This window comes from Esox lucius, chromosome 6, assembly GCF_011004845.1.
Source record: "Esox lucius isolate fEsoLuc1 chromosome 6, fEsoLuc1.pri, whole genome shotgun sequence".
In the NCBI taxonomy this organism is placed as follows: domain Eukaryota; kingdom Metazoa; phylum Chordata; class Actinopteri; order Esociformes; family Esocidae; genus Esox; species Esox lucius.
The window spans coordinates 19,606,908-19,717,212 of NC_047574.1; the positions used below are offsets into that span (position 1 = coordinate 19,606,908).

The following is a 110,305-nucleotide window of genomic DNA, read 5'->3' on the forward strand; positions in this document are numbered from 1 at the left end:
CAAAACTGGCTAATTTAGACAGTAACTCAAGTCAGTCTTGGATATAGCAAAATATCCAATTGAAGCCATGTTGATGTTTTTGATTGGGGTTGTCAAGGATTGTCTTCAAACTCTGTGAATTTAATGTAGTCTTTAATGTATGTGTTATTCTCCCCCATGAACAGACCAATCTGATCTTGACCAACCAGAGATGCAGTTGACTTCCTCCAGCAGCACCATCAACTCCACCAGAGAGGGTTCCCTGCCAGGACACTGTTTGAACACACCTGCACATCTGCCTGTAAGCCAGCCTATCCCATCATCTCCCTCACCAGTTCCTCCAAACATGGCGAGTGGAGTTTCGACCAAAAAGCTCTATTTTTGTCTCATCCGACTACATGACCTTCTCCCATTCCTCCTCTGGATCATCCAGATGGTCATTGGCAAACTTCAGACAGGCCTGGACATACGCTGGCTTGAGCAGGGGGACTTTGCGTGAGTTGCAGGATTTTAATCCATGACGGCGTAGTGTATTACTAATGGTTTTCTTAGAGACTGTGGTCCAAGCTCTCTTCAGGTCATTGACCAGGTCCTGCCGTGTAGTTCTGGGCTGATCCCTCACCTTCCTCATGATCAGTGATGCCCCACGAGGTGAGATCTTGCATGGAGCTCCAGACCAAAGGAGATTGGTCTTCTATTTTCTAATAATTGCACCAACAGTTGTTGCCTTCTCACCAAGCTGCTTGCCTATTGTCCTGTAGCCCATCCCAGCCTTGTACAGGTCTACAATTTTATCCCTGATGTCCTTACACAGCTCTCTGGTCTTGGCCATTGTGGAGAGGTTGGAGTCTATTTGATTGAGTGTGTGAACAGGTGTCTTCTATACAGGTAACGAGTTCAAACAAGTTTTAGGAAAACCTGCAAAATCGGCAGTGTATCAAATACTTGTTCTCCCTACTGTATGTATATATATATATATATATATATATATATATATATATATATATATATATATATATATTACTATTATTATATATATATATTTTTTTTTTAAGAGAATAATTGTATTACGTGAACCTCTTATACTGTTATTGTTTTCTAAAGAAACAAACCAGCCATGAAGTGATTGGAGTCACTGTTTTCGTTATAGGTAGGCTGTATAGCTATGAGCTAGCCATCTATAGTAATCTTTGTACAGTTCCGTTTATAAACTTTAGACGTTATTTCAGCAACAATGTAATGGCTGAGGTAGAAGTTGCATTTCCACTGTTTAAATAGCATAATGGTTGAAGACACAGTCTGCCACATAGAAAACCGCAGCTCGAAACCAGCCAGGGACAACATTCATCCCTTCTAATTGTGGGCCGGCTGAACTAGGCTGCCTGGTTCCTTTTCTGGTTTTTAAATAAGACTCCTCTGTTTTTCTTCAATCCTCTCTGTTGCAAGTGATATGAGAAAACCTTAACATACGTATGTAGAACCTCAACAGTCATATCACAGCACAACATTACCATGTGCCTAGTTGGTCTGTTCTACTACCACAGCAATGATTTTACTTTACTGGATTTAGATTATTTACGTATTTTTCAGGCGAAAGGAAGCGAGAGGGAGATGATAGAAGCACAATACGACATGCAGACATGTGACCATGATTTATTGGAAAGAAAGGCAGACGCTCAGCACTCACTGGCACAACAGACATTTGAATATGTGAAGGAGAGGGATGCAGATGGAGGCAGCGAGGGAGCAGACTGTGCGTTTCCTCGCCGGGTTCCTCAGTGTTTTCAATGGGCTGGTTGACGTCCTTTCCATGGCTTACATTCCCACTCATTTCCACTGTTACAGCCTTACATGTCCCCTTTCATTAGTGAATAGTTCTTCATTTGCACACTTCGGCACATTGCCTTCTCTTGACCACCATTTCAGCTACTGAGTGAGTGCCTGACTGAAATCAATCTCGATTTACATAGTGTAGTTCACATGGCGTAGTGAAACCAGCCATGGAGTGATTGGAGTCGTTGTTTTCATTACTGTATAGCTAGCCATCTACATTAATCTCTTTGGTAATTTAATGCATTGAATATAGTATAGTGACCCTGTTAAACATGGGTTTGGATGTTAGCTAATGTAGGGAAATAGTTTCAAGATTTTTGGAGTTTTGACTGATTGGTTTAACAGTTGCAGATGTAAACAGACACCACACCTCTACACCCGTATCACAAGCAACAACAGACGCTGTTTAAATAGCATAGTGTTTAAAAAAACACACTACCACATATGAAACCTAGATTGAATCCAGCCAGGTGCAACAACATTTATCCCTTCTAATCGCAGGCCTGCAGAACTACAGTAGGCCTGCCTGGTTCCCTTTCTTGTTTTTAAATACTTAAGGAAGCTATCACCTTATCCCTGGAAGACCAGCCCTGTAATACTAAAGTCAAGAGCAAGTGAGAATATAAGGAGCCATCATTTGCCTCAATAACAGCTTTGTCTTTTGGTATATATATTGTGACAGCAATTTTAATGGTTCACAGGGGGAGGTCAGTGATAAGTAACCATGCATTATGGAAATTTCATCGGTTTGAACTGTCTTAAAACAAATTTCCCAACATAAAACCAACGTTATCTTACAATAATAAATTTTTAGGTGTCAGTGTTTTAAAATAAACAGAACAAAACTGTACCATTGTAATTCTGTAAAATAAGAGGTTTGAATACTTATGCAAGGCACTGTATTTAGAAAAAACTGAAATACACAGGTATGAAGCAGACAGACATTAAGAAAATTAAGTTAACAGTAAAAAAGTAGTTCACAGATCATTTGAACTGCTTTATAGGCAGTAATACTAAAGATGCCGTCCACGTGACTTGATGTAAAATTATCCCTGTTTAGCCATTAAAGGTCCCCAAAATTGATACTATGTTTTGTACGAGGTAATTTATGGACCATGTCATTAAAACCAGTTATTTCATGGACCACTAAGGTATAACAGTGATTGCCCTTACAGATTATGCACATATAAACAACATACTACACATCTACCCAAAAAGAGAACATTTATTACTGTGTAAAATGCAAAGTCCTAAACGGCATTTTTAAGGTACATTCTGACAGGCATTTCATAAGTGTGGGGTGGGTTGGTTGACAGCAGTTTTCCCCTACTCTGAGTAGGTCCACAGTAACTCTAGTACTAGCAAGTACGGTCAGAGTATCTGATAACTGCTTTTTACCCAGTAGTTACGAAGTTTCTGCAGGACAGTCTATGCTGCACAGAGCTCAGACAATTGCTATGCTGAGATTATACATTATTTAATTCTATAAAATAAACACACCTAGAAGCCATTGAAGCATTCAGAGGGCACTGGAGAACCCAGGGCGCTATTTGTTGTTAAGAAAAAAAAAATAATTCCCCATGTATACTGTAAACCAATTGATGTGTGAACATGGCTTTACCCAGGCTTACTGCCTCAGTATATAGGCCACTCATCAGGAAACATGTTTGTTGTTAGTTAAAAGGGAAAATCCCTTGCTCAGTTGTCTGCATGTTTCTACATATGAGAACAACCCTGTGGGATCACGCCACCACATAATGTTTCCTAAATGCAATACTGCATTGTTTCCCCTGCTTAGGAATTGCCTGAAATAAACCAAGTCATATGAGGCATGCACTTCCTGTTTTGACACTCAGTGTGTGCCTGTCAGTGTGTGCCTGTCTGTCTGTCGCCACGGCAGCTTCAAATAATGTCTCTAACACAACACCAAAACATCAAACCTAGTTTATTGTAATTCAATACCATCTATGATATACACAGGTATAAAGAATTAGATAATCATTCATCATCCACAAAAGGAAAATTCAGTAGCATAAAAATACATTCAGAAGTGTGATTGGTAAAGATTTCTGTTTTACTGACACAGATTAATGTTTTACTGACACAGATTAAGCCTAGTGCAGGACTTCATTTTTTTAGTCCAGGGCTAGGCTTAATTAATGTCCATGAAACTGGCACTTCATGTTTCCTGTAACCGTTGAAAACCACATTTTTACATTTTATACCACTGATCAAATTAACAGTGTTCCTTTCAAGTAATGCATTCATCCTGTCAGAAGGTCTCATGTAAACAGTTTGTAAAAACCTGAAGAGACAAATCTTGATCCTCCATTTCTTACTAATTTGTTCCTCTTCCCAGAGGTCCTGAGAAGGGAGAACATCCTTCTTTCTTACTGGACTGTGTAGATGTTGTGGAGGGGAGGAGTGAGGGAGGGGACGAGTGTTGGGTCCTGGAGGGCAGGCAGTGTCACTCACAGGTCCAGGTGAACACTCTACCCCAAGCATCTCCCACAAGCAGAGTAGCATGGGTCCTAAGCACAGACACGCACGCACAGACAAATGTGCTTAGATAACCAGAGATCATTAGCGCATTGTGTATTTGTGTATATACTTGTTTTACCCTACTTGGGAGCAAATGCAAAATCTGCTTGTTTTCACAAACAAAAGGGCCAATTTTAGGTTTAGGGATTAAAGGTAGGATTAACAACAGGTTGAGGCTATTTGGGGATAGAGTGGGCGTTTGTGTTAGAGTTGGTTGGACATCATAGGAAAAGTAATCCTTTGTTGGTACTCACAGGTGTAGTGACCACGACGTGTGTCTGTGTATGTGTATGTTACCTTGACATGGCCAGAGCGGTGACCGCAGGGTTGTTTTTATAGCGTCGCCTGGACACAGATTGGCTCCTGTTCAGCTCGCAGCACAGCACCAGGTGTCTCTCCCAGCTCTGACCCCGACCGGACCCGTCTAAACAAGACGACAGTAGAAAAACAGTTCTGCCTCAAAAGACCTACAATAATGAAAAGCAGATACCCGTTTGTACTGGAAGAAAACACAAACTGTAAGAACAGCTTTCAACGCGCCTGTGATCCTACGTGTCGTGAGCTCTGTCGGGGGGTTGCGACACCGCTCTTCCATAAGCAAGGGTTCGGGTTTCTTTTTATCCTGAACCTAAACAGACCTTGAGAACAGAAACCTCCACTGGGGCATCAGCAGTGGCCGGCTGCCTATCGGAGAGGATTACATGCGCAGAAATAGAAAGGATAGAACAGAGTCCACATTCAAGTAAGCGATTAGTTTGTTCTATTTTTTCCGTTTCTGTGCCTGGAATCCTATCTGATGGGCCAAATCCAGGTAGGTAGGTGACTTTTGAAATAGCGGCCCCATAGCGTGTTTTTACAGTAGCTAATATTACATGGTCAGAATCCCTCTAATATAAACCTCACCGTTGCAGCAGGATGTAATTTACCACAGTAATACTATTATGAGCTGACGGTGTGCTAGCAACGCTAAACAAATTACAGCAGAGTATTATTGCTCTCTAAATTACACAAGCGCACACACACGCGCACACACAAACGTCAGCAGAATTGCTCATCAGTGTTTACCGTCGCTACCTTTAATAACTTTATAACTCGATAATTCCCGGCAGCTAGCCATGATGTCAGCATGGATGGAGCCGAGACTTCTTTTCTCAACTTTATTCTGGAACCTCACGGCAGACTGACTTGGCTCCGAATTTCCAGCTTGCACTTAAAAGCGGATATAAACAGCAGCTTTTGGGAGATTCCAGACTCCCTGATACTTAAGTGAGCTGTTTCACAGCACAGCATGCATATGAAAGTTGTTATTCAATTGCGCCTCTTTCTGTAGAAAGATTCTGTATTTTCTGTATTCAATATTACTGATGTTCCCTGAATGAGGAGGTTTTCTGTTGATTTTAGCCATACCCTCTACGACTGGAGTCTCTGGCAGTCCTGGAGATCGGGGTTCCTGTAGAGGATCAGCTGATGTCCTGTTGTGCTCTGTCCTCCAGATCTGTTCCACACATCATGATAATCAGACAGAACTTAAAGCATTACACAAAAATCTAGCGCACACTAACTTTTTTACCCTGAAGATCGTGTCACACACACACACACACACGCACTCACACACACTGTGGTGGTACAACAACTAGCCACCAGGCACTCACCCTGACGATCCCGTCCGCAGAGCCAGACACCAGAACATTCCGTGAGTCCCACTCGTTTCTCTGGGTGAAGCAGATGGACAGGATGTCTCGCTCCGAGTGGCCAGAGGTGACATCGGCGCCACAGGACGTGTCGAGCCAGGTGAGCAACTGACCCGTCATGGTCCACAGGTACAGCGAGGGCCCGGCGCAAGTTGCTATTTCCCCCTGAGAGAGAGAAGGACGAAAAACACACCAGATGGCAGGGCTCCTCAAAAACTCTGGGAAAAAAAGTCCACTTTCAATGACCACTAACACACATACTGTTGGTAGGCCGTGGAACAGGGCGAGTGTGTGCTGCCAGGAATGGGAATCCTCCCTTCCTTATACTGAGTTCCAGGAATGCTGGTGCCCTAGACATTCCCTGTCTGGCTAAACTATTATCGAGCCCTATGTACTTCTGTAGTACTGTTTATCTGTCAGCAGGGAGGATTCCACAAGATCCCATTAAAGAGGGCGATAAAAAAAATGGAAAGAGGAACAAGAGACGGGAACGAACGGAGAGGTCACCTCACGAAGGCCCTTAAAAGCTTGCTCATCGATTCATTCTGGAGGGAGCGGGAGGGAAAGTGAGAAGAAATGCCGTAAAAGAGGTAAAATGAGGCCCACCGTGAGGTCATTGATAGCCAGCGCTGTGATGCTAGCCCTGTGTCCAGGCAGCTGAGTCACATAGGTGAGGTCTTCCAGGTCCCACAGGATGCAGGTGAGGTCACAAGAACCGCTGACAATCACCCCATGAACCTCGGACACGGCCAGACACGTTACAGCGTCCGTGTGACCATACAACACCTAGGAGACGGACAGGCAAATTGGGTCAAACACGAATGCTCAAACACTCTTTGGTTGGTACAAACTTACGGACATGTCAGCACAAGACACACACACCCACACACCTGTCTGAGTTTCATGTGGTTGAGTTTGTCCTTGCTGATGGAAACATCCCACACACACACCACAGAGCTGGTCCCAGCCGTGACGATGGTGGCTTGGTTGGGACATGCGGCACACAGCATCTGCCCCCAGTCACACACACTCTCGCATACAGCAAAGGTCTAGGAGAAGGAAAACAAGAAGAGACACACCAGTCAGTTACAGCACAGCCCTTACAATGCCAGGGTTGCCGGTTCAATTCCCATGGGGGGGGGGGGGGGGGCAGACCAAAAAAGGTATGAAAAACATATGCCCTCAGTACTGTTAGTTGCTGTAAATGCAAATTGAAGTAATACATACCTTCTCAGTGGTGTAATGTCCGAAGGAGCAGGAGTTATCAGGGAAGCCCCAGGAGAAATATATATTCCACAGGGGAGGGATCAAAAGTCGGTTCTTCTCCACAACCAGAACCTCTTTCTCCGCACAAACCACCTGGCCCACAGAACCGCCAAGGACCTCTGGATGGGGCATGAAGGAGCGTGGGAGAGGAAGAGGAAGCCGTTAAGAGAACAGACGTGGGAGAGGTTTGTTGTTGGTGAAACCCCTGTGCACAAGTCACATCCAGCTCCCCAGCAGAGACTAGTGTTGGATTCCAGTATCCTCTCTTCATATCCACCAGAGACCAGGGTCCAACCCAGAGTCTTCCCTTCCTACCGTTCACTTGCTGCTGTTCAATCATTCTCTACTTAAACATGTTGGGCCTTTTGCATATAGATAATATTTGCCTGTTATGATATGTAGTATTCATCTGTATTCAGATAATGCTATTTTGTCAAGATAACTGAGCTACATGAAAGCGGTTTGTTGTTTGACCAAGAGCCCATATTAATTTAAAATCCATGCTTAATATGATAAAAAAAAAACGTAGTACAATGTTCTTTTTTTCAGTAGACATATATTTTATCCCTGAATGGCCATCTTGTTAAACATTTGGGTTTCTGGAGTGAAGAAAGGCTTTATTAAAAAAAAAAAAAAACAGGCCAGTTAGCAAGGAAATTAAACTAGGGTTCCTTTCTAGAAACAGGTTTCCCACTAAGTAGCAGAAACCAATGAATTCTGTCAACAGTTGTACAGGAGTTAGACTATGGTGATGATATTGCATTTTTGCATGCAGCTGAGTCTGTTCTAAAACCCCTAGATGCAGTCTATCACAATGCAATTACATTTATTACAGGTGATAAGATCACTACGCATGTTTTCTGTGTAAGAATGTAAGCTGGCCTTATTTACGTGTTTGTTGATTGACACGGCGCACAGTTTCTTTGCAAAAGGAACTGCAGTTACAGACGAGGCTGCCCTACGCACTGATGTACCTTACTACCCAACCCCCAGGAAAGAAATACAACATGACAAGCAAATCAACGTGTGTTGGCCAAAAGTATGTGGAAAGTTATTATTGGATTCGGCTGTTTCAGTCCACAGGTGAGTAAAATCAAGCACACAGCCATGTTCTGATATCTGTTGGAAAGTCTTCAGAGAAGAGATTTTTGATAAGCAGTTGTCCACATACTGTCCTTTTCACCTTGTAGTTGTATGTGGGGATAGCCACGACACTCATGTGTCTGCACTAAAAAAGATGATGCTCCATACAGAGGAGAATATGATACTTTCCTCCTTAAGAGGGAATCTTAATGAATCTCTGAATTTAAAGAGCTGTAGCCATATGGCATGAAGTTGGACTTTGCAATAAGACCATTCCTGTGATCAGATCATACTCATTGTAATATATATATAATGTTGTGACACCTGAATCTGTTTTCATATTTTGGCTGTAAGACATTTACTATATGATTTATTGTGTTGACCTACTACAAGTTTGAAGATTTAATAGTTGTTGGAGATAATTGGTTGCAATTATCATGACTGTTATTCTTAATTTCTGAATTAGAAAGTTTCTTAATAGAAACCACTATAATTGTCATGGGGTCCTCAGTGGTCAACATATGTAATTAATTTACCTATGGGTTATGTATTTTATACTAAATACTGATAGTTAATACAGTAATTTGTCTGATTTGAATGTCATAAATTCTTTAATTTGGAAGCACCAATTATTTGTATGAAACGTTTGAGGACACTGATGTTAATTAAGAAAATGATCGATTTCCTATCCTTTTATATTTACTATTTACTAGGAAAGTGGCGTTTACATGGAAACTAATGATGGGTGGATTATAATCTCAGACAGAATCAAGGCTTGTAAACTTTTGACTCTTTGGCAAATGGCAAATTACAAAAGCAGACTCTCAGACTTGGAACTGCCCTTTTTAACACGTTTTCTTCAGGTGCATGATCAGATGGTCAGGAGTCGATCTCCACATCGCTCCAATGTCCCCCTTTCACCTCTCCTGGTTTAGGAGAGAGTGTGGAGAGACTGAGTACATTTTATGAAACTTGATGAAAGGGCCTCTTGGCGCCAGGCTGGTCTGTGTCCGTCCTGAGTTGGAATCGTAAATCCAGTAATGGGTGAAGGTTACATTCTAGTTTATTCATGAACCCAGAGGAGGACGTTCCAACACAGTCAAATGCATAGGCTCCAAAAGACCAAACCACCAATGTCTTCTTAGCAGGTACCTAATCAACAAAGCTACAGGGAAAAAACATCACAGAGCCTCTTAGCAGGAGATCCTATGCTTCGGTACAGAAGGAGCATTGATAACACCAGAGGCTTTCATCAGGCATTGTCTGGGATAGTGCTGGATGGATTGGAGACAGACGGCTCCATTGATGGAGGGCCTTGGGTTGTGTGTTGAACAGTTCCAGTACTGGGCTGTGGTGCAGCCGGTCAGGATGGTCATGATAGTGATGTGGTAGCATATCAAGGGTGGCTCGTCGAATCTCTTTAGTCGCTTTAGAGTCACTGTTGCACCGTCTTGTCAACAATGGCAGCGATGTCCATGACCAGTGGACACAGAGGAATTGAAAACCCGCTGACTTAAAACGGCCAGCTAACGTTTGCCAGGGAAGCCTCATGGGACTGTCACACATTGCCAGGGAAGCCTCATGGGACTGTCACACATTGCCAGGGAAGTCTCATGGGACTGTCACACATTGCCAGGGAAGTCTCATGGGACTGTCACACATTGCCAGGGAAGTCTCATGGGACTGTCACACATTGCCAGGGGGAATGGTTGATCCCATAGAGCTCTGAAAACACCCTCAGTTGGACCGGGCAAAGCTAACTGATGATAATTACGAGAAATTCTCCCCAATCCGTCAGGACTTGACACATGGCCACAGATATAATTGAATATGAAAAAGCATGTTACAGTAAAATAATAATAGTCGTACTTCAAAACAGTCACATTGAAGAGTTTCACAACTTCTAATGAATTTCATTCAATTCGATGTATATCCCATATTGCAGTGCAGACCTGACACTGCTACCCGACCCAAGAGGATGAACAAACACACAAAGGTGAATCTGACTTCCTGTAATTGTCGCTATAATTGACCTGCTCCTACCCAGACAGGAAGTCATCATTATGTTCCTACTAGTCACCTTTACCTTTTAAATCCCCTGGAAGCCCAAAGAGTCTGGAGAATGTTACCCTTAATGATATCATTTAAGATTGCCTTAATAACAGTTTTCCTTTGCCCGGTTCATCTCTACTTGCCTCTTGAACATCCAACACTCAGACTATGTACAGTAATGTGAGACGTAGTATGCAGGAAAAAAATGCCCCTCCTGAACACACATTCAGCTCATCTCCTCTGGAATGGCTCTTCAGGGATATTCAGATTATTAAGCAAAGCTTTACTGGTGGAATCATCTCCCCATTGCAGGTCCATAGTAGCAGTAGCAGACCTGCCTGTGTGGGTTAGTGTGTGTGTGTGTGTGTGCGCATGTGTGTGCATACCCTGCTGTTTCTAAGTCCATCTGGGTAAATTACCCAATGAAGAGTGTCTAGCCAGCCTGCTCCTATTGGTCTCTATGGACCTGGCCCACCTCATATATAAAATTAAGGTATGAAAAGGTTATTTTCAAATAATAAGGTGATTGACAATAATTAAACACAGGAGTCTTTCTCGGGTACAAATACACACGCGCACACACACACACATACACACACACACAATACATACACTTCCCCTTCTGAACACAGGTCTTGTCCTGTTTAATGTTTATGTCCGCACTGTACGAAAAAAAAGAAGAATCCCCACAAGGACAATAAAGTCCTTAAAATGAAGCACAGTACTGAATCTGCCGTTTTGGGTGCACTTTGTATAAAACTCTCCGAAGACTAGGGAAGTGCTTGTCTATGGTTTGTGTTTGACCTTTAATTCCTACTTAAAGACTTCTCCTGCAGTCAGTTCTGCTATATCTTTCACAGGCACCCTGTCACTCCATTCACAACCTAAACACAATCCCAGTGAGCTTATCAATGGTCACTGTTACTGGTACCTTATTGGAGCAACGAAAGGGTGTCAAAAATTGGTTGAGGCAGAATTGTAATAACATTTGTTCCTTAAATTGCTTCATAAATGGTTGAGAAGTTAATCAAAACATTGAAGAAGATCACCAGCTAATAATTGTGTTTAATTGTCTAAGTAGAAACAAACGTCCCCACTGATGTTCTATCCTCCCCAGTCAAATTTCCTGCATGGTCCTTTCAACTGTTCTACGGGGTATTGGGAGACACAGAAGACAAGTATGTATTCCTGACAGTCTAATGTTTCAGGAATGGGGTCGTAATATTTTGTACATTAAATTGTCAGATAAAGAATTAAAAAATAACTGCATTAGATAACAACACTGTTTCAGACAGTGCTTAGTCCTGTTCTGAGGGTCTTAGTGTTACGACAGTGGTGTGGTTGGAACATTACCTTTCAGTGGTTGAACGGAGGGCTTGAGCTTGTCCAGTCTAAAGAAAAAGGGTGTTGGCTGGGCAGGCGCTGACCCCTCCTTTTTGGAGGCAGTCCGAGGTGGGTGGGGCTTGGTGAACAGCTGAGGGTCAGATGGTCAGAGGGCAGAGGTCATACATAGAGAGTATTGTCAAAAATTGTTGACCTTTATAAAAAGATAACATTTTACATTAAAATGCCCAGTATAAAAATGTGGCAGTTTAACATAGAAAGGCTGTCTTAAGTTGCTGTGGATAAGAGGTTCTGCTAAATGGCTAAAATGGTCAAATGTGTAGATTCCCTATTATTCTGTGCTCCCCACCTGTTTGGGCACTTGCCCGAAATTGTTGACATAGCCCTGGATGGTGCTTTTGATAAGGGGGTCGCTGAGGGGGTCCTGCCTGCCTGTTCCTCTCCTCTTTGCATAGAAGTAAGGGTGGAAGGTGTTGAGGGACTCCACAGCGGCCGGTCCCTGCTGGCGGCACCCAAAGATCAGGTCAATCCACAGGTGGAGGTGGGAGCTGACATAGTCACTCTCCAAAGCCTGGAGGACCGGAATAAAGCCAGAGCGTCAGAACACAAGTGCGCGCACACGAAACAAAACAAAATATAGTCAAGAAACAGTGTGCAATGCAGTTAATCCTTCATTGACTGGCAGCCAAGATATAAATGTTTAAGGAGAAACTCCTAGCCACACAAACCGGAAGCCATTCAGTTGGAAGAATAACCCGAAGACCATCTCTCATGTGCTAAAGTACAGAATTACATACAAATCTAAGCTTTTTTCAACTTCCCAAATTTGAAGATATAGAAGGAAATAAACAACAGAAACTCATTACGAAGCCCAGGTACGTATCAAATTATCCAGGTGTGATTCCCTCCATAAGTCCATTAAAAGTGAGGAGCGGAACGATGGAACCACACAAGATAATACTCTCATCACGACAGAATCACGGCACTACGGAATCATTTGGCTCGAATTAGCTTGAATTAGACACATGTTGCGAACAGTAAATGAGAAAACGGTAGGAAACGTGGACGTTATGGCCAGAAGTCCCCTTGAACGAGACCTTAATAACAGCAACACTTCTCAGACTCATAACTGCTCCATATTGTTCCATATGGAGTTCATTTGCATGTGAAGAAAAATAGAAGAAGAAACATCCAGCTAAAACCACAAATTTGGTGTGTATTGGAGGCAATATAAGATTATATGAGATTACAGACTGATAAAGACCGCCCTATGGGGAATGAGGAAATACGGAGAGGGAATGAGAGAGAGACGAAGACAGAGAGAGAATAAGGAATGAAAAAGGAAATAGAGCAGGCATTCATCCTGAAAAGCGTGACTTATGAGACTGAGTGTGCATTCTTAATGGTTCTGAAAAGACTGTTATCCCATAATGACAGTGGGTTTAAACACAGTTTAACACAGTAAAACAAGCCATTAACACAGTTGTAATAGGCTCTCCTTGATAAGAGAACAGCAGCTCATTATGTATGTAAGGCCAGCCCAGCTCAACGGGACATCACAACTGGTTCACCCTTCCTTTCATGCTCCCCATTTTCTAAAGCTGTTAAAAAGACACTGCGTCCTACGAATACGAGATATCTCCACTAGAATGGATCATTACAACCCTAGCACACACCAGAGCAGCCAGTCCTCTGAATATATCAATACCATCACATTCTGTTGAGGTTTTTAGCAAGGCACTTAACCCCTGAAGTGATTCAATTTTTTTAGGTTGTTGTGTAAAAAGGCAAAAACCAAATGACAAGAGGGGCTTAGAAAGACGGTAGATTGGACTAGATGTTTGGTATACAACTGACCTCTCTGTGAACTCTGATGAACTCTTGAGGGTCTTCCTTTGCCCAGGGAGGAAGGACAACATCCCCAAGTGTGGTACCATCCTGCATACAGCCTGGAGACACACATACACACACAGTGAGAATACACACACACACAGTCAGAACACACACAGTCAGAACACACACACACACACAGTCAGAATACACACACATACAGTCAGAATACACACACACACACACAGAGTCAGAATATACACACACACAGTCAGAACACACACACACACAGTCAGAATACACACACACAGTCAGAATACACACACACACACACACAGAGTCAGAATATACACACATACAGTCAGAACACACACACAATCAGAACACACATATACAGTCAGAACACACACACACACACACAGTCAGATCACACACACACAGTCAGAATACACACACGGCCAGAATACACACACGCACACACAGTCAGAACACACACAGTCAGACAGTCAGAACACACACAGTCAGTCAGAACACACACACACAGTCAGAATACACATACACACACAGTCAGAACACACACAGTCAGAATATACACACACAGTCAGAATACACACATACAGTCAGAATACACACACACACAGTCAGAATACACACACACACAGTCAGAATACACACACACACAATCAGAACACTCACACACACAGTCAAAACACACTCACACACACACAGTCAAAACACACTCACACACACAGTCAGAACACACACACACAGTCAGAACACACACACACAGTCAGAACACATACACACAGTCAGAACACATACACACAGATACACAGTCAGAATACACACACACACAGTCAGAATATAAGCACAGAGTCAGAACACACACACACAGTCAGAATACACACACACAGTTAGAACACACACACACAGTCAGAACACACACACACAGTCAGAACACACACACAGTCAGAACACACACACAGTCAGATCACACACACACAGTCAGAATACACAAATACAGACAAACACTAAACACTGCACGCCAGGTCACCCCGCCCCTGTTTTCATTAATTTTAGCGTGTAACACTTTTAATTAAATTTAAAAACCTATGTTCCCGAACCTTCAACCCTAAACCTTTCCTTTAGATTTACCATAACCTGACCTATTGTATATATACAGTATCTCACAAAAGTAAGTACACCCCTCAAATTGTTGTAAATAAATTATCTTTTCATGTGACAACACTGAAGAAATATCACTTTGCTACAATGTAGTGAGTGTACAGCTTGTATAACAGTGTAAATTTGAAATAACACAACCCACAGCCATTAATGTCTAAACTGCTGGCAACAAAAGTGAGTACACCCCTAAGTGAAAATGTCCAAATTGGGCCCAAAGTGTCAATATTTTGTGATGCCAACATAATTTTCCAGCACTGCCTTAACCCTCTTGGGCATGGACTTCACCAGAGCTTCACAGGTTGCCACTGGAGTCCTCTTCCACTCCTCCATGACGACATCACAGAGCTGGTGGATGTTAGAGACCTTGTGCTCCTCCACCTTCCATTTGAGGATGCCCCATAGATGCTCAGTAGGGTTTAGGTCTGGAGACATGCTTAGCCAGTCCATCACCTTTACCCTCAGCTTCTTTAGCAAGGCAGTGTTCGTCTTGGAGGTGTGTTTGGGGTTGTTATCATGTTGGAATACTGCCCTGCGGCCCAGTCTCCGAAGGGAGGGGATCATGCTCTGCTTCAGTATGTCACAGTACATGTTGGCATTCATGGTTCCCTCAATGAACTGTAGCTCCCCAGTGCCGGCAGCACTCATGCAGCCCCAGACCATGACACTCCCACCACCATGTTTGACTGTAGGCAAGACACACTTGTCTTTGTACCCCTCACCTGGTTGCCCCCACACACGCTTGACACCATTGGAACCAAATAAGTTTATATTGGTCTCATCAGACCACAGGACAGGAGATTCAGGGTCTTGGTAATCTTCTTATAGCCTAGGCCATCTTTATGTAGAGCAACAATTCTTTTTTTCAGATCCTTAGAGAGTTCTTTGCCATGAGGTGCCATGTTGAACTTCCAGTGACCAATATGAGGTAGTGTGAGAGCGATAACACCAAATTTAACACACCTGCTCCCCATTCACACCTGAGACCTTGTAACACTAACAAGTCACATGACACCGGGGAGGGAAAATGGCTAGTTTACATTGTAGCAAATTGTCATTTCTTCTGTGTTGTCACATGAAAAAATATAATCAAATATTTACAAAAATGTGAGGGGCGTACTCACTTTTGTGAGATACTGTATCTTACCCTTTAAGGTCTGAATCTTTACCATAACCCTAAACCTAATCCTTAAGCAAAGTATTTTGAATTGTCAGGACTAACACAAAGACCGGCCTTTTCATGTTTCATGTTTTTCTGTAATGCTTAATACATTTTGGTGAATTTTGGTTGGGAAAAGAAAGGTTATTAACAAGTAATAACACACACCTAGTCTGAAGTGGTTGGCATTGACCAGGAAGTCAGGTAGGTAGTAGAACTCTGGGATCAACTCTCTGACATCACCCATGTTGTCTCTGGAGGCAGAGTCCCACTCCTTCTTCACACTGTGAAACATCCTCTCTGCTACATCATACCCTCCCTGAGAGACAAACACAGAGATGGAGAGAAGGAGTGAGAAAGACAGCGAGTGAGACAAAGGGAGAGAGTGAGAGAGAGGGTGAAAAAGAGATGAAAGAGATGCAGGGAGTGAGATGGGGGGGGTCATCAACCCAAACAGACTATCCAGTCACTCAATCACACATGGTCCCATTCTGATCATGTGTAGCTCAAATCAGTTGATAAAGCAACTCCAGGCAGCTGTGGGTTTTATTCACACAGGGGCCCGTTTACAGAACTGTATGCACTCCCTACTGTTGGTCCTTCAGCTGAATGATGTAAATGTAAAACATACACATGCTTTGCACTGTCACTTATCGTACCAGTAACCTTGTGTGGCTAGACTCACAAAAGTGTGTGTGTAGCAACTTAGATACAAAAGTTTGAAATGGAAACATTAATAAAGTCCCCTAAAGCATATTAAACACAGGTTCATTTGATTATGTTGGAGAGAGGAAATATCAGCCAGACATTGACTGAAGCTTTTCATTTTTCCGTAAAATACTCTAACCCCCTGATAGAGATCCCATAAGAGGAATGTAATTTACAGTAAAACAATTACTTTCATTCAATGAGAATAACACCCATACAGGATAAATTCTGTTAGAGGTGTAAATCAAGTTACAGATATTACTGCAGCTGAAGACACTAGTAAGGGTTGGAATGATACAGTGGAGCACTTTGTTTTCAGCAGGCTAATATCTTCATTGTTTTATTGTTTGATGCTGGCTATCAAATATGCAAGCCTTTTCATTAGCATCAATTGGATTCCTAGACTGGAAATCAGAAGCTTTTACAACCAAATGGGATTCTTCTTTTGCATGTTTTTAATGTTGCCACATTTATTTGCATATATATTGAAATCTCAATTTAATTCATTTGTTTCTAAACTAAAAAAAGTTGATAAGGAATCCAGCGGGTCCAAAATAAGCAGGCAGTCACTTCATTAAGAAGGATTATTCATTTTAAATATTACCCATAAAAGAAAGAAAAAGTACTTGAACGCATTTCTGGAAAAATACACTTTATATTGAATGCATTTCATTAAGAAGGATTATTCATTTTAAATATTACCCATAAAACAAAGAAAAGTACTTGAACGCATTTCTGGAAAAATACACTTTATATTGAATGCATTGTTTTACTAGGTAAGGCAGCAGATTGCCAAACCATTACAGCATCTGATCAGTAACCAAAAGGTTGCTAGATCGAATCCCAGATCCGGCAAGGTGAAACATTGGTCATGCCGTTATAATTGCTCACCAGGAGACCAGAGTGGCGGACCCCTGCACCTTTCAAAAGTAAGGTTCCATTAAAAGTGTAGTTTAAATTTTGTTTAGACCTTGTGCAGATGACAAACTTGTGCAGCAGATGATTAAAATAATGTAATCAATATTCCTTTAATATTAAGCTAATTAAACAATAGCATCTGTTCAGGACTCGTACACCTTCAACCAACCAACCGGTAGAATCCAGTGTTATCAAAGGGGAAACATGTCCAGCTGTAGACAGCCAATCAGAGCAGCTGACCCCTGACATCTCACCTGCAGAGTTAGGTAGGTCTGGGAGAAGGGCTCCATCCGAACGAGGAAGGAGGACACGATGATTGCCGAGGAATAGTGAGTGCAATAGTGACACCGCGCAGTCAGCTCGCCTAGAACAACCGTCACAAACAAACAAAGAACAAAGCGCTATATGAATCCTATGAACTCTGCCATCACCACTAACTCAGACCAGATACAAAATCAGAACAGAAAACTGGTTGTACGACAGGAGATGACTGTGGAGAGACACACAGACACTATGTGGTGCTGTGTGTAGTATCTCTATTGTGTGTTTCATTTTGTGGTTTCATTGTGTAGATATGTAAGGTATTACATTGTGTTTGCATTCATTTTCTGGACCCCAGCAAGAGTAGCCATTGCTTCTGCTGCAGCAAACAGGGATTCCAAGTCACAAACATAATGGAAAACCCACAAGTCATGAGACTGTGTGGATTAGATGGCATCAGGTTCCATACACGTGATGCTAATACAGGGGGTTTAGGAATGTGGATTGGGACTGTCGGTGCTGTCTGTACCAGGGTTTGTACAAGGGTTTGTACCAGTACAACATGTAGCTACGGCTCACTACCTTCACTAACGTCCACTTCATTATATCTCTCAATGAACATCTGTCTCCTCTTCTCTGTCTGCGCTCCCATTGGTTTAGACAGGTCACGGAATGTTGCGGGGTTGGTCAGATCCAGGGTCTATCATAAACATGAAATGACACGTCAAAATGTGATCGATAAGCAATTGAAGTGTTGCTAAGTTCGCCCACTCGGTTCCTGTTGTTGTTCTTGCCTGTTACTCCAGGAAGGCCGGTTCCCCCACAAGTTTTTTTTTTTTTTTAAGTGTGTTTATCATACAATATAATGTGTTTATCATACAATATAACATTTAAAATAAATGAGCCCTTGCTAATCAGAAGGCTATCTGATACGCTGCGGTGGACCTGGGTTAGAAAGTGTAGCGTGGCTAGCCACTTGATGGCACTGAATGCAATGTCAGCTGAACATGCAATCAAAGCTAATAGCCACCTTCGGAGCCAAAAAATGCCCTCAAATCACATCCTTATGACGTGGTGAGCAGATGAAACCCTTTGACATCGCGTGTGTGCACATTCAATTAAACAGCTGGTTCACATACACACTGTAAATGAAGTAAATTCTGTTGAAGCGCTCATTTCGAAAATGTACATGACTCAAACCATGGAATGATACAGATACAGGAAGACAAACAGACAGGATACCAGACAGTCAGACAAACAGACAACACACAGGGTTCATCTTCACCTCCGACTCGTAGTCAGCTAGCACCCAGGGGAAGACGGGGTACTGCATGAGGTCACTGTAGGTCCGACCAGACAAGGTGTTGAGATGCATCAGGTACTCAAAGTTACTAATCTCTCCACGCTGTCCAAGGGGAAACACAGAAACACCAATGTACCTTGTTCTACTACACTGTCACTGAGAACGCAGTACTACTAGATGTTACAGGAAGTCAGAACTTTGTTAGTCAGAATGTCCATGAATACAGTATTTGTCATAGAAAACTAAGTCGTTTTCTCAGTGGATCACAGTAGACCTATGATGAATATGGATTCAATGTTACTGTACCTGCCATTTAACAAGAGCGGCCTTCTCCACTGGAGTTCTCCTGAACAATACAATGACAAGAGAACACATCAGATGGTTAACTGTTGTCCAGGTAAGGGTAACATCTACTTGAAAAGTCAACCACCGTCCACTTTCTCATTGAAAAGCATTGGATATATTATGCATTCCTGGGTACTTCCCGAGTTGATAGGAATTGAAATGGAACTGAACCCAACCCTGCTGACAACCATTTGTGATCAGCCAAATGCAATAGACTACCCCAGATACCAAAACAAATGAGTCATAACCTTTTCACTTTTAGCCCGGGAATATTTTTGACTCATGCTTCAATATTCAGACATAAACACCATAAACATAAGGGGGAGAAAATCCAGTATTTTGGGCCATTAATTTGGGAGCGACTGCCCTGGGTGAAGCATTTGCTTACAACTGCAGTTTTTGGGGAATATGTTTTTCTTAGTCATTTAATGTTTATTTAAAAATACAATCTGTTCTGTGATTACAAAAGTACTGAGTTCTGTGATTACAAAAGTACTGAGTTCTGTGATTACAAAATATTTTCTTTTACCTCCCATTTTGGGCAGGATGTTTATCATGTTTGTTTTCTATTTGTGCGTAAGCAATAAGTAGAATCACTATCATAACTCAGTTAGCCATGAAATTACAAGATGAAAGAAAGTGATATTAATGACATCGGGCACAAAGTGGTACACATATGATATAGTACATAATGGTCATGGACCCTTTGAAGATCCACAGCACCACTTACACAATCAGTGGCTAAAAATCGCAGAAGGCAAATTTAAATGGATTACCTCTTAGGAAAATGTATTTTAAGTAATAATGTATGTATTTATTTTAATTCAGTTCTAGTTTTATAAAGGAATACTTGCCCCTAAACTCATTTAGAACTCTTTCAGTCAATGACATCCCAGGAAGCTGTTCTGATTGTGGGTTACCAAGCAACCAGGCAAGGAATGTTATGCTTCTGAGAGTTCTTAAACTCCAGAGCAGAGCAGAGGATCAGTGGAGGGAGGTGAATTGTGAAACAGGCAGTGTAAGTGTGTGTGTATGATTGGTAGAAAACTCTAAGCTATAAGCGTCGTTTAGCATGTGTGAAGTGTGTTCTCATGTTGATTAGTGCTGTATTGGTTTAGCAAATGAGTTTGTCTCCCCTCCAAACAACACAAACGTTACATAGTTTTACCAAAGACTGATGTTTAGGCATATGAACTGGGCTACGTAGTACTACTAAAGACTGACGTTAAAATATAAGAACTAGGCTACAGAAGTAGCCAATCCCCCTCTGAAATACTGCTAAGGATCATCCCCACACATGAAAGACTTGCCTGTGTGTATGTGAGGATGTTTCCAACTTGTCAACACAGAAAGGAACTCTTGCAAAGCCACCCACATAGAAGGTTTCTTGCCTATTGTTTTCATACAGAGCTGTTACGTCTTCATGATCAGGGCCATGGTTTAAAAGAGGATAATCACCATCAACTGAAGGTATGCTGAACTCTGGCATTAGAAGACCTACTAAGTACTACTTCTACTAAATATCCAATTCTAAAAACTGAAGCTACACAGTATTTATGCCAAAAACATAGTTTGTTGGTAGCATTTCTTCAGCCAGAATGCATTTCTATATATATTTTACTTCTGAAAACATTACACGTTAACAGCTGTGGAAATGTCCTTCCCCCTCTCACTGTGGGGCAGTAAGACACACACACACACACTTTCCTCCTCTCTCTGGGACAGTAGCATGGCTATAAAGTCCTGGCGCCACAGACTCCTGTTGCTTAGTAACAATGTTAAACAACAGAAACCTTTTCCTGCCCTCTGTTTAGAGAGCGAGTGAGAGCGTGTGGAGTAGGGAGCGTGAAACTGGGGAGCTGAGAGACAGTTTAGGACTTAACTAATCTCTTAATTGAATTATCAACACTTACAGATTGTACAGGTATGTACAGTCAAATTAATTGCATCTCTTACTGGTGGAGGTCACTAACCAGAACATGAAAAGGCCTACATACTGGGGTTGAGGATACAGTGATTTGTGAAAAATACATTTTCTAGGATTATTAGGGACAAATGTTGAAATGGTGATGATTGTACGAAATGTGTGTTTGGATAGCTCGGTGTGCTTCGGTGAACCAGAGATGGAAGTCCTCCCTAGTGGCATGGACGCGACAGTTAAGCGGAGCTACTGACAAATAAGTGGCTACATTACTCAGGCCACTGCAACCGACTGAACCTTTCAAACTGACTGTATCTACACTAGGGTAAGTACTCACTATGCTTCATACGGATAAGAAATCTTTCACACTTCTGTGACAAATAACCGAAACAAGTATTTAAATGAGTTGATTCAGTAAGGCTTGGTAAGGCTCAGAAGTGGATTTAAGCTTAAATCAGAACATGCATGAATGACTAAACGAAGAAGCAGAATTACCATGATTCTTTCTTCCTCATAAGGCCCAGAAATACAGGCTAAACCACAGACTACTCACAGAGGCCCGTGTCTCATTGCCATTTACAGATTAACAGTATCTCCGGGTCCAAAGTTATTCACCTAATTTCACAAATCAAGAGCCATTTGAGCTATATCCAATTTCTACACACCCAGCAACTGCTTACCACAATATCTTGTAAAAGCAGCCTAAATCAATCATTGCATTTGTCTTGCACTATAATGTAGTATAATCTGCAGGTAGTAATTGCAAGCTATACTTTCCTATCTGAGGTTGTAATGGAAACAAGCAATGGTGAATCACCTCTCCGTTCTCTGTGATCCTCAATATGATTAATGAGGCGATAGAGGGCCTTAGGGTTTAATAGAGACACACAATCGGCTCTATGAGACACACACACACACACACACACACACACTCTGCTCTAACACATACACGCACACATATACTGCTCTAACACACACACACACACGCGCACACGTACTGCTCTAACACACACACACACACACACACACTGCTCTAACACACACTGCCCTAACACACACTGCTTCAACACACAATGCTCCAACACACACTGCTCCAACACACACTGCTCCAACACACACTACTCCAACACACACTGCTCCAACACACACTGCTCCAACACACACTGCTCCAACACACACTGCTCCAACACACACTGCTCCAACACACACTGCTCCAACACACACAGACACACACAGAACAGGGTGAGGAGCGGAACCCTGACCGTAATTTATCAAAGTCCTGATTTGACTCAGTCTCTTTTCACACACTCGCCGCCTGGGAGAGGCTTTGCAGTTCAACCAGCTGAATCGCGAGGAAGCCTCACCACTCATTCGTTGTGCTGGTATTAGCCTGCGTCTGTAAAACACCGTGTCTCTTCCGTCGCCTCTCCACTGTTGTTCCCCTGCATTAGCCTTAATTAGAGAAGCATGCTCTTAAACACCCCCCCGGGCCGCGCTGGGTGAACAGGCAGAAGCACACACACACAAGCACGCACGCACGGGGATTCTTCTCTCCCGCCCCAGGCCAGACATGAGGCCCTGTGTTCTTGGGTATACAACATCAGCTCCCTCAGTTTCCATCCTCAGCGCTTCACGGGGACATCATGCCCATGTACACAGCTCAGTATGGTTAAGATACTCAGTTGGGCGACCTCGCTGGGCACCTTCGGTGATCAATGGAATAATGACTGTTTTAACCACGTCTCCCCGCAGCGCCATGGCTAAAGGAGGGAAGAGAAGAGGTGCAAAGAGGAGGAAGGTGACTCTGAAGATGGCCATGAACGCTGTGCGGGTGACTCCGGACGGCCGCCGCCGCCTGGACCTCAGTAACATGGGCATCGCCACCTTCCCTGAGTGTCTTCTCAAACTACCTGACCTGGAGGAGCTGGACCTCAGCCGTAATCAACTGAAGAAGCTTCCAGGCCTAATCGGTGTTTACAGTGTTAAGCCTTTAGATTGTTTGACAGTTTTAACGGTAGACTCGTGGCCTGACCTCAGTGGATTGGCAGGATCCCTAATCAGCAACCAATTAATGCACACCAGTTATGGTCACACTGGGAACAGCCAATTGTATCATACAACCACGTTTCCAAAAATGTTGGGACGGGGAGTAAAATGGAAATAAAAACAGAATGCAATGATGTGCAAATCATTTAAGCCCTATATTCTATAGACAATAGTACAAAGACAACATATCACATGTTGAAACTGAGAAATCTTATTGTTCCTTGAAAAAGATATGCCCACTTTGAATTTAATACCAGCAACACGTAAATACTGGGACAGGGGCAACAAAAGACTGGTTAAGTCGTGTAATACAAAAAAAGAACCTGTTGGAACTAATTAGGTTAACTGGCAAATGGTCAGTAACTTGATTGGGTATAAAAAGAACATCCCAGAGAGGATAAGTCTTTCAGAAGTAAAGATGAGTGGGTCCACCACTCTGTGAAAGAATATGCTGGAAAACGGTGCAAAAATGGTACACAATATCATTAAAAGATTCAGACTCATGGACTGAGGTGAAGTATAATATTGTCCTGTTGTATGACAAATCAAAATGTTGAATTATTTTTGGGAATCATTGATGCTGCGTCCTCTGGGCTATAAAGGAAAGGGACCATCTGGCTTGTTATCAGTGCAAAGTTCAAAGGCCAACATCCGTGATGGTATGGGGGTGCATTAGTGCACATGGCATGGATGACTTGCACATCTGTGAAGGCACCATTAATGCAGAACAATATGCACAGGTTTTGGAGCAACATAATGTCTTCTTCAGGGAAGGTCTTGCTTATTTCAGTAAGACAATACCAAACCACATTCTGCACGTATTACAACAGCGTGGCTCCAATATTAAAAGAGTGGGTGGTAAACTGGCCTGGCTGCAGTCCAGACATGTCACCCATTGAAAACAACTGGTGCATTATGAAACAAAAAATACAACAAAGGAGACCCTGAACTATTGAGCAGCTGAAATCCCTTACCAAGCAAGAATGGGAATACATTTCACTTTCAAAACTACCGCAATTGGTCTCCTCAGTTCCCAAACGCTTACAGTGTTGTAAAAAGAAGAGGCGATGCAACACAGCAATAAACATGCCCATGTCCCAAATTGTTTGCAACGTGTTGCTGGCATCAAATTCAAAATGGCCATATATTTTCCCATAAACAAAAACATTTCTCTGGTTCAAGATTGGATTTGTTGTCTCTGTAATGTTTCCAATTAAATATAGAGATTGATATATAGATGATTTGGACATTATTGCATTCTGATTTTATTAGCATTTCACGCAGTGTCCCGACCTTTTCGGGAACAGGGACGATTTTGTATAGGTTGTTGAAGTCAGCCGACTGTGTACGATTTTTAAGATTACGTCAACTTGCTGAATCTGCCTTTAAAAATCTAAGCAGATGCACACATTAAACAGCCAAACATTTATTTTCTGTTTGTCCAGGTGACCTGGTCTCGCTCCGCTGGCTGGATCTCCACAGTAACCAGCTGGAGGTCCTACCAGAGACTCTCGGTCAACTGGTGGCACTGTCACACCTCAACCTCTCTAACAACCGCCTGACCTCTGCGGGTCTACCCCACTCGCTGGGCAACCTAACCTGCCTACAAAGCCTCAACCTGGGCATAAACCGCCTGGACACCCTGCCGGCCACTATGGTGGGGCTTTGCAGTCTTCAGGAGCTGGGGCTGTTCGATAACCTGCTAACCACGCTGCCAGAGTGTATCAAGGTGTTACCTAGCATTACCAGACTCAACACCAAGAGGAACCTCTTTTCCCAGGGATACTCTGGGGACAGAGATGGGCCGGAAGAGGCTGTGTACCTAGCTAAGGAGAGAAGTCTGTGTGGTTCCTGTCTAAAGAGATGCAAGGAGGAGAGGAGGTGGATGTTAGGAGGTGGGAAGAGGAGGGGAGGGGAAGGTGACGGAGAGGCAAGGGGTGGGCCTTACTCTGGGCTGATTACACCGAACTCCGTGGCCCAAGCAAATCAGGAACAGTGGAGACTAATAGTGACCAATCAGGGTCCAGGGAAAGGTTTGCCACTAAAGGACAGCCAATAAGCAACAGGGTATGGTTTTGCCTAGCCAATGAGCAAATTTCTTTGATGTGACAATAAGTCTATGTTTAAAGATACAAAACGGAATGCATGTTGTACATTTTTATATTCTTATGATCAGACGTTTATGCAGAAGTTGCAACAAGTTACCTCACCTGTCTCTGTGCCACTGCTTGTCAATATTGCCAGTGAACATCAGATGCGTTTACCAAATGATTTTGTGAAACTTTTTACCCCGGACACAACGGCTATAGAGAAGCATGGCATTTGGGTGTATGTCATAAAACATTGCAATAAAGAATGCATTGGTCATTTCATCTTTCCTTTATGTGTCTACCTGCTGTGTGTACATGACTATGTGCCCTCACTCACCTGACATTAGATATGATCTCCGTAGCCCCTCTGCCTTTAAGGGCTGGTGCCAATGAACACAGCCTGGCATGGGCACCATAGGATAGGACAAAGAAAGACATGAAACAGTTAGGTGGAAAGAAATAAGGAAACAGACAGAAAGAAAAAATCTATCCTGATGTGCCCCATGAAGCCACACTCTTCCTCCCTCCCTCCATTGCCCCTCCCTCACCTCTTGAAAGCAGACACGTGGTCTTTATTGAAGAACACCAAAAAAACGGAGTATCCGTTCTGCATGAAAATCTCCAAAGCATTGTCCTAAGGGATCAGACAACTGAAAACGTTACTAGCATAGAAACAATTTTACACACTGTACCGGACACTGTACTGTGTACTTTGTGGTATATCATTGTTGCGTCAATGAAATAAGTGCCATTTCCTTGGGCAGGGGATCTCTGTGTGAACTCTCACCTCTAAAAGGAAACGCATGAAGTGGACCTCTCTTATGTCCTGGTACGGCCACCGTCTGGATGAGGTTATGTCTGTAGTCAACATACTGGAAATGTACGAGTCACGCACACTGTGGAAAAGAGGAAGGGAGGGAGACACAGTTTCATTTATAATCTCTCTTGTCTGTGTTTGTCCTTCTCTCCCCTATCTCTCTCCCTCTATCTCCCCCTCGTCTCTCTCCCCCGTCCGTCCCCCGTCTCTCCCCCTCCCTCCCCATCTCCGTGTGATGGTACCTGGTGGGATGATGTTTCCTACAGCAGACGTCTCCAGTTGGGGTTAGGGTGAAGCCCTCACACACGTACAGACTCTCGCTCCCAAACAGCAGTACGCCCTCTGTTACTGACAAACCACTGACCACCAACACACAGGCCTTTACTTTGATCTGGAGGAGGGAGAACAGAAGACATCACAACTGGAAATCAAGTCCCTCATTTACGAGAGGGTCGACTCTACATACAAGTATACTCAGCTGTCTCATCACCGGAGGACTGGACACTCTGAGATCAGATATTGCCTATGGCAAAGGGTAAAAGGAAATAGAAAAAATAGAAAGGAGCAGTCATTAATTTGGAGTCCTGTTTTATTCACTCAATTTCTATTCCGGTACACCTATCCAATAACCGGACGGGTGACTTTTCAAAAATGGGGCACGGGATTTGTAAAGAATTGTAGAGTTGCAACAATAGTTGTAAATATTTATAAGAATTTATAACAATCTTAAAGGAGCGGTTTCGTCTTCAGTGAAGACGTATGTAATGCTACATGCGAATATGCAAGCCATTAAACCCAGCCCATGTCTGAGTCTACACCCCCGTGGAACGCCAAGACATCCTCCTCTCCACGGCGTGCACTTGATTGATCATTTTAATCACACGTCTTCATCATGATTAAAATGACACAGTCCCCACTTCATTATTGAGATTATTAACATTGATTGATTGGATAAGGGAGAGAAAGACTGGCTCCCTCTCCACGAAGATGGCGGCGCTCCGGCTGAACCCTGAACCCTGATTTCTATTGTGTTTGACTTGGAATCCAGTCATGGCTACAATTTAGATTATGTGTGACTAATTCTATTTTATTCTATCATTTTCCACTATGGGTGTGAGTGTGTGTGTGCGCACGCATGTGCGCACCTGGCTCCCTCTCAATCTTTTTTCCCTTTCTCAGCCTCGTGGGACCTGACACCCAAAAAAACATATGGGGCCAAAACGCATCCACAGGCTCCTCACAATTAATACTAATCAAATCACAAAGACTGGGAGAAAAGAGGGGCCCGGCTGTTATTAGGGAAATGAATCACTGTCACACACACAATAGGAAACCTGCTAAGTGATAAGAGCCTCTCGTCTGATCAATCTGAACCGCCGTACACACAAACGAAAACACATGCACTGAAAAACATTGACAAAACTAATTCTGTACAGGGAACAGAAAAGGACCTAAACACACATGACTTCAGCTACTGTGACTCAGGTAATGGAGGGTCACAGAAAAGTGGGGGGAGTCAGCTGAACTGAGGAGCAGGTGAGTGGAGAAGAGAAAGGGAGGTGCAGCAGAGGACGAGAAGGAGGTTGATATTGACTGAGAGGCTAATGTCACACCATTGATTTCACCCCCACACAGATTACCATCATAATCACACTATCGGCGGGCCAAGCCTAATCAAGTCCACATTTGTGTGAGTGAATTTATGTGTGTGTGTGGTTGGGAGAGGGGGGGGTGGATTAATAAGGCATGTGTATCTGACAGCAGCTCAGCAGGACACATACACACACACACACACGCCAACTAGCTGGGAGACAGCTGATGCAACCTCCTACTGTTTTTATTAATTCCTCTGTCAGAAACATTATTAAAACACTCTGCTGGTTGTCTTGAGCTTCAGAAAGCCCTGTTAACATGGCAACACACGTCCACATACACACCCCCTTATACACACACATCCCACTCCATGCTAACTATAACAGATGAGAATATGATAAAAGCGGATGATGAAAACTATAGATCTTTCCCAAAGCAGAGGACTCATTTTGTGTAAATGACACATTTTGTGTAAATCGGTTTTAGATGTCATCACACAGGATCAAGCCCCTGGTATGCCAGCTGACACAGTCGCGCGCTCACCTCCTCCGCGGGCTGCAGTTCCTGCAGCAGGGTGTGTATTAGGCTGCAGGTGTGCGTGCGCGAGCAGGAGTCAGGGGTCGTGGGCTCGGCCGGGCAGGGCTTAGTCGGAGCGGTGGTAGTCGTCTCAGTCAGGACTGGAAAAAATGTCAGACGGTCACTGTCCTCACCCTCCTCTTCCTCCACCTCTTCCTCCGTTGCCTCGGTGCCCAGGTCACACAGGATCCTTGGCTCTGGACCACACCAACAGAGGGAGGAACACAGACTGTCGGCAAGGCAATAGCAGAAGTGTGGGTTCCATTTCCGCCGGGCCAACCCAGTAACAAAAACAAATTCTTGCACGGCAGTATGCGGTTTGGATAAAAGGGTCCGCAGAATTTCTCTGTCTCACCTGAGTTGGTGTCTGTTCTTCCTCTGGTGCCCTCAGACAGAGCGTTTCTTAGGCACATATCTGTCAACTGCACAAAAGAAACACAGAGGTCAGACGTTAAACACTTCCGATAAAACAACTGCTTTCTAACTTGGCAATAGTTGACATTTGGGATCTTAAACACACCAAATTTGTAAGATAGATTAAAATTAGGATTTCCAACATACTGTACAATACAAATTAAAAATATATACATGTACTGTACAGTACATCCTGTACATATTTATTAATTAGCACGCCACTGAATGACAGAGCCCTGCTGTTGGCTCAGGAGAACCGCCTTTTATCGCTGAAATAAACTAGAATTTTATGAAAAGACCAAAAAACTCAGTGCTTCTTCACATAAGCAGATATTACTGACAGAGAAAGCGCTGGGAGGGAGACAGTTAAAGGGCCAGTACCCGTTTGGAGCGACGCTGGGCTCTCCGCCGGATGCGGGGCCTGGTGCGGTTGGGACCCTCGGCTGCATCCTGGACCCAGCCCTGTGGCAGAACCACCCCCGGCCCGGGGCCGAACACGCCCCTCTCCCTGAGCAGCTCCTCCTCCACCTGCAGCCACAAAGTCTCCAGACACTCCCATTCACACGCTCGCAGCTACAGGGGCCCGAGGGAAAGGAATGCGAAAAACAACAGCGAGGCCAGATAAGAAGACTCACGGTACACAATGTTGGTGGACCGTGAGATAAATGTAAATGCCCTGGGGACGTCGAAGTGGAAATGCTCTGGAAAAGGCTTTGGAAGTGAATCCAATTCTGTAGAGGACAGAACACTTTGTGTACCTGCGTGTGGTTTTTACCTGTATGTGGTTTTTCATTAGATTCTCAAACATCTCCTGACCTCTCGTCATATGGGTCGCCATACAGGACAGGAACTCCTAAAGGGGGAGAAAGAGAGAGAGGGAAAGATACAGAAAGGACAATAAAAAATAAAATTAACATTTGTTAAAATGACAGCATAGAATGACAACCACTATTACTATCCCTCAAAAAATTAATTACATCTTTAAACAGCCTTCTAACATCACAGAACAGAAAACAATGTCCCGTGATAACAATGTGGACCCCTGCTCTAGTAATGTGTCAAAACAACACCCCTTAATCATTCTGTATGAAAAACAATGGCCCATCGTTTCTTCGTGACCCTTGCCGAGCCTAAAATATCCCCTTCGCATGCGGCGTATTCCTAATAGTGTTGTTTGTTTCATCATGAAATCACCATACATTCACACAATTACAGACAACCTAAATTGCATTCAGGTGGATGAAATAAGCTATTGGCTACGGAGCCTTATAATAACACTGTCTATGGATCCAATTCTTTTGTCTCTGTGAACTAATTCACTTAAACATTAATATCTCTGTTGTACACCACAGCAGTGGGCACGGTGCAGAAGTGTGTGTGTGTGTGTTTAGCGTGTGTGTGTGTGTGTGTGCATTTAGCGTGTGTGTGTGTGTGGGCGTGTGTGTTAGCGGCGTCCTGCTGTTACATTAGCAATGGCTACTGTTAGCCCCATACGGCAGTCTGTGTCCACGGCTCACAGTATCGTTAAGGAAATCATCACCGGCCCTCACTGAGACAGCTAGTGAAGAGACACATGTCTGTCGGTCAAAGATAGAATATTACAGGCGACATGAGCACTGTGGACTAGAGCTTGAATGAGGTCGTCCACCTTATGGTATTGGACATTTTTCTGTGCTCTAGCGCCTCCAACAGGTAAAAAGGAAACACTGTTTAATAAATACTTCTTTTCCCTTTTTCGCCTGGAAATAAAACCCCTTGAATGTAATCATATCCAAATGGTAGTTCAGTCAAGCAGCTCAGATGGATACAGCAAATCTTGTAAAGTCATGTCTCAGAGTATACACTCGGTCGCATATCTGGAAATTGTTAAGATGAGACTCCACTTCAGATAACTAAATTACTATAGCCAAGTTTCAAAAACTGGGTAGGCTCCTCACTTTGTATAAAGAAGAATTTCATAAAAGTTGTGAAAACCGGTTTAGGGGGTTGGTACTGATGGATGAAATTGGTAGGATACCATAGTTTTAAGTCTCAACCCAGATTGGGAAACACATCTGTACCACCCTGAACATGGCTGATCTGATACGCTAGGTACGGGTGGATCAGCTGGTTAGTAAATGGAGGGGACAGTGGTAAATCCCCAGATTACTGTACATAACTGGGGTCAAGTCCACAACTGACCTAATGACAGATGCTCTATCCTTTCAGTTTACGGTAGCGTTACGACCTGGACAGCCATATGAGGGGTGTTCCAGACTATCAATCAACCTTAAATCACCAGTCTAGCTGTTAAATTAGTTTGCAGTACGCCATTCCAAAAGTACCCTTTGAGGATTGTCAGTCACTTCTGACAATGAGCAGTACGACCTCTGTGCTGGAAATTCACAGAGAGAGAACTATTACAGGAGGCAAGACAGAGACCTGGTCTCATTACACAATACAGTTTAATACACTTGCAAGCGGAGGGATGTATTTCCGTTCCAAACTAATACCAACTTTGAGGGGCAGCCCAGCAACTTCGCACTATATGGATAAACATGTTTACCCCCTCCTCCCTCCTGCATACCAGTCACACAGCAGGCCTGTCTCCCCAGCCCATGGACATAAGATGAACAGACAGACAGTTACACTGACATTTGTTAAGTTGATCCTCTACTCCCTCATCTGTTTAGACTTATCTGCAGATTGCACTTAACACCCTCAGTAGTTTTCCACTCTGCCAGGTGTTCATCATTTTCCCAGCAAGCAACCTTGTACATCCCTTTATTCAAGACAATACACAGAGACTTATCAACCTAGTAAATGTCTATAAAACCTCGCAAACTGTTGTTCGACACCAACGTGATGATATAGACAGCGGCAACACACGATGGAAGAACTGGAAAGAAAACCGCAGAAAAAATAAAGAGAGAGAAGGGCCTAACAATTAGTTGATAAATAAAGCCTCGTATTGACTGATAAACAGTGGCACTGCAGTCACCACCATCTATAATTTCATTCCTTCATTTGGACAAACAGAAGTAATATATAGCATTAATTACCCTATTTAGCAGATAGCAACCTCATTGGCTCTTTAAACGCGGCATTAAATAACATAACTCATCTCTTCCCCTCCGCAATTAACATCACAACATCACACGCTCTCATTTCCATTTTAATGACTTCCCAGCAACCTCTGATGGTAGTGTGTGCGTGTGCGTGTGTAAGTGCACGTGTCTAGTGCATGCATTTGTTGATAAGGCAACCTAATGTTAACTTCTCTGTGTGCTGGCGGATACTAGTAATGAACTTAACGTGATCATTAGTCCTGTTAATTATCTTTTTAATATGAACACACAGATAGAATTATAGAATGCTGCTGAAATTAATCCCTGAAAGGTTTTGACTGCTCCCAGTCTGTCCGTCTGTCTGTCCAGCTGCTATCGGCATCCAGTCTCAGGCGAAAGCACAAAGCATCTGTCCTCACCTGTGGTCAGCGGGAGAGAACCCTCCAAAGGTGAGTAGAACAGGGAGGTGCTGTTTTAAGTTGCATTCGTAGACATATGGGAGGAGTGGCTGACAAAAAACAAATGTACAGCATTATGTCTGAAAAGACATTCTTTTAGTTTTATTGATACTGTTTGACTCATTCATTTTACTGCGGTAAAGTTGAAGGTCAACTTATGGGAGAAGTCGGAAGTCAGGGTATGCTGGATGACCTCTCTGCTAACACCATTTGGACAGCTGTGTAGGTGGACATTTCCTAGTTCCAACGAACACAGCTTTAAATAACATAATAAGAAATGCATTTTTGAAAGAAACGCGCTTAAAGAAATGATTTTGCTTGTGTTGAATAAGAAATTATTTTGCTTGTTTTTCCTAATGAACACAAACCAACACACAACTGGACACCCTTAAACAAACAGTGTCTCTGTGTGATTGTGGTCTCTCGAAGTCTCTCAAAACCCTAAAGTAGAAAACTTCCCTCGAAGAAGTACCAGTTGCAGGAGGAATCTGATGAAAACCATATTCTGAGCATTTCCTGACTGCTCTGTCTTTCAGAGAGTGGAGACCATTCATCAGACAGTCGATGGGCTGTCAGCAGATGATATGATAAAGAACAACACACAATGAATCATGTTTTCATCAGATTGGTACCGCTATAATTACCAGCGCCTGTTTCTAGGGTTCGAGGCACGCGGACGCAGACACACCACATTGTGTAGGAGCGAGGCTGACAGACAGCCAGACAGCCAGGCAGACACAGGCAGACAGACAGACGTGGTAATTTCATGCCTGCGCGCCTGGGTAATACGTCCCCACGTCCTGATCCAGATGGCAAGACGTCTTCATCTGTGGGGGGAACTAATGATGTGGCCCGCGTGTTTCAGGGGGAAAAACAACAATAAGCGCGTCTTTAACCTTCAACAGCAGCCTGAGCATGTGCGTGTCTCTCTGTCTGTGTGTGTGTGTGTGTGGGGGGGGGGGGGGGGGGGGTTCTGTGTGTGTATTACTACAGATAAAACTAACAGATATCAATTACTGGGCCCATTGAGGGGCGGTCAGACGGGACAATCCAGACCCATTTAAAGGAATAATCTAACACACCCACAGGGCTTACCCGACCGAGCGACAAACACACCCACAGGGCTTACCCAACCGACCGACACACACACACACCCACACACACACACACACACACACACACACACAAAACTCAGTGACATTGGAAAGTGTTGGGAGTGGGGGGTTAGGTTTGGGTTAAAAAGGGGTTAGGTTTTGTGTTCCTCTTGTCAGTAGAGCTTGGAGTTTACAACGCCGGGGTTGTGGGCTGGATTCTCAGGTGGAGCCATTCCAAAAAAGGGTATGAAAATACATACACTCTACCGTATGTGGTTCTGGAGAAGAGTGTCTGGTTAATGACTTAAATGTACTTAGGTTAAGGTTAGGGACATATAATTTTAATTGGAAAAAAATGTGGGGGTCCCCACAGGGGAAGTAAAACCGTGGTTACATCACTAATGTCTGATATCTGCTGAAGTAAATGCAGTAGTTATGAAATGTGAGTCGGAAGCTTTACGTTACTAAAATATATTAGTATCTTAATTTGAACCAGTTTGCTACTGCAGGACAATAATACCGCAGCAACAGGAAATGGGAATTGTTATGTTATGAACTAATTTGCATTAGTTTATACATTTGAAGATGAGGTAAGTCAAATGTATCCTTGTCGGGAAATTAATGCAACAGTAGAATGATCAAATCAATGAACAGCATCTGTTTGACCCAATTCCTGAAAGATAACTCTCTCACACATACTAATATAATCTAGTTTTACCTCCACAGTGCCCCTCTCCTTCCCCAGTCGTTTGTGGACAGAGCGAAGTGCAGAGCTGATGACACCAGGTTTCCTCTGGGTGTTGCTACTCAGCTTCCTCTTCACATTGTCTGACGAGTGAAAAAATGTCAACCTATTAGACAGTACGTCCAATCAAATCGCACTGTAACCATCACATGAACATTTTGAAGCAGTTATAAAATGTGCATTGAAATGCTTATGAGCTTCCACAATAATGCCCTTCATTAGTTCAAAATGATCCATTTGCACACAATGCATAAGAGATACACACACATATAACTTTGCAGGCGTAAGGGTTGGATATTCTATGCAGACCTGCATGTTTGTATACTTAAGAGTGTTTCTAAAGTTTATGGGAGGCGACGCGTCAACCAAGAGGTCAGGTGTCAGGTTGTGGACAGTGTTTTTGACTGAACTAATTGTTGTACTCAAGCTGATACTTAAAATGCCTTTCCAGGTGTTGAAAGAACCGCCAAGCTCAGGAATGTCTACCTTCTGGAATGAAGGTTCACCCTCAGAGGATGCGGGTGGGGTTAGGTCATATCCTTTACCCTACAACTAAATTAATTCATTGTATTCAGCCGCAAATTGGATCAGAGCAGCCTGGGGTACACGCCTGGATGTCAGACAGGGATGCCTTGTCCTGTTGCTCTCTAAGGACTCCTTGTGGTAGGCCAGGTGTCCGCAAGCTCAATCATAGGTGTTCCCTGGGGAATGACTGACCCTCCCGAGGGCATGTGTACCAGGGAAACCGTCCCGGTTGAGTGGGCAGTTTAATAACACTCAGAACGGCACACGTAGGTGAACCGTGAACCGTAATGTTCCACCGGCCGACAACCGCGATTGAGACTGCGGGCTCGCCGTACCTCCTGTGCGTTTTGATCCGCGCGCGCGTTAGGCCTCACCTGTGTACAACTGCCACACCTTGACTGACGTCTCCTGCCACAGCGGGCTGAGGTCGCTCATGCTGACAGGTCCGGTCCTCTGCGCTTGATTGGCTGAGAGCTCGATCTTATAAGTGTCTTCCAGAAGGGCGCGCCTCTCGGCCAGGGTCCTGCACCACACACTCTCGACCAGGGACATCAGCTCTGCAAACGCACACGCAAACAGACGCTCACTTCCGTCTCACGGGGGGACGGGCGCAGGCCTCCATCACTCACACGGCTCAGCCGCCAGTGCCTTACCCTTGTCCGCATCAGGCACTTGGGTGAGTGTGGCAGTGCGTCTAGTCTTAAAGGGGAAGAGATGAGAGAGGATTTTCCGCTTGTGTTTCTTGTGCGTTTCCCACCCAAAGCCTTCCGGGTAGCTGTAGGACACAAAACAGGCGAGTGTTTCCTAAAACCAGCCACGAACCAATCAGCAATTAGCTATTGAACATATGCTTATGGGTGCGTGCGTGCGTGCGTGCGGGAGGGAGGGCGCGAGCCGGATTGTATCAACACCTGCCGGAACGTATCAACAGCAGGCAGTGCAGGAGGCAGGTGATGAAGTGCACACTGGCGTTGTAGGTCGCCATGACCACGTCCCAGCGCGCGACGACCACCCGCAGCGTGCGAATGACAGCTTCCTGTTCCACCTGGGTGCGCCGCGGGCGGGACATGAAGTAGAGCAGGGCTCGGTTGGTGCTGTTGTAGAGGGAGGAGACCGCGTTCTCCCTCTGTGATTGGCCGTTCTCCAACACCTGATAAGACACAGCAGGTCCAGAGCGTCAGAGCGCAGCCTCCGACACTGGGCACAGGTGCAGGCCTTTTTTGTGTAAACAATTTGTAATGTTAATTAGCATTGCAGCACACAGCGTTCGGGTTGTGTTTCTCACCACTACTATCTGGTCAACCAGGAAGACGAGTAAGACCTCTGGCTCAACCAGAAACAAGCCGCTGTACAGTTTCTCCACAAACTTCTGAATGAAAAACACCATGTTCTCCATCAGAATGGCCGGCTGCCCCTCAGGCCTTTGGGAGTTGGAGTCTTGTGAGAGAGAAGGACAGAGATATTGTACTGTTGAGGGATATGTTTTATTATAAATACCTGCACGGGAAATACGTTAAGGCTGTGTGTGTGTGTGCGTACAGGTTAATGTGCATGTGTGAGCTGTGTGTACGCCTGAAAGAGTTGCGGTTCGTTAGTGCAACCTGGAGATACTGATATTTAGGAGGTTTTGCCGTGTTCCCAGGTTGACAGTGTGTGGGCTTTTGGATTTCAGGCCAACATATGTCAAAGGACAATTGCATGGCAAGGTACTGCTCTGTGTCTTCATTCATGGGGCGGCCTTGCAGTGGGGAGGAGGTGTTATCTGTTATCCTATGTGTCCTTGCATACAGAGACCTAGATTTATTCTATGGTAAATAGCATTTATGGACTAAGAGATGTGTGTCTGTGCATGAGTTGAGGGGTTTCCACATGTTACCATCACGGTTGGACCAAATGCCAATGCAACCACGTTAACACCACAAAGGATAATTGTAGCTTGTGTAGATATTTAGATGAACAGGTATGGTTTCAGGTAATACATAGAGTGTGTGTGTGTGTGTGTGAGTCTGTGTGCGTGTGTAAGCTACCCAGTGTACTGGGGTGTGTGGTGTGTCCATCCTCTTGGCTTGGTAAGCTGATGATCTCCATGAGGAACTCAAGTAGTTCAGTCTGGAAAACCTGCCTCTGCTCCAACAACGCTCCTTCTGGGGAATACTGCAACTCACACACACACACACACACACACACACACACAAGGACAGAGATACACAACAGAGACACAGACACACACGGACAGAAAGAGACATACACAGACACACACAGAGACACAGTGATGAATATGCGTTCAGCTGCAGTGTGTGACAATGACTTTTCTCTGCCTCTCATAACTGGGCCAAGAGCACCACCTTATGGACAAAATGGGTATACAAGTGTTTCTAAAGTGTCTGTCAGTCTACCTCCAGCAGCAGTAGTAAGGGGTGTGTGTGTTCCTTGACGGGGACGTTAAGCAGGCTGTCCATTAACACGACGTGGATCAAGTCACACACCTGCTTCCTGTTAGTCTGACACACCCATGTAAGACCCTCCTCTTCCTGAGGACCACAGAAGGAGCTCTAGAACATCAAATCCTCAAATTTGCATGAGTGGTATTGCATCTCCACATCCAATTTCCAGAGAAAAACAAAGGAGGGCTTATGAAATGCCCTAGGACACACCTCAGTGCAGTGGGGGGGAAATATAATGCTGGCGAGTGCCTGGAGAAACTCAGAAGACATCCACAGTGGGTCCCGGGGGCAGTGACTGTGCAGCAGACACAGGAAGTGCATCACACTGCCGGGAAACTGCAACTCCCAAGAATCCTCAGCGGCAGATGTCTGCTGGACATGTAAAGAGATGAAAGGCAGATGAAAGGGAATGGGGTAGGATTTTTTCACCGAATTCATGCTGATTACTTTTACAATATTCATTCTAAAAGTATGTATCTCATCACAGAATCTGGACATCACAGAAAGTGCTTTTGATAACATAGCAAATGCATACATTAATAAAATAATTCAAACAAAAGGTCATAATGCTTTTTCAACCCAGTTTTCTTACCTGTGTGATGAGGACTTTGACCAGCTCTAAAAGTAAGGCTGCAGACTTTGAACATAGCTGTAGGTGAGCCCAGTCTGAAAGTGTTATGCTGTTAATCACTGCCTGCAGAACCTCATCCAGAACCTTATATGGTGCAGACCACAAGACATGCATATTTAAAGGCCAAGTCCATCACAGGAATCATCTCAAACATATCAAAAAAGATGACTTGCTCACGGACAGACGACAGATCACCCTGTAAGCTTGGGAGTTGGAACCCTTTTGGCTTCCTGTCTAACGCTCTATACCTCCAGCTACAATGTACTTAAACCAGTCCACATCCAAGGGAGTGTAGCATCACCTGTCCGTCAGGCGTGTCCACTGCTCCCTTCCCCAGCAGCAGCGCAGCCAGTGCCCCGTACACCTGAGGCACGTGAGCCTCGCGGACCAGAAGCCTTTGCAGGACGTCGAAGCCAGGGCACGTTACGCTCAGACACTCCCAGGACCACTCATGAGATCTCAGGTTGTCTAAGAAACACACAGGGACGAATGCAATAGAACTCATCACAGGAGAGAATATCAGTGTCAGCTGAGTATTTAGGGTGGTTTGATACGATAGGTTGACTAGTAGATCCTGAGTAGATCAGCCACAAGCCAGAAGACACCCATCTGTCCTTCAACCATCAAATTCTGCATCCTTTTTAATCCCGTTCATTTTTTTCATAAGCGCACACACACACACAAACACCAGGAAAAAGAAAACCAACAACTGTACAATCTAACAACATCTACACAAAAAACACAGTCCATCACACACCCACCATGGATAACACTGAGCTAGAATCAGCCTTAGCATTCTACATTTTAGTCATTTAGCAGACGCGCTTATCCACAAAGCATGCACTTAGTGACTGTACTACATTATTTTACTATAGATGATTATTCATTACAGATGGGAGGAAAATGGATAATTAAACAAACTGGAAGCTGAGGGTGATTGACGGCTATGCTTATCTGAGGGCCAGATACAATATGTCATAGGATCTTTAGTGTCCAAAAACAGTCAGGAAATGAGTTTAACATCCCATCTCCTGAAAGATGGTATAGTGACGTCTACATCTTGACAGAGTGAGGATATCAACTTTTATCTGATTATCGACTCCTCAAAACAAAAATGTATATGAACTTGAAAACAGGTCGAAACCAACGGTTAATTGTACCCATGATCCCAAGGGGTTCATCCAGGCTCTCTAAAAGGATCCCCGGAGACACGCCCTCTATGAAGCTGTCCCGCTCACTCTGATTGGCCAAGACAAACGTGAATAAGCGGAGCCCCAGGCAGAGAGAGGAAGGGTGGAGGTGGGGCTGCAAGAACAGCAGGAACCAATCACTGCCCAGTGTCTGGATCAGCTCTTTCTGCTCACTAGAGGTGGAAACATACACACACACACGATTTGTTTAACTATCCTTGTCAGGGCCACTGTAGACCCATTGAAAGCCATTTTAACCCTGTGATGAGAGGTTTGACACTACAGGCACTCACTCTGCAGGTAGACGGCTGTCTGAGCCCACAAGGTCACAGAGAGAGGACAGCAGCTGATTACGGATCCACACAGGACTGGCTGGACTGCTAATATGGCCTAGAGGAGAGATGTGAGACATTGTTACTCAACACTGGCCAGGACTGAGTTTAAGGATGGGATTAGAGCACGACAGGACACCAGATGTTAGACTGAATGGGAATAGAGCTACTTAAGGGGCCACACCTTGAGTGTCTTCATTAAGACAGTTGTCAGAGAGAGCAGAGGTCTCGTTCACACTTGGAGGAGGCAGGGTATGTACCAGGAAGAGACCAAGTCTGGAGACGTAGAAACACACTTGTTTAAATGCTTGTGTGCTCACAACTTTGTGTATCTGTGTGTGTGTGTGTGTGTGTGTGTGTGTGTGTGTGTGTGTGTGTGTGTGTGTGTGTGTGTACCTGCGTATGTCGGTGGAGGTGAAGTGTCCCATGACCAGACGAGTGATGACAAAGATGATGAGCTTGACCTTCCTGGTGGTCACCGAGGGGTCAGCCAATAGGAAGAGCAGTTTAAGCACCAGACCCAAGTTGTGCATGACCTCCGCGTTACCATGGTCACCACTAGGGAAAGTCGTCAGGGGGCAGACAAGACAAGATTCTGTTTTAATTTACCTGAACTTGTTGTTGAAGAATCCTGTAATTAATGTAATTTAGACAAACGATAGGAAAACATTTTGTTTTCAATAGATTGCTGATGATACTGTACCTTGACGATTTCAGGATATCTGCAAAGTGGTTAAGGACAGACAGGTCCAGATGGTCTGGAGTGTTCTCCCACACCTTCAAGTTAGCAAGCAGATTATAGATGAACTATAAAGGCATCTAGGTATCAACTAGAAGTTTATTTCGGAGTGTAGCGTCGGTACATTTGGACTAGTTAACTAAGTAAGGGTATAGGTTAATGGTGGTTTGGAGATTGGTTGGTTAGAATAGGATATGAATCAGTGGTTGAAATGTTGCCTGGTTGGTCAGTTCAGTACCTCCAGATCACAGAGTAGAGTACTAAAGGCCAGTTTGTTGTGCAGACTAGTAGTTCCAGATCCGAAGTGATCCACTGATCCAGAGAGAGACAGGACCAGCTGGAAGGTTCTATGGGTCACCAAACCATTCTTCGTCTTAAGCAGGAATGCTAGGAGCTAGAAGCAGAGGTGGGGAACAAGTTATCTACCTGTCCTAACATCAGGAGTGCAACAAATCCATCAACTCCATTCATTATAGACTCAAATGGGTACAGTTCATTCCAGCACACAGTGGAAAACATTTAGAAACACCGTACAACAGAATTCCAGCCTGATGGAGGGAACCCACAGGGGTTTGGGTTGTACCTACCTTGTAGCCGTTGATTCGATTCATCTCCCGGAGCATGGCAGGGCTCGTTTCCAACACGGACAGCAGAACTTTCACCGCCGCGTACAGTGCTCCGTCGTCTGCCGCCATGGCAATCAAGCTCAAGATCACCACAGGCCCGCCGAGGTACAGAAAGCCGTCCCCTGCGCTGCTGGGAGCAAAGGTCCGCATGCCTGACGGACCCGGACACGGAATTTCTTAAACTTCATGAATTTCTTAAGCTGCTGGTCTACTAATGCATAAATTGTCATGATTTGAATACTAATTTCCCTTTAACACTCTCAAAATGATAAGGTTCCTGGAGGATCTTTAAGTTATTTTTTTTTTAACTATGCCGTAATCCCAAACACGTTCTTCCACAAATGCTTTTTAAAATTGAGTGTCCCATTCTTAATGGTTCCTCTAAGAACCTTTAGAGCTCCGCCACAGTTTTAATGAAGAACCCATAAAATATATTTCCATTCCAGATTGTACACTAAACCATGCAGGTTTTCCCCAAAAGTTAAGTCCGTATCATTGATTCCAATAGATGCGCTGTTTGGTGAAAAACACAAACCAAAGTGTCCAACCAAGGCAGCTCCAACGGTGCGGGCAGTGCCGGTCAGGTGTTGGCTGATATTCAGAGACAGGAAAACCGGCGTGGAGCTATCCCGGGACGCAATGCCCATCTGACAGAGCGACCAGAGGAAAGTAAAGTGAGTTTGGCTCTCTGTACTGACAAGATAGCCCTGGGCCAAACATATTTCCTACCCCCAAATTGTAACAGGATTATTCACATTTGGTGGTATCCAATTAACCGTGACAATCCAAGCAACCCTGATATGCGCAGAAGAGTCAAAAAGTCGTGACACATGCCCTACCATGTCGTGCTGCTTTTTATCAAGCTGTCCAGACAACCAGGGAGTCAGGTATAAGCCTACTCATATGAAGAAGCCCTTGCCCATCTGTCTACCTCAACCTAACCATTTCCCCAGGAATTCGAAAATGTATACATATACTGTCCTTTACATCCAATCTAGTCTGAGCCAGCCACTGAATAATACAAATGAGAAGCTAGTCATTTACTAGCCTATAAAACTAAAATAAAGGCTTGAATTAGCTACCAAGTTGTAACACCATTTACTGAACATGTTTTAATGAAGTAACCGCCTTGTTATGCCCAGAGTCAAGTATGCGATACACTCTGTTGTCCCACATCAACGTGACAGTATAGCGATTGGTGCTCAGTGGCAAAGTTGGAGATATTGAAGACAGCACCTACCTCCTTGGCGATGAGCCGGCAGTCCACTTCGTTGTAGCTCTCTCGAATCTGTGCTACCGTGGTGAAGGTTGCAACGGCCGTGTTGATCCCGAAAGAGATCCTCTCCTCTGGGACAAGCCTGAGAGGGGTGAGGGTGTCCAGGCCAGAACCTGAAAGAGCACACAGTTGCAGAAAAACATATGAGACACATTCTGGAAACTCTGGTAACACTACAGACTTTGGTAACCCATCTGACTCGAAATGGGTGGCATGAAAATAGTCTTATTAGATAATTGAAAAACAAAATAGAGGGTCATAGAAACTGCCTGTCTCGCCAGACATTAAACAGTCTCTTCCGAAGGTATTAAGACCTCTCCACTATCTCATCAATTTGTTTTGTTACACTTAGTTTATAATTGAGTAAATATATATTTTGGTCTTGGTCAGGGTGGTGACCAAGAACCCAATGGCCACTCTAAAAGAGCTTCAGTTTCTTTGCTGAGAAACCTGTCAGAAGGACAACCATCTCTGCAGTACTCCATCAATCAATCCTTACGGTTGAATGGCTATACCGAAGTCACTCCTGAGTAAAAGGCATATGAAGGACTCCGAGAGCATGAGAAAAAAGATTCTGGTCTGATGGGACTAAAATTGACCAAAATGTCCTTGAGATGCCCAGCCAAAGCCTGGATGTGAACCCGATTGAACATTTGTGTTGAGAACCGTCATCTTCAGATCAACCCACAAATGTTTATTGGGGTTCAAGTTGTTGTCCAATTTGACAGAGCTTGAGAGGATCTTCATGGAAGAATGGGAGGTACTGTCCAAATCCAGGTGAGCAAAGCTGGTAGAGGCAAACCCATGAAGACTCGCTGCTAAAGTAGTGAATAAAAGGTCTGAAAATGTATGTATATGAGATATTTCAGTTTTCTAAAAAAGTTTTGCTTTTTCATTATTGTGTTTAGACTGATGGCAAAATACAATATATATAATCAATCGTAAATGAAGTTTTGCCCGTTTCCTCAGGATAATTCCAGGTGAATACCAGACACACCTGTGTTGTGTACAGCCAGGTAGTTTCCCAGGTAGGTAGTTCCCTGGTTGTAGATGACCCTCACAGCTTCCGGACTCAGCGTTTCCTCAAACAGGTATGTGGGTCCGACGCGCCACACCAATGCAGCGTGCTGTTTCCACAGCGACGGCGTCCCGATGAAGGCACACACATCAATCACTGCAGTGGGCTCCATGGAAACATACTGACCCGGGAACGGTTGGATGTACAACATCTGACAGCCAATCAGAAAACACAAGTGCGATTGGTAGCTGACAGTGAAAAATAAAAACTGTTACTGACCTATTTCCCAACTAAAAACCTCAATGTTTTCAATGGGAATGTGCTTTAATATGACATCACTTTATTCAGCTATTGTTTTATGTAGGATGGATGAATTGACCGTGGCCAACTCAGGTACCTTTGCTACTCCCACAGATTTTCCATTGAGGTAGGCTGAGACATTGCAGGTCTTCTTCATGTCCTTTGCCATAACCACAGTCAGGTGATGCCATTGGCCAGGCGTCAAATAACTGGAGCATTTAAATCTCAGACAGCCTGGAAGTTGGCTTGGGGGCCGCATCTCCGGTTCCATCATATCTGACAACAGAAAGTAGAGTATGGGAGTCTAACAACCAATCTAAGGAGTTGCAGTCTGGATCAACCACTCATCAGCTAAAACGTCATTGCTCTACCTTGCCCTGTCACAATCAATGGAAAAGTTCCATCAGAATTATGAATGAAATTATTTGAAACAACAGAGGTGCATAAAGAACAGGGTCTGCTTTTGAATTGGTGTATTTCTATTTTGAACCAAAGGAAACGTCTCGGCAAACGTTCAGTCTCCACATCGCCAGGTCTTTACCAAGGAAGGTAAAAGGCTCCTCATCGGTGGAGATGACCAAACATCCATCGCCGGCTGAGAAGGATATCGACAGACAAATGTACTGCTGCTCGGCACGGGACATGTGGCGCACCACCGATAGTAGCCGGATAGGATGGGAATCACAGGCCAAACTGAACCTGCTGATGAGGAACCAGCAGGAAAACGACAGGCCTGCCGCCGACGGGAAACCCCGACAATCTGCATGAATAGGAGGAGAGAAGAGCAGGGATGAGCGGACATGACAAATCAATAAAACTTAATTGATCAAGTCATTTGAAACTGCTTTTAAAACAGCGAGACGAATAAACGGTGAGAAAAAATCACAGAAATAACACTGTTGACTAACTTTATACTCAGGTGAGTCTCATACATCCCCAAAAGTGAATCTCAAACAGACCAAAAAATATAAAATGCCAAAGCGTATCATGTATTAGTCCTTGGAATGACAAGCTGGCCAATTAGACAATTACAGGAGGATGATCTGACCAAACAGAGGTCTAATCGCATTAATACTTGTAATGACTAACAAACATCACACCATTATAACCCAGAGAATCAGTTTGCATTTCAACTAAATTTAAATAAAAATACAATCACGAGGGAAACTATTTCACTCATATTGTAAGAAACTCTGTAATAATTGACAGAGTCTTGCTGGAAACACTTGGAAGTGACATTAAAGGAAATAGTAGTTTTAAGCAAACCCAATCCTCACCTCCTCCTATTCCTCCTGTAGGAATGGAGTCAGCATTTACACCTTTCACTGTAGCCAGGGATGGCAGGAACAGACAGCTGAAAACAAACACACACACAACAATCACCAATCGATGGTGTGCAGTGCCACCAAAAATGACTATGGACGTTACCTAACCCCAACCAGTGGCGTATCTAAAACATTTTACATGGGGTGGCAGAAAGATGGTAAGTTGAAATTCCAGTGTGGTGACCACTTTATTGTTGGTTATGTCCATTTTATTTATACACATCTGGCTACTGAAAATGGACCATGTAATGTCTTGCTAATAAATATCATACATGTTCTACACTTGGATGTTCATATGCTGAAAGTTTGGTACGAGTCTTTCAAGTGTGCAAAATCCATCGTGACCCCAACAGAACCCATCCTAACCCACCTAAAACACTGGACTCACCCGTAGCCATTCTCAGTCATATCAAACTCCACAAAGGCTGGAGAGGTGGACACGCTGTGAGGTCGGAAACTCCTTGGAGACGTCATCGAGACCAGACTAATGATTTGGTGCAGGGGGAGCGGCTGGCCGACATCAGAGGCAACAGAAGGCAAGGATCTGAGGACGCTGAACGAGCGTTTTAACGTCTTCACGTTGGGCCTAGCATTGTTCTTTCCCTCTGAAGTCATCTCTGGCTCCTCTGGGCTCTGGCCTGGAAAATTACATGATCATGCCATGAAACAAAAATTACCATTCAATTAAACTGAATGAAACGCTGGAACTGTATAGGTTGACATTAGGCAGGCAGCCCAATTTAGATGTATTGTTTTCTTCAGAACAACGTCACCAAATATTTTGACATGGAAGCAAACACCACAAGGACATACTGGAAACATTCAACTGAAAAGGGCAACAATGAGAGTCAAAATCATATTGTTTGATTAAAAAAAAAGAACAAAAAAGAGCTACTTTGCGCTTGGGATTCAGGAGCCGACATGGAAGACATTTTCCTCGCCTTGCACATTAGGGGATTGCTCAGACACAGGAAAGACCTGGAGACAAACAACATGAACAGTTAGGATAAACATTCTTCAGCTTTGATTTTCAAGGTATTTTAAAAGTGTATCTTCCACATTACATTTTAATAAAATAATCCAAGACAATGTATCGTGACAGTAAGTACCCAGGGATATGTTCTTCTGAAATAAAACGTTTCAGAAACCAAAAATAAGTCTTGTTTCAATTTTCTGCAATTCGTCCGCCTACTGAAGACCCCCCCCACCTTGCTTAACACCACAAAAATCAGCTGACCTGAAGTCTTTGTGGGAGATGGAGTGTGAGGCGAGCTTCTCCAGTATGCGTGTGACGGGCAGGTGTAGCGGGTGGTCTGTTTTGAGCAGGGTGCCTCGAAAGTGGGTTAGTAAAGTGGAAACCAAACCACCCCCACAGATGATCTGACGGTTCCTCTCAGAATTCACCATCACCTGGAGGTGGTGGGCTACAGAGAACTGCACCTCTATTGAAAGCTGGACAGGAAGAAGAGTGAAGATGAATTGAACAGAGTTAAATGTGAATGAACAGATTCCTTCATCTGACAGCAATTCAGCGGAGATTGAATTAAGGTTAAATGAAAGGGAATTGTTACCTGGGGATCCTCTGCCTGAAAGACATGAGGAAGGAGAGTCACAATGACTCGGATCGCTCCAGGATGCAGGATGGTTTGTTCACATGTAACTCTGGACCCATAAATACAAAGACACATATTATTACAATACTATAATGACACAATGTATTCACTAAGAAATTAATGGACCACTCTGAAATATGGTAGTTTTCTGGCATATAAAAAATTCTAAGAAAGATTATTTTGGGTGAAGGTGGAAAGGTCAAAGAGGGGGAAAGGGAGATAGAAAAGCCTGACGGACATTGACACTGGAGTAGACAAAGCTACAGATCCACGTTGAGACTGAGACAGTGTCTCTGACACGAAACAACCGCTCCACCTGTAGTTGCTCTGTGAGCCGACCGTGGAGACGGAGTGGGCAGAAGGTCTGGACCTCCCCTGTAGCTCGTCCTCTGGAGTCAGTGTAGCGGATGACATGGCCTGTGGCCTCTCCCCCTTTCCACGTTTCCCCTGGGCCTCCCGCTCTCCCCCCTGCTCCGCCCCCGTCTTCAGAGAGGCGCAGGTTCCTGTGGAAAACTGGTCCAGGTATGAGAGGAGTCTGATGCATGCCTGTAGGGAGGGGGGCAGCGGCGCCTCGGAAGAGGAAGGGGTGGGGTTCTCGGACAGTTCAACAAACTGGTGGAAGCTCCGTCCGTGGGAGTGAGGATCGTCCGTTAGGCCGCAACCCTCGGCCAGGCCCCAGCCGTCACTCACCAGTCCCCCAGCGGGGCCCTCCGCCACCTCCGACGTCTCCTGGCCCTCAGTCTGGAAACAACCCAGCTGGAGCAAGGCGTCAGCCAGCTTCTCGTAGTAGCCTTCAGCCTGGAATGGATGGATGGATGAAATAAGGTCAAATTGGAGAGGGAGAACGAATGAAGGAATGTGTGAATTAATGAATAAATGAATGTGTGGTCACAATGAACTAACGAACAAGCGGATGAATGGATGTAAAAAAACAAACAAAAGAATGTATGTTTGATTATATGTTCACATTATAATGCAGTTTGGCTGATGGGATAATTGGAGACTCTCATTAGAATGAGGGACATTACAATACTGTAATTTTCTATACCTGGAAGTGGTGGGAGCTCACAGGGTCTACATGGACGGCCAGGGCCAGAGTGTGAAGGATGAGGAGGAGGAGGTCCAGTACCCCCTTTTGTCCCACGGAGCCCCACACACCACCAGGGTCTCCCAGAGCCCCCTCCATGTCCACCACCAGGGACAGCAAGCCGGTGAAGCCCCCTGCTCGCCGGAACGCCCCCCAACTGTTAGGGTTTTCCAGGACCTTAAGTATTGACTGGAGGCCCGACGAGGGAGAGCAGTAAAGAGAAAGAACGAAAGAGTATGACAGATTGAAAGATTGTGAGAGAAAACGAGAGATGTGTGAAAGAAAAACCTAACAAGCTTTCAGCACTCACACCTCTTTAAAATAATGCATATCACATACTTTTAATATCATTACCCATTACTTTATAGTTTCACCACTTATTGTATTTAATTATATTCAGATTTTTATGTAGATTTTGTCTATATTCTATTCCAGTACGCTGCAGCCCTTTAAACCAAGTACAATTCTGGGTGTGATTCCAAACTTTGGAATTCCTGCAACACATGATGATCAAATGAAGATGAAATATCATAGTCATACTTCCAGTTTCTTTCAAGTTGACCAAAACAAGATTAACCCTTTACTCTAAAAATGACATTTGAGGATAGTGAAAACGGGTATATGCAGTCACAGAAAAATCTGTGATCATGGGTTAGATAAACAAAATTCAGTTTGAGCAATAATGTATAATGCATTTAATGGCCCATTAAGAAATTAAACAAAGGAAAATGCCAGTCCAATTTCATTTGTGGTTCTGTTCAGTCAATTAAAACAAGCAAGTCATGAATGGATGAAAAATAGCTGCAACATAAATAATTGAATCATAAATTATTTGAGGCAACCGTTGTTGAGCGCTAAGCTAAATGAGATTAGCTTCATCTAATTTACTGGTCTAATCAATCAGATAGGTAATGTGTGGCAGAACGCAGTGAAAAATGTGATTAAGTAGAACCAGAGTAATCACAATGGCTCTGAACACATGCCAGTCCAGGTCAAAGTGAATTTGATTGCCGCTCAGTTCAACTAAGTTAACACGTATATGCACACTGACCCTCCCACTCCACAAAAACCCACAGACCGTTTGTGAGTATGCAGCCTGACCGTCTCTCTGTTACAATGGACATGGAAAGCATGTGGCTAACTCAGTTAGACCTAATCAGGTTTAGCAGCTATTCTCTGATGTTCTAATCCCCAGAGAGCTACGTACTGTATCATGGCTGGAGGGGTAATCGAATAGTGCCCCGTTCACAGCTAAACCTGTATTAGCGAATCAATCTGCATTTTATCTGAAATGAAATAAGGTTCCCGAAGGATGAGGTAACAAATTCACCGGCTTATTATGTTTTAAACGTGTTACAACTTTGTCAAATTAGATGTGAGAATAAAATCGTTGAGACCCTCGCGCATTCCGCGGGCTTCAGTTTCGCCTCTTGTTTCAGGGGAATGTGTTGGAGAGCAATCCATAACAACTCTGACGGTGTGCGTGTTCGTCTACCTGCAGCAGGTCTTGTTTAAGGCCCAGCTCATGTTGCGTAGAGGAGCAGAGTGCTCCAATAGTTGTTGACATGAACTCATCTGGGTTGACCTCTGACAGCTGCTCCAGGATGCTGAGAGTCAGTCCTCTGTACTGTTCATCATCTAGAAAGATCTTAATGTAGGGAATCATCCCTAGGTCACGAACTGACACTGAAAGAGAAGAAAAAAAACCGAGAGAGATTGAGAGTAAGACAGAGTAGAAAGTGGGGTTGAGTTTAGGGATATGTACACAGACCCTGATAAAGTATAGTATACATTTGGTTGGATGCAGGCATGAACAAGGCCACAGGAAACATCATGTCCCTGAACAATGATGCAGAACTTCCCTTGGGCCAATCAGGGTCACTGTAAACGACAGCTCTTCGCACCGACATGCAAGTTCGTTCAAAACCATGTCAGTGGTGTCTGAGATGTCGCTAACCTACGCGCTAACGTACAGGGACAGAGTGATGGGGAAGTGACCAGTGCCTTCGGGGTTGTGGTCTGGTTGTAGCACTGCAGGACCAGACATTGGAACTCACCCGTATTCCTGATGGAGCGCAGAGTGAGGGCAGCCACCACCCTGAGCATGCTGGTGGTGAGAGACCTCTCAGAGTCATCTTCACTTGACCGGGGACCTGGCAGAGAGACGTCAGAGAGTGAAAAGGCTCGGTAGGCTCCGCGCGAGACTTGTTTTAGACTGTTAATAACAATTATACGGGTGCCGTGTTTTCAATTGGGCAAATCAAGTCTGAAATGTATAAGAGGCAATGACAACATTGTGAAGCCTTTTTGGCCACTGGTACCTGCTCCTCCAGACTTCCTAAGTATCTTGGCCCTCCTGCGTAGTTCTCCAAGCAGAAGTTCCAAAAGGCCGCCATCACTTAGAACTTCTGCTAGCAGGCTGCTACACACTATCAATCTGGTGGGAAACAGAAAAGAGGTCATAGGATTTATTAGGAACCAGCTGAATATTGTATAACGTAAAAGATGCAAAACATCTATATTGTGTGTGTGAGGATGAATAAAGCTAGGTATCAGTGACGTATATTTCGGCTTTCAAACCTGTGGAAGGAGCCAAGGGCAATAACTCCAAACCCTGACCCTCCGGCAACAGCTCCTGCCAAAGCCTGCTTAAGCACAGCCTGCACTGCACGCACAGCCTCGTGGGGAATGTAGTTCAGCTGGAAAACCACCTGGACAGATATAACAGATATAAGACTAACCTATAGTTTCCCAGTCACAAGTTGAGCCCAGACAGTCTAGACTAAGAATCAAGCTCAATGGAAAATCTCCATGGGAATTTATTTTTAGTCCTATACTAGGTTCAATTTGTATCCATGAAATTGGCCCTGTAAGTCTAGGTGTGCTGACAATGTTGCCACAAGTGCAGTGTTTTGTAATGGTATACTTCCTGTCCATGAGCATGGTTGTTTTGTTTTTTTTCTAGTGGTTACAAAGCATCGTTAATCAAACTTCCTCATGAAAGCTCCATAGACTGGATTTTGGTAACACCTTTGGGTACACTTTTACAAGCAACTCTGATCAGAATACAACTTTGAAATATGGAAGTTTCAGCTGCGATATAACTTCAGCATTCCATTTTTCTTTCTGAGGGCACATCAGAGACATTTCCAGGAAAACGTAGCCGGTGACAGGTCACCCAACCCACCATCTCCAGCATGGAGAAGAACAGCCTGTGTACAGCTGGCGGTTTCCTCCAGACACACTGAGCCACCTGGGCCAGCGACTGTACGGTCCACTCCAACAGAAAAAAGTTGGCCCTGTTCCATGACCACACAGACCGAATGGTTCTTAGGATCTGGCTGCAGAGAAGCAGGTCATCTGACCGCTGGAAGGAACGCTGAAGCAGACGGAATGCTGATAGGTTCTTTACTGCTGAGCCTGGGAGGACAAAGGGATCAGCGTTACACTTTACTTCCTTGTTTGAGTGTTTGTGTGAGATAGCGCCAAGTGCATTAACCCTTTTATTATTTTCTTCCTGGGATCTGTTCAGAACTATGTTCCAGGCTATTTTTTAAATAGACCACACTGCATCCTATGACAGAAAACCTGAAACAAGAGGTGAATTGTGCATTAGGAGGTACACAAAAAATATGTCAGAGTAAACCAGAGTTTTGGCTAAAAGCACACCATATTTTCATGCTGATAAAAATACCTTTTACTGTTCTAATTGCTCTGGTAATAGGTTTTAAAACAGCAATAAGGCACTTCACAGGTTTGTGCTATATGGCAAATATGCCACGGCTAATTACTTTATACAGACAACACGCTGTGAACAACCCTTAGCAGTTGTACGTTGGCCATGTACCATACCCACTCATGTCTCATTGTTTGAACTAGAAATAGTATGAGGCAATGAGGCTGGGTTTCCCATTGCTAAATACTGGTAAATTGCAGTGTCTATATTGCTAGCAGATAAAATAGGTTTATTTTATGTGCTTGATACTGACTGAGAAGGGGCTCAAGACCTACATTGTCACTTAGCAGACATGAAGTAATTTAAACAAGAAAGTAGTACTCAGAGGTCAAAGCTGCTTTAGTTCTGTTTATCGTATTTGGAAATAGCAAGGTCACAGAGTCAATTCCACTAAGGAATTCAGACTGAAGCATTTACACACAAATAGCCTAGAACCTAAACAGCACATGAAATCAAGTTACGCTCACCTAGATTGATAGAAAACAAATATTGTACGGTGCATAAAGACATTTGAAAAACATCTTAATATGACCTGATAGTGAGTTTAGAAACCCAGCATTGTCAGTACATTCCGAGAAGATCTAAGATTTAGGCCCATGATGCGGCGATGTTAGTGGTAAATAAATGAAAGTGGTTTGTAATACAATTTATTTTCTCCTGTAATCGAAAATCACATCACGGGCAAATACGATCAACCTCCCCAGAAAAAACACAGTGGTCTCCCTGCTGGCGAGAGGTGCTACCGTTGGTGATGAATGTCCTCTGCGTGCGTGTGCACACACACGTGCATATGTATCTGGGTAAGAGAGCATGAATGTGATAGATGGGTAGCCTCTGTTTGGTGGTGTTTTAGGATGGAGGCATGCGCGTTAACAGAATTAGGGCGTCAGGCTCCACTTCATCATCTTCAACATAATCACCTCATGGCTCCTGTTAACCTGTGGGGGGGGGGCACAAGGTTCCCCTGTGTCTTGTATATTTGCTAAAAAAGTGTGTTAGGGTGTGTAATGGAAGTGTTCTTCTATGTTTCACCTGTGCTGATTGAGGGGTCAAACTTGAACCCGGGTGGCTGAGGGTTGGTGACACAGAGAGCCACTTTGAGCTCCGACCTCCCAAACAGACAGAGAGATGCAATCAGAGACAACAGGTCCTCTACTGGTCTAAACTGCTCCTCTGGAACTCCTTCTTCACACCTGCCATGCGGAAAACAAAGATGTCAATGAGCCAAGTCCATTTGAATTAAGGCAAAGGAAGAAAGTAAAACTAATGTCAAATATTCCTATTTGAAACTAAAATAGGAAACTAGATTTTCTGAACTTTTCTGAATTAGCTATGGCATTTCTAGATAATTTTACATGGGGTGGCAAGCTGAAATTCAAGGATGGGATATCATTCTACTGTTGGTTATGTCCACTTTATTTATACAAATCCAGCTACTGAAAATGGACTGTGTAATGTCTTGATAATAAATGTCATGTTCTACACTTTGATGTCTTTCAAGTGTGCAAAATCTCTATGAGTGTCGGGAGTTTCCTAAGTATTATACTGTATATGCAACTTACAAATTGAGGGAAAATATGCAGTATTTTACTTGGACACATTGTCTATATTATTCTGCCAAGTGCAGAAGCATAAATTAATGTATCTTGACAATGAATGCCTTATATTGCTTGAAATAATACACACACACTAAATATAGGCTACTGAGGATATAGCAATTTAATATACTAACAACATTTAAATTACAACTGTTAATCACGACCTCACACCACATTTTGTTGATGTTATATAGACGTCCAAAGATGTCTAATTTAGAATTATTGTAGATTAATCTTAACTTTCTCCACAGATTAAATTAACCATCCATAGCAAGCTACATCAACATTGTTCAATGCCCCTTTACAAGCTAACAGGACAAGCATTACATGGCAATGATGGCAAGCTACTTCATCTGCATGTTTTCTAGATTTTACCAATAATATTGACGGATGCATTACATTAGCTAGTAGACAATATCAGACATATGTAAACTATAATAAATGGCTGCTGCTAATGCAAGATTATAAAGATGACATTTTGTATTGTATATTTAGTAAACATGTATAGCAGTACCTTCTTTCATTACTGCTAGGCTAGTCTAGTGAAATCCTGACTGCTCAAGAGTATCATGGACCGACGCCCCGTGTTTTTACTAATTTTTTAATGATATTATGTACCGTAGATGATGATATCCTCAAACGCTCTGCAATTTCATGTTGAGAAACCTTATTCTTAAATTGTTACACTATTTGCCTGCACAGTATTTTACTGAGTGGTGAACCCCTCCCCATCCTCACTTCTGACCGGCCCATCCTCTCTGGAATTATGTTTTAACATCCAATAATGTAACAGAACTTTTGCCAATTGACCTAATTAGTTGTGTGATATTCCACCAGGTTTAGATTTGTTTTGCATTACACACCTTTTCCAGTCTTTGGTTGCCTCTGTCTTTTTGGTTGCCTTTGTCCAACTTTTTTGAAACATTTGGGCATATATGTTTTTCATGAAACCATAAAATGTCTCAGTTTCAACATTTGATATGTTGTCTTTGTACTATTTTCTATTGAATATAGGGTCTAACCGATTTGCACGTCATTGCGTCCTGTTTTTATTTCCATTCCACGCAACGTCCCACCATTATTGGAAACAGGGTTGTAGATTGATGCAACTGGTTCACAGCAGTTCGACCTCCCCCTTCTGTACCCTACCTTCATCTTAATACTTCTCTGTCCCTTTCCCTCTGTAGCACTCACCTGGTCATGATGTCCTGTAGGACATTGTATCCATGGTTGGTTTCAAACTCAGTGAACAGAGCGGGGTTGAGCTGGTACGAGTCACTGATGAAGCTGAACACTGTGGCAGTCAATTCAGCTAAGACTGGACCTGGGGCATGGTCACTGATGCGCTGAAGGTTCTGGATACAGATACGCACACAGTTCTTAGCTGAGGAAAAAGAGGGGAAATGGAAGATGTGGAAGAAAAAGCAAAGAGGAATACGCAGGAAGACCGAGATGAAGAGATAAACAGAGAGAGAGAGAGAGAGAGAGAGAGAGCGAGCAAGGGATAAAGGGTCAATGAATAATTTACTAAAGGTTTTAGACATTTTAAACATAATACAAACGTGCACCTTGAATGCCTCCATCATCACTAAATCACTTCTCACCATCAAAATGCTGATATAGTCAACACCAATAAAGTCATGACAAATACCACAGAATTAAAGGCCAATTAAAATAATTAAATCTTTGTTGTAACAGTTTAAAAAACGTTATGCTAACGCTAGTCACTGCTTGTAAAACAACAATGGGGGTGATACATACACATTGAAAAATAGCAGTTTTTGTTAGCCCAGGTAATACTTCCAGGGTTTCTGTAATCATTAAACATAAATTTGTGATCTGTGCTATGGATGGGAGATATCATGTGATAGATATCATGTGAATATTTACTACTAGATTTGCCCTGAAATCATGTCTTCTGGTGGGCATTGTTCCTCCCAAAACATTGCTGACAGGTAAGCTGACTTCTATTGGAATACTGAGATAAAACATTCAAACAATAAATTAAGCAAAACTGATTAAGATGTCTTACAATTGTCGACGGAGGTACTGTGTTGTCATAAAAGACAAGTAAAGCACTGATTAGTCTAAAACAATAAACAAAACATTTGTAATGTTTTATTTACCTACATTCTTTGTAGCTCATCTGTCTGAAAGTGATGCTGTTCAGTGCCTTACCTGAGAAACCTCTCTGTGATGGTTGAAACAATTAACTTGTGGGTTTAATTCCTGTATGGGCCACTAACAGTTCATTTTTAAATGATCAGTTACAACATCCACTCACCCTGTAGGCAGGGGATGGTATTTGTAGTCTTAGCAGCAGAGACCGCTCTGAGGACACGTGACGCCTTATTCCTCCAGGGGGAGCTAGTCAGGTCATGCAACGATGTGAGTGAGATGATAAGACACTGCAATTCTGGAGTCTCCATCATCTCTTTCACACTTGAGGGATAACTGCACAGCTGTACCAAGACCTGAGGAGGAGAGAAGGATAGTTCAGGGGTTAAGTTCCTTGCTCAAGGGCACAGTGACCATAGGGTGTCCTGAGATTGGACTGATTTTAACACATCGGCACTGGAATTCAAATCAGCAATACCAATCTTAACGACCCTGACTCTTTAACTTTGTGTATCCCATGGAAAGAGACAAGAAGATTCACCTGTGTGAGGAGTTCTTCAAATGATTCCTCTCCTCCCGTTTCCTCTTTCCTGGCCGGTAGACAAACTAGCAGGTACAGACACTTCACCAGAGCTGCCGGCAGACCTGGCTTTACAACCAACATCGAGTCCTGAAAACAGAGAAAAAACACAAGAATCTGACTGTACTTCCTAAAGAACAGAATAATAATTTCTTTCCACCATAGCAACAGTAAATCCACTAAGCCAATAGGACGTGCCTTTAAAATGTGTTCTTTAAGCATGAATGTAGAAAATTGAGGAGGCCTGATACTTGAAACATGGTGTATAAACAATATGCCAGCAAGGCATTGTTTGTCTGTGAGGAGATTGCCAAGACTTGATCACTGAATCATCTAAAGTTAATGAACTAGTCAACAATGTACCTATATACTTGGGGTTTCTTACTGATTTCACTTTCAGTTACCTGGATAAACACCAAGGGACTGAATTGTCAGAGTTCACCTAAACTAAATGGAGCAGGGAATACTTTCATGGGGACATTCAAACATATTAAACTTTTCTCACCCTAGTATCTGTCGCAAACAGAAGAGACAGAGTCTTCAACAGAAGCCATCCTTTGTTGCCTGCTTGCGTTGTCCAGTGGTCTGTCTCACTCCTATCTGTCTGTCTGTCATCTGTTTCACTCTTGTCTGTCTGTCTGACACCAGTCTCACTCCTGTCTGCCTCTTTGTGGTCTGCCTGACTTTTGTCTTCTGTGTTGTCCATCCGTCCTCTTTCTTGGAAGTACTGCTGCACATCGTAGCGAGCCTCCTCTAGGTGAGACAGTTGGACAGGCAGAGATACAATAGACTTTAGAATAGCATACACCCATGGCCTTGAAACACATGACTAAACAACCCCTGTACTCTTATAGATTAAGCTTCACAAAAGAAAATGGGGAGCAGCTATAACCATGTTTTTATATAACGTGCACAGAGTCTCTTCATTAAATTGAAATACATACATTTCAGGTATTATTCAAGAGTGTAGACAATAAAGGGATAGGAAGAAAGAAAATATTAATCTTTAAACTGATCGCACACTTGTTAAAATAGTCAGCTGAAGTTGCTTGATCTAATGCAGAGGCCAAAAAATACTAATAGGCTTTTACCCTGAAACTCCTCCCACTTTCTGGTGTCACATACCAAAGTCTGTTGTAGGACTGTGTAAAGTCAAAATTGTCAAACTGTCAGTTGGACTTTGTAAGGTTAAAATTGTAAATTTTTCAGTTGGACTGTGTAAATTCAAAATTGTCAATTCAACAACGTTTGGAAAGACAGACATTCAAGAGAGTAAGAGTCCAGTCATAGTCAAAAACCATCTGTGTGTTTTGGCTATTATAATGTTAAAGACTTAATAATAGGTTAATAATATCAATCAAGTGTGTAAGTGGTAGGGCACATTTTGAATTAGGTGTGCACCCCTCCAGGACCAGAATGGGGACAGCATGGCCTATTTACTGTCTGACTTCCAAGCATTACATCAGTTACAATTAGATCTTAAGATTGATATTTCTTGGTCTCACAACACAAACGTAGGTAATTTTGAGTTATTATTTAAAAAACTAAAAAATGTATTCCTTTACGAAAACAGAATATAAATAAATAATCTAAGTCACTTTTAAGGATGTCTTGGATAAAGCAGTTATAATCTATATGCAAGCTGCAATGTCTACAGTTAAACCATTATGACGCATTTTAATTAATCTGTGACAGATTTAGCATAGATCATTGTATTTGGTATTAAAAGCTGGGATGGGCCTTTCTGTAATTAAGATGAGAGATGCACACTATTCTTTATTTATTATGCACTCATAAACCTTTAGCATACCTCGCATCATTTATGAAAGTTTCAAAAATGAATTATAGCTCGAGAACGCAAGATTGGTTAGTTCTTGAAATGTCAAAGGTAGCCTCTGAACTAGGTAAAACCCTTTCACTTGTTCATGCATTTTACATTTGAATTAATTGAAATCAATGCTGAAGAGTTACCATGAATGAAATCTCTGTTTTGATGGTTGAATGTTTGTTTTAGTTTGTGAAATATTAACTACAACTCAACTGTAATGTTATTTTTAAAGACATCCTGGAGGAACAGAATCACACAAAACAGTCCAAAACATATGCCTTGGTAATGTAGTTCAAAATTAAAAATACGACCCACTTCTCAAAAAAATCCCCCTAATGTTATGCAAACAGGCAAACGTAAAAACAAGCTCACACACGGCCTTCCAACACTGTCCAGCAAAACAACTAAAAGAAACCAATTACAATGGAAAATAACAAGTGGAACACACAGGGAAGTCCATCCATGACTATAATAAGGGCATACCTGCAGGTTTTTTGGCGAGCCTGTCATGGATATTGGATATCACCGTCTCTGCAGACAGAGCAGCTAGACTCTTCAGATCCAGCTCCTCGGTTCCAACAGCACTTTCACATACCTACATTAGAAAGGGAGATGGAAAGCCTATATTTAGAATGCTTTTATCCTTTTAACAACATGTGTGTAATGTCTGCTAAGAATGTTAGATTTTCTCATTTTCTTTTCAAGTTCACTTTTGTTCTTTATTATAGCTTTGTTATTTCCCTTTTTTGACAATGTGAAGGAATGTTTTGCATACCAAAAATCCCATTAAATGGAAACTGAAAAATGAGAGACAGCGATAACATTTCAGGGATTGTTAAGCTAAGTAAAACAACGCTACGCTACATTTGTACTGCAAGAAAAAAAGACCTGGACAAAAGACAGGAGAGTATGTTGCTAATTTTACACCATTGTTGGACAACATCCTGATCAAACACAGACCTTCATCAGGAAAATCAACCAACAAATGCCACAGGCAGAAAATTATTGTTATTTCACTTGTTGTGACTAGGCTAAACTGAAGTAGTTGATGCCCCAAGAGAGTATTTAGCAGAAGCACAGAAGTAGGTTTCGTTTCTCTTTTCTTGAAATGCACACAGACAGTTGTATAAATACCAGCCCATATCGCAGAACAACACAGATATTCAAACCAGATGTATACAGTACATGTAGTTTCTGTATTGTGTATGAAGGTATGGATATTGATGTGTTTAAATTCAATCCTATGGACTGTTGAAATCCCATGGGCTTTGTCTGTTTGTATGATTTGTTTGTTTTAACTAATATGTTTTAGTTACATTTACATCACACTTGAGTCATTTAGCAGAGATGCTTATCCGTAGGGACTTAATGTTAGCGCATACATTCTCAGGAGCTATGTGGAACAACATTACAACTCCGTACTGTATGCTCATTCTACACAATTATTAGACAAAGTCAACGCTAGAAAAAAGACAGCACAGCAAATACATATAATACATGTAGCATGTGTTACTTCATCAAGGCAAATGAGGGGGTAGCCAAAAAGGCATTTTTGGTGGGGGCTGAAAAATCCCCAGAAGGATATTATCTAAAACTGCCTCCTAAATGTCCCTCATTCATTTTTCTGAAATGTCTATATCAAAAATGCCATAAAAGATTCCCTGGCCTCCCAAGAATATATACAGCACCAGAAAAAATTAAGAGACCACTGCACCTTTTTCTTTCCTTTCCAAAAAGGTCAAAAAGGAATGTTTTGAGTGAGGAACAGAAGGGTTGAAATTACGAGACCACTGCAAATTGAACACTTCTGTACCTCACTCAAAACATTCCTTTTCAACTTTTAGGAAAGGAAAGAAAAAGGTGCAGTGGTCTCCTATTTCTTTCCGGAGCTGTATAATGTTTGCTAGATTTACAGTGCCTTGCAAAAGAATTCAAACTCCTGACCAATTCTCTCAGTTCAGTTGACTATTTTATTTTATTACACTGAATCCATTTGTGAGGTTCTGTTTTGATCGGTTTTGGTTTTGTTTGTTCTTGAATGTAACCTGTTCTGTTCGTAAATTTTTTTCCTTTGGTTTTGAATGTAGCCTATCCTTTTGGTTCTGAATAGTTTACCTGTTATCTTACGCAACTGTCGTTGATTACGTTCTCTATTTTTACCTGTGCTGTTCTTTGATTCATTGTGAAGTATTGTTGAAAGTTTGTTTGAGAAGTATTAAGTATTTTGAACAGCTATTTAGACTAACCATGTTTGGATTACCATATTGTCCTTAGACCATTCTTCCTGCCTAGCGATTTTGTACCTTTGCCTGTTGAGGATTTCTGTGTATTGATCGTTTTGCCTGCCCCAGAACTGCGTTTTGCAAAACAGTAAAACAATTGTATTAAAATTTTACTGATACTTAGTAGAGAATCTGGAAAGTATCAATAGATGCACGTTTGGGACTCACAAAATAAAATGTTAACAGATGTTTTTAATATTGTAAACGGGTATAAATATCAAATATAATTTGTATAATTGAATTACCATTGAAGTGGCGGACGTGTGTCTTTGATCTGAATTAAATTGTATCTGGAAGCATCTTTAAAATGTCCAAACCCACAAACTCCCTATTTACATACAGCTGTCAATCCAGGTAAACAAATGGTAAACAAACATATTTGGCAGATTAAATCTGATATAATCACTCATGATGACCTTACCAAATCTCCACCTCTGATTGGTTAGATTTGCTAGAGACAATCCAACCTCTGAATGTGTTCTGTACAATGATGCTCACTTTGAAGTCACAAAAAAAGTTTCCAGGATGATGAATTTAGACAGAATGTATGTAGTGATGGTGCAAAAGGCAAGGATATCCCAGCGCTGTACCTGTATGTAGATTGGCAGTATTCGGAATAAGTGTCCTTCTCTCTGGTCAGGGGGGAGGGGTGCAAGTATTTGGCCCTGGTGCACAGTGTTTTCCTGGGAGTGTGTGTGGTTGGGGGAGAGATGCGTCTGCGTCTGTCTGGAGGTTCCCTCACTTCCATCTTGTGTGTGTATCTCCAGCTGTTGGAGCATCTCTCTGAGGATCCGTAAGGTATGGGCATGGGGTTGTCCCCCTCTCTCCCCCATTTCCACCCCCTCATTCAGATTCAGGTCCGGGGCGACGGCATGTTCCCCCGAAGTGCTCAGCTCCCCTGTCTCCTTGTTGATCCTTTCCACGTCATCCATCTGGTTCTGACAAACAGACCGAAAGACGGTGTGTAAAGATGGATGGAGAGATTCTATTCACACCTCCATCAACAACTTAGAATTCAACAGCTCAGGGCGAGATGCGTGAGCATGACAACACTTGCCTATTTCCTAACTAGAATTGCAAAATGACGTTGGAGGATTCGCCGGAATCAGTAGCAGTAAGAGCACGTCACGTCAAGGATGTCACACGTCTTGTAGGCAGATTTACACTAAAACCAGAAAATGGATGTGATCGGTTGACTTAATGGCAAGGACAAAGCTTGTATTTTAAATGGGCTGAATGCTCTGAGTCTGAGAGTACATTTGACCAGAGTTAATGCTTCTCCCCATCCTAAACCCTGGTCTTAACCTCTGCCTTAACCATGATTTGAACTCTAACACTAAATCTTAACGGTTTAAGTTTTAAACTTCAATAAAGTAAGGTAAGAATTGGGGGCATAAGCCCAGCTATCTCCATTGGGCAAATCATATTCATCCACTCTTTTTTCTAAGGTAAGAATTTACCTCCTCAGTCCTCTTCACTACAAAAGTTGTCTGCTCAATCACTACTTTTTGAGATGATGGTTCCTGCACATCCGCCTCATATTTTTCTCAGAAATAAAAACCTACTGTACACACAATGTTTTGTAAGTTAATGTAAGATGTTGGTTACCTCATGTCGTGTCTGTTTTATCTTAGGATGTAGCCTACAGTATTCAAGTAGAAGCATGCTCAAACAAGTGAGCAACCACAGGAGTTTTATAGTTAGTGCATGACTAAACCATATGGAAAATAAATATATTTTTGCTATGCAAAATGTATGTAGAATATATGATGAATATATGTTGAATACATTTATCTTTATTCAAAATACATTTCAGCTTTTATTCCAAAATGTATTTGAAAATGTATAAATAAATTTCAGTTTGGTCCAAATGTATTTCACCGTCAACAATGCGCTCATTACAATTGTAATGTATTAAAGAAAATACATGACAACATTTATTTTGAAGCCCATATTAAAATGCATTTTTCAGGTCCTGTGAAAGTGAAAAGATTAATATAATTATCGACGTATTGATAATGTCACATTTAGGTGTTGAAACACATTTTATAGACAGTCTAACATAAACCTGGTAATTCCCCTATTTGCCTCCCCAATCAACCTTTTCTCTTTTGAGTAGTGGTTAGTGCGCCTGACTCCAGAACGTAAGTTCGCAGGTTCAAAACACCACCTTGCCGACTGTCTGATATATTTAGACATGCATTAAATACATTATTTACAAATATATTTAAGCAGCCAATTTCAAACATTTTTACATATATTTACCAAATGTATTCAGGGATATATTTTCAAAATGTATTCAAAAATATATTTAAAATACATGTATTTTCCATATGGGTAAAGTTTGCTAAAGTTTCACCACTGACCAGCCGTTCCGTAGCTACTGATAACCAGTTTGACAGTGGGCAAGTTCCTTTCATATGGCCTACTCAGTCTGCCTCCTTAGCCAATGTTTAAATGAGCTATTTAGACAAAGTCTGTGTCTTGAATGTGTTTGGTATGCTACAGTACCAAAATATACTGTCTGTTTGTGTTATGTTTGTTTGTAAAAGCCTATTGTTACAAGTTACAACAGATGTGTTTGTTGTAGTCTAAAACATGTTGAATGTTTGTTGAAAGAGGTGCAGGGTTTTAATTTCTGTGGTCCCAATAACGCTCAGTAGGTAGAGCATGGCGACATGGTTGTGGGTCCAGGAACCAAATGTGGCCAGTACAAAAAACTATGAAAATGTATTCATTCACAAGTCTAAGTCGATCTGGATAACAGTTTGCAAATTAATTTAAATGTTCAGAATGCAATCTGCACATGTGCAGAAGCTTCTGGATCTCTAGTGCCAGAAAGGTCAGGAAAAAACTGAATCCATGGACACTGTATAGAAATACAAAGGGTGAAGGGTTAGAATCAAATGCAACAAAGACTAATTTCTTGGAATCAGCTTCCTGTTTTAATCATTCAGAGTTTGGATTACTGATGCTTTAATTTCAGAAAAATGTAGCGATTTGTGACATCACTGACTAATCTGTTTACAACACATGCTAGTCTCACACAGGCAAGGGCACGTGGAAAACACACATATTTTACTTCATACTTATTCCTTGTGAGGAAGCCAGTAATTACACCCAGTTAAAATCCTATTTTCCCTAACCCCATATCTATATCTTCGCCAAAAACAGCCTGCTGATTTTTTACTTGTTTAATGATCCTTTTGGGTATTTTCATTCCTGAAAATGTTTGTAAAACCTGGATTGACACACAGACTGCCACTTCCTGTCAGCAGTTTACAATCACATAGGAATGTAATTGTTGTCTTGTGATGAAACCCTGGGCTTGGGTTGCTGCAGGGGAAGGAAAATATGACTGCCTTTGTTTGCAATTCACCAGGTTGCAATGTGTCTGTGTGTGTGTGTGTGTGTGTGTGTGAGAGAGAGATAAACCTTGTGAGCAGTGTTTAGGAACTATGTTCTGTCTGTGAACTTAACAGAGTAATAAATAATTACATCCAGTTAACACAGCAGAGCAGAATAACTTGCTGATAAAGTCCTGTTAGACATTCCAACCTCTGAGACCGTCACCAGCAGTTTCACTTATTATAAAGTTAATCTGAAAAACCATGTGAGAGGGACCAAGTGCCATTCATTTTCTCTAGTCCTCTCTTTATGTTTCTATCTCGTTCCTCATAGCATGACATAACTGGTTTGTGTTAACAGTGTAGCTTTATTTAGTTGAGGAGAAACATTTGTTAATGAGAATATTACCCTGTTCATCCAAACACAAATCTCTCTATTATACAACCTCTCCCAAATGGAACATCAGCCCAGGACCCTGACAGCCAGACAAGTGGGGGAAAGCCTGATAAACATACTGTAGCTGCACCTACCTTGGGTTTTGTGAGACTCATCTGTGAGTCCAGTGGCAGTCAGGGAGCTGTGGAATCCAAACAACGGGTCACCCTCTTTCCCTTTCTCTCTTCCCATGTCAGTGTGTGCAGGCTTGGACAAGTCTGGACATACTACACGGCCCTAATCGCACCAGTTAGTGAGTCTGTACCCTCAAACCTCTCTCAAATGTGTGTCCTCCTCCACACTACACTAGCCCCCGGAGTAATCTGCAGAGAGTGAGAGAGACGTGTGATTTGAACTTTGATCAACGAGCAGCTCCCTCTTACAACAGGGCTAGGTCATGTGGCTCACATCCGAGGAGCCGAAAGCAGAAGTGAAGAGCGATGTTATTCTGGTAACTATGGTGGCCCCTCCCACCTCTCTTCTCACTCTGACTGCAATGGCTTTTAATAGACCCATGGTGTTACTCGTGTTGACAATGACATTTTGGAAGCAGGGAAAATGTGTTTCCAAACATCAAATAAAGGTTAAATAAAATTTTACTAATAAAGGCAGTTTAACACACTTCTGTGACCATGGCATTTAAAAAAGGATTTACTGTACCTAACATCAAGGGTAATCAATTTGTATAAACGAGTAGTGATGCACTTCCATCACATATTGGCTATCCTTTAGTATTATTAGCTCTGTATATGAAGAATGCCACTAGTCCTATCAGACAGCACCATCTTGTGGTCGGTAACTGACAAGTGAGAAAGTACCGATTAAAATTAAAACCCAGGACTCTGGTCAGTACAAAACACACTTATATACAATTTTGAATAGAATTTAAAGGAAACTGTATTAGAGTTTAACAAAAGTATACATGTTCTCCCAAATGAATGATACAGGCTCATCACTCTGCTTTTGCCAATACAACTATCATGCTTTACTAATGAATCTCAGTTGATTAACAAAGCCAGTGTAATTAGTCCTATCCAGGTAAAAGTTAGGGGGCCCAGCCAAATGACTTAATTGGAATTGCCCACGCATTTAATGGCAAGATCTAGATTATTTAGTATGATAAACACCTCCAATGTGTTCTTTTATCCAGGCAAGGTCACTCAGGTTAGCATAAGACCCTAGCACAGACCAGAAAAAAAATAAATAGAGATTTAGCTTTAAGGGCAACATCTCAGTGTTTAAAGACAACATGAAATTAAAATTAACAACTGCCTACTGTTATTTTACATTAAAGTTATCTCAGTAACAGCTAACATACTACTGGAGCTATTTCATCTTGTACATGTCACATGTCAAAATACATGCCTATGTTGCGCCTAATGTCAAAATAACGTGGTGTCTTTCACGATTTCACTTCACATATGGAGGAGGCTACATCCTTGCACACTAACTGGTAGGGGCCACCGAAGTGTGTAGCCCCAACACGCTTGATTATTTTCGGTCCATCAGCTTTCAGACACACATTAACACCCAAATGGAGGGCCGAGTGGAATTTATCCGTCGTTCTTGAACCGTCCCATGTCAACTATTAATACACATAGCAAGTGTTTGTATTAAACATTACAAACCTACTGTATTTTCTCTGAGTTTATCCTTTAAATGACAAACTAGTCTGGTCTTCTTTTTCGGGAAGCTCCCATGTCGACAGGTATAGAATGTTGACACGATTCATACACTGATCTGCCCGTGAGGCTTGACAAAGTAACGTGCCTTGAATGGCTACAGTTTCCAACTTGGCTTTTATTCGACAAAATTAGAACCCACAAATTACTACCAAAATGTTTTTCATTTTAAATACCGTTTTTAATTAAATAAAACCACATTGATGTGAATTCAAGAGCGGTCCCAATCATCGGGTTTATTTCTGGGATCACATGTTGTAATGACGGACTCTGATAGCCAGGTCACATGAGTCTCTCTATCCAATCAGATGGCTTAGGCGGGGTTTGTGGGTTTGCCCTGACCACTGCGGCGCATTCATTTTATCACAATAAAAAATACTCTTAAGCCTATGATCTCTTGTAAATCACCTGTGAATGTTGATAAATGTATTTATTCACTGCCTAATTGTCACACGACAGAGGTCATATTTTTTATCTTATCATGCATCCCATGACTAGTGCCGACGGGGACATATTTGACTGTATCCAGCGAGGGAACATAGATCAATGTGCACATATCATTCAACATGATCGATCTGTACTCAAAGAAAAAGGTAAGGCCTGGCTATGCATTTCAGACTATGCATGCATCTATAGTTACGTAACGTAATGTAGACACATTTGGAGAATGTTATGCTTATGGCCTACAATGTACAACGCTATAATGACACTTCCGGTAGTGTGACTTAACCATCCTACCGTTATTCCAGGGAATTTGAAATTCTCTTTTTAAATACATGTTGAATTATAAGCATGTCAGGCTGAGGTGTCGGTCGTCAGAGCATTCCACACAGCTACTGCAATGCTATATCCAATATATTTAAGCAATTATGCACGAGGGGCTGTGGGATTTGGCCAACATACCACGGCCAAGAGCTGTCATTTAACTCGCGTTAAGTAACATAAGACAAACCCCGAGATGCCTTGTGCTCTTATAAACTGCATTATCTAGACAATTAGAGTATATGTGATGTCATACCAGAGGTATACGATCTCATATACCACAGATAATAGCAAATCAGCTTTCAAGATTCGAACCAATCCGTTTATAAATGTCTGTAACCAGCAGCATATTATGATATTGCTTAATAACCAATTTTATTATCGTATCACTGGCCATGTTATTTTAATCATGCAAAATGCCTAGTTGTTTGAGTCATATTCCAGTTCCAGAATGCTTTTGCACCAACTGTCCTTGAAGGTCTGCTGCTGACAGCTGATGCCTGCTATTGTTATTGGTTCACTGATGAAGAGATACAAACTCATTCAGCTTCAGTGATTTGAGGTGGCTGTTTCCTGTGACTACATTACATGAAGTCACAACTTCTAAGGTGAACGTAATTTAAATACAGTTGTGCTCATAAGTTTGCATACCCTGGCCGAAATTGTGACATTTTGGCATTGTTTTTGAAAATATGACTGACAGTGCAAATATTTTTTTAATCATATGAAGCCATTTATTATCATATAATAGTTTGTCTCCTTTTTAAAACATATTACAGAAGTCACCCAAATAGCCCTGAACAAACGTTTACATCCCCTTGAATGTTTGGCCTTGTTACAGACACACCAGGTGACACACACAGGTGAAAATGGCAATTAAAAGTCAAAACTGCCAGAAGAATTGTACGGGATACAAAGAAAAACCCACAGGTATCCTCAGGAGAAAAACAGGCTGCTCTGGAAAAAGACGGTATGGTTGTTTCGAGGAGCACAATACGACGATACTTGAACAAAAATGAGCTGCATGGTCGACATGCCAGAAAGAAGTCTTTACTGCGCCAATGCCACAAAAAAGCCCAGTTACATTATGCCCTACAACACCATGACACGCCTCACAGCTTCTGGCACACTGTCATTTGGTGTGACGTGACCAGAGCATTATGGTCACAACCATAAGCACTATGTTTCGAGAGAGGTCAACAAGGCCTATAGTGAACAGAATACTATCCCCACTGTGAAGCATGGTGGTGGCTCACTGATGTTTTGGGGGTGTGTGAGCTCTAAAGTCATAGGGAATCTTGTAAAAAATCCTGGCAGACAATTTGGCACATGGGCGCTCTTGGACATTCCAGCACGACAATGACCCTAAGCACAAGGCCAAGTTGACCCTCCAGTGGTTACAGCAGAAAAAGGTGCGGTTCATGCAAGACGACCAAAGACTTTGCATGACCTGGAGGCATTTTGCCAAGACGAATGGGCAGCTATACCACCTGCAATAATTACCACCTCATAGACAACTATTACAAAAGACTGCAAGCTGTCGTTGATACGCTGTACTAAGAACTAAGGATATGCAGACTTTTGAACAGGGGTCAGATTATTTTTTACTTTGTTGCCATGTTTTTTTTTATGATTGTGCCATTCTGTTATGAACTACAGTTGAATGTGAATCCCATAAGAAATAAAAGTCGTGTTTTACCTGCTCACTCATGTTTTCTTTACAAATGGTCCATACAGCTCCTGAAATAATTAAGAGACCACTGCACCTTTTTCTTTCCTTTTAAAGGAAAGTTTTGAGTGAGGCACAGAAGTGTTCAATTTGCAGTGGTCTCTTAATATTAACCCTTCTGTTCCTCACTCAAAACCTTCCTTTTCGACTTTTTTGAAAAAGAAAGAAAAAGGTGCAGTGGTCTCTTTTTTCCAGAGCTGTATATTACCAGTTCTCCAAGGGTATGCAAACTTTTGTGCATAATTGTATTTGGCCTACACTCTTAGAAAAAGTTCTTCATCTGTCCCTACAGGAGAATCCCTTTCCAAAAGATATGTTTTTGGTTCCAAAAAGACTATGTAGAATCTTCAGTGGAAAAGGCTGCAACTAAACCAGATGTTTTTTTTCCAAAGGGTTCTGCTATGGAGACAGCTGAAGAGACATTTTAGGTTTTAGATAGAACCTTTTGGTGTATGGTTATCAATGTTTTTAGGTTGGGAGTGACCATGTTAGTATGGTGGTTGACTCTCTAAGTCCTCTTTAAACACATTTATTTCACAGTGAGATTTGGAATTGTCTCCTTTTAACTCAGTCTTGTCATGTTGATAATAACTTTGTATGGGTCTGTTTGTAGGCTGGGGTGGTTTCACCCCTCTCCACTTTGCGGCCCTCCATGGTAATCGTTCCTTGGTTAACCTGATGCTAAGCAATGGAGCTGACCCTAACTTGACCTGTGATGCTGGAATGACGGCCTTCCACTTTGCCTGCAGGTCAGTTACACCGTCTGCCGATTTTGAACGTCAGTGTCTGGAGATTCGAACACGCTGAATGGATTCTACTATCTGTCCATATATGATATAGGTACTGGTAGGTTGGCCCCAGCAGCATTTAGAAAGTCCTGTGTAAAATCTCAGGGATTTTATTGATGGGAAGGTCTGTGTCTCTCCAGAATGGGTAATGAATGTGTAATGAGTGGTCTTCCAACTGAGTGGTACTGGGCAGCATTGTTCTGATAGCTCTACTGTTCATAAAGGAGCCGTTCATAACCATTAGCTAGCTTTGCAAATATCATTTTGTTAAAATATGCTGGGGAGCTTCACAGAGAATTTTTCTGATGTGCTAGAATTACACGCTGAATGTATACATGAAAAAGATCTAATGAAATACAGGTAACAAAAAATATCCTGCCTGGGTTTAAAAAAAATGTTAAACAGTGTTAAAGACAAGTGCACAATGTATTTTGACCCATTGAGAAGTTCCTGAGTGTTAAAGACAATTCTGCCCTCTCTCACTTAGTTACTAAAACATTTAATACAGTATGTACATAATATGCACCAGATTATGGTCAAAGGATAATGTATAGGTAATGCCTGAAGATCATGGCAATGCCTGTGTCTCTCCAGGCACGGTAATGTATACGTGATGCACCAGATGTTGCAACATGGAGCAGACCTACGCATTGTTGACCATCAGGGAAAGACATCCCTACACCACGCAGTTTCTGGAGGAAGCATGTAAGCACACACACATTAATGAACTCAGAGCTTTATAACATTGCAGCACATGCCAGTGACTTAGGAAGCCACTCAAAATTAAGAACGACACACACGTGCATTACTGTGCGTTAATAAAACACTATTACTGTGCGTTTTGTGGCCCAGTTTGGCGATGCAGTATCTGTGGGAGACAGGTATGTTCCGTTGGTGTGACGGAGACATGTACAATGTTACGCCTCTACATCTGGCTGCTGACACTGGCAACACCGAGGTGGTACGCTTCCTGCTCCGCAACAAGGTGAGAAAGACCACACCTACTTGCTAGGAAAGAGTCTGATTTCAACGGCTAGCTTATCATTCCTGTAGGGTGGTATTGACTTGCTCTAACTGTAAGCAGTCTCAATAAGAACTTTGACTCTGAAAAATCTAAATGTTTAATTACAGCAGGGTTTGAAAGAGGTGCAGGCGCTGATTGAGTGCTGGTTCTGTTTATAAATGTTTTTATAGATATATATTCAGACAAATATTCCTACTTCTGGGATTCAGTAGAGGAGCACCTCATGGCTCAGTATTGGCCCCACTTCTGTTCTCTGTTTTCATATATGAATTGTCACTCGTTTGCACAAATCCACGTTTACTAATACGCTGATGACAGTCGTTTATACATCAGATTTAAATATTTTGGCGATGCAATCAAATCTCCAAGTGGATTTAAAAACTTGAAGAAATGGTTTCTTGCTCATAATTTGGTTTTAAATCAAAGTCTTATATCATGCTTTTTGCCAGACCGCGTAATCAAAACCTGCCAAGAAGAGCGAATGGCTCTTCCTGAGTGACTGACTGACTGAATGATTGAGTACCCCTTGTTAAATGGTGTAATGGTTAGAGACGCTGCTTTCCACGCAAGCGGCCAGTGTTTGAGTCACGCTGCAGACATAATCAATGATGCATTAGGATGTGTTCAGGATAGACAAACACTTCGCTGGCTACAGCCTTCGGTAGCTACGTTATAGTCAGCCTAAAATAAAGCTGTTTACCATTATATTGCGACAATTTCTGGGGGATTTTCGAAGTACGCATCTGTGCATGCTTTTTGGGGTAATAAGCCTATAGATTACAACCCGTTGTGCAGTAAAAGAGGACGGTTTTCCACGATTCTCTCGTTTCACTTGACAAAATAGTTATATTCACCTGTATTGATAGTTATTGTATCAATGTCATTCACAAATGAAAAATGAGCGTTGTGCCATTATCCCTGCCCTTCAGTCTTTTGACCCTGGTTCGATTCCCCTCTCAGATCCCCAATTTTTGTCTCTCAGAAATATTTATATACTCTGTTCTTTTCAGCCATTGCACAACAATATATATATATATATCCACTCTGTAATATCATGAATCTCATACATTTAAAATAGTAATTGTATTACGTGACCCTTTTATATTTTTATATTTTTCTAATAAAATGAATGAGCCATGGAGTGATTGGAGTCATTGATTTCATTATAGGTACTTTATAGCTATGAGCTAGCCATATACAGTAATCTTTATACAAGAGTACACGTTAGTTCCGTTAATTAACGTTCTGTTGTCCATGTTATTTCAGCAAAAATGTAATGGCTGATGTAAAAGTTGCATTTATGCTGTTTATATAGCGTAATGTTTAAAGACACAGTCTGCCACATATGAAACCGCGGATAGAAACCAGACAGTGAAAACCACATTCATCCTTTCTAACTGCGGGAAGGCTGAGCTAGGCTTGCTTGGTTCCTTTTCTGGTTGATATATGGCAGAGAATACACTCAATAATAGATCACTTTTAAATGTGTGAAATTTATGGGACAATGCTTGACATTTTTTATTGAAATATCTGAAATATATTTTGGAAAGCATATGGATTATATCAGGAAAGCAAATAACTATAAGCTTGGGTTACTAACAAAGAATTATATAAACAGCAGTAAAGTACAATAAGAATTGTCTTACTCTGTCTATATGAATGACCTTAGGGACACGACTGCTCCTTCCTGTCCTAGACTATGATGACATCACTATCAAAACATAAGCAAGGCCTATGTTTGCATATCAGATGTAATTTATTACAATCTTTACAGATTAATTATTGGATTTGAATATAAGACACATCGTTGTACATTGTATGAATCATTATTGGTTGTCACTCCCTAACAGAAGACAACTGCCTTGATACCAATTTGTTTGTAAATTCATTAGCATAACATTTCCAGTATATGTGAAAGATCACATTCATTTGCAAGACTCACACTACTCCTTCATACAACAGCAGCAATTACCAATTACACATTTGTAAGTTACAACTTGAGGTTGGAGTAAGATCTTTTAAAAATAACAACTGCCCATTTTCGAATATTAAGAACAAACTGTGTTTTAATTCATTTAAATGTTTAGATATTTTTGTAGACAATGCATAAAGTAATTTTTTGGGGCATTTCAAATTGCAAATTACCCGAATTTGAGAACGATTGGTATTCATCGACAGTAATCTTCTACCAGTTGTTTAACAAATCACATTTTTTCTACACGAACAACCATTCTGGATTATGTTCAGTACAAATGTGAGATAGTGTCCACGACACATAAATGAGCCCCTCCAGGGTTCTTCCCTGTTATAGCTCTTGTCTAATTAAGTGTACTAATTTCTTATACCAGTCATATCAAATCACAGAATGGGAATGAAAATCTGCACACCAGAATGCTTAGATATTTGGAACATTCGTGGTGGCTCACTGCAATTGAGATTGCTGTCCACTGACACAGTGCTGAACCCCTTAGTGGACTTCGCTGTCCACTGGAATGGGGCTGAACCCTTTAGTGGACTTCGCTGGCCACTGGAATGGTGCTGAACCCCTTAGTGGACTTCGCTGTCCACTGGAATGGGGCTGAACCCCTTAGTGGACTTCGCTGGCCACTGGAATTGTGCTGAACCCCTTAGTGGACTTCGCTGTCCCCTGGAATGGTGCTGAACCCCTTAATGGACTTCGCTGGCCACTGGAATGGTGCTGAACCCCATAGTGGACTTTGCTGTCCACTGGAATGGGGCTGAACCCCTTAGTGGACTTCGCTGGCCACTGGAATTGTGCTGAACCCCTTAGTGGACTTCGCTGTCCCCTGGAATGGTGCTGAACCCCTTAGTGGACTTCGCTGTCCACTGGAATGGTGCTGAACCCCATAGTGGACTTCGCTGTCCACTGGAATGGGGCTGAACCCCTTAGTGGACTTCGCTGTCCACTGGAATGGGGCGGAATCTCTGAGAAAGACTGTTTGCTGACAATCCTGGAACATGATGTAGCAGTTGGCAGCAGATTCCTTCATCTTTTTAACGATGGATGCCACCCTTTTAAAAATGTTGTGTGTGTGTGTGTGTGTGTGTGTATGTCTTTGTGGGGTCAGAGGTGTATGGTAGAGACTGTGGATGAAGATGGGTTGACAGCAGTTCATGTGGCAGCAGAACGCGGCTGTGTAGAGGTGTGCTGGACGCTGCTCCAGAGATCAGGCTTCAGGATTCTGCATTTGAAGACCTACAGTGGACACACGCCTTTGGACCTTTGCAGACAGGGAAAGACGTTCAGGTGGGTCACATATCCTCTAAACATGAACGGCTTCCTGTTCACCTCTTTTTATTTTTCTGTTGTGTGGCCTGATGAATCCCAGGAATATGTCACACCTCGTCCCCAGACTATTACATGTAATATCCCTTTCATAGTTTTCCAAATCTCTGGTTTCTATTTTCACAGACACCAGCAGCTGAGCAAACTACTAATCCGCTACATGAGGGAGCCTCCCTTTAGCAAACCTGAGGAGTCCCAACGTAAGTGGGCCTAATATCTCTGGTGAGGCCAGGTTACGTTTGACTGTTAGAAATGTCATGTGTCATTGAACCCTGGATTTATAAATGTGTGTGTGTGTTTCCAGTTCTATACTGCTGGACACTGTTCTTCCCGTTACTGATTGGAGGAGCCATACTGATTATTGCTACTCTCCTGGGGGGTTACGGGGGGATTACGTGTGTCGTGCTCTTCCCCTGGCTGGCTAGAAGTATCTTCTCCCAGTTCCACCGCATGACCACTTACCAGAGGTATATCTGTGTGTGTGTGTGTGTGTGTACGACCCCACACAGTATATTATACACCAATCCGTTCAAACACTTATTGCTGATTGTCTGACAGCCAAAGCACGGATATGACAAAAAAATCTGTTATTATTGTTGTAATTGCATTGATAACCAGTTTATAATGATTAGGCCCCTCGAGGGGGTTGTGTAATATAGCTAGTGTACCACAGCTAAGGACTGTATCCAGGCACTCTGTGTTGGTTGTGCATAATGACAGCCCATAGCCATTTTAGCAAACACACTTGTGCCTTCTGGCTTAATGAATGTATTATGTTGTTCTTTGTTCGGTTACCTGTCTGGTTGCAGGTTACCAAACCCTGTTTACCTGGGGACTCTGATAGCTGGGCTGTTCCACTCTCTGGTCTGCTTCTATTGCCGAATACTGCCACCTAATATCCTTTCAGTGTGGTCTCGTACTGTATATTACAGATGGTCTCCTATGTTAAAGGGAATGTGTCCTGCCTGATATTGTGTGTGGCCAAATAAATTACTGTATGTTGTTTTAAAAAGCTTTGAAGGTCCGATGAAGACAAGTGGGTTGAACCTTGCTAGTGAAAATTACTGGATGTTGTAGTTTTGCTAATCTTTAGCTAAGTCAAAACCATCCTGTAACATGTGACTGTTTTTTTGAATCTTCATGATATTTTCAGCAGTTTTTGTTATTTTTCAATGTATTTTTTATTTGTTAAAATCTACATGAATTCAGAATATATTTTCATTTAGAAAGTTATTAAGAGTATTTCCATGATTGTGTTTTAATGTACAGTAATCGCAGTGTTATATTATAATTCTTTTGAAATACAATCTCTTTTTGGGCTAAGTTGTGTTCACTTTGCAGATAGAGTTATGTTCCAACCCCTGACCACCTGCTCCGACCATTCCTCAAGTGGCTGATGTACAGTAGTTCCCTAACCCTTCTCTGTCCATGTCGTATGTGGAATATATGTACTGTATTCTTGGTTATGTCTTAACCAGCTGTGACGCCTGTGGGGGGATGGTGTTCTGGGTCATGTGTCGCTGGTTCAGTTCTCTGTGGTTCTAATCCTGTTCTGGAGGGTTTTAACCCAGGATCCTGGGGAGCTGGGACCAGGAGACGCAGATCCTCGCTACTCTAACATATCCGACCTGCTAGAGAATAACCAAAATCCTCTGAGGTTCTGCATCTACTGTGAGGTGAGGAGAACTACTGTATTCAATCCACAAATCCATCAGTCATCTAATTCATCTTTTTTATTAGTGGATAACAGAAACATCGGGTCCGTATTCTATGTATGAAGAGCACTTTTAAGACAGAACAGTGGTTAGAGCATAACCAGTAAATGAACGTTTGCTAGATTGCATCCCTGATTCAACAGGGTGAGAAATCCGTCATTGTCCCTGAGCAAGGTAGTTAACCTTATTGCTCCCAGTTTATTACTGTGAATGAGATTGTGTTTTACCTGTTAAAATAAGGGTGTAGAGGTGATAGTTTGGACTAGAAATATGTTTATCAGTCCCTTTTGGGGAATAGTCTTGACTATATTGAAGATGCACTCCAAAGTTTCTGTGTAATTTTAGTCAGTATAAATGTGGCTCCAATAGACCAAAAAAGAAAATTTGTTTTATTATTACTCAACTTAGTTGAGTGTGACATCTCAGGAATGTGTATGGAAGAAGAAATGTCCCTCCCCAAAGTTATGTGAACTAGAACCCTATTTATTATTATTATTATTATTATAATATTTACAGAAATGTTTACAGTTTACACACATCAGCGAAGCAGGTCTACTATGCTTGCTGTGCATATGTCAAATTCTATGTTTTTATATGTATTCTCACTGATATTCTCTCACTCTATCTTTCTTCTCTTTTTGGTCTTCCTCTCCAGTTATTTCAGCCAGAACATACAAAACACTGTAAATTGTGTGATGTTTGTGTGAGGGACTACGACCACCACTGCCTGTTCCTGAATCGCTGTGTCGGAAGGGGGAACCACCGCCTTTTCATCATCTTTATCCTCTCCATGGCCGCAGCGCACCTCCTCTTCATCGCTACGGCGTCTTACCATGTGTATGTGGTGGTGATGTCCCTAGATGACCAGTCATTGGTTAGGGCTGTGGCTGCCCAGTTCTGGGTGGTCGCTTTGACTATAATGAACATTCTGACAATTCTCTGGGAGGTGGGGCTGCTGATTGAACAGTTTGATGCCATCGCCCTGGGTACGACGACATACTTCAAACTCTCCTGCGAGACGCGGCAACGTTCGCTAGGACACCGCTGGAAGACATTTCTTACCTTTCTGTTGGAGGGGAGGAGACGGTTGGATAATGGACATGCCGAGGACAAGAGCTCCATAGACATTTAAACGGCATAGACTCTAAAACCTGTGGCCAAATAAAGAACAGTGTGTGAGTTTGATCACTCTACTGTCCTTGAAACCAATGGCAGCATCAGTAAGACAGTTAGGCTGCCAAGCTGAAGCCCAGGCATTTCCTTGGGAAGCTCACACAGGTATTAACAACAAGTAGTTTGAAGGCCAGACTTAATTCTGAAGGATCTTGGCCTTAAAGGTAACCTCCTTTGATTGTCTTTTGGAGTGGGATCATATAGAAACTATATGTTTAATATATTAAATCTGGAAGACTGAATGCGCAAGTCTTGCATAGACTACAACTCAACTTGCCCCACTACTTGCATTGACTTACTGTTAAACACTATTTGTTATAGAAAATATTTCCAACATATGCATGTTGAGCCATAGTTTTTTGGGGTTTTGTGTGACGCTCCAAGCTATTTTAAACTGACAGTACTTCTACAAGGAACTAGTTTATGAATGACTGATGAATTTGCTCTTTCCTGTGAAGAATATTACACAGTATATTCTGTGGTGTCTGCTCCCAGAGGAGTCAGTTCGGTTTTACGTTTTAAATGCACTGAAACTGTGTTTCACTGGAGATAAGTGGTCAATTGAATCATTACCTTATGTATTTTTGAGTACTTTCCACAATACCTTTTTTAACCTTGGTGTCATTTGTTGTTTAAAATAAAGATATAATACGATGAAATGATGATTCCTACTTTCATGCTGATGGTGTTTTCGGTGCTTGTGGTGGGCTGAATTACTTCAGGTGCCAGTAACATTTTGGGTTCAAATGCATGTGCAGCATATCCACTAAAAGGTCCTTAGGTCTCTTGCATCATCACTAGTTAGGCTGGATGGGTTCACCATGTAAAACAACCCGTGAGCCTGAATGCCCGTAAGCACTGGTAAAAAGCATTTGGTTATCTCTCTGACCTACTCCTTGAAAGTGCTTCCGAGCCTCTTCAGTCAATGGCCATTAATGACCTGGATTTCCTCAATATCCCAAGAGGGCTATATTACTTGATTACGAAGGAGCATGATTCAGTAGCCATCAGAGTCTGGTCTGGTCGGTTAATGTATGTTGCTGAGCCGTTTGACCATTTGCGTCGCATGTAATATTTTTAAACGTCCTCTGTATGTCCTGCTGTATACCGAGTGTTTAAGATGGTAAAAAGCTATCTGCAGGTTGGGGAGGACAGAAGACCTCGAGCTCCTCCTAACATTAATCCTCATGGCTCCGACAGGACATTTCTCTTTCATTGCCTGTCTCACCCTCTCTCTCTCGCTTTCCCAACCTCTCTATTCACCTCTCGCATACACACACAATACCTATATCCATATTATAGATTCTAGGAGCAGCCATTATCATGACACACCGCAGATTCTCTGTTCCTGGTATTACATTCCAGCTTTTCCTTGTCCATTAGCCAATTAACTCAGATCATGTTAATTATCTCTATTTTATTGTTTAGCTGGTCTGCTTGAGGTTTCCAGCATCAGAGGTGAATTACACAATTGGTTGTGTCATGATTTGATTATTGTCTTGGAATAGAAAGCTAGTCTACGTTGGATGAAACATGTCTCATATTAAGTCTAACCAGTATCAAATGTTTTGTTTCGGATGTTAACCTCCTTTGTACACAGTGATTTGAAGAAAAAAAACGTGGTTTGAAATGTAACAAAAGAAACTCAAGTAAATGACTTAAAACCTGATCCATACTTTTTAACAGAACAAGGCTTTACCAAGGAACTGAGTATTCAAGGGATGTCTGGACCTCTTCTGCATTACTAATCCTCAAGCATTTCTCCGGCCCTGCTTTAACACAACTGACTACAAGAACAGGATTGGAAATAAATCCTGCGTACAGAGTAAGTACCAAACTTAATGGGGTTGGCCAACCCTGATGTAGACAATATTCCAAAAATACTGATGAAATACCCTAAATGTTTTGGTTGACTATTCAAAGCGATTTTGGTTTTACCCCAGCACATTCACTTCTCCATACTGACTGCTCACTTCCTGACAGTGAAAGAGGAGAGATAAAGAGAGGAAGCATGGTCACACAGCACATGATTCTCTCAACCCGCAGGTCTCCACATCGAACCGCTGTCTCCGAGCTGTGTGTGTGTATCTCCTGTCTTGGTTGAAGACTGAAATGTGGTCTCTTTCTAAGATGACAGGTAACACTCTTGGAATCCTTAGTAACAACATTGCATGTTTACATCAGCTGCCAGCTTAGCACAGCCTTCTCTATCTCCAGTGTATGACTGCTCTGTTGTCCTGCTGCTGTTTGTAACTATCTGGGTATACAATCAATTATATTGCTGACCGGCTGAGCATTCAGGCTGTAGAAATTCCATCGTTTCTGTATTGTTCATAAGTGGAGGGGAAGGTCATAGTGTAAGATACTTTCTTTTCTCTCTCTGTCTATCCGTTTCTCTTTTTCTTTCTCTTTTTCTTTCTCAATCTATTTGTCTCTTTCTGTTGACTGAATGGAATTTTGCTTAGACTGGAGGGAGATAGATCAGTATCTGTGAAGACCTTCTCCTGGACTCTATCCATGGACACACAGAGTCCAGATTCAGGTAACGACCAGATCTATATTCTAACAATATAGTGTCTCAATTCTGCAGAAAGAGCGGTAACTAAAACCATATGTTATCTGGTTGTAGGAGGCCAGTCAATGGTATACCAACAAATACATTAAAGAGCTGGACAGTTTTACATGTCTGCTTAGCAACTCGTATAGGACTTGTGTATCTGTGTGTCTATCTGAATAATGTTGGAGTTTTAATAGAACTGGTCTGAATTTCCCGTCCGTCTCTCAGCCTCTCATCTGGTCTCGCTCCCGGTCTCCCCCCTGTTTTTCTTTCCCTGTCTCTGTCCCTCTCTTTCTTGCTCCATCTCTGGCTGCTTCTCTCTCTTGTTTCTTTCCCACTTCACTAAGTGAAGAGGAGAATGGGCAAGGCTGTTAGTACACTGGGTGAGTGAGACAGAGAGAAAGACTGTGTGTGTGCGTGTGTGCGTGTGCGTGTGGGTGAAAGGGGAAGGCAGAGGCAGTGTAAGTGGACAGGCGACAGAAAGACAGCGAGAACGAAAAAAAAAAATCCCGGACGATTCTTGCCTGGAGGAAGATTGAGTGGCAGGGAAAGGAAAATAATGAGACGGAAAGGGGGTGGCGCTTCGGGGTAATGGGCAGCAGGGCGAGGCAGCGGACGGAGAGGAGGGAGCACGGTGTGTTTGTGTGTACTCCCACGTGTGCGTGAAGAGACCGGAGTCATCCAGACATGGGACGAGCTCTGCAATGACAACCATGCTCAGCCCTAAGAACAGACAGGCACGCCGCGGTAAGAAACCAACTGACCTCCGTCTCCATCTTCCTCCCCTCCTCCTCCTCTCTTCCCTTCTCTGTGGTGTGGCCGTCCTGCTGTTTTACTGTCTCCTAACAGCGATAGTAGCCGTGTCTCCTTAATGGAGGCAGCTCCGGTCTTAGTTTATTTGAGCGGTTATTTGGGTGATGTTTCTTTTGAATGCGATGAAGACAGTATCCAACTTCAGCTGGTCTCACTTTTCCTGTCTCGGCTTGTCTCAGTAAAGTCTATGGAATCAATATTTGTTAGTCTCATTGATTGCTATCTAAGGATGACAGGCATTTCTCCTCTTACAGACTGTGTTCTTTAAGGGTTCTTAAGGGCAAGGGTGGTGAGTCTGTGTAGAACCGTAATGAAAAGGGAATAACCCTTCGAGACCTTCAATGGTTCTTTGCAGTTCAGAAATGGGTTCTTTGCTACTTCTGTGATAATTAAAATGTAGGGGCCACTCACTAGAATAGGCGTGGTTTGAGCACTGTAGTTTTTGTTTAAACATCAATGTAAATTAAAGGGATACAGCTAGATACTGGCAGCTAGCATATGCTTCTGTCCTTGTACTGTTCTTCACATGGCAACAACAGTAGATATCACTGGCTTATGAAACTAAATCAAACCTCCTTAATGGAGCAGGCATAGATAGAGATATGTGGTCAGTGACTTCCTCTGATTGCTTATTTGACAGAAACACACATCCTTAAATCAGAACGTATCCTTAAATCAGTGGAATATGCAAAAACGAGCCCATCTGACTTCACTTGTCAACTCAGTCAGTTGCTTACACCTATGGCTTTTGAGTAAACAATGCAACATGACTAACAATAATATAACACCTGTATTATGGTTCTTTAAAAGATTCTTTAAAAGTTAAAAGTTCATGAATGAGTCTTTATAGAACCATAATAATGGGTTCTTTACCCTACTATCAAGATTCTATATAGCAAATGTGTGGGTTATAATGTATAGTGTGAATGTGCCTATGTACACATCTTATATTTCTACACTTTCATGAGTCTTAAAGAAGTAACCATCATCCTGCTTGACCATCTTATTAACCTCAGGGGGAAATATTTTTAATTTCAGTAGGATATAGAGCTGATCGTAGTGGACATGCAATACTAATCTGAAGTGGTGTGGGGTTGATTTCAGGTGATTGGGTGTGGCTACGTGAATTGCAGGAAGTCCTACTAACCACAGCTTCCTACTACTATAATGACCAAAATCCTCTGTACTTCACAACAGCTGACAGATTATCAAAGCTCTTCTCACACACAGGACTGATTCAGCCTCTGCTAATTACTGACCACTCCTGGCCTAGAGAAAGAGCCGCCGGGAGTGACCGTCTTTATGCAGGACTACGTGACCGTACGCGAGGCAGGCAATTGTTAAACCTTGTCTGGCCACTGACTACTTGTAAGACAACTCTTGCACTCATTCACAAAATGTGCACTTGCTCCAGATAGGTGCAATTTAAACATGTTTTCTTTGCTCAAAATTGTCCTGACTAGTGGTTGTTTCACTTGCCTTCATCAGTGTGGTCATTTAATGGGGCACTATGAAGATTTCTGCCTGTAAAGAACCACACGTCTTGTCTCCTCCCTGTCTTCCATTACCGAATGTGAACTATATAGTACTAGCTAGTCCAGGGGGGTTTCGGATGGGAAGGACAGTACTGTGCATAAGGAGCTTATGAGTCAATGCAAACTGATAGACAGACCGGCGAGAAAGTTTACATTGTTATAAGAGTCTGTTGAATGACTAAAATGTGTGGCAAGTCTGTGGCAAAAAATAGTACGTACTCCATTTTAGAGAGGAAAACATATGTATGACACCTGACCATTACCTGTGCATTAATAGACTCACTGCAGTGTAATTTCCCAGTGGACTCTCCAGGACGCTATCTTAATAACTGGACTTAATGCATGTCATCTACAGCAATCATGACTCGGCAAAATACAGGAGAGAGGTGGTGAGGAGCGTAAAGATAAGAATAAAGGAAATTGGATGAGAGGGGGGAGATGGCGAGAAAGACACAGCCAGTCCACCTCCTGCTATCCTCAGCAGAAACAGATGCAATTAGCAAGAAGAAAAAACATTGATTCCTGTTTCCACCTTCCCTCTCTCTTCCCCACAGTCTATCTCCTATTCCATTAAGTTAAATCATCCTCACTGTCAGCGTACAACAAGGAGGTCTACCTCACTAATGAAGTAATCATTGTAATGATAATGATAGTAATCGTAATCATTGCTGAATTGTGTGGTTGTCCCACCTAGATATCTTAAGGTGAATGCGCTGCGAGTTGCCCCGGGTAACGTCTGCTAAATGACTTACATTTACATCGATTCATGAATACAAATATTAGTAGGCTAATTTTAACATGACTAAAATGCCACATAACATGGCCTGACGTAGCCCCCAAAAAAGGGAAAGGCCGGTCGGGTTTAAAAGCTACACATTTCGTCTCTATTCAAAATCAATACTAGATTTGTTTCTCTATCTTTTACAGTTTCTAATACTATAAAACATATTAGACTCAACCACAAAAAAAAAAATATATATATCTTTGTTCTCAGTATTAATACAAATGTATTGCTATTGGATACCATGTTCAAAGCCAAGCTTGTGGTCAATTGCTGACCCTTGCAGTAAACAACAAAATATTTTCTACTGTATGTGATCCTCCCAATTGTCATGTCAAATGACGTGTGCCAGGTATGCTTACAGCAAGGCTAGAGAAAAAGCCTGCACAAGCATCATCTTTCTAGGAGGTGTAGCCGTCCCTTTAATCCAGTAATGGATAAATCAGCGTGTGGCCCAGACTCTGGGATAAGCCTGCTCTCACATTATAGGGACCTCTGTGAAGAGAAATGATGGATGATGGTTGTGTGCGTGCGTGTGTGTGTGTGTGCGCACGCATATATGCTACACATTATTTAGGGGACGTGTTTCTCTCCACAGCCCGCTCTAAGAGCATGGTAATGGGCCGCTGCAGTTCTCCTCTGTGCCAAGAGGTGGCGCTGAAGGCTGGCTGGCTGAAGAGGCAGAGGACCATCATGAGGAACTGGCAGTTACGATGGTTTGTCCTCCGGTCTGACGCCCTGTACTTCTACAAGGACCAGGAAGAAACTAAACCTCAGGTAGACTAAACACCTGTGCAATGCACACATCTAGGACACTCAAGGCATTGTACATATCAGGACTTATTTTAATTCAATATTCTTTAATGTCCCGCATATGGCTTTCCTTTTCTCCAAGTCGGTCCTTGGGCCAGTCTATCTGTTACCTCTCTCTGTTCCTTCTGCTCCCCCATTATGTGCTTTGTGACCCTTCCACATTGGCTATGTAACTGTTAATGCCGTAACTTGTGCATCCATTGCGGCTCTGCAAACATTATAGTTACTGGCCTTTTGACTGCTAAAGCGATACCGTAACTTGCCATCCTCCGACTGGGCTGGGTTGTAAATTACAGTGTTGAGTATCTAACTCCAGATCTTCCTGTACTGGAACGGATGGTAGTGCAATAAAGAGGTGGGAGGGATACAGGGACAAAGTGATGTTTGCCTGAGTCATCGCTCCCATACCTTCATTATGCCTTTAGCTGGTGTCCTGCCAAGACTTAAGCTGATGATGGAGTCAGTACATTCTGAGTATGTGTCCGTAACTTTTGCTATTCACAACACGTCTACTGTTATGTCCATTTCAATCAGAGACAAGTAATGCTGCTGTTTTGTTTGACCAAAAACCACACAAGGCATTCTACCTTGTAACTCTTTGTTTCCTTTGTTTATTGTGGTCCCTTTCAGTGTTTCTCCTCTCATTCTCTCTCCATTCTCGATTTCTCTCCCCCTTGCTTTTTCTCTGTCTCTTTCTCTCTCTCAGCCATTTCTTGTTTTATTCATCTTGGAGTGTATTGACATGGAAATATAGGTTACCTACATAAATAGCTGTTGTCAGACCGACAGCAAAACAGGCAATAATAACATGAAAAATATGTTTTATTATTAACAAGGGTTGCTTCAGCAACAATATAGGTAATGAGGATAGTACTAAAATATAATACTAAAATAGTAGGAGTCTAGTGTTTAAATTACCGAAAAGCCTCAATGTATGACATTAAAAACAATTTGTATCAATGGCTGTTCCTCAGATTGTGGCAGGAGCCTTCATAGAGCAGACACAAAGAAAGACTTTGGTTTTTTACCCATTACATGTAAAAAAAAAAGATTGGCTTCAAATTCATTGTTGATACTGATGATTTTGTTAAAGAAAGCTTCCTTTTTGTCTTGGTCAGATACTCAGTTACTGTGTATTGTTTATTTAGAGACAAATCACATTCAAGTTTACTTCAAGATATTATAATATTATCCCAATAGTTTACATAATTTTAGTTTTGTTTAATTATCATCTGCTTATGTCGGATTGTCTAAATTGTGTTAGAGTGGTTTGCAAACTTAGCCTCAGGACAAATTGGATGAGGGACTTTTTCTCCATTTTCATTTCTAGGTATTTTTGGGCTTTAGAGTGGTAGGACAGAGGGCTGCATGTTTTTTTAGGTGGATTTAAAATTAGATGGCTCGTTTTGGGATATATGTCAATAATGGATATTGGCCTTATTCTGCCCTACATACATTATTTGGGGCTTCTCTTACAGGATTCTGCATGCCACTGGCGAAACCACCAGGGTGGCAAAGGGTGGTAGCTGCCACCCTGCAAAAATGTCTTGCCATCCCACTCGCCATCCCAGTTTTCAAGAGTGTATGCTATAATATATTTATATAAAATTGTATTAAATAGTATTATATTTTTTTCTACTTTCGTTGTTAATCTCTTATTGTAACCCGTTCCAATATATTTGAGTCCCCCCTTCCCTGTAAAATGGTTGAGTCCCAGAGTCTGCCTGCTCCTATCCCCGTACTGCTCCCCCTCCCTTCCAGTGAAAACACAGGGTGTTGGTCCATGGTGCTCTATGCCTGTGTTTCCCAATCCTGGTCCTCGGGACCCAAAGGGGTGCACATTTTTGTTTTTGCCCTCGCACACCTGATTCAAATGAACGACTTGATAATAGGTTGATTATGTCAATCAAGTGTGTAAGAGGTAGGGCAACATTTGAAACAGGTGTGTGAGTGGTAGGGCAACATTTGAAACAGGTGTGTGAGTGGTAGGGCAACATTTGAAACAGGTGTGTGAGTGCCAGGGCCAAAACATAAATGTGCGCCCAGTTGGGTCCCGAGGACCAGGATTGGGAAACATTGCTCTATGTCCTGAGCAGTCAGGATCTCACTTGAATGGCCTAGCAGTAATGAAAGAAGGTACTGCTGCACATGTTTACTAAATATACGATACTAAATGTCATCTTATAATCTTGCATTAGCAGCAGCCATTTAGAAGGATTTAGTCGTCTACTAGCTAAAATGTAATGCAATCGTCAATATTATTGGTAAAGTTTGCGAGCTAGCAAATTTGCAGAAGAAGTTGCTTGCCATCATTGCCATGTAATGCTTTTCCTGTTAGCCAGCTAAGGGAGATTGAACAATGTTGATGTAGCTTGCTATGGATGGTTAATTTAATCTGTGGAGAAAGTGAATTCTAAATAAGACATCTCTGTATATAACATCTGATGTTATATGTGATGTGTGATGTGATGGGTATACTGTGATAATTTAAATGTTGTTAATATATTTAATTGCTACTCTATAATCTCAGTAGCCAATATTTTGTGTTTGTGTATTATTTCAAGCAATATAAGGCATTCATTTTCAGGATGCATTGATTTATGCTTCTACACTTGGCACAATAATAAAAACAATGTGTCCAAGTAAAATACTGCATATTTTCCCTCAATTTGCATATACAGTATAATTCTTAGGGAACTCCCAATCCCTCCTAGAGATTTTGCACACTCAAAAGACTTGTACCAAACACAAACATCGAAGTGTAGAACATGATATTTGTAGAACATTATATTGTATATGATATTTATTAACAAGACATTACACTGTCCATTTTCAGTAGCTGGATTTGTATAAATAAAGTGGACATAACCAACAATAGAATGATATGCCACCCTTGAATTTCAACTTATGCTACCCCATGTAAAATGTTCTAGAAACGCCACTGCAAAGACAAGATTTCATTTGGATGTTTATCTATTTCTAAAAAATGTTAAGTGGTTAAATGATTGGCTTTAGTGTGTTCTCCGCCTTTTGTTCCTATTTGCTTCAGTCCTGGTCTTACATAACTGATATTGTAGACCCCCTCTTGTTAGACACAGCCGATTTGTATCAACAATACCTGTGAATATTTTGGTTATATTCACTCTCCTCTCAGGGATGCATCCTTCTCCATGGCAGTCAGGTCAGTGAGCTGTCAGCCAATCAAGATGAAGCTGGTCGCCACCTGTTTGAGATTGTTCCAGGTGAGTCACCACAGGGAGATCTACAGTAACCTTTTACTCTGGTGATGGATTTCCTGATTCAATAGTAACAGACTTTTCTATTCAGTAAAAGAGTTCTGCATGGGGAACATTGACGGATATAAGATATAACTAGAACAACAAATAAGAGCCTCTTGTTTTAATTTGCCATTTTAATATATATGTATATATAGCTTCTTCTGGCTTAATTCTGAACATGAGCAAAGGTGAAGCCTAAAGTATGTGTTTCACAGGGAACTATGGGGAACAAAGCTGTTCTAATACAATCAATATGTTGTTGAGCCAAACAGAACCACAGCGGAATTACACGGACAAGATGTCCGACAGACACTCCAACAAGGGATCCATTTAGTTCTAAACATGGCAGTGTAGGAATTGTGGCATGGTGGTGGTGGTGGTGGTGGGGGGGGGCTCACATGTGCACACACAAAAACACACTGCTTTGTTTTAGGTTTGTTTGGTGTCTGGTAAAGACGGCCTAGAAGGGCAATGTGAGCTGTTTTGTCTGACAGAAAGGAACTAATGAAAGGTTAAAAGATTAAAAGCAATTGGAAGTTAGCAGTGGAAAAGAAAATACCAACAGCAGCCTTTTTCTTAAGGAAATAACCTGAAGGAATAAAGAGGACCTTAATGAATTGTAGGCAACTTGAAACATGAAGGGGACTTGAAACTGGACTTGTAAGGCGACCGGGAACAGAACCACCAAGTCTGGGTTTAAAACAGGACTGGGGGGGGGGGGTGTGTGCTTGAAACAGGCCTTGGGGAGGGGGCTTGAAACAAGACTTGGGGGGTGCTTGAAACATGACTTGGGGGGGTGCTTGAAACAGGACTTTTGGGGTTTGAAACAGGACTTGGGGGGGTGCTTGAAACAGGACTTGGGGGATGCTTGAAACATGACTTCAGGGGCTTGAAACAGGACTTCGGGGGGGTGCTTTAAACAGGACTTCACAGGCTTGAAACAAGACTTGGGGGGTGCTTGAAACATGACTTGGGGGGGGTGCTTGAAACAGGACTTTTGAGGTTTGAAACAGGACTTGGGGGGGTGCTTGAAACAGGACTTGGGGGGGGTGTTTGAAACAGGACTTTTGGGGTTTGAAACATGACTTGGGGGGTGCTTGAAACAGGACTTCACAGGCTTGAAACAAGACTTGGGGGGTGCTTGAAACATGACTTGGGGGGGTGCTTGAAACAGGACTTTTGAGGTTTGAAACAGGACTTGGGGGGGTGCTTGAAACAGGACTTGGGGGGGGTGTTTGAAACAGGACTTTTGGGGTTTGAAACATGACTTGGGGGGTGCTTGAAACAGGACTTTTGGGGTTTGAAACAGGACTTGGGGGGGGGGTGCTTGAAACAGGACTTGGAGGATGCTTGAAACATGACTTCAGGGGCTTGAAACAGGACTTCGGGGGGGTGCTTTAAACAGGACTTCACAGGCTTGAAACAGGATTTGGGGGGGTGCTTGAAATAGTGCTTCAGGGGCTTGAAACAGGACTTGTACTGTGGTGCTGCTTGGTCTCTGTCCTCTCCTGTACTTTCCTGTCCTGGCATTGCCCTGTGCGTGCCCTGCTGGCACAAAGGACCAGCCCTGCTTGGCAACACGCACCTGGTCAACTGTGGGCACTAACCCCTGCCAGGGCAAGTGGCTGGTAACTGACACGGCACAGCTGTAGCCCTCTCTCCCCTCCCTATGCCCTGGCTGCTCCGTGTCTGTCACCCTCTGGGAGAGTCGGGGTGTGGAAGCACTCTGTCACCCAGCTGGGAGACTGGGCTCTTTCACCTGCCTGTTTGACCCTGCTTCTCCAGAGACAGTATGGGGCAAGACTGTTGCAAGCTCCACGCTCAGATGGTCTACACTGTGGGTAGGGGCACCTTCAGCTGTATGTGTGTGTGTTTGTGTGTGTGTGCGTGTGTTTGTGTCTCCATTTGTCTCTGCTCTATGTGCCCATGCTTGCCTTTGTGTGAGTGTGTCAGTACCTGTGTGCTGTGTTTGACTTGTGTTTGAGTTAACTCCTATGCTAGTTCAGTATGTGTTCAGTAATGGTCATACAATACGAGGCAATCTGGCTTTTAAATCCATTTGTGAAGCTGCAGAGTAACTAGGGTCCGGGGATCTCTTGTAGCTCAATCAGTAGAACATGACACTACAATGCCAATGTTCTGGGTTTAATTACCGCGGGCAGCAAGATCGAAAAAGCACAGAGATTTTGCACTCATTACTTTATGTCGGTCTGATTAAGAGCATCTGCTAAATTACTCAAATGTAAATGTTGTGGAAGAAGATAAGCCAAGGAATTTCCGACTGAAAGCATGTGTTCTGTCCATCAATGTCACACAATGTTAACATGACGCCATGACAATCAAAGTTCAGAGGCATAATGTATCAACATATTTTGTCTTATCAAACAAACTCTATTCTTCCATGCAACTAATCGTAATCTGACTTTTTGACAGACAGCAATTTTTGGTCATGTCGGATCAACTAAATACTGCAAAAACATACCTGGCCATAACACTAGATCCAAGAGGTTTTACTTTATTCACTTAAGCCTAACCAGTTTTAATATCTTTGTGGGGACTAGGTCCACCTGTACTGTTAGACCTACTACTGTAGGTATCACACACACAAACACACACACTTTATATATTTATTGCTTGTTGCTGAAATAATGTTTTTGAATGCAGAACTACAAAATTGTCATATTTCATCCATGACAGGATATTTACTGTTATCTGGGATATTTTCCCCTTAAATCTTTTCTATGCTACTGTAGTTACTATGATGTTTGGTTTCTGGTTAATGTGTCCCTGTTTCTGTCTGTCTGTCTTTCTTCCTGTCTGTTTTTCTGTCTGTCCCTCTGTATGAATATCCCCCTGTCCTTTCTTCTGGTTGGGGGATTCTGAAATAATTGCCCCCCCCCACCCTCCACCACACACACATACGCACGCACACACACACACACTATTCAGAGGAGAGAAAGTGCTGACCCTGTTGACCAGCATTCATGAACAGTCACTGACTGCCCCCATAAACCACATGAATGTCAATAATGTCAACACCCACTGGTCGCTAGACAACCACGCTTGTGACTGCTCCATGCTGGGACCTGGAGTGTTTCGTTTCAGACAGAGAGAAACAGAGGGAGGCACCCAGGCACACTAAGAGATAATAGTTTGTATGTGTGTTTCGGGTGTCACCTTGGTCCATTCATTTCTGCCAAAACAATAAACTGGAAGGAAACATGGTTCTCATCCTGTTCTGGGACACTGAATGACAAAGAGTGGAGAGAGAGAGAAGGAGAGAGGGAGAGAGAGAGGGGAAGAGGGAGGAATAGAGGGAGAGAGAGAGAAGGAGAGAGGAAAAGAGAGAGAGGAAGAGAGAGAGAGGAAGAGAGAGAGGAATAGAGGGAGAGAAAGAGAGAGAGAGAAAGAGAGGGAAAGAGAGAGGGAGAGAGAGTGGAAGAGATAGAAAGAGGTGAAAGTAGAGGTCTGGGAGAAGAGATCGAGTGATGACAAACAGACATGAAAGGGAAGGGCGGACAGTTTTACATTCTCTAGAGCTGACTGCGCATTGTCCCCCCAACCAGGAAAAAGTAGGCCATGGGTAGGAGGTTTTATCTGGTTTTATCCATGAGATCAGGATGCTTGTGGCTCAACCTGTAACGGTAAATAAAAGGATATATAGACGGACTTAACAGGACCAAGACTAAATGTAGATTGAGGTTAGGAGTTGAACGTCTTCACCGCCTCACCACCACCTGGTGGTCTATTCTGAAAAATACACAGATTGATGTGCGGCAATATTTGGTGAACGTCTGAGAACAGAGCACAGCAGTTTTCCCCTGCTATGCTTGATTCAGCTGGTTCAGCCTGGAATGCCTTGGGGAGCGGGCCAACACGGGTCGGCCGACGGGTACAACTACACTTGTTGGTTTCAGAAATCATTCCAAGGATAGAAAACAAGAAAACACAATTTGCCAGTCCCGATGAGAAAACTGTATTTTCAGATTAGAGGGTTTGGAGGGAAAGCTACAGTGAGTGTTCGGGCTAGAATTAGCCTTAGCAGTTACAAGGTTATGTTTAGGGTTAAAGTTCATGTTTGGTGTTAGGATTGTGAAAACAGTGTTTTGTTTGTGTGGGTGTGTGTTTGCAGGAGGCAGAGGAGAGAAGGATCGTTCAGGTCTTAGCGAGTCATTGCTGTTGATGGCTAATTCTCAGAGTGACATGGAGGACTGGGTCAAAGCCATCCGAAGAGCTATATGGGCTCCGCTAGGATGGGGTAACACACACACTGTCACACGTGCATGCCCATGCACATACACACTAGCAAGGTCATGCAACTCCACTGAAAAGCTCAGTTTCCGAGGGTCAAGTGTCCAAAATGTTTTTCTTAAACATAAGTTATTTTTGGGTGAATGACACAGCGGCTATCAAGTGTGAACACCGTTATTGAAAATGTAACTTTTGTTAAAGCACAGGCTGAAATCAACACATATTCTGACAGATATTAGTTTTCACCTTTAATAACATTTTGTAACTACAACAATTCAGTGGAAAGCAAATGGCTAATAAAAACAAACACATATATATGTATATAACATTGTTGCAGATGCGTGCAAACTCCAAAACTAATACTTAATGGAAACACCTTTTGTCTGGGTTACGGTAATATGTCATGGATTGGGGTTATGGTTTGGATCGCTCTCAACCTAGAATAACTGAATTGTCCAAAGTTCAAGCTCATTCCAATTATAAGAAGATCTCTTGTGCCAAGCCATCTTCAGGTCAGTCTAAAATTGTTCTACAAGATTGATTTTCTTATATAGATCTGACATTTACTCAGATAAAACAATTGGCCAGTGGAGAGAGCGATACAAATCAACTGAAATACACTATAGTAATCAACAAGTTCAGTAAAGCAGTTCAGCTCATTTGGCCTCGTTTCAGGTCTTACATTTGCAGCCGAGGTAATAATGCCTCAGAGTAAAGGGTCGGTGCCCTCACGTTTATCACCGCTGTTCCCATCCCACTAGAAGGTTTTTGGACAGACGTTGGAAACTGAAATCCATTTGTGAAATTGCACTGGAACAATTTACCCACGCACAAACACACACATCCTGTAACCCAGGCAACAGCTTGTAACCAGCAGATGATTGGGTGCCTGTGCGCCTGTGTGCGTGTGTCGTAGGTATCTTCGGGCAGCATCTGGAGGACACGGTGAAGTGTGAGTCTGGGTCTGTCAGCGGCGGCAACCCTCCTCTGGTCCCTCTGCTCGTGCAGCAGTGCGTGCGTTTCATTCGCCAGCACGGCCTGACGGAGGAGGGCCTTTTCAGGATGCCGGGACAGACCAATCACGTACGAGAGCTGCAGGACGCCTTCGACTGCGGGGACAAGCCGCTATTCGACAGGTGGGAGAAACGATCGACTTTGATGTCAAACGGCAGGCAACACACAGTAACCCAATCAGAGAGTCTGGATTTGATGTCCAGAACCTGCTGAAGCTGTACAGAACCACGGGCTGTCAAGCACCCTGCCGTTGTCTTTGGACTGACGGGACTGTTGCCAGTGTTAGAATATAATGCTCTGTATCTTTTTGTTTGATGAAGGCTGTTGACGTCAGTTGCCTGTGTTTACTTGCGAGTGAGAAGCTTTAATAGCCTCATCAATACGCACAGACGGTCCAAAATGTCAACAGCGTCTTAAAGTCAAAGCTTATGGGATGTCAGGCGCGTCACACTTTTAATAGTGCGATAATAACCCAAGCATTACCAAACCATATCATACAGGCGGCACATACCATAATGCACATACCAATTGAACAGTCCTCACTTGATTAATAATTCTGATGTGTTTAACTTAAGATTTTAGCCGTAGTAAATCGGTCATAATTCCTGTGATGTTTAAATGATTGTTGACATATTCTTATGTGATGAGGAAGCCCCAAAGACCCCGAAGTGTGTTGAACCCTGACCTGTCTTGCAGTAACACCGATGTCCACACGGTGGCGTCCCTACTGAAGCTGTACCTCAGAGAGCTGCCGGAGCCTGTGGTACCATACAAGAATTACACCGACTTCCTTGTCACCGCTCAGCTACTGGCCAAGGACCAAGAGGAGGTGTGTGTGTGTTTATATGAGTGCATTCAGATCTGTACATGGATGTCTGTTTGTGTTTGTGTGTGTGCGGGTGCGTGTGTGTGTGTGTTTGTAGGAATATGTGACTCACACATTTTGTATTTTTGAAGGGAATCCAAGAGCTGGCCCGCCAGGTGAAGGCTCTTCCTCAGGTCAACTACAACCTTCTCAGATACATTTGCAGGTAAACAGATAATAAATGCCACATTAAAACCAAGAATAACGCTGTAATGTGTGAGTACTGAATATATCCCTTTAATCTGTCTCATCTCTGCAAATACTGTTAATACACTATGACAGTCTCTAGAAATGTGTCTAGTCCCATTTCTTGAATAACTGTGAATATATTTTCAATGACATAATTGTTCTAGACGTAAATCATTGATAACGTCATTTATTGCTATAAATGGATGATTAATGACATCAGCAGGCGGACGAGGCCACCGCGCAAGGAAGATCACACAAAGGGTGCTGCCAGTGACTCGCCGCCTTTCAAACCATGTCTGTCAAAATATTAACATTTGAACTCATGACTTGGAGGGAATACAAGCGCTTTATTACAGTAGCTCTTTTTTTACCGGTCTATGTACAGAAATAGAGGTTGTATCATCATATAAAAAATGAAAAGGCTAATGTTTTTTTATGGAAATGTAATGGACCCCCCCCCTCCCCAAAATATGTAAATTGATTTTAATCTACACGAATCACATTTCTAGTTGTAGGAAGTTTATTTTCTTGCATACAACTTATGTGTGCATGTGTTTGTGCGTGTGTTTTCACGACAGATTCCTAGATGAGGTCCAGTCCCACGCAAGTCAGAATAAGATGAGTGTTCAGAACCTGGCCACTGTGTTCGGGCCTAACATCCTCCGGCCCAAGTTGGAGGACCCACAAACAATGATGGAGGGTAGGTACCAGCACATTTCTCTCTCAAGCTAAACACATCCAAACCAAGCATTTCCCATTGATGGGATTCCTAAATGATGAAATGCTATTTAAATACTCTCAGAAGGAAGGATTGTTTAATGCCAGTTTAAACCCAATTTGTAGCCTTTAATTTCTAAACACGTCCATTTAAATATCATCTAAGGTATTAGGCTGGGTTCAAAATAAATATTTGACAGGGAATCTGGGATAGAGTCTTCAATGAAACAGCAGTGAGTCAGATTTAAACCCAGGGCTACATGTGTACTGGAGGGAGTGAATGCAGACTGCTAGACCTCCCTGGACCACTTAATGAATATGTATTTCTTTACCCTGCAGGTAGTTCCCAGGTGCAGCACCTAATGATGGTACTGATCAGTGAACACTCTCGTCTTTACCAGGGGGCGGCGGTGAACCCCACGGACGACCGGTCAGCCTCACCTAGGACGCCCCACTGTTGGGCCACGTCGATTCAGCGCGGCAAGGTGGAGTGGTTCTCCCAGGAGGACATGCTCTCCTCCACCATCCCCGCACGGCCACATCCCTCCAACGAACCCAACGGCACAAGCCAGGAACCACTTCGGACCCTTCCGACCTCTGCCGCTTCCTCTCTGGAGACTGGACCAATTCCCCAGGGGAGAGCTGAGGGGGATTCCGGGGGGAAGAAGGACGCAGGACCAGGAGGAATGGCGGAGAGGCAAGGCGAAGGAAAGAGTGAAAGAAAGATCCTGGGCATTACTGGCGGAAATCTCACTCCCAGTAAGCAGTCCAAAAGCCTGTCCTCGTGGAGGTCCTTGAAGGGCGGGTCTGGGGGAGTGAGGGGGAAGATAGGGGGTTCAGCGGTGGACGTGTCGACAGGGACCGAAAGGAACTGGCTGAAGAGCGGCCTGTCATCCTTCCGGAGTCACCGGCGGACTGCCTCGACCGGCGAGGGGCTCAAAGAGTCCTCGCTTTATCCGAAAGAGACACTGAAAAGTTCCTTGCAGGACTCCTATGCGGAGTCCTCTCTGTCACTAAACGATCCCTCACACTCTCGAAAAAGCTTGCTGAAAGACTCATCTTCACAAATAGACTCCTCCTGTTCTAGTGTTAGCTCCACCCATCCTCAAGTAAATCCCTCCCTCTCTGTCAGACGCACCTCCCATTCCAACAGGATCTCCACTTATGACAATGTTACTGTCACTACCTGTAGCCAGAGCTTACCTGGTGGAAGCCCCTCCCCCTGGACCTCCTGTGAGATTTCTTTGGCTGAATCTACAGGAAGCGAGCACGACACGGTGAACTCAGAGTTAGGGTCAGGGCAGGCTGTCGCGGGGTCCTCTGTGCTTGGGGACAGCAGCTCTGCTTTGGATCTGTGTGTGAGCAGCATAGGTTGCAGTGAGGGTGAACGTGGGGATGACGTCATCGGTCAGAGGTCAGGGGAAAATGAGGATCTGTTCACATTGGTGACAGAGTTGAAAGAGGAGATGAAGAGGCAAAGGAACAGATATGAGGCACGAGTAAGCAAGTACGTTTTTGTTGAACAAAGGCGCGGTAAATAAAATGATATTCTTTTGTTTGCACGTGCATGCACCTCTACTGTATTTTCTAATCTATCTTCATGTTCCCAGATTGGAGGAGCTATGTTCAAGTCTTCGCCTCCGGTCTGTTCATTTGGAAGAAGATCTCGACCAGGAGAAGAAGAGGCTGCGTATGCTGGAGATCCGACTGGGGAACTCGGAACGTGCAAGGCAGGACGCAGAAACTCGGAATGTTCTGCTACAAAAAGAGATGGAGGAGTTCTTTGCTACGCTAGGAGACCTGACCACTGGCACACATACCGGTTAAACAGAGCAGACACCAGAATCCCGGCAGAGCTACTGTAAAGCCTGGGCATTTATTATGGGAAATGAAACGGGGTCCAGATTAGTTTAATACTGCTAAACTCGGACATGGACCGAGGATGATGGAATGATGTTGAGTAGGCATAAAATAAAAGTATTGAATGAAACAAGTCAAAACTATCTGAACTTCTTGTCCAGTAAGAAATGCCATTATTTGTATACTGTTCCACTAATTTGGGCTCCAATGAACAAATAAGTGTTTCCTCCTGGTGCATTATGGGGGTCTTCCCCTTTCCCTGTACCAACTTTCACATTCAGGCAAAATGCTGCATTCAGGAAGTTGGTTCATTTGGAAATATACCTTAAATGTCAAACAAGCCAGAACAGGGATCAGACAGCCTTCATTTGTCTGGGATACTGCATCCTCGTGATGGACTATTACCTTGATGTACTTACAGATCTCTGGATAACCATGGTACTTAGCGATTTAACATTGTTAAACTACTCAGGTTTTCTGGTTTGCCAGTTGTTGTATCTCGGCCCGTAGAGGCCTACTCGAATACGCCTCGGAATCGATATCATTTGTGTTATATCAGTTGCACCCAAAAACTGACCAGACTCTAAGGAAAGCCTATGTTCATTTGTTATTATAAACCTATGTCCTTACACAAAGTATCCATTCAGAATAAAAACAATTCAGATCCAATCAAATTCAACCCTTTATTTGCAGGAGTTGCAGGTTGACATTGTCTAACTGTTTCCAGTGTGTTCATTAGGTCTGTAGTGAGGCCTTGTCCAGATCAAAAGGCAAAAATGTATACAACTGGGGCGTAATTATTCTGCCAAACAAATGTTTCTAGTTGGGTTTCTACTGGAAAAATGATTGTAGGTCACTTCCTGTTTTGTCAATTTGTCCAACAGACTCTGTTTGACAAACTGTTTTGCAGATAAAACATTTTGCTTGGTGGAATTAATACACCTTGGGCTAAACATATACTAGACGGATTCCATTAATAAGAATGGAAATTATTTCATATATTTCTATCTAAATGTTCCACAACACTGAGCCCCCCCCTGAACGCAGCCATGTTTTTGGTGCGTGATAGTCCTGACCGCAGTCAGGGATGTGGCCCATGTCCAGACGTATGGAGGGCATTATAGGTTTTCATCTAGAAAAAAAGGAAAACATGGCTGGCAGCAAACCTTTTGAAAACCCTGGAGAACATCCATCTAATATATGAATCAACCACTCACTACCTACTCTACTGTCTACCAATCATATTTCACATCAATTGAAAAGAAAACCAAAAGAAAAATATATACATAGTACTTTTGAATGAAATATACAGTACGTACAATACTAGCAGTCTCCTAACATTGACAGGGGTACACTTCCAAATAAATAAATAAATTAATAAAACAGAAACTTTATTCACATCTGTTGTTTGTTTTTAGTTATTTTTTTTCTATATGTTGTGGGACTGTTTTAGAAACGGATGTACTGTAGGTGAGGTAGTTGATAAAAACCAAAGTTCCCTGGCAGATGGCCTGAAGAGAGAAGCTAACGTTAACTAACTAAACACTAGCAGTACAGCAGGAAGACAAACAAGGAAGGGTTGAAAACATGATGACTGTAAGAGCACTTAAATCAAATCAACTCATTAGGGCTAGGTGGTTTTCCCGGTCATGTGACCTGGGGAACCACAGCTAGTCCCCACCAATGAAAAATAAACCCGTAAGCCATATCCAGTGGCGCCGGCCCTTTCATGTTTTCAGAACTTTACAGGCGCTTATACCAGTACTACCATATCTGCAAATATTAAAAAGGTTAGGGGCCAAGTACGAGGGACAGGAAGGAAAGTGTAAGTGGTTGAAAACCAATAGAAAAGGGGAAAGTGTCCATGGTGTTTAAGATATCCCATAATCCATTTGTTCATGAACATTTGATAATCTCTCCAGATGAACTACAATTACAGAGAAATAATAAATCATAACAAAAGTTTCAAAAGAGTGCAGAAATTAATGTTGTAACCATGACAACAGAAAACATCAGCTTTGATAACAGGGCCAAGATATGTTCAACGGTTCACAGGGTTTATATAAATTAATATAGACATTAAATACTATAAAATAAATTGTGAATTGGGAAAAGGGGGAAAAGTGTCAGATCCAAACCTCTATGAATTAGAGCATCAACCCAACCCAGAGGGACGGAAGCCGACAGACGGAAATAAATAAATAGAGTAATTTACAGCATGTACACAATATTCTGCAATACAGGATGTAGGGGAAATTAAAAGAAGCTGTACATAAAAAACAAAACACATAAAAAAAAGAAAGAGCCTTCGCTAAGTGCTTTAAACTATGTACCATGAAAGGATTTGTAGGGCTTTGTGTGTGCGTGTGTATATGTGCGCTATCTGCAGCAGGCCAGTGCTCCCAGAGAGGTGTGGCTGTCCAGGCTGCTGTCTGTGTCAGAGGTCATGGTGGGGTCACTGGGCTCAGTCGACATGGAGGATACGTCATTGGCCGACGAGGAGGACGAGGCGGGCTGAGGGGAGCTGTCTGTCACTGCTGCACCTGTGCTGCGGGAAACACACTGGATGACTGATACACCTGTGCCAAGTCCTAGCACGCGCATGCACAAAAGGCACCTTTCAATCATTCAGCCCAGGTAGCCATGCTGGTATGAGGACCAGGTTGGGAATGTATCCTGGGGTTAATGACTCTTACATGAAGCATAATGGGATCATTTGTGACCACAGACAGACCACCCGTTTGTCTTCCCATTCCAGACGGATCACTATGCATAGCAATGGCCCGCTGAGTGCCTTGGGTCATTTGATCTTCAGACCACACGCGCACACACACACGCACACACAGCTAAGCCCGCTGTTACACAATTCCCATCTGTATAATGAGAAAGCGGGCGTGGTCAAAGTGACATCACAACCACACTACGTGTTGTTCACGGTGCTGTCAAGGGCACACGATTGTGGTTTATATGGGGGGGGGGGTCAGGGTATATGATTCCTGGAATTGTCATTATTTGTTGTTGTTGTTTTTTTTGGGGGGGGTTAAATTAACCTGTCTGTTGTATTGGAGGAGTCATGACCCCCCCAGTCCACCCCTAAATCTACACCCGTCCATACAGTCACATCAGCAGTGTACAATAGCTAACATACTGAAAGTCAAATGGAAAAGCCCAGAAAACAGTTTTAACCAACCTAACGGAGGAGGTTGTCCTCTGATAACCCCGTTCTGCTTGGTCCACTCGTCCCACTCATACACTTCCTTCCAGATCAAGTCTAGAAGAGGGGGATAAAGGGATTAAACCAGAGGGTATTGGTCTGACCACTGTCGCTGTTCGTACGCTTTGAAACCTAATTTTCCATGTCAATAGAGTCAATTGACTTGAGAGAGAGAGTGTGATTGACTTGGGAGGAAGTCAAAGAGAGATTGAGAAGGACAGAGAGATCGGGAAAGGAGAGAGGATAAAGAATTACACGTGTCACAACGTTTGCCCTCGAGACATGACTTGTCACTTAAATGCATACTTGGTGCTGCTATGCTTACTGGTGGGGTCAGCACAGCATCAGAACCCCTCTAACGTACTGGACAGTGAGCCAAGGGCAACCCCTGACAGGGACATTAACACCCCACTTTCAAACACGGCCAGTTCTGTAGCATTTCCGTCATACACCAACAGAACATATTTCACAGAACATATTTTAGCGAGGGCTCTCTGGTAAAACCAAAATGGAGTCTTTAGAGTGCAAAGGGGATATGTTTTTTGGAGTCCCTCACCTTTCCACTCCTCTACCGTATGCTCCCGCTCGTCCAGCTGTTTGTCTGTAATCTTCGGAGGGGGCTAAAAAGATTCCAGAAAGCAAAAAGTATGAGAAGAAAAGTGAGGATGTGAAGAGAGGCAAGAAAGACACATAATATCATAATATCACCATAACATCGTAACAGTTATTCGTGTCTAATAGTGTCAAGGGTGTCCGTCCAACATCCAAAATGTGACCATCTGATTGAACGAGCGCCGCTCATTAATTGCTTACCGCCTCCACTTCTGATGGGTCGTACCACACGTTGATATAGGGGTGTTTCAGGGCCTCATCCACTGAGATCCTCTTAGACGAGTCTATCACCAACATCTTAGACAACAGGTCTCGGGCCTGGCTCGCTTGGAGTAGAAAATACAGTTGAGAGCAACGGACACACACGAACATGCACACAATCATACACAAACATTCATCATCTCAGGTACCTTTCAATTTATTGTGTTCTGAGTCTGCCGGGAAAAGGACATCGGGGAAGAGTTTGTCGAAGCTGTATCCTGCATAGCGCGGCCTGTTCTCTACGTAGGTCCGCACCGATTGGTTGAGCTTCATCAGGAAGTCCTGGGGCGGAGTGCCGAGCTGCTCAATCACCTTGTTCCACTGGTCAATGTCTGTCCGGGGGGAGTTAGGGAAAAACTACACACCGCCACTACTGTAAAACGGAGCTACTTCTCCAGAAGCTGGGTGGTTATGAAGCATGGGGTAATGGAGAGTGGGTGTTCTTGAAGACGACGGACGGAATAGTGGGCGGAGGTCAAAGGGGCCGCTCAACAGAGCACTGGCTGATGGTTAAAACATAGGCTGAAACGATGTCATCGTAACAGGGCAAAGGATACGGTCAGTGCCTGGGAACAACACACTACCTCTGACCATCTCAGCCACAATGCAGCCGACTGACCACACGTCCACTGCAGGATGAATGGAGGGGTGACATGCCAACACAACGGAGAGAACAACAGATGATGAACATAGGAGGGAATGAGAGGAAAGTCAAAGGTTTACAAAAAAAATGACGAATAAATCATGACAATTAAAACGTAACATGGACAGAAATGACGAAGCTCGGGACTGAATGAGGAAAAGAAACGTGTGAGTAAAGGGGAGGAAATAAATGAGTGAAGATGGATCTGTCAGTCTCCAGCCACGCAGTCACATGGGAAGGGAAAGGCAGGAAATCAGGTTGTGAAATTGAATTTCCATTTTGTAAACTGAGAGACTGAAGAGAAATGGCTGAGCAGAGGAGGCAGAGAACTGGTTTACTTGCTTCGGGAGACAATTCCCTGACGGAAGCACCAAGGATACAATCCCTTCCTGGGAAAAGGATTTTGTGGCGGACCATTTCAGCCAGAATGCATCCCACAGACCATATGTCCACTGTTACAACACGAAGTCGAGAAGGGGTGGGGGGGAGAAGAGCGCACGGAACAGAAACAAGTTAGAAAAGAGACCCGTTTCTCATTGTTAACTACCTTCCCGGAGGGTTCCAGAGGAACGGATCATATCCCAGCTGGCAGGAAAGCAGTGTTACTGACGTTGTTTCACATGCCCGTCAGGAAATCAGTAAGGTTACGGTTGTCACTGACACTAATATAAGTATCATCAGGCTATAAAAACGTAGGCAACAATCCGCAGAGGCGGCTGATGCACACAATGGCTACGGGTACTATGAAAGCTTGAGACGAACTGCCTGATTGACAGGTACTGACCGTTGGCCTGGTAACCCATCCCTAGTATGACCTCCGGCGCTCTGTAGTATCTGGTCACCACGTACGGGGTCATCAGCAGACCTGTAGCCGCGGTCCTAGCCAGGCCAAAGTCCAAGATCTTCAACGTGCAGTCCGACTTCACCACAATGTTGCTGGGCTTCAGATCCTGTAGGGCGGACAAATGGGGGAGCGTAACCATCATCCACGTCATCGGCAGAAGCGTCGGTACACAAGACACTCAGCTAACAACGGTCAGTAAGCGTTCATCAGCAGGCCACAGGAGAAGCTAGAGAAAAACACAACCTATTATACACTACCCAACACCAGTGGGTGAGTCGGTACGACCGTCAGAAGAAAAGCCACTGCCTAAATGGTCCAATGTGTGGGTTTGAGTTAACAACGTACCCCGTCAGAGTGCATCACTGTCAGTCCCCACAATGTGTCTTTGCAATTATAGTGGAGGAGCATTATGGTCCCAGAACAAGGCCAGTGAGCGACAGATGGGACATCACTGAAGTTATGTAGGAGTATGTGGTGTGCGTCATCATGAATGATAAAAACTAGCTTCCATCAGCCTATTAAAACAGTAATGAGTCACACATTTAGAACTGTAGCAGTGCAGTGAGTCATCTATCTCAGATCTGCATGTTTGCTAAAACCCTAGCAGTATAAGATATAAACTGCTAACCGTGTTCTAGGAAAGAAAAGTCTGAATGATCTTAGTGGTTATTGGGTTTTGCCCATTGTTATCCAAGCTCGCTCCATTACTTCTGTGGTTTAACATTATGTATAAGCTATTATTTTAAACTTGTATCTTATTGACACATCAAGCTACTGTCTTCAACCCTGAAAATGTATTTCTGTTGGCCTAAAAACTAGGCATTGTCTCCTCCTAGATGCTTTTCTACGGTCTCTATGTAAAACCTGGTGTGACTATTCTTAAATAAGTTAATTAAATAAATGTTAACTCATTTGGTATCAACATTTCTCATACGCTGTGGGTTTTCACAGTACTTCAAACTCCACCCTATCCTTACCATTATGGGGCACTCATTATACTCATTATGCTGCCATTTTGGATAAAATTGCAGTCATTAAAGTGAAAGCAGTGTTTATCATTAGCAGATTCCTCCTGGTCTCCTGTGGATTTAGCCAACATCAAAGCTCTGATGTCACCCCCCACTTCTTGTGAAGGGGCTACTGTAATTAGGGCATTAAAACTGTTCCAGTGTCTTTCTAGAAACAACATACGCTTTGAGTCTGTAGGAGCCACATCCTGTGTACATTGCTTAGCGTTAGCCTGTGTGAGCCATCCCATATTTCTGCCTGTTAGCTTAAAGTTGGCCAGTATGAGCCATAACCTGTGTATGCCTGTTAGCTTAGCTTTAGCCTGCATGAGCCATACCCTGTGTCTGCCTGTTAGCTTAGCTTCAGCCTGCATGAGCCATACCCTGTGTCTGCCTGTTAGCTTAGCTTCAGCCTGCATGAGCCATACCCTGTGTCTGCCTGTTAGCTTAGCTTCAGCCTGCATGAGCCATACCCTGTGTCTGCCTGTTAGCTTAGCTTTAGCCTGCATGAGCCATACCCTGTGTCTGCCTGTTAGCTTAGCTTCAGCCTGCATGAGCCATACCCTGTGTCTGCCTGTTAGCTTAGCTTCAGCCTGCATGAGCCATACCCTGTGTCTGCCTGTTAGCCTAGTGCTCTCCTGTATGATTCAGGTTCAGTCATACCCTGTGTATGATGCCAGCAGCATGGAGGTGTTTGATGCCGCACAGCATCTGGTAGAGCAGATAAGACAACCTCTCATGGTCCAGCTCCATCTGAATCACCTGGCACAGGTTGGCATCCATCAGCTCCATCACAATGTATCTACGCACATAGGAAGAGAGATGGGAATACCGAATCCCACATTCATTTTAATGGTGAACACATACATACAAACACACTGGTATTGACACGCACAGAAATGTGAGTAAGCAATTCATGTACTTACACATCTGCAAATTCTTCTAATGACTTTTGTGGACTGAACACGTTTAATAGACCAATGATCTGTAGAGATGACAAACACACAGAAGTCAGAGAAGATGCTTACTGGATGTTTCCTTCTTATAACCATAGGAACACGTCCAGTAAGGCCTATCCTAAAGTGTTTGTTTTTCAAGTCAATGTCAAATATGTATTAGGAAGTAGTGAAGTAGTTAGCTGCTGTCCTGGATGCTGATTGGCTGAAACATGATTTGAGCTGTGTATGACCTTGCGATATATACTTAGTTAATTAGGTACATCATCCTGTTTAGAAAAATTGAACACTTCTAAAGACAGTGAGTACACTGTAGTGGCTTGCTATACAAACAAGTCACCCACGCAAATTTAGGTGTAGCATAATCTTAGCTAACCCAGGACTAAAGTTTTGCTAAATTGGTCAGAAGCTCGAGCATGGAAGTACAGGAAATCCCATGTGGACATCTGAGATTTGAACTGTATTGAGGCACAGCTCTGAGAAACAAAAATAATTGTTTATGTATTGAAAGTTTTCAGGAGCAGAGCGGCCCCATTATGGAAAAAACTGCAAACACCATGGGAGTAACTACCCAAATCTGGGTGTGCAATGCTTGTAGATGCATACCCAAGAGTCCAAGACACAAAGCTGTGATCACTGCCAAAGGCGCTATTTACAAAGTACTAAATAAAGTGCCTGAATACTTCAAGCAAGTACATAAGTTATTTAAGTTTTTCAATTTCACTAAATTGTAACAAATATCTAAAAATATGTTTTTGCTTTGTCATTATGGGGCATTGTGTGTAGATTGATAGTCAACATTATGCTTATAAACAGAAACTTTAAATTAATTTTTTTTCCAAAGGCACTGTAAGTTCAGATATGACATCCAAACCAAAACAAAGAGCTCCACGATCTCCCTTTGAAAATCAAGAATATGGCTGTAATAGCCCCTTTCCTTCCACAATCCTGGTCATTACTGAACATCAATAGTCTCATCTACAGCACAGAAGAACAACATGAAGACACCAAAAACCCATGTAAAGATAGGCAGACTTACATTTTTGTGATTGACACATTTCATTAACACCAGCTCTCTGTATGCTCTCTTGGCATGTGTTTGGTTCTGGAATGGTCGACTCAACTTCTTTATCGCCACATTTCTCTCAAGGTTGTGGTCATACGCTGAACTGAAAAGGAGAGATGGAGAACATGGCAGCGCATAAACACATCTGTAAGAGAGGAATGATACAGGCTGACTGGGTTGCTGGTTTGAGAGCCTTTTCATTTTTACTTTTATAGCACGTGACCTTAAAACAAGAACCAATCATGACAGGACAACTGACAGGCTAGGTACATTTATTCAACACCACAAACACAACAGAATAGTTGGGTACATCAGTACAAAGCCTTTAATATACTCTTACCATGGAAACAAATTGAATACCAAAAAGCATTAAATGTTTTGGATCAGAAATTGCAAGCAAAGGGATTTCAAAACCTACATGGGCACACCTCATCTCGCTAAACTAGCACAAGCCACTGTTAGAAAGTAGTTAACTAATAGGCCCAACAGTATATAATGTTAAAAAGAAGGAATGAAAAGAGAAAAATAGCATAAACCACAAAAATAACATTTACAATGCCGATCCAACTTTAGTGTTACCCCCAATTTTGCTCCAAGTCATAGGCTATCATTTTCAAAGAGTATCTTTGTTCTAATATTTTAATTAAATGAATAATTGCATAGTAATTACACTTACCAGACAATTCCCTGTGCTCCTGAGCCGATGGGCCTTAGATTCTGGTAGCGTTTCAGAACTGTGAAGGTGGAATCTCCGACATCTAAACTGTAGAACTCCTTCTCTCCTCCCCGCTTGTTTTTATTCATGATTAAACCTGAAGAAGCTACTTTCTGGGCATCCAAACTGGGCTTGCTGTACTATAGACAGATAGAGATAGAGTGAGAGAAACAGGGAGAGACACGAGGGGTTTTTAATACAGCACATAGGCTGCAATAGAGCATAAGGATATGCATATACAGTACAGTGTCTAGTACTGCACAAGAATTCACACCCTGACAGTTAGCACATTATCACACCATCATTTCATCTTTCCTTTGAAGTTTAAAATGAGATTACATTCATTTAGGCCTATTTTTGTAATTTTACTTTATTATAAAATCTACATGTAATGTAATGATTTTTTGTGTTAAAATGTACATATATATATATATATATATATATATATATATATATATGTATATATATATATATATATATATATATATATATGTGTGTGTGTATGACATGAAGCAGTTCAAATAATATTATATTTTGTTCATTTTAGTCCTCGCGAGATTGTATATATGCTTTTCCTGACCAGAGGTTTGGATGATTTATACAACATGGCACCAGTCTTAATTGTTTATGTAGACATGGTGGGGGACTGTCACTGCCCTTTCTCCAGGTGCCCCACTGCTTCTGTTCTGCACTGCAGAGCCTTTTATACAGATTTCTTGTTTACTTTCTATTGTATTATGTTTAAGTTTAGAGCTGTTAACCCCAGTGTCCCAGAAACTTTTTCAACCGGATCTAATATCACCATCGCCACCTACCCATCCCCAGCTTCCAATTGTAATGCCCCATAATATTCACAGTTGTAATCATACAGTAGGTACTACATGTATGCAAATGTATCAATAACATATGTAAGACATTCTGGATAAGTGCATCAGCTAAATGACAGAAATGGAGAATGGAAATATATTCTTAATAAACACATAAAAAATATATAAAAAAGGCACACAGCCAAACATTTGACTGGGCCACCTGTGTGTTATTTCTGCTTGAAAAGTGCTCTTCACAGATAAGCGAAAGGTGGCTTGTATTTCCCCACCGCATGACATGATTTTTCAATCAGAAAATGAGATACATTTTAAGACTAATGACATGCAGGAATGGCTTTTCAGTAGGGTTCCTGCGGGAGTTCTCAGTGCAGACATAAATACATTGGAAATCATAGACAATACTTGAATATTGCACTCCAATGATCCCCAACCAAATTGGCTAAGCTTGAGAGATTTAAGACAACACAAAGGATTTACTGCTCCAAGAGCTTGGCCATGTTGGAAGAATCTTATTCTACATGATTCACAGTAGCTACAATTGCTGCCAAATATTTTTTTTTATTGTCATGTTTTTCCACTTTGTTTATGTAAATCAGTTGGATGGAAAGTATCTCATGTAAATCCTTTTAAAATCTAAGTAAGGCAGTGTACTGTGACAACTGTTCGAGGTGCTGGAAGACGGACTAGTGGGCACAGATCTACACAACAGATGGCATCGAATGGGGATTCATCTTTACATTCTACCTTTGTGGTCTGAAAAGGTTAGATGCTATTGTAATTTAACCGAAGCAAAATAATATCATCATAACCTACTTCACTTTCGATACTGGTACTGTAAGAAAAAAAGAGTGTTCTCCTTCAATTCATTTAGAAATAGGCCTACATCCTTGTGCACCACTGGAGGAGCTTTTAGGCTGTCCACTAGTTTTCAACCATCTTACCAAATGTCAAACAGTGATTTCCCCAAGGAAGGGTGAATGGAAGCACGCATTGTGATTAGCCCATCATAATAACTGCTAAATATGATTCAGCCCTTGCTGTTTCCTTTGGCTTCCTGTCTGTCTGGTTAACGTCACACCCTCTCATCAGAGACATCCCCCGCCCTGTTAGGGTCTACACACCCATAAACGCTTACAGATTCACACCCACCCACGCACACACAAACATTCACACACCAATGATCTGTCTCCGATTAATCCCATTTTTCCTTATACCAGTCAGCAGATAGAAGTAAAGCAGTCATAAGATGACGCTTCGATAGACCAAGTGATACTGTAGATGGAGTGTAGTTTATGTAGGTTGAACCTACTCTACATGGATCACTTATACTCAATATGTTTGTTAATATCAGTCAGAATAAATGAGAAACAATTACAGTACCATTATTATTTACACTCTTGGTAATAAACTAAGGATAAGCTTAGGAGGCCAAAATGCAACACTAATGAAGCTAAAGTTCAACTTAGCCCTTTATGTTGTCAGTTACCTCAAGTCACCAGTAACCATGAGCCTGTTAACAGTAGCACCTGCTAAAGAGTTGCAGTCACTTTCTATTGTGCTTGATCAGACCAAGACAACAGAATTAATACTGACTGCGGTGTATTTCCTTTCCACTTCAGTCAGTGGTCACACCAGCAACAACAGCTCTCTTACTCTCCCCTCTCTATCTGCTTCTGTCTCCCTCTCGCTTTCTCTCGCAATATCTCTCTCCTCTCCGCATTGTTTGTTGCCTGTCTCTCTCCTCTCCACTTGGCCCTCAGCAGTTCTGGATGGCCCATCAAGGGCCTGTGACTGCTACGCTTCTACAGCTCTGCAATTAGAGCCGGCAGCCCTCCACTTCAGCCTCCACTCCAGTTTAATGTCTGATAAACTGGGTTCATAATTAACGTGATAAACAGCCTGTCAACACTGGCAGTCAATTCTGAAGCCCAGCCATAGGATTTGACAACAATAAATCTGACAAAACCCATGACAATCATAATTCTCATACTGTATAAATAGGAAATATACAGTATAAATAGGAAATAAATAACACTGCAATGTAAAAAGCACCTGATTTAATTCCTAAATTGAAAATTCCCTCTGCATATTATATACAACAATGCCTTGATCACCAGTGGCATTCAGTACACCTAATTACAAATAACTCTTAAACAAGCTCTTGAACATGTCATTGCATTATTGGGTGGGCATACAAATAACAGATTACAAAATGATATTACAGTCCTAATTAGGCACTAGCCTAGGTGAATACTAGGCCTTACTATTCAACGGTAATTGGATCCTAAATATATCCCAGACATGTATTCATTATCCCAACGCACTAAACAGCGTGTTGTCATGACTTCAAAAATAATAGAGGACCTCTGGCTTATACTATATGTTAACCATTCAAAGATTGTTTAAAATCAATAGCAATTGGTATAATGGCCCTGACAAGCCCCGTGTGTTTGTACAGTAATAACCTTGGCCAGCCGACCCTTCAACGCTATACGCCCCTTACGGTGGTTGCCAGGTAAAAGCCCATCACCGGTGCCTTGATAAAATGCACTAAATAAAAAACAGTAACGACAAACAACCTCGCTTAAATGTAGCGAGTAGCATAAATGTAAAGCCTGTTTTTGGTAATAGCATGGTTGTTAGAGTGTAGGCCTATGTAGCCTATTATTGAATTCATTATTAGCCTACACATAGCGTGATAGCTATTTTGAGCACCATCCTGACAATGCCAAGCCAACAAACGAATATCGTTGTAGGTTACTGAAACATAAAATAATTGACAAGTAGGCGTAGTGGGTGTACAGGATATATGACAATAGCCTACATTGCACTAGGCCTATTACAGTACACTGACAACAAACCGCATCTTGAAGTTGCGTGTAGTGCGGCGCAAACGACCCTCCCCCACGGCTAAACAATACCATGGACAGCGGCTCCGAAACATAAGAGCTTACCTCAGTCAAAATACAGAATGATTACTTCTCGATTCGCCACAATAGTCCACCTTCTGTAAAACAAATTAAGTGAAATGATTTAGATAATAAATGATCGCTATTCTGTTGTCCGGCTACAAAACATGACCTCACTGAAATCACTACGCTCTCTGCCAGCCTCTGCATTCACAGGCCGTGCGCGCACTGCAGAAGACATGTGTACTACGTCACTCAAGCCCCACGCATCTGTGACATAGGAGCTACCGCCCCATCTATAGTCCTATTTGAAATAGTCTTAGTATAAAAAATAAATCGCTGTCCATTTATTAACACCATAACGAGAAAATATTTGCAGACCCCTCGCACGTGCACAAACGCGCGCGGGCGCAAACACACACACACACACACACACACACACACACACACAAGCCCACTTCAACACTTTAGGCTCAATGTTGGTTATACGACTATATTTTCTTAGGCGTGTGCATGGTGTATGCACTGCATGTCTTCTAGACCTCAGTCTACCAAAACAATAATTCAGGCTTCAAGTTCCAAGTTCATTTGTCATTACATATTAACAACAGCTTTACTGAAATGCTTGGTTCATAAAACTTCCTCAACAGTGTAGGCATAAGAAATATAATCAAATAAAAATAATACATAAGGAGAAATGTAAACAGTCAATAAAAAAGATAAGTGGTAATGTTGTAATGCTGGTAATGTTACTTCATCTAGTGCAATTTTACATTATGAAATAATGAATGATGAATCAACCAATCAATCAAATTGATTTACAAAGCCCTTTTTACAACAGCAGTTGTCACCAAGTGCTATACAGAGACACACGGCCTTAAACCCCAAGGAGCAAACAACAGTAGTGTTGGAAATGTCAGATTAGCACTAGATGCAATAAAATGACTATGTACATAATATTACCAACAATTGTACACTAGATTAATATTACCGTGGTAATTAATGAGGTGTTACATGCACATTAGATGTGGTCGATTGACTATGTAATACTGTTACATAATAGCACCAACCAGAATATAAAGGGCTGTGATCCCGGGGGAATATAAGTTGACTAGGTGAGTAAGTATAAGGGAACAAATTCAACAGGTCCAGAGTACGTCAGTGAATGGGAGCAAATGTAATGGACCATTTCAAATGAGTACTGGAATCAGGGGGGAAGCTGAAGAGTTCAACAGTCTTACGGCCCCGAGGGAAAAAGCTAACAGGGCCTGTTTATGTGGACTGAATGCTCCTGGACCTCCTGCCAAATGGACACAGGGAGAACAGTTTGTGGCTGGCGTGACTGGGGTCCCTGATGATGCGCAAGGGCCGTCCTCCTGCACCTCTGTGTACAGGTCTCTGTGTACAGGCCGAGGAACAGTGTAGCTGCCATACCAGGCGGTAATGCAGCCATGTCAGGATACTCTGAATGATGCACCTGTGGAAGATGGTGAGTGTCCCGTAGTCCATGCCGAACCTCCTCTGACGGCGATGGAGGGAGAGACATTTCCTCGCCTCCTTGAAAACGATGTTGGGGTGGAGACCAGGACAGACTGTCGCTGATGACCCAGAAGAACCTGATGTTGAGGACTCTCTCCACAGTAGACCCACTGATGTGGGTGTTGCTTCCCCCCATTTCTCCCTTTAGTACACAATCATTAGTCTTGCTGACATTAAGCTGGAGGTTTTTATTCTAACACCATGATCACAGGGTTTTTCACCCACCTCTTTTTTGAAAGGTTATATATTGATGGCCGCCATCTTGTGCCAAATTTCCAGGCAGTTGCACTAAGAGGAATACAAGTGAGGAATTATGAAATGGTCTGAATGAGATTTTCACCTTTGGCACCAAGTCAAGGTTTCAATACACACACACACACACACACACACACACACACAAATGACTCTCAGCCATTCACCATCACAACAAACAGTGGGTGATAAAAGTCAGACAGCGGTTAAAACAGAGTGATATAGGTTATTAAAAATCAGATGGCTCAAACCTGGATTGTAAACATATATAAACTGTTTATTTAGTAACCAGTTTAGAAAAGCAATAAGGCACCTCACAATTTTGTAGTATATGGCCAACATACAACTGTTAAGGCACTGTCCAGGCCGCGTTAATCCGATAAAATATATAGAAAGACTGCCAAACCTTTAATTATAAAATGAACTATAAAAAACATTGGCTGGACTCCAATTGCAAAGTAGACAGCCCCTAAACATTTGCACTTGCCACTATTCCTCAAGGGAATCTCCAATGAAACCGGTTTCTGTTTTGATTGTCATCTTAAGTGCAGGTCCAATTTACAAAAGCTGCCACTCTGCCCTTCATTTAGCTTTAGAGGACAGGTGAACAACTTTGCTCACTTGGAGAGTCAATATCACACACAATTCAGTGCAAATTCAGGGCCACAAAGTGCCAAATTTAAACAATTACTTTTAAAGTTCAGACTCATACCTGATTGGTCAGACTCCTCATCTGGTGAAGGATAGTTGTGAGGCTAGTGAACCCCATAACGAGTTAGCCAATTACGATCATCACTCTCCTGCACGGAACAGTGCACTTGCAAGTAAATTTGGATGTGACGATATAAAAGGTTATTCAAGGGCTTAGGGTGTAGGGTTGACAGGCTGTCAACGTTGCAATTGGAGTCTAGCCAATGAAGAGATGCAGAGATTCAGAGAATTACATTGCTTCACTTCTTCCTACAGATGCATCCAGGGATTTTTGGCCCCTGGTTGTAAAAGTGTCAAGCGAAAACAGTTTTGTAAAGATCATGTTCTATGTCAGTCTTGTGCAGATATGTGCCCCATGTCAAAAGCACTTGCAGTCTTAGAATGTTATTGCTATCTGAAGTATGATTGTTACGGTACTTACTGATTGTGCACATATTCACAATGTATTACACATCCATCTCTCAAGTCTCAGACTGCGTCTTTATGTACATATTACTTCCAATTCATCCTATATCATGTTCTAATCAAAACATTACTAATGAAAAGAAAACATTGGACATTCTCTACAT

General features: G+C 42.6%; 5 protein-coding genes across 19 annotated transcripts; 3 read left to right on the forward strand and 2 right to left on the reverse strand.

Annotated features, from left to right (window-relative positions):
* Positions 1-1,616: 1,616 nt before the first annotated feature.
* Positions 1,617-65,070, reverse strand: wdfy4 (WDFY family member 4). Of its 5 annotated transcripts, XM_020047423.3 has the most exons (66): positions 63,423-63,698; positions 60,602-60,709; positions 60,135-60,482; positions 57,746-57,857; positions 55,940-56,187; positions 55,396-55,524; positions 55,021-55,210; positions 53,931-54,120; positions 52,171-52,331; positions 50,590-50,822; positions 49,983-50,113; positions 49,724-49,839; positions 49,460-49,555; positions 48,898-49,088; positions 47,364-47,591; positions 46,632-47,113; positions 46,274-46,364; positions 45,940-46,154; positions 45,598-45,680; positions 45,091-45,340; positions 44,655-44,731; positions 43,919-44,137; positions 43,475-43,653; positions 43,057-43,288; positions 42,024-42,172; positions 41,319-41,430; positions 40,745-40,935; positions 40,396-40,551; positions 40,122-40,195; positions 39,815-39,976; positions 39,603-39,694; positions 39,380-39,476; positions 39,057-39,259; positions 38,198-38,364; positions 37,858-37,980; positions 37,476-37,637; positions 37,218-37,352; positions 36,849-36,975; positions 36,107-36,258; positions 35,733-35,971; positions 35,475-35,596; positions 35,196-35,378; positions 34,270-34,379; positions 29,728-29,805; positions 29,334-29,525; positions 28,894-28,960; positions 28,506-28,735; positions 26,612-26,760; positions 26,340-26,448; positions 26,101-26,186; positions 25,890-25,952; positions 19,457-19,496; positions 19,133-19,252; positions 18,430-18,547; positions 17,841-17,950; positions 16,129-16,279; positions 13,647-13,738; positions 12,139-12,360; positions 11,799-11,919; positions 7,272-7,429; positions 6,935-7,093; positions 6,651-6,830; positions 6,006-6,209; positions 5,761-5,848; positions 4,651-4,777; positions 1,617-4,343 (listed from the first exon to the last, which is right to left on the reverse strand). In XM_020047423.3, the coding sequence occupies exons 3-66, from the start codon at positions 60,474-60,476 to the stop codon at positions 4,280-4,282; spliced, it is 9,879 nt and encodes a 3,292-aa protein (XP_019902982.2). In that variant the 5' UTR covers positions 60,477-60,482; positions 60,602-60,709; positions 63,423-63,698; the 3' UTR covers positions 1,617-4,279. The 5 variants fall into 5 exon arrangements, with proteins under 5 accessions (XP_019902982.2, XP_019902983.2, XP_019902984.2 ...); XM_020047424.2 differs by lacking the exons at positions 60,602-60,709; positions 63,423-63,698 and adding an exon at positions 64,956-65,070; XM_020047425.3 differs by lacking the exon at positions 60,602-60,709 and having other exon boundaries at positions 39,135-39,259.
* On the forward strand, positions 20,258-25,881 carry lrrc18a (leucine rich repeat containing 18a). Of its 2 annotated transcripts, XM_020047426.2 has the most exons (5): positions 20,258-20,965; positions 21,310-21,419; positions 21,594-21,741; positions 23,169-23,386; positions 24,908-25,881. In XM_020047426.2, exons 4-5 carry the CDS (start codon positions 23,173-23,175, stop codon positions 25,519-25,521), a joined length of 828 nt encoding a protein of 275 aa, XP_019902985.2. In that variant the 5' UTR covers positions 20,258-20,965; positions 21,310-21,419; positions 21,594-21,741; positions 23,169-23,172; the 3' UTR covers positions 25,522-25,881. The 2 variants fall into 2 exon arrangements, with proteins under 2 accessions (XP_019902985.2, XP_010897531.2); XM_010899229.3 differs by lacking the exon at positions 20,258-20,965 and having other exon boundaries at positions 21,095-21,419.
* Positions 65,071-65,333: 263 nt separating the features above from the next.
* Positions 65,334-76,166, forward strand: si:ch211-223a10.1 (putative ZDHHC-type palmitoyltransferase 6). Of its 2 annotated transcripts, XM_034292538.1 has the most exons (11): positions 65,524-65,602; positions 66,250-66,379; positions 68,114-68,249; positions 68,883-68,993; positions 69,141-69,273; positions 72,402-72,580; positions 72,746-72,819; positions 72,924-73,086; positions 73,429-73,514; positions 74,105-74,295; positions 74,990-76,166. In XM_034292538.1, exons 3-11 carry the CDS (start codon positions 68,179-68,181, stop codon positions 75,464-75,466), a joined length of 1,485 nt encoding a protein of 494 aa, XP_034148429.1. In that variant the 5' UTR covers positions 65,524-65,602; positions 66,250-66,379; positions 68,114-68,178; the 3' UTR covers positions 75,467-76,166. The 2 variants fall into 2 exon arrangements, with proteins under 2 accessions (XP_010897530.1, XP_034148429.1); XM_010899228.3 differs by lacking the exon at positions 66,250-66,379 and having other exon boundaries at positions 65,334-65,602.
* Positions 76,167-77,541: 1,375 nt separating this feature from the next.
* On the forward strand, positions 77,542-95,565 carry arhgap22 (Rho GTPase activating protein 22). Of its 7 annotated transcripts, none has more exons than XM_010899225.5 (12): positions 77,634-77,644; positions 77,973-78,049; positions 78,417-78,811; positions 81,792-81,970; positions 85,161-85,248; positions 89,417-89,542; positions 90,452-90,671; positions 91,246-91,378; positions 91,507-91,580; positions 92,182-92,303; positions 92,660-93,827; positions 93,931-95,565. In XM_010899225.5, exons 3-12 carry the CDS (start codon positions 78,769-78,771, stop codon positions 94,145-94,147), a joined length of 2,370 nt encoding a protein of 789 aa, XP_010897527.1. In that variant the 5' UTR covers positions 77,634-77,644; positions 77,973-78,049; positions 78,417-78,768; the 3' UTR covers positions 94,148-95,565. The 7 variants fall into 7 exon arrangements, with proteins under 7 accessions (XP_010897525.1, XP_010897526.1, XP_010897527.1 ...); XM_010899222.5 differs by having other exon boundaries at positions 92,660-93,819; XM_010899223.5 differs by lacking the exon at positions 78,417-78,811 and having other exon boundaries at positions 77,542-77,644; positions 92,660-93,819.
* mapk8a (mitogen-activated protein kinase 8a) lies at positions 94,850-107,472 on the reverse strand. Of its 3 annotated transcripts, none has more exons than XM_010899219.5 (12): positions 107,280-107,472; positions 103,460-103,638; positions 102,757-102,886; positions 101,688-101,746; positions 101,425-101,563; positions 99,695-99,860; positions 98,825-98,896; positions 98,417-98,599; positions 98,208-98,332; positions 97,951-98,014; positions 97,371-97,451; positions 94,850-96,723 (listed from the first exon to the last, which is right to left on the reverse strand). In XM_010899219.5, exons 2-12 carry the CDS (start codon positions 103,585-103,587, stop codon positions 96,560-96,562), a joined length of 1,311 nt encoding a protein of 436 aa, XP_010897521.1. In that variant the 5' UTR covers positions 103,588-103,638; positions 107,280-107,472; the 3' UTR covers positions 94,850-96,559. The 3 variants fall into 3 exon arrangements, with proteins under 3 accessions (XP_010897521.1, XP_012989672.1, XP_019903063.1); XM_013134218.4 differs by lacking the exon at positions 98,825-98,896 and adding an exon at positions 99,291-99,362; XM_020047504.3 differs by lacking the exon at positions 98,825-98,896 and adding an exon at positions 99,291-99,362 and having other exon boundaries at positions 96,607-96,728.
* Between the last annotated feature and the right edge of the window lie 2,833 nt (positions 107,473-110,305).

Coding starts and splice junctions, on each gene's coding strand:
- lrrc18a (XM_020047426.2), top strand. CDS start 23,173: ATGGCTAAAGGAGGGAAGAGAAGAGGTGCAAAGAGGAGGAAGGTGACT. Junction 23,387..24,907: donor GAAGCTTCCAGGCCTAATCG/GTGTTTACAGTG, acceptor CTGTTTGTCCAG/GTGACCTGGTCTCGCTCCGC.
- wdfy4 (XM_010899231.4), bottom strand. CDS start 63,443: ATGAGTCTCACAAAACCCAAG. Junction 45,681..45,939: donor ATCTCCCACAAAGACTTCAG/GTCAGCTGATTT, acceptor GTTTGTCTCCAG/GTCTTTCCTGTGTCTGAGCA. Junction 17,951..18,429: donor TGAAGTGGACGTTAGTGAAG/GTAGTGAGCCGT, acceptor CGGTTGTTCTAG/GCGAGCTGACTGCGCGGTGT.
- si:ch211-223a10.1 (XM_010899228.3), top strand. CDS start 65,491: ATGCATCCCATGACTAGTGCCGACGGGGACATATTTGACTGTATCCAG. Junction 65,603..68,113: donor ATCTGTACTCAAAGAAAAAG/GTAAGGCCTGGC, acceptor GTCTGTTTGTAG/GCTGGGGTGGTTTCACCCCT. Junction 72,581..72,745: donor AGACAGGGAAAGACGTTCAG/GTGGGTCACATA, acceptor CTATTTTCACAG/ACACCAGCAGCTGAGCAAAC.
- arhgap22 (XM_010899222.5), top strand. CDS start 78,769: ATGACAACCATGCTCAGCCCTAAGAACAGACAGGCACGCCGCG. Junction 85,249..89,416: donor CCTGTTTGAGATTGTTCCAG/GTGAGTCACCAC, acceptor GTGTGTTTGCAG/GAGGCAGAGGAGAGAAGGAT. Junction 90,672..91,245: donor GACAAGCCGCTATTCGACAG/GTGGGAGAAACG, acceptor CCTGTCTTGCAG/TAACACCGATGTCCACACGG.
- mapk8a (XM_010899219.5), bottom strand. CDS start 103,587: ATGAATAAAAACAAGCGGGGAGGAGAGAAGGAGTTCTACAGTTTAGAT. Junction 98,897..99,694: donor GATGGGTTACCAGGCCAACG/GTCAGTACCTGT, acceptor TTCATCCTGCAG/TGGACGTGTGGTCAGTCGGC. Junction 98,333..98,416: donor AGAACACAATAAATTGAAAG/GTACCTGAGATG, acceptor TTCTACTCCAAG/CGAGCCAGGCCCGAGACCTG.